Source organism: Musca vetustissima, unplaced genomic scaffold, assembly GCF_032173495.1.
Source record: "Musca vetustissima isolate MV318-11 ecotype Yass unplaced genomic scaffold, APGP_CSIRO_Mvet_v1 utg1129, whole genome shotgun sequence".
Classification (NCBI taxonomy): domain Eukaryota; kingdom Metazoa; phylum Arthropoda; class Insecta; order Diptera; family Muscidae; genus Musca; species Musca vetustissima.
Genome location: NW_026888644.1, coordinates 248163 through 392341, shown reverse-complemented (window position 1 = coordinate 392341; position 144179 = coordinate 248163). Strand labels below are relative to the sequence as shown.

The 144179-nt window shown below is 33.1% G+C and overlaps 7 protein-coding genes across 7 annotated transcripts; 5 read left to right on the top strand and 2 right to left on the bottom strand.

Annotated features, from left to right (window-relative positions):
• Nucleotides 1–81473: 81473 nt before the first annotated feature.
• On the bottom strand, nucleotides 81474–82462 carry LOC133336527 (eukaryotic translation initiation factor 3 subunit G-1). The gene is made up of 2 exons (XM_061544807.1): nucleotides 82374–82462; nucleotides 81474–82297 (listed from the first exon to the last, which is right to left on the bottom strand). Exon 2 carries the CDS (start codon nucleotides 82295–82297, stop codon nucleotides 81488–81490), a length of 810 nt encoding a protein of 269 aa, XP_061400791.1. The 5' UTR covers nucleotides 82374–82462; the 3' UTR covers nucleotides 81474–81487.
• Nucleotides 82463–85198: 2736 nt separating this feature from the next.
• On the top strand, nucleotides 85199–85819 carry LOC133336543 (uncharacterized). Its single transcript, XM_061544826.1, has one exon. The coding sequence runs from the start codon at nucleotides 85199–85201 to the stop codon at nucleotides 85817–85819; it is 621 nt and encodes a 206-aa protein (XP_061400810.1).
• Nucleotides 85820–86135: 316 nt separating this feature from the next.
• Nucleotides 86136–87855, bottom strand: LOC133336550 (histone acetyltransferase Tip60). The gene is made up of 4 exons (XM_061544833.1): nucleotides 87784–87855; nucleotides 87599–87725; nucleotides 86413–87541; nucleotides 86136–86352 (listed from the first exon to the last, which is right to left on the bottom strand). The coding sequence occupies exons 1-4, from the start codon at nucleotides 87835–87837 to the stop codon at nucleotides 86136–86138; spliced, it is 1527 nt and encodes a 508-aa protein (XP_061400817.1). The 5' UTR covers nucleotides 87838–87855.
• Nucleotides 87856–88394: 539 nt separating this feature from the next.
• On the top strand, nucleotides 88395–90981 carry LOC133336528 (tRNA (cytosine(34)-C(5))-methyltransferase). Its single transcript, XM_061544808.1, has 7 exons — nucleotides 88395–88492; nucleotides 88560–89249; nucleotides 89311–89453; nucleotides 89514–89843; nucleotides 89907–90541; nucleotides 90611–90760; nucleotides 90823–90981. The coding sequence occupies exons 1-7, from the start codon at nucleotides 88433–88435 to the stop codon at nucleotides 90963–90965; spliced, it is 2151 nt and encodes a 716-aa protein (XP_061400792.1). The 5' UTR covers nucleotides 88395–88432; the 3' UTR covers nucleotides 90966–90981.
• A 2402-nt stretch (nucleotides 90982–93383) lies between these two features.
• LOC133336542 (vanin-like protein 2) lies at nucleotides 93384–96121 on the top strand. Its single transcript, XM_061544825.1, has 4 exons — nucleotides 93384–93455; nucleotides 93537–94170; nucleotides 95102–95807; nucleotides 95869–96121. The coding sequence occupies exons 1-4, from the start codon at nucleotides 93384–93386 to the stop codon at nucleotides 96119–96121; spliced, it is 1665 nt and encodes a 554-aa protein (XP_061400809.1).
• A 17013-nt stretch (nucleotides 96122–113134) lies between these two features.
• Nucleotides 113135–116222, top strand: LOC133336541 (vanin-like protein 1). The gene is made up of 4 exons (XM_061544824.1): nucleotides 113135–113194; nucleotides 113419–114064; nucleotides 115271–115970; nucleotides 116048–116222. The coding sequence occupies exons 1-4, from the start codon at nucleotides 113135–113137 to the stop codon at nucleotides 116220–116222; spliced, it is 1581 nt and encodes a 526-aa protein (XP_061400808.1).
• A 522-nt stretch (nucleotides 116223–116744) lies between these two features.
• LOC133336540 (vanin-like protein 1) lies at nucleotides 116745–133824 on the top strand. Its single transcript, XM_061544823.1, has 4 exons — nucleotides 116745–116849; nucleotides 116963–117623; nucleotides 117749–118484; nucleotides 133752–133824. The coding sequence occupies exons 1-4, from the start codon at nucleotides 116745–116747 to the stop codon at nucleotides 133822–133824; spliced, it is 1575 nt and encodes a 524-aa protein (XP_061400807.1).
• Nucleotides 133825–144179: the final 10355 nt, after the last annotated feature.

The window sequence follows — 144179 nt, the reverse complement described above, 5'->3', positions numbered from 1 at the left end:
AAATTTGCCCTCATTTTCGCTTTCGTTCATTTACAAATCGTTAAATATATTAAATTAGTTCTCCATCTTCTTCTTCTTTACACACACAAACAGATACATAATTTAATTTCCATTTTATGAGCGTTCTCTCTCTTGCATGTTTGCCATATTTTTATTGCTTTCGTTTTGTGTCCCTGTGACTTTCGTTAATCCGCCTGGAAGGCAAGCAGTCAGAACATTGACCCCGCTCCCCAATACAACACGGATTGGATGTCAAAGCAAACATGCATCATAATCCTTTGTTTCAAATGTCTCGTCGTCGTCGTCCTTTTTTGATATTTACATTTTTATTTGCATTTCAGGATAACAACAACAACAATAAATAAATAAATAAATATAATATTAAGATTTTGAGTTTTATTTGCATGTCTGGGTGTGGAGTTTTGTTCTCTTGGTCATTAAAAATTCAAAAAAAAATGTAAATGGTCGGTTGGGGAAATTCCCAAGAAGAATGAATGAAATTAACATAAGGCCTTAAATACATAGAAAATATAGGGAAAAGATTAAGGACAAACATATACACATATACACATAAATATAGGTGGAGCACACTTAAGCAACATCAAATGAATTTGGAATTTTTTGAGAGATATTCTAGAACTCTCCAAGGTATTATGAAATTTAATGGGAAATTATTGAGGATTTCAAGGCAGAATTTGCAGGACATGATATCCTTACTCCTTAACCTAATGTCAAATAATTTTCAATATACCTGCCTTTAAATAAATATTGCATTTCGAGGATAACTAATAACGTTCGGGATTAAAAATCCTTGGGAAGGTTGTCTTTGAAAATTATTCCAAAGCTGTTTACACTCAAGGTGAGAGCTGTCCACAAAACGGTCCTTAATCGTGACAATATCGACAGCAAAAAGCAATCAAATGAAATGAGAAGAAAAAGAAAACAAGAAAACTAAAACTACTTTGCCTAGGATGGACAAAGTTAAAGGACACCATGGCAACTCAATCAAAGGATAATGGGAATAAAAGCTATATAAAGGGAGGGGAGGGAGTATTTATACCCTTCACCACTCTGTGGTAGAGGGTATTATGTCTTTGTGCATATGTTTGTAACAGGCCAAAATAATCGTGATAGACCCAGGGTTCCTTTTGAGAATATGCATAGAATCACATTCTGAGTCGTTTTATGCATGTCCGTCCGTCCGTCTGTCAATGTAAAATTGCAAACAAAGTACAGATCGCATTTATGATCCGAATTGGATGAAATTTGGCACAGGTCACTTGTTTGGCCCAAGGACGAACCCTATTGAAATTGGGAAAAATCGGTTCAGATTTAGATATAGCTCCCATATATATTTTCGTCCGATTTAATGTAAACGGTCCCTATATATCTTTCGATTTGCACGAAATTTGGCACAGCGTAATGAATTAGGTCTAAAATGATGTGTGTAAAATTTCATACAAATCGGTTCAGATTTAGATATAGCTCCCATATATATTTTCGTCCGATTTTAGGTAAATGGTGCACCAAAGTCCCTATATATCTTTCGATTTGCACGAAATTTGGCACATCGTAATGAACTAAGTCTAGAATGATGTGTGTTAAGTTTCATGAAAATCGGTTCGGATTTAGATATAGCTCCCATATATATTTTCGTCCGATTTAAGGTAAATGGTGTAAAAAATTCCCTATATATCTTTTGATTTGCACGAAATTTGGCACAGCGTAATGACTTAGGTCTAGAATGATGTGTGTTAAGTTTTCTGAAAATCGGTTCAGATTTGGATATAGCTCCCATATATATTTTCGTCCGATTTAAGGTAAATGGTGTAGCAAGGTCTCTATATATCTTTTGATTTGCACGAAATTTGGCACAGCGTAATGAATTAGGTCTAGAATGATGTGTGTAAAATTTCATGAAAATCGGTTCAAATTTGGATATAGCTCCCATATATATTTTCGTCCGATTGTAGGTAAATAGTGCACCAAAGTCCCTTTATATGCTTCGATTTGCACAAAATTTGGCTTAGCGTTTTAAATTGGCTCTACAATGTTGAGAGGAGAGTTTCGGGAAAATCGGTCGAGATTTCGATATAGCTCTCATATATATGTTCGTCCGATTGTAGGTAAATAGTGCACCAATGTCCCTATATATCCTTTGATTTGCACGAAAGTAGGCACAGCGTACTGAATTAAGTCTAAAACTATGTGTGTTAAATTTCGTGAAAATCGGTTCAGATTTAGATATAGCTCCCATATATAAATTTAACAACGCGGCGTGCCGAATAGCGTGTATCAATTTTGCTATAAATCGTTTTCCATAAATTTTCCTCGTGTTACGAAGACGGCTTTAAAACTGCTGTTGGAGAAAAAGGGAATATATACATGCAATTGTTAGGATACATATGTACAATATACCCAAAGTGGTGAAGGGTATCATATAGTCGGCCCAGTCCGACTTTACTATATTCCTTACTGTTTTTTTTTTGTAATTTTGCCATTTTTTTTTAATTTCCGTTTTTTTAATTTTTTTTTGCATAAGAGAACCTAGCCCAAAGGGCAATGAGGGATTTTAAAAACTTCTTTAACATGGACTATTCCAAATATGTAAATATTTCGGGGGACCATGTTGCGTATGATTGTTATTAATTGCTGATGGACTAGGGACGTATGATTGTTATTTAATAAATATTCCATTACGTTACGTATACGTCCCCTTTATAACTGTAATACAATTTCTCTTTATTTTTTAATTTCTCTTTAATTTTTTGTCATTGTTGTTGTGTGGGAGTCTTAAATTATTTTGAAAAAGTTCAAGGACCTTCTTTTTGCTAAACAAAGCAACAGCATTTCATTGCCAAAATTATTTGTTATCGCCAAAGATAAAAATCTAAACACCATCTGCAGACATGTTTTTTGGTATTGCATTGTAAACTTATAAATCTTTCATTTGGCAGACAATAATCAAATATTGTTGGCAAGTCTTAGCTAAATAAACATTCAAGGACAACTCCAAGGAGTGAAGCAGCGAATTGTCAGTCAAGGGCAGAAGGTTAGTGACTTTTGTTTGCTGAGGAGGTCATAAAAATATAAAATAATTTGTGCGGGAGGGAAATTAGATTTAAATAAAAAATTAGATTTGAATAAAAAAAATTCATTTTCAAATTAAAATTTTAACAATAAAAAATGGCAGAATTAAAATTTTAACAATAAAAAATGGCAGAATAATATTGAGACCTTCAAATAGAGTTTGGTCTTTATTAAGACTTCATGCCAATTGGCCCTTTATAAAGGCATTTGGTCTTGAATTTTAATATATATGCTAAAATTTATTTTAAATTAAATTTTCGGGTTATTTTACCTTTGCCTCTAAACTCGACAAAATATTATATCAAGACTTTTTAAATTGAAAATAATATTTTTGGTAATTTTCCACCTGATGCCCAAAACTCCCACAAAATATTATTCTCTAGATGCTTATATATAATATTTTACCAAAATATATCAGTTACAATATTACTATATATGCCGTAATTAATTATATATTATATTTTTGGTATATTTACACTTGATGCCCAAAACTCCCACAAAATTTTATTCTAGGTGCTTGATCTCAAGGGAAGAAGTTTTATGCCTAAGAAAATTTCACTATAGGTTCCCGAACAAAAGAACCATGTTCTAATAATATATAATTACAAAAAAATTGGTTAAAATTTGACTCTACATCGGAAATAATAAATTTTAAAATAATTTGGGTATTTTCGAAATTTGGCCAATAACTTCGCCAAAAAGTTATTTTAGTCGGATTGTCTTAAAGGAAAACTTGTTGCCCATCAAATTTCACTATAGGTATCCGAACAACATCAATCTGTATACATAATATATTGCACAAAAATATCGGTTACAATATTACTATATATGTTGAAATTAATTTTAAAATGGTTTTTTGGTCATTTTCCACTCGATACCCAAAACTCCCACAAAACTTTATTATATGTGCTTGATCTCAAGGGAAGATATATTCCTAAGACAATTTCACTATGGGTTTCGGAACATAAGAACCATATATAATATATAATTACAAACAATTGGATAAAATTTGACTCTACATTGAAAATAATTAATTTTGAAGTTATTGGGAATTTTTTGGGGTATTTTCAAAATTCGGCCAATAACTTCCCCAAAAAATTAGTTTAGCCAATTGGTCTTAATGGAAAATTTGTTTTCCATCAAATTTCACTATAGGCCTCTGAAGAAAATAAATCGGAATATATAATATATGGCTACAAAATATCATTTACAATACGGGCCAATATTGACTTTAAATCCAAAAATTTTTTATAAAATTCTGTAGAAAGATCGAATTGAGGCCTTCCAATATACACAGACCTAGCCTAAATGAATATAGGACCCACATTGTCTTTAAAAATTAAAAAAAATACTATAAACTTCAGAAACGTATTAATAACATTAATTAAAAGCTTCTTCCATTGATTAATATTAATTGAAAGCTTTTCCTATTCAGGTACGTATGATTAATATTAATTGAAAACTCATTTTTATGGTCCACAGAAATGTATATTTTAAAATTGCCTACTCTTCTCCTTGAATTTCACAAAAATATGTCACTTTGTCTATTTTTTAGCAAAAAAAAATCCTCCCCATTGACATCATCATTGGCATCAAATCCCTGACCCCACTCATCAATCTGTCATCATTTGTAATGATGTGGCATGACACTGTTAAACATTTAAATGAGTAGCTATTATTGATTTATGACTGTCTCAATCCCTCATCTATTTGAGTGGATGAAGATGTCAATGATGATGGTTATACTGACATATGCTGTGGGGGATGATGATTTCAAAACAACAACAATAAAAACGATAAAAAGAACTTATAACCAAAAAATCCATACAAACAAAAGGCCTTTTGTTGAGGCCTTTCCGAAAGAGGCTTACAGATAAAGCTATAGAAATTTTGTAGGAATATTTTTTGTGTTATTTTTTTAATTGAGACAAATTGAAATAAATGGAAAATCAAATATTTAAGTATGATATGTAAAAAATGCTTCGTCGAACCATGTAGCGTATGATTGTTATTACTTGAGGAGGCACTTGGGGCGCATAATTGTTATTTATTAAATTTGTGTGGCAATTACTTATACGCTACAAGGATTTTAATTGAAGGCTAAAAAAAATTTAAAAAAAAGTTAAAATGTCCAACTTTAATATTTAAAGAATTATTTTATATTGGATGACTAATTGAATCTGTAAATTAAAATATCTAAATGCTTCGAGAGACTATGTAGCGTATGATAACTATTAATTGAGAAAGAGCTTTGGGCGCATAATTACCATTAATGCCAGTTATACGTCTCAAGGTTAGAATTTAATTTAGAAATAATATATTCGGACATCGACATTGTTTGGGCGTATTGAGCTAAAGCGACTACGTTGGCTAGATCATGTTGTGAGAATGGATGAAAAGATGCCCCAGCCCAGAAGGCATATAAAAGCGAATCAGTTGATGGTTCACGCATAGGGGGAAGGCCAAGAATACGATGGAAAGATCAAGTGGAAGAAAATATTACCGAAAATGGTCTTTTTAAATTGGAAAAACTGCGCAAAAGGCCGATGCGCCTGAAAATCTTTTCTAAGCTCGGCTTATGGGACGAAAGTTCTGTCACAAGCCAGCTAAGTAATATATTTGTGTGAAGTTATAGTTCAAATTGTAATAAATATTTATAGATTTTATTGACAATATAAAATTCCACTTTGGTTGCGAATACGTTGTGACAACACTTATACGCCACAGGTACCAGAAAACGCAAAAATGTATTTAATTGGATATAAACAAAAATATTTAAATATGTGAAAATATCCGCCTTTAAAAGTTAATGTGTTTTTTGTAAAAAAAAATAATTTTCACAAAATTTATAGGAACTCAAAATCACGAGCTCAAAAATTGCCTTTCCGATGTTTTATAGATTTCCATTAATTTTTGAGATATTGACAATATAAAATGTCTCTCCGGTTGCGTATACGTTGTGACAACAACCATACACCACATGTACCAGAAGAAGCAAAAATGCCTTTTTAGGGATTTTTCACAATGTTAGAACATTTCGGAAATTGAGACAAATTTGGGATTAATTCAGAAACAAAATTCAATTATTAAAATATATAGTATTCTAAAAATTAAGTTATTTCGAAAGAAATATTCTAAGACACAATAACACTAGGAAAAATATAATACTCTGATATGTATAGTAATTTAAAGCTTCAAAATCGGCTTTGAAGTATTCAAAATATCTGCTGTACTTTGTAAGTTATTGATAAAACAAACTTTCACTTCGGTTGCGTATACGTGATGACAACAATCATACGCCACAAGTACCAGAAGACGCAAAAATGCCTTTAGGGAATTTTTCAGAGACAATGCTAGCATATTTCGGAATAAGAGACAATTTTTTAATACTTCATACCATCCAGAAATTCATTTAAATTAATAAAATATATATAATATAAATTCTGTTCCTTCGAATAAACAATTTTAAAGGGCTAGAATACTAGAAAAAAATATATATATAACACCTGATTTGTTTAGAGATTAAAATCAAGTATCAATATTTTCTGCCAAGACTTTGAGCTTCAAAATTGCTTTTGAAATATTCAAAATATCTGCAGTAATTTGTGAGTTATTGACAATATTAAATTTCCCTTCGATTGCGTATACGTTGTGACAACAATCATACGCCACAGGTAGCACAAAAAACAAAATTTGTGATTTTTCAGAAATTTCCTAGAACATTTCGGATATTGAGACAAATAATTACAATTATTAAAATATATTTTTAAACAAGAAATATTCAAAATATATCTAATGTCCTAATATATTTAGAAATTTAAATCAAGTATCAACATTTTTATTGAGGCTGAAAACTTAAAAATTCCCTTTGAAGTATTCAACATATCTGCAGTAATTTGTGAGTTATTGACAATATAAAATATAGAATCGATTGCGTATACGTGGTGACAACAATCATACGCCACAGGTAGCAGAGGAAGCAAAAATCGCTTTTGGGGATTATTTTTCAGAGATATGCTAGAAAATTTGGGATACTGAGACAAATTTGAAACTAATTACAATTATTAAAATATGTTTTATATCAATTATGTTTAAAAATTGAAATCAAGTATCAATATTTTCTATTGAGGCTGAGTACTTCAAAATTATCTTAAAAATATTCCAGATATCTGCTGTCCATTATGAGATATTGCCAATACAAAAATTCGCTTTGGTTGCGTATACGTTGTGACGGTAATCATACGCCACAGGTACCACAAGACACAAAAATACCTCTGTGGATTCGTTCAGAAGTAATGATAAAAGGTTTCGAAAATAGAGTAAACAATTGCGGCATTTTACTCCTCCTGAAAGTAGGTCCTACACCTGATATATTAAACAGATGAAGTTCCTTCGAGAAAAATATTCAAAAGAGCTAGATCACTAGGAAACAATATAATAAACTGATTCATTTATTAAAAATATTTTAATTGACAACCATCATACGCCAAGGGGTATCCGCTTTTTATTTTATTATGGAGCCTTTGTTTCCCATGGCCTGACTGAGAAAATGTTTACATCATATGAAATAATATTTTCACCACCACAATTTTTTATTTCATATATATTTATTATTTATTTTTGTTGTTTGTGTCCAATATTTTATTGGAAAAACCAAAATTAAATAATAGAAAAATAAATTTAAATAAAATATCAAATAATACTGATTGATTGATTAAATTCAAACCGTCATATTTTGTCATATTTAATAAATAACAATTCAATTTGGGTTTCAATATTTCATTTATTTTATTGTGTGGATATTTTTTCTATATACTTCAATTTTTTGTGGATGAAAAGCAGCCATTTGTATTAAAAAATTTAAATAAAAATATATATTTATTACTAAATTGTTGTGGTCATACAAACAGACGAGGAAAGGAGAGTATTGAAATGAAAAAAGGAAACCTGTAATTGTATTGAGTTTTTTTACTTTTTGCTTTGGAGATTTGTTTAATACAAGGATAACCATTGAAAGCCTTTACCTTTATATTTTTCGTTTTATTTTGGTTTCCATACATATTTATTTAATTTTTTTCTTCGAACGTCTGCAGTTGGCATTATGAGGGTGAACAAATCTCAATTAACTTTTGCATTGACGTGCAAAAACCAAAAACACAAATAAAGTGAAAAAAAAACGGACGAACAAACTCAAAGGAGGACAAAACAACAACAACAAAATATGTATAAGTAAGTAACAACAAACAATTGGTGCAAATTATTATTAACGTTCATTCACCGTTGGCTGACTGGCGGCAACGTCAAACAAACAAAACAGCGAAACAGAAAAAAAGAAAAAAAGAAACCTGTGGGCGACCACAAAAGCCTGCCTTCTTAAATATATATGAACACACACACATACGTACATTTATGCAGGTATATATTAATATATGTGATATTAAATTGGTCAAATATGGTGTAGAGAGTACGGAAAAAAGAAAAGAAAACAAACAAAAAACATAACAAGAGTAAATTAATAAATGTGATATGTAAATTAATTAACATTTAAAGTATATTTTTAGGGGGTGGGATCCGGGAGAACAACATGAATAATAAATGTTGTTATTAAAACAGAAAATATATTTTTAGGATTAAAAAAATATATTTTAAAGTGAGGTAACCCCCAAAGGAGCAATAAATGGCTGTGACTACTTTGAGGAGCAACAATATTTAGAATGAAAACGTGAGTGAAAAGGTGATTGAGGTATGTAGAAATAAACCTAAGCTAGGTCTACTAATACTTTGATAGCTAGCCTTCCTTTATCGGTTTAAGGTATTCCGCACCATAGATATTAAAATTGTCTTTAGGATATTTTGGATATTTCCATTAACATTTGAGATATCCGCAATATAAAATTTGGCTATGGTTGCGTATACGTTGTAACATCAATCATACGCCACAGTCACCATAAGACACAAAAATGCCTTTGTAGATTTTTTTCAGAGACAATGCTAGCACATTTTGGAAATAGAGACAAATTTTTATTTTATTTTTTATCATCCAAGAATTCATTTAAATTATTAAAATATATATTATACAAATTAAGTCCCTTCGAAAGATGTATTTTTAGAGAATACTCTAAATATAATACTTGATATATTAAGAGATTGAAATCAAGTATATATATATATATATATATATATATTTTGCCAAGTCTTAGAGCTTCAAAATTTCCTTTGATATATCCAAATATCTGCAGTACTTTGTGAGTTATTGGCAAAAGAAAATTTCGCTTTGGTTGTGTATACGTTGTGACAGTAATCATACGCCACAGGTACCAGAAGAAGCAAAAATACATTTTGGGTATGTTTTTTCAAAGACATGCTAGAATTTTGGAAATTGAGATATATTTGGGACCAATTTCAAATCTTAGAGCTTCAAAATTGCCTTTGAAGTGTCCAAATATCGGCAGTACTTTGAGAGTTATTGGCAAAATAAAATTTCACGTCGGTTGCGTATAAGTTGTGACAACAATCATACGTCACAGGTACTTGAAAAAGCAAAAATTAATTTTGGTTATGTTTTTCAAAGACATGCTAGGACATTTTGGAGATTTAGATATATTTGGGACTAATTCAGGAACTAATTTCAATTATAAAAAGATATGAATTATACAAATTATATTCCTTCGAGTGAATTATTCTAAGGGACTATATCACAAGGAAAAAGTATAATATCCTGATATGTTCGGAAATTGAAATAAAGTATCAATATTTTCTGTTAAGACTTAGAGCTTCCTAATTGCCTTTAAAGTACTCAAAATATCTGCAGTACTTTGTGAGTTATGGGCAAAATAAAATTTCACTTCGGTTGCGTATAAGTTGTGACAACAATCATACGCCACAGGTACATGAAGAAACACAAAGTCTTTTGGGGGCGATTTTCAGAGACATGACAGTACATTTCGTATATTGAGCCAAATTTGGAACTAATTACAATTTTTTAAATATATATTATAAAATTAAAGTTCCTTCGATAGAAATATTCTAAAGGACTAGACCACAAGGAAAAAATATAATACCCTAATATATTTAGAAATTGAAATCAAGTATCATAATTTTCTATTAAGACTTAAAGCTTCAAAATTGTCTTTGAAATATTTCAGATATCTGCAGTCCATTATGAGATATTGGCAACACAACATTTCACTTCGGTTGCGTATACGTTGTGACAACAATCATACGCCATAGGTACCAGAAGAAGCACAAATGGTTTTTGGGAATTATTTTAAGAGACATGACAGAACATTTCGTATATTGAGCCTACTTTGGAACTAATTACAATTTTTAAAATATATATTATAAAATTAAAGTTCCTTCGATAGAAATATTCTAAAGGACTAGATCACTAGGAAAAAATATAATACCCAGATATATTTAGAAATTGAAATCAAGTATCATAATTTTCTATTAAGAATTAAAGCTTCAAAATTGCCTTTGAAATATTTCAGATATCTGCAGTCCATTATGGGATATTGACAATATATATACTTATGAAGTCCTTGCGAAGGAAGTATTCTAAGGATCACTAGAAAACCATACAATAACCTGATATGTTTACTGGTGGAAACAAAATATCGATCCTGTCTATTGGGATTGGCAGCTTAAAAATTGTCTTTGATATAATTCAAAAATATTTGCAGTCTTCTGTGAGTTATTGACAAATAAAAATTTCATTTCGGTTGCGTATACGTTGTGACAGCAATCATACGCCACAGGTACCAAATGCAATAATTTTAAATGCATAATTATCTTCAGGTAGTCTGCTGAGATATTTACGAAATTGGCAGATAATTTTGTGGAATATTTTTACTATGAAAAAACTATTCGTAATCGTCAAAAATTCTGAGGAGTCGGTTGCGTATTCGTTATGACAACAATTATACGCCTCAGGTCCCATCACATCTTTGTGAAGAAATTATGCTCCAAATTTAGTAATTTAGTATTATAGACTATAGTCTAAATATTTCTAAAGATGTTCATTGAAACTACAACATTACTAACCGAATAAATATATCTAAAGAGGTTCCTTGAAACTACATCGTTACTAAACGAATAAACATATAATCTACATACTTCTAGGATCGATTTCCCTCAAACAAATATCGCAACATTGAATTGTAAATCATACCTAAATTAAAAATCACAACCAAACTCATTATCAAACGCATAACAAACCAGAACACCAGCCACTAAAAATTCTCAAGAATTTAAATCAGAATTGATGTTATTGGAAATTCCAAAATCCTTAACTATAAAAATATGTAGTTACACGACCTTTTACCCCCCAACCCAATCCCGTGACACACAAAAATCATTATTCATTTTTTGTTACGCAGAAAGGACATATTTGAAGTACCATCTAAGCCAAGCAAACACAAGCGACAGCCAGTCAAGCAATTCATTCATCGATCATCTATCTTACTGGTTGGATGGATGGCTGGCTGGTTGGCGACAAAAAAAAACGATGTCATGGGAAAATATTCAGATTCGTTTTTTGCTTTGACATTCCATTGCATATTTTTTGTGATTGCTTTGCTTTTGAACTTGTTTAGTTAAAGATTTTTTTTGTTCAGGTACATGATGTTATTGCTTCCTTGTGCCACTCATCCCCCTACATTGGAATTTCGTATAAAGGATGTGACTAACCATCCTCCTCGAACACAACACACACAAAAGGTTATTGGCTAAATATTTTTTCGTTGTTGTTGTTATTGTGAAAAGTTCATAACAACGACAAGAGCAACGAAAATTTCTAAAACGACAAAAATTTGTATGATGTAGATTTATTGGTTTTTCCTTTTGCCATTCAAAAGGTAGCAGGGGAGAGAATGAAAGAGAGATAGGGAGATGTGCAAAAATCGGTTTATTAAAAGGATATGTTACCTCTTGGTTGAATGAGTGAGTGAGCAGCAGGACGGTTTATTGATAAGAATTTATTGCTTTTCTAAGAAATCAAACTTTTCGTTATTATTAGCATATGGGAAATATTATTTTTAAGGGAAGAAAGGGGTAAAATCCAACCTATCTTATACTACAACATGAAGCGTATTCAAAACTAACATTGCAACAAAAATCCTTCAAAATTTATCAGAAAAAAATCAACTATAAGTTCTTCGAAATCTAAAGTCTAGCTCACCAAACAAGAATTATTAGCACATGAACTTTGTGAATGTTGGTAGCAAGTCTGAGGATTTATTGACCGGACAATTAGCTACAAAATATTCCTTGAAGTATTGAAGATATCTGGACTAATATACGAGATATTGGCAATACAAAATTTACCATCGGTTGCGTATACGTTGTGCCGGCAATCATACGCCACAGGCACCAGAAGACGAAAAAATTCCTTTGTGAAATTGAGGCAGAGGCAATGCTAAAATGTTTTGGAAATAGAGGAACAATTTGTGGAATTTTATACCACTCAAAAATTAGTTCCAATTACTAAAATATATTTATTTATTACAAATATTAAGTACCTTGAAAAGAAATATTCTAAGGGGCTGGATCACTAAACAGAAAAAAATACCCTATGATGATTGGAGGATGAAATCAAGTATGGATATTTTCCCTTAAGACTGAGAGTTTCAAAAATATCTTTGTAGTATTCCAGTCGTTCATGAGATATTGGTCATACAAAATGCAACGTTGGTTGCGTATACGTTGTGACGGTAATCATACGTCACAGGTACCTAAAGAAGTAAAAATGCCTTTGTAGAATTGTTCAGAGGCAATGCTAGATATTTTCGGAAATCGACGAAATTTTTTTGGAGTTTTGTACCATCCGGGACTTAATTTCAATTACTAAAATATATATTAAAAATATTAAGCACCTTGAAAAGAAATATTCTCTAAAAAAATAATACCCTGATATATTTAGAGCTTGGAAATAAGTGTCAATATTTTTTTGTTAAGACTAAGACCTTTAAAATTGTCTTTGACATATTCATGATATCTGCAGTCCTTTATGAGATATTGACAACACAAAACTCCACTTGGGTTACGTATACGTTGTGACAACACTCATACGCCCAAGGTACCAAATAAATATTGTTGTAATTTCCTAAATTTGTTCCGAGGGTTTTCTGAGATCTTTACAAAACTCACAGATAATTTTTCTATGTAGAATAAGGTTCTAAATCTTAAAATTTGATCATCAAGGCTAAGGATTTATTGTCGAGACGCGTAGCTAAAAATACCAAAAGGAATTTAGTTTTTTTCTCGAATTTCTTCACAGACAATAGATGGTGAGAAAAATCTTAAGTAACTTATGAGACATTACTAAAATCTAAATAAGTAGATGGTGCGAATACGTCATGACATAAATCATACGCCCTAGGTTTCAAATAAAATTAAATGAAAGACGTGTATATTTTTTATTTTTCCACCTTCCTGATTAATAAAAGACCTCATGAAAACATTTTACATATGCAATGAAAAGCAACTAGCCAAGAGTGAAATTTTTTAAAGCCGCTTTTTTCGACAAACAAAAAAAGTTCCCAAGGCCTCAGGTGTTTTATAAAAAACATTTACGTTCCTCTGCTTTGTTAAAAACTTTACGATTTTGATGGACCGCCAACTTTGCCATTTTCCTTTTCTCTCTCTCTCTCTCTCTCATAAACTTTTCGTAATTCTTGGATAATTTTAAAGTAAACATTTCATTGGTCCTTTGGGTGTCTCAGAGCCTTTCTTAAGTTTTGTTTTTTTCTTTTCACTTTGACACCAATTTCCTTGGGGAACAGAGCAGTCAAGGATGTTTTTCTTCTTCTATATAGTGGAAAATTTTCGTTGACGCACTCTTGGTTTATGAGCACAATTATTTGTTTATTTTTATAACCACTTGTATATGAAATGGATCATAAAAATGGTCATTCCATCGTTCATTTATTGGCTAAAGGAGGGAATGTGGTGTGGTAAGAGACATTTTTGCCTCGTCAATTGCCTGCTGGGCCATTAAATGCTGTTGACTTTTTTTTGCGGTGGTGTATATTTACGCCTTTGGGTTTAAGATTTCATGTACGAAAATCTCGCCTTCGACCATCTTGTGTCTATCGGCAATTCAAAAACAAACAACAACAAAACCGAAAAGCTTTTAAGGTAAATGGCCGTTTGTGATAAAAATAATAACATTTAGGGATATAAAGAGAGGGTAGAACAGAGAGAGAGACAAAAACAAATATTCATATCTCCCATATGCGTGAAGGGTTTATAACTAAGCAACCAATCTAACCATCCTCAACTCATTTATCCCGCAAGCAATTGTCTGTGCGGCGGGTGGCCTGAGCTCCAACTAATGTTTATTACCTAAATACTTTTCGGTCATCTAAATGACCTCCAGCTTGATGTTATTGGTCACGAAATTGACTTTAATACATATTTTATATAACTCAATATGTTGTTATTGTTGTTTTTGTTCTTAGAAGAATTAACGAACCATTTATGACCTTATTATGTGAACACAAAAATTAATGTGGAAAATTTCCAAAAATTATGGAATTCTTAAATGTTTATCCAAGTAATCTGAGGTTCCATAAATACTTTCTGAAATAAATCTCTTTTAAAAGCTAAAATATCTGCAGTATTTCACGAGATATTTTTAATACAAATATCTGATCGGGTGCGTATACGTTGTGTCAACACTCATACGCACCAGGGACTTGTGAAAGTAATTTGAGTAATATAGGAGATGGACTATAAATCCGACATTTCAAATTATCAGTTTGTAGATCTTTACCTTTGAAATATTTCACATATCTGCAGTCCTTTATGAGATGGTATTGGAGATACAAAATTTCCCATCGATTCCGTATACGTTGTAACGGCAATCATACGCCACAGGTACCAGAAGACATAAAATACCATTTGTGGACGTAAAGGCAATGCTAAAATTTGTCGGAACTAGACGACAAATTTGTCGAATTTTATACAATTCAGGAACTAGTTTCAAATATTAAATTAAATATTAAGAAAAATATTAAATACCATGGAAAGAAATATTCTAAGAGGCTAGATCATTCGAAACAATAATAATACCCAGATATTTGTAAAGGTTGGAATCAAGCGTCAATATATCGGGTTAAGACTCAGAGCTTCAATATTGTCTTTAAATATTCCAGATATCTGCAGTCCTTTATGAGATATGGGCAATACACCATTTCCCATCGATTGCGTATACATTGTGACGGCAATCATACGCCTCAGGTGCCAAATGTAATAGTGCGAGCGAGCATGAAGTTGTTCAAAAACTCTTATTCCTCATATTCCTTGAGGACTTTAAAAATTCCTTAAAAAATCTACGCCTTGAGGACTTTAAATATTCTTTAAAAATCCCTAAAAAACTCCACGCCTTGAGGCCTTTGAATATTCTTTAAAAAAATATTTAAAAAAATCCACGCCCTGAGGCCTTTGAATATTCTTTAAAAATTCCTTAAAAAATCCACGCCTTGAGGCCTTTGAATATTCCTTAAAAATTCCTTAAAAAATCCACGCCTCGAGGCCTTTGAATATTCTTTAAAAATTCCTTAAAAAATCCACGCATTGAGGCCGTTGAATATTCTTTAAAAAATCAACGTCTCGAGGCCGTGTCCTTGATGTCCTTGAAAGGACATTTAAAAATTCCTTAAAAAATCCACACCTTGAGGCCTTTGAATATTCTTTAAAAACACCTTAAAAAATCCACGCCTTGAGGCCTTTGAATATTCTTCAAAAAATTCCTTAAAAATTCACGCCTTGAGGCCTTAGAATATTCTTCAAAAAATTCCTTAAAAATCCACGCCTTGAGGCCTTTGAATATTCTTAAAAAAAATTCCTTAAAAATCCACACCTTGAGTCCTTTGAATATTCTTTAAACAATCCACGCCTCGAGACCTCGAGACCGACGCCTTAAAACCTTCAAATATTCTTTAAAAAAATCCTTAAAAAGTCCACACCTTAAGACCTTCAAATATTCTTTAAACAATCAATACTTGGGACCTTATAATATTCCTCACAAATTCCTTAAAAATCCACGTTTTGAGGCCTTCAAAAATATCTTCCTTTGTATTGGTGTCGTATACGTGTTGACGGTACTCATACGCTGTATTTTAAGAAACCATATACAAAATTTGGAACACTTTTGTGGGTCCAAATTCTAGTGAAATGGGTCTTTAAAATTCCTCACATAATAACTGTATTTTGTTACTGTGTTTTAAGACATGTTTCACTCTAGCCCTTGACTTTATTATGTCTTCGTCTAGTTATCCCATAAATAAATATCAAAAAGGACCTCAAAAGGATTCTATTTAGGTAACATAAATGATTTTCCCATTCATACCTATTGACATTCTCATACAAAAAAAACATGTTTTCAATTAACAAAAAGAAAAAAATATTTCTGCGAAATATAACCTTTTTTGGGCAACTCTCTTATCGCAAAAATATGCCCAGCAAAAGGCAAGGTTAGCCAGTTAATTTATGTTAACCCAAAGTGAGGGTTATATGCGAATTTTTCTGTTGTTGTTGTACCTACCGTCCGATGATAAGACATGAATGCCAAATACATAAATAAATTTATGTAATTGTGTCAATTCTAAAGTGGCAAAAAATGTATCAAACTTTTCATTTATCACCCATTATGGGGGTGGGTGATGACGGCAACAGAAGTTATTTAAAATTGTTTTATAGACTGTGGAACGAATCGAGCAAAGCCCATGAAATGATAGGGGTTCATAAAAATTAAACAGTTTTTTTGCGACATTGAAAGCCAAAGTCAACTGAAAACAAAAAAAAAACTAAGCAACAAATTAAAATCCACAAAACAAAAAGCGAAGTCTAAATACTTTTTCGGCTCAAAGTGAAAACTTTTTTTTTTGTTTGTTTGTTTGTTTGTTTCTCCAGAATGAGCAGCAAAAAAACTTCCAACAAATGCAAATTTATTTTATGGTTAATGTCTTTTTGTTGTCTTTATGTAAATATGTTTTTGTCACATACCCCAACCTGATCCTATACCTCCAACACCTTCTCCCTCCACTTCCGCTCTCCATCATCCTCATCATAGTTGTCTGCTTGTTCCCGTTTTTTCTGTATTTGTCACATTATTGCCTTGTTCACAAGTATTTGCAAGAGGATAAATGTTCATCCTGTTTTGGGGAGGGGATGTGGGAGTCAGGTTGTAAATTTGAAGATTTTTTTCTGTTCGTTTCGTGAATTTAAAGGCGTTTGCCTAAATGACAAATGTATCTCTGAGCCTTTTATTTTGTTTTTTATTTTTGTTGTAGCTTGTAAGCAATAATATTTAGATTTATTTGCATATAACGACAAAAGTCAAAGGCAAACAAACAAACACAAATATACATCCACACCCATACCAACATTTATAACGATTCATAGCCATATCCATAACCTCATCCCCCATGACTTCCGTTCTTTTTTGTCAAAGCATCAGCAGAAAGGGATATGTAAAGGGATTTTTATTTGAGAAATAAAAAAAAAAATGGAATGAGGGTATGAGGTAATCGACAGTGGGACAAAAAAGAATGAAAACTAAATTAAAAAATGAAATATAAAAAAAAAATTAATAATAAAAAAGAAAATTTTTGAATATTATTTAAATATTCTAATGATCGATTTAAATATTTCATTATCGTACCGGGGGCTAGTATACGTTATGACGTTAATCATACGCTCTAGGTTTCAAATTCAATTTCTTTTTTATTTATAAAAAAATGTTTTCATCTATTTGACAACCAGAAAATAATGGCCAGAGACTAAAAATTGAACGTACGCGATGTTCCTTAAAAGTATGGGTATATATCTGATACCCTTAAATACTCCAAAAAATAGTCACAAAACTTTTGAATGGTACCTAAATATTTTTTGGCTCTCATATTCCTCCGTCAGATTTTTTGTAATGGATTTCTAAATTATTTTGTGGACTTAGGTTTGAGATAAGCAATTCCAGGCCAATATATTAGGGTTACTAGTCATCTATTAAAATTTCTTCCTTTTGTGCTGCTGCGGTATACGTCTTGACGTTAATAATACGCTCTATGGGTCTTCTAAAATAACTGATTGAAAGAATCCCATGAAATAAGATTTGTTTTTCAAAAAAATTGTCATTTAAGAATAAAACTATATTCCATTTGTAGAGGTGTCGTATACGTGCTGACGTCACTCATACGCCACAGGTGTCTTCTTTAAATTACAGCTTGAAAAGAAACGAAGGTTCTTTGACAGCCAAAAAAATATTGAGCTTACTAGTCATCTATAATAATATCATAATTTTATACTGGTGTCGTATACGTCTTGATGCAAAAAAAGGTAGTTATTTAGTTATCCATAACAACAGCACCCTTTGTACATGTGTTGTGTACATTCTGACGTCATTCATACGCCATATGTGTCTTCTTTAAATTACAGCTTAAAAATAGCCCACGGAATAGAGATATTTCCCTGCGCAATATACGTTACGACGTTAATCATACGCCCTAGGTTTCAAATGCGGTTTCAGTTTTAATTTTAAAAAATCGCAGAACTTTTATATCGACCTGTGACTGAAAATTGGTGAAAATTTAGGTTCTTACATTCCTGAAAATCAATACAAACGTTGAGAAATTTTATATTTTACCATATTATCTATAAACATTCCCTTTTGAAGCTGAGTCGTATACGTGTTGACGTCAATTATACGATTTATAGTTCTATAAAAATTTCTGTTTGAAAATAACCTACGGAATGAGAATATTCTAACCTTTTATACTGGTGTCGTATACGTGTTGACATTAATTATACGCTCTAGGATTCTTTTAAAATAACTGATTGAGAGAATCCCATGGAATGAGAATATTTTTTTCAAAAAAATAGTTATTTAGTTATCCACAACAATATCTGCCTTTTGTAGAGGTTCGTATACGTTCTGACGTCACTCATACGCCATATGTGTCTTCTTTAAATTACAGCTTGAAAATAACCCACGGTATAGAGATATTTCCCCGGGCAATACTCGTTTCGACCTTAATCATACTCACTAGGTTTCAAATGCGGTTTCAGTTTTAATTAAAAAAAAATCGCAGAACTTTTATATCGACCTGTGACTGAAAATTGGTGAAAATGTAGGGTCTTACGCTGTTGAAATTCAATACAAACGTTGAGAAATGTATATTTTACCATATTATCTATAAACATTCCCTTTTGAAGCTGGGTCGTATAAGTGTTGATGTCAATTATACGCTCTGGGGTTCTATAAAAATTTTTGTTTGAAAATAACCCATGGAATGAGGATATTCTCATCTGATTTTAGTCACTTAGTTACATATAACAATATATTTTGTATATAAAGGTGTCGCATACATACTGATGTTACTCATACGCCATAGGTCTCATCTTTAAATAATTGATTGAAAATTGCCCACGAAATAAAATATTTCCAGGACCACATACCATTTGACGTTTATCAAACGCTCTTGACTTATATTTTTATTTTGTATTTGTGGCAATGAGAAAAATTTGGACCGGTCCTGAACATTCTTGAAATTTTATCTTATATTGGGAATTTTATATTGGATTTTGGACCTTACATTGCAGGATTTCAATGCAAACGTTCAAGAATTATTTGGGTTACCTTATTATCTATAAAATTTGCTTTCTGAAGCTGGGTCGTATACGTGTTGACATCAATTATACGCTACAGATGTCGCCATTAAATAAATTCCTTGAAAATAATCCAAAAAATGAAGATATCTCCACAAAAATTGACATAATTAATTTTGGGATATTCTTTGGACGAAATATACACAATTTTGAATCATTAATATTAAAATAGCAAAATGTTTGGAATTATTTGGTTGAAACATAAAACGCTACCTTATTACGAAAGATTTTTGTATAGAGTGCGTATACGTTTTGACAACAATCATACGTTTAGATGCCCTTATATGACATTCAATAAATTTGGACAAAATATTTCCTGTGTAATAATTCAATTTTAAAAATAAAATTCTATACAAAAAATAGGAATCACAAATATAAGACTATTTGCGTTTTAGAAAATAAATTTTCCACAATCTCAAAAGATATTTCTGCAAATGAAAATAAAACCTCCAGTGTCAGTACCATTTTTCTCTAACTAAATAAATTCATCAATATTTTTTAATTTATTTTTAGTTTTATATATGTTTATTTATTTACTCACATTTTATTTTTAATAATAACCAGAACTGACCTTCTTCTTCTTTTTCATCTACCATGACCCACATCACGGCTATTTGATATGGATTAAGGTGTAAGATTTTTGTGAATAGGCCTTCTTCATTTTTTGGTTCTTTTTTATTTATAAAAAAAGATACCAATTTATGCAAAATACCCTTTTCATTTTTCGTCTCTGGCAAAAATTCTGACATGAATTCCTATGTTCAAATAAAGAAAAAAAACGGAACAAAAATCCTGCATATTTTATTTTATATTGCGTTGAGTCACACAAACACACAAAGGAATGGGATTATAATTTAGTTTAGAAAAAGAAAATAAATATATTTATTATATTTTATAAAAGAAAAAAATTTGACTGGAAACCATATTTTCCTCAGTTACTTCGAAGCAATGAGTATGATCATGTAAAGACAAAATAATATTCACACGCCCCCTATACACCCTATTAATAAAACGTATACGACCCTAGGTTGAAATACAATAACTTGAAACTTTTTTGGAAAAAAAATCATTTAATTATCAGATCTTACCATAGAAACATTTAGGCTCGGAAATTTATATTCCGTACGCCACATAAGCTTTTCCATTAAGGGGACCCCCCCATTCTCGGGGTCAAAATTTTTTTGATTTAATTCGATTCTACACTAATTCAAGAATGTCTCTAGAAAATTTCAAGTGAAAATCTCAAGAACTCTTGAAGATAGAGCAGATTTATTGTGTCAGCATCAAGTGGCGGCTAAAAGGCTTCTCAAACTTTAAACGCGTTTTTCTCTTTTGCGAATGGCGGGCACGATAACTCAAAAACTAATAACCCAATCGATTGCATAGCTTTCGTATGAACTAGGATAAAGCCAATCGGTGAAGATCTTCCTTATTTTTTAACTTGGTTTTTGGTCAAAAATCGGCGATTTTCCAAAAATATTTTTTCAAAGGTCCGTCATTTTGTGGGTGGGGTTCCCTTAAGCTTTTCTATTTTTCATCAGGTGTTACCAGCCACAATTCTTTATTAAAACTTTTATCTCATCAGAATTTTATTCAAAAAAATTTATATAAAATAGGCACTATTACCGAGAGTATGAGCAGCGACAGAAAATATATTATCCATACGCCCCATACTACCTCTCTATTAAAAGAAGTTATACGACCCCATGTTTCTCTATTAGACATAATTATACGACCCAGGTTACCAGCCACAGTTCTTTATTAAAATCCTATGGGATATCAGAATCTTTAAAACAAAATAGGTGCTCTTACCCGAAGTATGAATATTGATAGAAAATATGTTATCCATACGTCCTCTATCTATCATCTCTCTCACGCTTCGAGAAAATATTTTCTTTTAATAATATTTTCAATACGCTCCACATTATTTCGCTGTTTAAAATAACTATACGACTTCAGGTTACCAGCCACATTTCTTTATTAAAATCTTATGGAGTATCAGAATCGTATTTAAAATAAATAATTTAATTAAATAGGCATTGTTACCTGTAGTATGAATATTGTCAGCACATATATAAACCATACGCCCTATATTACCTCTGTTTAAAAAGTACTTATACGACCCCAGGCTACACGCCACATTTCTTTATTGAACCCTTCTGGAGTATCACAATCTTATTTCAAAAAATATGTAATACTAATTAATGAAATATAGACCCAAGTGCGTATGAGCATTTCCAGAAAATATGCAGACCATAAACCCCATACTACCACTCTATTAAAAATACTTATACGACTCCAGGTTCCAAGCACTACTTCTTTGAAATAATATTATTTTGAGACATATAATTACAATTTTAAATTATTATTGTTCTTACTTTTCTTTCCGGATAAACGGAGAAATATATTATCCCTACGTCTCATATATCCTCAGAATTAAACATACTCATACGACCTGGGGTTACCAGCTTCAGTTCATTTGTATAAATATATTTAAAAATATTTAAACAAATTTATTTCATATAGACACTATTACTGGGAGTATGAGTATTATCAGCGAATATATAAACCATACGCCCCATATCACCTCTCTATTAAAAATACTTATACGACTCCAGGTTCCAAGCACTACTTCTTTGAAATAATATCATTTTGAGACATATAAATACAATATTAAATTGTGATTGCTCCTACATTTCTTTCCGGATAAACGGAGTACGCACATCTTTAGAAAATATATTGTCTATACGCCCCAAATATCCTCAGAATTTAAAATGCTCATACGACCTCGGGTTACCAGCTTCATTTCATTATTAAAACCTTATGGAGTATCAGAATTTTATTTAAAAAAATATTTAATACAAGTTAATTTAATATAGACCCTATTGCCCGGAGTTTGAGCATCTACAGAAAATATTGTATATTAGCCATACGCCCCATACTACCACTCTATTGAAAATACTTATACGACCTCATGTTCCATGAAATATTTTCTATTAATATTATTTTCAATACGCCCCACATGTCTTTACTAACCCTTTATTTAACCCTTATGGAGTATCAGAATCTTATTAAAACAAATATTTTATACAAATCACTTTAATATAGGCCCTATTTTCCAGAGTATGAACATTGTCAGTAAACATATTCTACATACGCCCCATATTACTACTCTATTAATAATACTTATACGATCCCATGTTCCAAACCAGCGTGACCGTTGTGCCACTAAAGTGGCAATTTTGCCACTTTTTTTCGCCTTTGCTACTTTTGTGATACTTTTTCATTTTGATACAAAATGTGCCACTTTTTGAATTTTTGTGAAACTTTTTGTTACTTTGTGCCACTTTTTTAAAAAAGTACATAAATTAAAGCGATTTTGCATAAAACATTTGTTTTGTAATATTGTATCAGACGGAGCGATTTTTAACTAGGGGTCGTTTGTAACAGACGGAGCGATTTTTATTTTGATTATTATTATTAGGTCGCCTTTGTGTGTTGGTCTCTTCCCGTACCGCAAGAATCTACTAGATTTTACTATTTTCTTCGATAACATAATGAAAATTCGTTATCGTAGTAAAAAGTAGTAGATTGTTGCAGTACATTTGTAGAATTTTCGATTGCTAAGTCCCAATTTAGATTAGGCGAGTTTACTTGCGGCAAGTTTTTGTTTGCAGGAGAGAGGGGCAAGGGGAATAGAAATGGAAAAAATTTGATCGTACCGACAATTTTCTGGCAATTCGTTTTGTGTATTTTGTTTGTAGTGTCAGTAATTTGAAATACCAATCCAAAACATTTTCGAACATAACAAAACATGCACAAACTATCAAAAAAAAAAAATTGGTTTGAAACCGAATTGCCTTGTATAGACGCATGAAGCAATTTCAAAAGAGAACGATAAAAATTGCCGCAAGTAAACTCGCCTAATCTAAATCAGGACTAACGTTGTAATGTAGAACCAAAAAAATAAAAAAACAAAATTATTGGTCTGTTCCCGCACTGCAAGAATCTACTAGTTTTTACTACGATAACGAATTTTGCTTTATGTTATCGAAGAAAATTGTAAAATCTAGTAGGTTCTTGCATTAGTATATACCGCTTATATATTGTAAGAATATGTGATTTTATTTAGTTTTTTGTCAGTTTACTGTATATTAAAATACACATAAATGAATTATTTGTTATGTTTTATGTAGTTTTTTATTAAATAAAAAGTAAAAAAGTGTGCCACTTTTTGTGACACTTTTTCAGAAGTTATGTGCTACTTTTTTTAAAAAATGATACTTTTTGTGATACTTTTTGAAAATTTTCAGCGGTCACGCTGTTCCAAACATTATTTCCATTCAATAAAAGCATTTTAAGACATATAATTACAATTAAATTACAACTGCTCTTACTTTTCTTTCTGTGTGAAAAAAAAATCCAGCTGCAACTTTGTCCTGCACTTCTTTAAATGATGAAAAATTATGACAGCGATTTTCCTCGTTGTATACCAGAAATTTTAACACTTGTGGCAGTACTTCTTTTCCTCGCTCAAATATATGTCTCTTTATTTTTGGATTTTGAGTTATTTTTGTCCTAGTTGCGGTTGTTGTTGCTGCTGTTAGAGTGTCAACACAAAATGTAAATATAGGACGACAGGTAAGCAGCAAATGACATGCATTTAACCTAAGGGCCCAAAACAAAATGCCCTTTTAACACATTTTGTAATGGCCGACCACAAAACCGTAAAATGTTGTGTTTTTCGTTTGTATGGATATTTTGTTATATATGTGTTTGTGATATGGCCTCTCGGCTAGGCCTGCCAAAGCGCCAAAAACAATTTATGAACTGAACAAAATTCACGTTTATCACATAGACACAATTTGTTTGTGGCTTAAAGCATTGAGCATTTATATACTGGCCTAAACGTTGATAATGATGATGTCGAAGGGCCCAGTTCCACTATTTTTCACTTTGATTGAATTGATATGACATTGCTTTTATGATTTCTGTTTTGTAGGGTTTTTCCAACACTCACTCATCACACACAACACATCAATGGCGCTATAAAAATTTGTGTGTGTTCGTTTTCAACTGTAACTGACAGCAAGTTAATATTTACAGTTATTTTAACCTATATTTTTAGCCAACTAGCCTCCACCATCGCCACCAGCACCACCACCACCATCAATAATCACAGTTACAACAAAAATAACGACCACAGAAAAACGAATGCACCACGACCAACGCACTTGCATACACAGACACTAATCGACAACGAAAAAAAAAATAAAACAATTCGATGCACCTTCTTCTTTACGACTGGCACCTAGGAATTTTTATATTCAGAGGTGTGCAAGCAAATAATCCATTAAAAGGGAAACATTTACATAAATTCAACACACACTCACACACAGTTTTAATTTTTTTCTTTCAAAATAATATTTCTCTTATTATTTAAGAAAGGTTTTCAAAACACTCTCTCCTCAAAGGGAATCCTTATTAGAATTTTTTCTTTACTTTTCCACTAAGGTTTCTTATCAATTTTTTTTCTTCTGTGTGGTTTCTTTTTTTCGGTTATCCTTTGTATTTCATTTTTCTTTTCTTATTTTGAAATCAAAAACTTGGCCAAGTTTTTATGGATTATTTTTCTTAATTATTTTTTTGTGTTCAATTTACGGTCGCGCGTTATGCTTGTCACGAGCATACCTCGAAGAGAGCTGTACTGCGTTTAACTGTCGATGGATTCCAACTGGTTGGCCAACAAAAAGCTTTATAGGAATTCGTTATGCTGGTCCTCCAAAAGTTGTTCGTACGTTCGTTGGCTTTCGTTAAATGCTTCGGCCAAAGGAAATTTTGTGTGTGTGTGTGTGAAAGCTTTTTTATTCGCATTCAACAAATGAAAGGCACAGTTGTAGTGGTAATGCATGGCTTAAATGGATGGCTGGATGGTTGGCAGGCAGTTTGGCTATGATTGTTTTTGTTATTGCTGACGTTGTATTTTTTGTTACAACAACTAAACAAAAACAAATAAAAAAATCACAAAATGAGAGAGAGAGAAATAAAAATTTTCTCCAAGAGATAGACATTTGAAAATCAAAGACATTTAAATTGGAACAATTTGGAATTGAAATATAAAGCAATTCGTTATATTTAGATACCAAAATCAAAACATACAAAGAGTGAGAGAGTGAAAGAGAAATCCACAATTTAGTCCATAGGATATTATTGAGACTATAAGTGAGTACTTCATTTATATGGAAATAGATTAAAATTGAAACCAAAATATGTTGGTCTTACTTCATGAACTATTTTCAATACACCCACATACCTTCTCTATTAAAAAAAATTAAAAAAAACATATTTTATAAAAATATAGGACCAGAGTACGAACATAGTCAGCAAATATATTATCCATACGCCCCATATATCCTCAGAATTAAAAATACTCATACGACCTCGGGTTATCAGCTTCAGTTCATTATTAAAAACTTATGGAGTATCAGAATGTTATTTCAAAAACAAAAATTAATACAAATTAATTTTATATAGACACTATTTTATTGATAGTAATATAATAGAATATATTTCATGGAACCTGGGATCGTATAAGTATTCTTAATAGAGTGGTAATATCGGGCGCATGGTTTATATATTTGCTGATAATACTCATACTCCCAGGAGTATATATGAGTAGTTGGCATTGTTGCTGCAGTTAACCCGTTAATAACATCCAACAGGCAATTTTATGACCAGTATGGAAAGTAGTAAAGTCGGACTGGGCCGACTATATTATACCCTTCACCACTTGGGTATATTCTCAATGTTCCGTCCAAGGAACATACTCATGTTTTTCTGCAGATTTAGACAAATTTATTGGACAAATTTATGTAAAATGATTTATAGCAAAATTGAAACACGGTATTCGGTACACCGCACTGTTAAAAATTTAGTCTCAATCAGACACCCGTTCGAAATACATATGGAAGCTATGGCTGGATCTGCACCAATTTCAACAAAACCCAATAACGTCATTCAAGTCTCAATTTGATACGTTGTGCAAAATTTCGTGTTAATTGGACAAACATTAGGAGTTTGGTGCACCATTTATGTAAAATCGGACGAAAATATATATATGGGAGCTATATTTAAATCTGAACCGATTTCTACGAAACTTAGCCAATATCATTCTAGACTCTATGCAGTACGATGTGCCAAATTTCGTACAAATCGAAGAATATATATATATATATTAAATCGGACGAAAATATATATGGGAGCTATATCGAAATCTGAACCAAATTTCACGAAATTTAGCGCACATCATTCTTTGGTGCACCATTTACATAAAATCAGACAAAATATATATATGGGAGCTATATCTAAATCTGAACCGATTTCCACGAAACTTAGCACACATCATTCTAGGCTTAATTCAGTACGTTGTGCCAAATTTCGTGCAAATCGAAATCTATTTAGGTTCTTTGGTCCACCATTTACATTAAATCGGACGAAAATATATATGGGAGCTCTATCTATAACTGAACTGATTTTCACGAAATTTAGCACACATGATTCTTGACCTAATTCAGTACAATACGCCACATTACGTGCAAATCGAAAGCTATTTAGGGATTTTGGTCCACCATTTATATTAAATCGGACGAAAATATATATGGGAACTATATCGAAATCTGAACGGATTTTCCCAATTTCAATGGTGTTCGTCCTTGGGCCAACGGAATGAGCTGTGCCAAATTGCATACTATTCGAATAATAAATGCGACCTGTACTTTGTTTACAATTTAACATGGACAGACAGACGGACGGACGGACATGCATAAATGGACTTAGAAAGTGATTCTATGCATATTCTCATGTGTCTATCTCGTTTCCTTTTGCCTGTTAAAAACATATGCACAAAGACATAATACCCTGTACCAAAGTGTGGTGAAGGATATAAAAATTGGTAGCGTATAATTAATGTCAGCACTTATACGCCCACCAAGCCAGGTGCCTGGAAAAAGAAGACCTATAAATTGATATAGACTACCATTCCATTCAGGATTATTTTTTAAACCTTCCTAAGTCTAACAGTACTATCAGATTTTATTAATATATATTTTTTTAGGGTCCTGATAAAAGCATTTATTTTTAATAAGTTTTTTATTTTTATTTAAAAAAAGCCTCGATAAAGGCGAAGCAATAATGGCAACAGTTTTAAAATAAATAAAGATATATTAAGAAAAAGGAATTTTCGATATTTTGCCAGAGTTTGAAATGAATGCAGACTTTAAGAGACCGTTTCTAATGAGAACAAAATGGAATTGAAACAAGAAAGAAAGAAACCCCTCTGACTTAAAAAAACAAAATCTTCAAGAAGTGTAAAAAAAATGTCCTTTAGAGAGGAAACCCTGTTCTAAGAGAGTAATATTATTGAAATAGGAACACTTTGGTATTAAAATCCGTAAGAAAACATTTCAAGAGAAAGATATATGCCTTTGTTTGTTATCCTCTTTTGAAATTGAAACCAAAAGGAACTTTATGTGTCTCACTACCACCCCCTTCCCATTAGACTTCATTCCACCTGCATATGTGCGTCAAAGACCAACTAAAACACCAAAGAGACAATAACCTCAAAGTGTGCAGGTAAAAAAATATGTAATAGTGAAATAAAAAAATCCAAAAACAATAGAAAAAAATCGGTTTTTAATCATTCTGCTCTCTCAAATAGAAATGGAGAACACAAAACAAAAAACTAAAAATCACAGTAGAGCAATCTATTAAGGGAGCGTATGAGTGTGTTGATTTGAGATAGCAAAACTCTTACGTACGGCTGTCCTAGTATTACAAATAATAATACGTATACGACCTACCTCAACATGGGAATCGATTTCGATGATAAGGGGTTAATTGAAGGGAGAAGAAAAGCAATGCTGAAGACAGAAAAGGCAATTCAGAAACTATTTTCCTCGAAATTGTCCAAAATGTTTTTATAATTGAATAAAAATTTAATTTACCTCAAAATTATACAAAATATTTTTAAATAAAAAGTTTATCTATTTCATTTCAGATCAGTATCTAGAATTTATTTGAATTAATTTATGTCAATACTTATACGCCACCGGGGGATGCAAATATTTAAAAGCTTACATTTAAGTAAATAATTACCGAAAAAATACTAAAGAAATATTAGAAAATTATATTGGTGGATAAGAAATACATACTTAAACTAATATTTTAGCATGGATAGGCATAGATTTTCTAGCATTATTAATAGGACGGGGGCTTCATTTTTTCAGGTTACCTTATTCTAAGGACTAGTGGGATTATTTTACATTATGTTTACATACCTTAGAAATTTATTAATGTTATATTTCGTTCTCCAAAAATATTTACAGGAAACACACAATCTGCAAAAATAAAAACAAAAATATCCATTTAAGTTCAATTCTTATAATTAATTAGAAAATAATAAAATATAAGGTGGCGTATAATTTATTTCAATAATCATACGTTCCACTATCATGCAAGCAATTATGGTAATTTTACAAATATCCATATGCATGGCAACCCTAACATTTAAATGGGCAAAAGCTTTCTCAAAGATAGATGTTTTTTATTGTCCTTTTGAAAATCTTAGGGAATCTCTCTTTAAATTCAAATTTTCTTAATTTTTCTCTTAACAAATTTCTCTATTTCATATAAAATTGGAATTATTTCATGAAATCATTTTTTTTCTAAAAAACTTCGACAAATCTTTCACTTTCATAAGGCAGTAATACGAAATCATTTTTTTTTGTACAGTACAACATTATGAAGGACATCATCATTTTGGCAGCAATACAACTGTTGATAATAATGTTTGTAACGATAATGAGGTTGACAGCTGTTTGAAAATGTTGTTCGTTTTTTGTAGGATTTCTTTTTGTTGTTTTTGCCCTTTTCTATACTTTTGGCAAACATTGTCTGATTTCAACAAGTTTGTTTTGTCTTTGAGTGTTTTTTAGATATTAAAAACATATTGTGGAAGTTATTTATTACAAATAAACAGGCGGGCGTATGATTTATGTCAATAGTTATACGCCACCGGGGGAGGTAAATAATTAAAAGCTTAGATTTAAGTAAATAATTAGCGAAAAAGAACTAAGGAAATAGAAGGAAATTATATTTTGAGGATAAGGAATAAATATTTAAAATAATATTTTGGCATGGATGGGCATGCATTTAATGGTAGATTTGTTAACACTATTTCAGGCTTGGAATTTTTTTAAAAATATTTGTTAGGGACTTCAAATAGGTATAACAATAGGCGTGGATTTTTTAAAATATATATTTTCAGACGCTTAGATAGACGTGGATATTTTCTAAAATATGTTTTCAGACTCTTTCAGGTGTGGATTTGTTTTAAAAATAATTTTTCAGACGTGGATTTTTTTTAAATATTTTTTCAGGCGTGAATTTTTTTTATATTTTTTTAGGCGTGGATTTTTTTAAAAATATTTTTCCAGGCGTGGATTTTTTAAAAATATTTTTTCAAGCGTGGATTTTTTAAAAATATTTTTTCAGACGTGGATTTTTTAAAAATATTTTTTCAGGCGTGGATTTTTTAAAAATATTTTTTCAGGCGTGGATTTTATTAAAAATATTTTTTCAGGCGTGGATTTTTTTAAAAATGTTTCTTCAGGCGAGAATTTTTTAAAAAAATTATGCGTGGATTTTTTTAAAAATATTTTCTCAGGCGTGTATTTTTTTGAAAAATATTTTTTTCAGGCGTGTATTTTTTTAAAAATATTTTTTCAAGCGGGGATTTTTTAAAAATATTTTTTCAGGCGTGGATTTTTTTAAAAATATTTTTTTAGGCGTAGATTTTTTTAAATATTTTTTTGAAAAATATTTTTTCAGGCGTGGATTTTTTTTAAAAATATTTTTTTAGGCGTAGATTTTTTTAAATATTTTTTCAGACGTGGATTTTTTTAAAATGTTTTTTTCAGGCGTGTATTTTTTTAAAAAATATTTTTTCAGGCGTGAGTTTTTTTAAAAATATTTCCAAGAATCTTACAGTAGTACATGAAAACTGAGGAATTCTTTTTCTATAAAAGACCCAGAGTAAGACTTGTGTTCTATTAAATTTTTTTGGCAGACCCAGAAAAATTCCTCAGGTCATTAGGTAAACTTTTAAAAGATCATCAAAATATCCCTCACATCTAAAAAAGTTTCTTAACAAAAAATGTTCCCTAAAGTCCCTAAATGTTTTACGTTTTAAAATAATACCCTAGAGTCTTATTATCCTTACGAAAAACTTTTAGTCAACCTTCATAAAGTTGGTTTTTGTTATTCAACTTCCTTTTTTTACTGTTCATCTAAGTGTTTTCTAATAAGTCTCAATGTAGACATAATACTAAAAGTGTTTTGTTGTTATTATACAAAATTTAATAATAATAACAATATAAAGAAAGTAAATAAATTTATATTTAAATTCAATTTTCATGCCTTTATTAACAAATTTTGTGTAAATGCCATAGATAATGTTTGTTGTTGGAGGGTGGTGTTTCATGTCGTTGAACTGTATTTAAATCCAAAAAAAGTCTCTTCAGCCAACAAAATATGTCTTATGGCTTTATGACCGACTGGCTGACAGACTTTTAACTGAATTTTTAAGGGATGTTTGTATTTGTGAACACATACATGTGCGTGCTTGTAATATAAACATCATGATCTAATAAACTTCAATAACAGCCATATAATAATTGTAATTCTTGTTCGTTTACTTTGCTTGCTTGTTTTAGTGTTACTATTTTCTTGTGTCGCTTTTTCTTTCCTTTTTTCCTTTCCCTTTAAGGTTTTGTATTTTTGTGTGTGTCCTATTACCCGCCTAGTCGTTCTTTGTGAAGTATTTAGACACTCTCGTATGCATATTTAAATAATAAAAAAACGACGACTACGAAAAATAAACAAGTGTTTGCACACTCACACATGTTTACACACAGACAAAATAATAAGAAGAAGAAAAGCATTGTTTTTCATTTTCCTTTTGCATTAAAAATTCCATGCCTAGGCCTAACAATAGCAGGGGAAATTAAAACCAGGCATTATAAGAACACAAACACGTAAAACACACACTCTCACTCATACACAGAGACAAAGAGAGGAAGAGAGTCTCAGAGAGAAGAAAACCCACATTCACCATTATCCAACTAACCTACATTTTGCCAACTAGGCTTAACTAAGCTTATGCTCTCCATCTCTATCACTCTCTCTGTCTCTCACTCTCCTACCCACAAAGAGTAAATACCATCCTTAATAAGAGCTATAGTGCTATGGAAAATAATAAATATACAGTGGTGGTCACGCAATTAAAACATTTATTGTGGTAAACATTTTTTGATCAGCCCTCGATTCATTTGAAGTATTTTTGAAAATTTTTTAATTCAGAACACTTCGATATACTGCACTTAAGTGATTTAGTGTGATAATAGAAAATTATTGCATGCAATTTTTCCATAAATAACGGTTTTTATGAAAATACATCGACTTTGAAGTGGCCATATAATTAAAACATTGTGTAATTTTTTACTTTACTGCATTTTTTTGAACAAATTTTTAAAAAATCACTTAAATTTAGGTATGTTATGCAAATTAAGCATCGATAAAATCATTTACAGAAAACAAATTTTGAAAAAAATTGTAAAATTTACCAAAATTGCCAAAAATTTTGTACAGTACACCTAACATTCAGAAAATCACCTTTATTATAGAAAATAAAGGTTCGAATGCGCCAGAAATTGCTAGAATTAGTAGAAAACAATAAATAATTCTCAAAATAAATACATATTTGAAATAATAACTCAAAAAATGGCAATTAACTTAAAGGAACGATTCAACTTCGATAGTCTTTATTGAAGAAGGCCGGAATATTTTTGCAGTATGTGAGAAAATATCGATTGATATTGGAATTTATTATATCAAATCGATTGTTCGAGTAGTACAGAATATATTTTATCAAAAAATATATCAGTCACAACGAAACGAACAGAGATCAACGCCTATGTTGAAGAGTAAAAGTTTCTGGCACACAGCAGTATTTTTGTTGCTCAACACAAGACTTAAAATATTTGTCAAATTGTAATTTTTTTTCTTCTTTTAGGCTAAAGTAGATTAAATGGACATTATACTCTTCAAAAAATATTATTATGGAAAAATATTGTCATGTTCAATAGATTTTAAGGGTCAAGAGTTAACCATCAAACATGCTGCTGTATACCAGAAACGTTTTCTCGTCAACATAGGTGTTGATCACTGTTCGTTCTGTTGTGAATGATATATTTTTTGATAAAATATATTCTGTACTACTCGAACAATCGATTTGATATAATAAATGCCATTATCAATCGATAGTTCCTCACATACTGCAAAAATATTCCGGCCTTCTTCAATAAAAGCTATCGAAATTGAGTCGTTCTTTTAGGTTAATTCCCATTTTTTTCAGTTTTTATTTCAAATATTTATTTATTCTGAGAATTATTTATAGTTTTCTACTAATTCTAGCAATTTCTGGTGCATTCGGAACTTTATTTTCTATAATAAGGGTTATTTTATGAATGTAAGGTGTACTGTACAAATTTTTGAGGAATTTGATAGATTTTACAGATTTTTTCAAAAAATTTCGATGCTTAGTTTACGTAATTTAACTAAATTAAAGAGCTTTTTTAAAAATATTTTCAAAAAATACAGTAAAGTAAAAAATCACACAATGTTTTAATTATATGGCCACTTCAAAGTCGATGTATTTTCATAAAAAACGTTATTTATGGAAAAATTGCATGCAATAATTTTCCATTTTCACACTAAATCTCTTAAGTAAAGTATATCGAAGTGTTCTGGATTAAAAAATTTTCAAAAATACTTCAAACGATTCGACCACAGTAAATGTTTTAATTCTGTGACCACCACTGTATATGAGTTTGTGCGTGTGACTGTTCAGTCGGTGTGTTTAGTTTTTTGTTTCGTCTAATGGATGCTAACATCTTCATCATCATAATAACTGACACAGAATGTAGCATATTTTTAGGCTTTTAACGCAAAACATTATTTGCATAGAAGTGGTGTTTTTGTAACGCCAACGTTAAAACCATTTCTTAGAATAAAATGCCATGGATGATGGCTAGTAATAGATGTTTAAGAAAATGAGACCGGCTGTTAATAGACATTGTTAGGCATGACGTCACTTCTTTTTGGAGGTTCAAACATTACAAAGACATTTTTATGGACTTTAGTAAAAAACTATTTAGGGGTGTAGATTTTTAAAAAAAATATTTTTTAGCTACTTAGAATACAAAAAGTCTTCCTCAGGGTCCTGAGGAATTTTTTTCTATAGAAAAAGTCTTCCTTCTTCAGGACTATGAGTCCTGAGGAATTTTTTCTATAAAAAGTCTACCTCAGGCTAACTGAGGATTTTTTTCTAAAGAAAAAAGTCTTCCTCAAGGGGTCCTGAGGGTTCTGAGGAATTTTTTTCTATAAAAAGTCTTCCTCAGGGTCCTGAGGAATTTTTTCTGAGGAAGACGTTTTCTATAGAAAAAAGTCTTCCTCAGGGGGTCCTGAGGATTTTTGTTTATAGAAAAAAGTCTTCCTCGGGGTACTGAGGAATTTTTTTCTATAGAAAAGTCTTTCTCAGGGTCCTGAGGAATTTTTTCTTATAGAAAAAGTCTTCCTCAGGTTCCTAAAATTTTTTTCTATACAAAAAAGTCTTCCTCTGGGTCCCGAAAAAATTGTTTCTATAGAAAAAGGTCTTCCTCAGGGTCCTGAGGAATTTTTTTCTATAGAAAAAGTCTTCCTCAGGGTCCTGAGGAATTTTTTTCTATAGAAAAAGTCTTCCTCAGGGTCCTGAGGAATTTTTTTCTATAGAAAAAAGTCTTCCTAAGGGTGCTGAGGATTTTTTTGTTCTATAGAAAAAAGTCTTCCTCAGGGTCTTGAGGATTTTTCTTTGCTATAGAAAAAGTCTTCCTGAGGAAATTTTTAAAGTAAAAGTTTTCCTCGGGGTCCTCAGATTTTTTTATAGCGAGGAGCATTCCTCAGGTATTTGAGGATTTTTTTCTTAGGTCAGGTCACTTGCGGAATGGTTTTTTCTGTTGAACTTTTTATTTAGAAAAATTCCAGAGGAAGACTTTTTATAGAAAAAAATCCTCCGGACTCTGAGGAAGTCTCAGGGCTCCTGAGGAAGATTTTTTGTTTGTAGAGGAAGTCTTTTTCTATAGAAAAAAATTCATCAGGACCCTGAAAAGGCTTTTTATATAAATTACAATTCCAATGATTTCAATTAGAAAAATTCCCAAATGATGTGAGTGTGTGTGTGTGTGCGAATAATCACTAGACTGTCAACCGTTAGCCTTTGGCATACAAAAATGACAAGTGTCCAGCTGTCAGCAACAACCACATGACTTGAATTTAAAGTGTCAAAGCAGCAGGGGTGTCAGTCACTCGCCTTTGCATGATAATATCACTTCCATTGATTGCCGAAATCCTCCTGCTCTCCGTTGATCCCCCAACATCTCTTCGGAAAAAAATTAAACTCCCCGATTAGATGTGGGAAAATTGTTTCCGATACTCTGTCAATAACTCAAACGAAAACGTGACACACAGGATGTTGAAGGCTAATTTGTTATCCTGACTAGAGTCACAGGGACACAAAACAAAAAATAACTTGAAGGGAAGGTAATAAAATGTGTTTAGAAGTCGTTAGCGTGCTTGGCATTTTAATAAGGGTCAGTACCTTTGTTTTTTGTTTTCTGGAGGGGGAATTACAACAAATTTATATAATTTTGTTCTTATTTTTATTTCGGATAAAATAGTAGTAAAAGTTGTAGTTGTAACTACAAGAAAAACTTTAACAACCAGTTCATGTATCCATGAAATTTTATTTTATAGGTCTTTGGTTTCAGCGACACCTCCTCCCTCCCGGCTTCCCTGCTTGTCTTTTCAACAAAAGAAAATAAAGAAACGCCGCCTAAGGCTTCTATTTTTTTTACAATTTAACGGAAATTTGTTAGAGTTCATATTACTGGAAATATGAGAGTAATTGACAATGAATGAGCAGGCAGGACAAGGAGGAGCGGAAGGAGAAGGCGAAGTACTAAAAGTTTTGTCATCGAAAAAAGCTAAACATTTTTTGTAATATTAAATTTTATGTTTAAAGTTTTATTTAGTTTGCTTTTTGAAGGAAGGCGTTTAAGGAGCTAAAAAAAATTATTCAGTTACTGCGACATATACTTATGACCAAGAGCAAGAAAATTCTGCCACAGGGGCCTAACATTTTGTTTCTATAGAAGAAGTCTTTCAACTGTCGAACCTTGAAAAAATATTTTTTTAAAAATGTCTTGTCCCTGAAAAAAAGTGTTTTTAAAAAAACCACACATATGTCTGGTCCCTGAAAAAAAATATTTGTTTAAGAATGATGGCTCAGACTAAGGACCTATCTGGTCCTTGAAAAAAAATCAATTTTATAAATTAAAATATTTTCTCTAGAAAAACTATTTCTCCGAACTCTGTCCCTTTATATTTACGGTCTGATTCATACTCGTCTACATAATTTCAAATAAATCTCAGCCGTGCAGCTCATCCATCATAAAATGAAATATTTTTCTTATTTAACTATGACCTCTGCAAAGAAAATCCCAGGAGTAATTAAGGTCAGGCCACAGTCATTTTTCAAAGAATGGCAACAACAACAGCAGAAAGAAAACAGATTTCTTCACAAAACGAAAAATGATGACCTTTGCTAATTCTCAAATAAAATATTTACAAAATGGATTGAAAGGTTGTCTGTCTCGGTGTCTCTGTGTCAGGAATTTGACCAATAATCGATCGACAGCTGTTAGCCGATATTGATGTGGCATCTTAAATGTTCGAATGCGTACCAAACAAAAAAGGAAAGAAAGGAAACCAGTCAACCTTTTAACCCGCATCATTTGTTCTTATCCTCATTATCCTCACCATTTACTCTACGGTTGGCCCTCATTATGGCCTTTATTTTGTTGTGATATAAAAACCCTGTCATTCATCATCATCAGAAGGAGGAGGAGGATGAACAGGAGCATCAGCATGCATCCTTCTAGATTTAAGTGTGTGACTCAATGGCGGACTCAGTGGCTGGCTGCTTGGCTACATGTTGTTAACATATCCCATTGTATTGTCTTGTTCTTTTCTTGCTGTCGTTGTTGTTGCTGGTTTTTTTGTGCCCAGCAATTTTATTGACATTTGTATTACCAGCAATTGACAGACAGTCAGATGGACGGACGGACTGACAGACACTCAGTCATCGGGCAACAAAACATGGTAAACGCATTATTCAGCGTTCTGCGAATGGAGAGCAAAGCAAAGATAAATCTGCATGACAACGACGACCACGATGTTGATGCTCGCTCCTACTGCTCCGGGTGCTGACAAAGATGATGAGGATGAACAATAAACCAGCCATCAGACCAGGGTAGATATTGAAAAGACTAAAAAGGGAAAAACAATCCCTGTAACAGATTATGACATTACCAGGCAACGGAGGGGACGGGGGCGACAAAATGGAAATTGTAATATTCATTTTATAGATAAATATGCAAGAAAAGCGAACTCAAGACACCACTCCGAACACGCCTTTCTCTTCGGCCAAACAATATGACAAAATGAACCGCCACCAGTCATGATATAGTCAACAAACACACAAAAAGGATTTCCAGGACCAGTTGGAAAATATTGCTGCCTGGATACCATCATTAAGGACAGCAACAAAAAATGGCTAGGACACACGAGAGATAGCTGCAGCGGTGGCAGTCTGTCATATTGTTATAAGTCACTCACTCATTCATTCAGTCACTCACTTTGTGTGTGTGTGTGGGTGCGTTTTTTTATTTTATTTTTTTTTTTTTTTTTGGTGTCCACTCAATTTGTTGTCATTTTCGATGATGCTTGAGAACTTAATTTCCGCACAATTAAATCGCAACAAAGATACTTTGTCTTCGTTTTGGGCTCAGCAGTCAAAGACCCATAATGTTGTGACATTTGATATGTTTTTTGGCTACAACAACCACAACGACAACGACAACAAAAACACATCTGCATAATAATTCAATTGTAAAAAAAGAAGGACAAACAATTTTTTTAAGGGAAAAATTCCTCAGACACTTTACGGAGGTCAAGAATAATATTTTTCTAAAGACCTACAATAGAAAAAAAATTCATCAGGTTCCTGAGCAAGGACTTTTTCTATAGAAGAAAATTCCTCAGGTCCCTGAGAAAGACTTTTTCCTGTAGAAAAAAAATCCTCAGGTCCCTAAGGAAGACTTTTTTCAATAGAAAAAAATCATCAGGCCCCTGAGTAGGCTTTTTTTATAGAAAAAAAAATCATCAGGCCCTGAGGAGGCTTTTTTTATAGAAAAAAATTCCTCAGGTCCCTGAGAAAGACTTTTTTCTACAGAAAAAAAATCCTCAGGTCTATAGAAAAAAATCCTCAAGTCCCTGAGGAGTCTTTTTTCTATAGAAAAAAATTCCTCAGGCCCCTGAGGAGGCTTTTTTCTATAGAAAAAAACTCCTCAGTTTCCTGAGGAAGACTTTTTTTATAGAAAAAAAAATCCTCAAGTGCCCTGAGGCAAGACTTTTATCTATAGAAAAAATTCCCCAAATCCCTGAGGAAGACTATAGGAAAAAATTCCTCAGGTCGCCTGAGGAAGACTTTTTTCTATAGAAAAAAAATTCATCAGGCCGCCTGAGGAAGACTTTTTTCTATAGAAAAAAAATCATCAGGTCGCCTGAGGAAGACTTTTTTCTATGGAAAAAAATTCCTCAGGTCACTATAGAAAAAAATGCTCAGGTCTCTTAGAAGACTTTTTTCAATGGAATAAAAAATTCCTCAGGTCTTTTTTCAGAATACAAAAAAAAATCCTCAGGCCCCTGAAGAGGCGTTTTTTTGGCCCCTGAGGAAGCGTTTTTTTGGCCCCTGAGGAGGCGTTTTTTTTTGGCTATAGAAAAAAATTCCTCAGGCCCCTCAGGAGGCTTTTTTCTATAGAAAAAAATTCCTCAAATCCCTGAGGAAGACTACAGGAAAAAATTCCTCAGTTTTTTTGGCCCCAGGTCGCCTGAGGAAGCGTTTTTTTTCCCCCATGAGGAAGACTTTTTTTTTTCCTCAGTTCGCTATCTTTTTTCTATAGAAAAAAAAACCTCAGGCCCCTCAGGAGGCGTTTTTTTGTCTATAGAAAAAAATTCCTAAGGCCCCTCAGGAGGCTTTTTTCTATAGAAAAAAATTCTCAGGCCCCTCAGGAGGCTTTTTTTCTATAGAAGAAATTCCTCAGGCCTCTTAGGAGGCTTTTTTCTATAGAAAAAATCCTCGGGAAGCTTTTTTATAGAAAAAAATCCTCAGGCCCCTGAGGAGGCGTTTTTTGTCTATAGAAAATAATCCTCAGGTCCCTGAAAAAGTCTTTTATATATAGAAAAAAATTCTAAGGTCCCTGAAGAGGATTTTTTTCTTTAGAAAAAAATCATATGCACCTGGGGAGGACTTTATCTATGAAAATGTTTTGAAGGCCCCTAAGGAAACAAATCCTCAGCCTCCTGGGAAAGACTTTTTGTACAGAAAAACAAATTCCTCAGGCCTTGAATTGCTGTTGCTATAGCAGCAATTTGGAGTATTTTGGAATGGCTGAGAAATCAAGGCCACTTAATTTATCTTATCAAATAAAATACTTAGACAAATAAACTTCAAACTCAATTAATGATTTGAACTTCTCCCGAACTAATTCTCTTCATGAATAATTTGCCAAACGAGCGAAAATTATAATTCTTTTCATTTTAAGCGTTCTGTTGTTGGTAGCAAAAGGGCAAAAAATTATAATTCTAGCTAATGATGGACTTGAGGCAAAACAATTACAACAAAATCAGCAGAAAAAATTATAATTACAACGAAATCAATCGACCATTTAGGCCCAACAACTTGTTGCCGAATTTGCTGTTGATGTTTTTTTTACAACAAAATAATCCCTAATTGATTGTCGACAGTGATTTGGAGGTTTATCTGGGTCATTTCCAAAGCCATCATCATTTTATGCAGGGGGATGCCACGAAAATTCATTTGTTAAATAAGTCTACAGAGAGAGAGAGAGAGAGAGGTGGAGAGACGGCGGCTGCAAGGTAAAATATTCAATGGCAACAATTTGCACACACACATTTATCGACGTGCCCGGTTTACTAATTATGTTACGATTTCAATCGATGCAGGAGACGTATAGGGGGAGGGAGGGTAGGTTTGTATAACAAATTATTTGAAATTTGTTAAAATTTGGCATGATTGACCATAGAATACTAAAATATTTGTATGTAGAGTGGGAAAATTGGTATCGAATCGTATTATGTGAGAAAATTGGATTATATAATTAAACTTTGAGAAACGGAAATCGAAATTGTTGCCATGAAAAAGAAATTCTAAAGCCCGCTACGTTGCTTTACTGAAAAAATATTATAATTTGTATATAGAAAATAATGTCTGCATAAAAATCCTCAGTAAGAAATGCTTCTTCTTCCTCTGGAACTCTGAGGAAGAATTTTCAGATGAAGTTTTTTTATATTCTCTGGGACCTGAGGAAAATTTCTCAGGTCCCAGAGGAAGGCTTTTTTTCTGTAGAAAAACTCTGAGGAAGAATTTTCAGATGAAGTTTTTTTATATTCTTGAGAAATTGAGAAATTTTCCTCAGGTGCCAGAGGAAGGCTTTTTTCTGTAGAAAAAAATTCCTCAGGTCTCTGAGGAAGACTTTTTTCTATAGAAAATATTCCGCAGGACCTCTGAGGAAGACTTTTATCTACAGAAAAAAAGTCTTCCGCTGGGAGCTGAAAAATTTTCCTTAGGCCTCTGATGATGACTTTTTTCTATAGAAGAAAGGAGCCTTGGGGCTTCTGAGAAAGAGAAACAACTCCTTTGACTTTTTATAATATTTTTTTTTTTTCCTTTAAAAAAATATTTTTTTTAAATAAGAAAAATTACGCAATTCCTTAACTGTCAGCACTTTTAAAAAATAAATATTTATAATATTTTACAAGTGTTAAATAATATGTATGCCTCCTCAGCTCAGTAATCCCCTGTAAGTGTTTATTAATATAAGTGATATTAATTGAAATTTATTTACAATAATTAAAAAAAATGTTTTTTTTTGTTCTCGAGAAATTTCCTGCTTATCTTAAAGATAAAAAACAAAATAAATATGTCTGAGTGTATTGATTGACCTTCAGATAAAATTGACGATACGATTTTTATTAATCATACGCCTTGTAGGTAATTTAAAAAAATATTTTTTCAATGAAGTTGTTACCTCATTCCGAATATTCTTCCTGCATAGCAGTTTCCTTTTTGTTAAATTTTAATCCATGCTAGTTTCTCTCTGTACAAATTAACATAATTATTTATTTAATTGTTTTTTTCCTGACTTTGTTTTTGTTTTATAATTAAGCAATTCACCTTCGCAAATGTTAACTACCAACCAATTAATCTTTTAAACACTCTTTGTTTATGGCTTGCAATTAAAAATACGTTAAAAATTGTATAAATTTTAATAGCCTCTTATCTTGTATTGACCTTTATGGCCTTAAACAGAGGCTTTCGCTTGGCCCCTGCACTGCTCTATTCTTCGCTGTGGCTCCCGTGTGGCGCTTGCTCTCTCTCCTCTCTCTGTGGCGCTGCAAAATTGCAAAACCAATAATTTGATGCATATTTTAATTGTTAAGCCAAACGAGATAATAGCCGGTCATTCGGACATAAATATGGCCATTGCACACTACACTACGGCTATGTTAGCCCCATATTACAAAAAAACAAAAACAAAACAGAAGCCGTAAAAGGAAAAAATAACAAAAACAACAAGAACAACTACTACTGCCATAACGAACAAATTGCTGGTTTTGAAAAAAAAACTGAAATTGCTTGATCTGAATTTTTTTTCAATTTTTTATTATTTCTGTGTCAGCTGTGACGTCAATGTATCGATTGGCATGTTTGAGCTGTTGTTTTTACTGTTGTTAGTAATAACAAGAAAATCATCATTACCATGATTAATCATTGGTAGTACACACAAACACAGACACACACACATCCATACACTGGAAATTGTGAACAACAATGTGTGTGTTTTTTTACTACAAATCGTGCATAACATATCCATTTATTGTTGTTGTATTAGAACAACAACAACAACAGCGTGGACAATTTTTTTTTCAACAAAATCATTTATTTTAATATCTCTTCAGTGACATCGATCGACATGGCAAACATTAAAAAATCGACAAGCTAGTCAACACTTTGGATAATTAATTAGGTTTATTTTATTTTATTTTGTTGTTGTTGTTTTTGGAGCGCTGCTTAACTGTTTCGAATCGATACAGAGCTAATCAACAGGTTGTTTCATTTACGATTTTTTTTTTTAAAAGGTCAAATGATTTATTTTCCTTTAGAGGCTGAAAAAATAATGTCTTCTTCACAATAAAAATAGACATAAACATTAAAAGATAGGCAATGAATTGAATTTAGTTATCTTGGAGTCATTAGGGCCCTTAAAAAATGGGTATTTATGTGGGTCAATTTTAATTGAATAGAAGTTCGCCTCAGGGGCCACACGCAAACAATTTTGCACAGAAAGAGGTTCGAGAAATTTTTATTTTTTTAAATCCTAAACAAAGGGGTGGATTTTTCAAAATATTTTTCTAAGAACAGGTCCTTAACAAAGACTTCACTATAGAAAAAATGACTTTTTCTATAGAAAAAAAAATTTCATGGCCCTGAGTATGACTTTTCCTATAAAAAAAAACCTCAGAAAAAAATCCATAAAAAATTCCTCAGGTCGCCAGAGAAATACATTTTTCTATAGAAAAAAAATTCTTCTGATCGCCTGAGGAAGACTTTTTTCTATAGAAAAAAATTCCTCAGGTCCCCTGAGGAAGACTTTTTTCTATAGAAAAAATTCCTCAGGTCGCCTGAGGAAGACTTTTTTCTATAGAAAAAAATTCCTCAGGTCGCCTGAGGATGACTTTTTTCTATAGAAAAAAATTCCTCAGGTCGCCTGAGGAAGACTTTTTTCTATAGAAAAAAATTCCTCAGGTCCCCTGAAAAAAATTCCTCAGGTCCCCTGAGGAAGACTTTTTACTATAGAAAAAAATTCCTCAGGTCACCTGAGGAAGACTTTTTTCTATAGAAAAAAATTTCTCAGGTCGCCTGATGAAGTCCATTTTCTATAGAAAATAATTTCTCAGGTCCCCTGAGGAAGTCTATTTTCTATAGAAAAAAGTTCCTCAGGAACCTGAGGAAGACTTTTTCTATAGAAAAAAGTCTTCCTCAGGCGACCTGAGGATTCCTAAACAATCGATGATGACTCAATAGAAAAAGATCCTCGGGCTCTTGAGAATGATTATAGAAAAAATCCTCAGACCCTTTAGGAAGACGTTGTTATAAAAAAATCATCAGGCCTCTGAGAAAGACTTTTTTCTATAGACAAAAATTCCTCAGGTTGCCTGAAGAAGTTCTGAAGTTCCAGAAGAAAAAAATCCTCAGGTCAGAATTTTTTTTCTATAGAAGAAGATTCCTCAGGGAACTGAGGAAGACTTTTTCTATTGAAAAAGTTTTCTTTTTTATAGAAAAGTCTTCCTCATGGACCTGAAGAAGAATTTTTCTATAGAAACAAATCCTGAGCTGAGGATTTTTTTTCTATAGAAAAAGTCGTCCTTAGGGTCCTGAGAAATTTTTTTTTCTATAGAGAAAAATCCTCAGGACCTTGATGAAGGTTTTAGGTTTCGAAGGAAGCATAACTTAAGACATCTCTTTAATTTAATTAAAACTTCTGTGACATTTTTTTTTTTATTCTTTATCATGAATAAGAACAATAATCAGTTTTCCCTAACTCCAACACAAATCACATAGAAATTATGTTTCGTTTGTTTGCTGTTTTGTTGTTGTTCTCCTTTATTCAGAACGCTTAATTGCAATTTGTAGTGATTTAGTGAATGTTGGCTGGCTGGCTGGCTGGTTGGCTGCCCGGAAGTTTGTGCCGCCTTGGCCAAACGACCAGCCAAACATATTTTTGCCTTCATCCCTTTTTCAGAAGCTTTAATCGAAGTTTATGACTACTGGGGGCTGCTGGTGGATTTGGTCCACCATCAAATGGGGTGTTGGGGCTGTGTTTGTTTTTCCTCTTCTTCTTCTGCAGGATAATTGAAAAAGATGCCAGTAAAAATAAAGCCAGGCAGTCATCTTAACTGCCTGCCAGGCAGCCAGCCAAACCAACACAACTTGTTGCAACAATATGCAGCATAGAATCTATGTATTTAGCTCAGTATGTGTGTGTGTGTGTGTTCGTGTGCATCTGGAATTGACTTGGTATTTGAAAAAAGTTTGTTTGAAAAATAACACAAAGAACAAAAACAATGATGATGATGATAACGAAACAGCAAAACTACCTCGAGCAACAAATGGGTTTTGTGGCATTCATTCACATTGTAGGATTAAATGCGGAAACAATTTTGCCATGCAAACAGCAAACACACACACAAACACATACAATGAAACCAAAACTGAGTGTGTGTGTGAGTTTGATAGTTGTGTGAAAGGGTAATAAAAAACAACAACAACTGGAAAGCCATAAAACAAGAAGCAGCGCCATGAATAGGGAACGCTGTAGTTGAAACAAGCAACAAGCTTGCAACAACAACAACACCAAATATAAAAAAACCAGAACAAGAACAACAAAGTTGCATCTAAATGACATTAAAACATGGCAACGAAACGCCAAGAATGTCCTGGGAAAGGCAAACAGGTGGATCGGTGGAGCTGCCTCTACCTCTGCTTTGGGTATTCAAAGTTCTCGGTGACTTTGTTTGGCATTGCCATTTTTTACGATAACATTCTGAGGACTTGGAAGCCATTTCATTTGATAATAAAAAAAAACAAAACTCTACTGCAGTCCTTACCCTTTGAAAAAAGGAAAAGGAGCCGCCACCCCATACCCCATTTTCATGGCTGTCATAAATTTTTGTTGTTTTTTTCTGTTGTTTTCAAATAATGAAGATTTTGGCTGTCTTTTTTTAAACTTTGTTTAACTTTAAGCCGTTAGTTTAAATGAAAAACTTTTTGTGAAAACAACAACAAGATTTATTCTTTATGTGTCTTTTTAAAAGACAAACTTGCATTTATATATGAAATTGAAATTAATTAAAATAATACACAAAAATAATAAATAATATGGGATGACTTCGTGGAAACGGGTAAAAAAGAAAAATAAATGTTCACGATTTTTTCTATAGAAAAAAGCCATCCCCAGGGGCCTGAGAATTTTTTTTTTCAATGTAAACATGTCTCAAAAGAGTTAACTTTAAGCCGTTAGTTTAAATGAAAAACTTTGAAATTAATTAATATAATACAAAAAAATTTTTTTAAACAAAATTCTACCTCAGAACCTAACGATTTATTCTATAAAAAACTTCTTTTGAGGGACCTAACCAATTTCCTGAGGATTTTTTTGTCTATAGAAAAAAATGTTTTCTTTAAAAATAAATGTTTTTCACAATTTTTTTCTATAGAAAAAAGTCTTCCTCATTTTTTTTCTATAGAAAAAAGTTTTCCTCAAGAAAAGGATTTTTTTCTTCCTCAGGGACCTGACGACCTGAGGAATTTTTTTCTATAGAAAAAAGTCTTCCTCAGGCGACCTGAGGAATTTTTTTCTATAGAAAAAAGTCTTCCTCAGGCGACCTGAGGAATTTTTTTCTATAGAAAAAAGTCTTCCTCAGGCGACCTGAGGAATTTTTTTCTATAGAAATAAAAGTCTTCCTCAGGGGACCTGAGGAATTTTTTTCTATAGAAAAAAAGTCTTCCTCAGGGACCTGAAGGTTTTTTCTATAGAAAAAGTCTTCCTTAAGGACCTGATTTCCCAATACCTAAATTCTCCCCTTTTAACCTCTTCCATTTCTCTTCATTTATTTTTTCTCTCTTCCAGTTTCCAAAGTTCATCAATCTTAGTTTCATTTCCATACATTATTTATTGTTGTTGCTGTTGTTGTTATATGTACATTAACTAACTGAATAAAATTGTTTAAATTCAATTATTCCACCTATATTCACCACCCTCCCTCCCTTCGCGGCATGATTTGTATATTCCCATTCACATTTGACAAGATCTTCCGCAGCTTTTGAAATATTCATTGAAAATAAAAAGAAAAAAAGCAAAAACAAACAAAAAAACCGCAACGTGTGTGTCGGCAGAATCTATGTAAATCAATGTTAAGTTTTATTGTAGATGATGTTGTTGTTGAATTTTTTTTTGTATTCCCCACTTGGCTTAGAAGTCGGCCGGCCGGTAGCCGAAGAGTTTTACTAATCACTGTTCGCTGTTTTTTGTCGTTGTTGTTTTTGTTTAACTTGAACTTATTAATGCAAGTGAGGCGCCTGGACATATGTAAGTGTGTGTGTGTGACGGGCTCCAGCCCTCTATGAGCTCTCGCCAGGGGCGAAGGTGTTCAGTTCTTTCTTTCCAACCATCTATCCACATTTTGCAAAGTGGTATCAAGTGTGGTTTAGGATGATGGTGACGATGGCGGCGGCGTCGTCGTCTATTTTGTTAATCATTCATTCAGTCATGTCATTCACTCTTTCGCGTCGCTCAGTCACTTGCCCGCTCAATCACTCAGCCACTCATTCATACCTACATGTCGCACTCTGAAGATCACAAAAACAACAACAACAGTCACAAACAGACAGTAAAAAAAGTACTGAAGGCGATGACCATAGTCCAGATTATTGAACAATTCAAATGTTTAAATCAATGAATGCCGGGCAATGCTGGCTGAAGAGGTGTGGAGGTTAGGGTGGTATGCTTGGTATATCACAAGGGATGTAACATCGAATAATATTAGTTTACGATATTAAAAATGTGTTAAAAAATATGTTGACAATATTTTTTTTTTTTTTTGAATTGAAACCATGAAAAATAAAGAAAAATCGAAAAAAAAATATTTACGATATTTGAAAATTTGTATTGAAATATTTACGATATTTGGGGAAAACATTATTTCAAAAATTATTATTATTTCCAAAATATATTAATTAAAAGTATTGAAAAATATTTTTTTCTTTCAAAAATATATTTACGATATTAAAAATTTAAATTTAATATTTAAATAAAAATTTAATATTTAAAATATTTCGTTCACCGTAAACCAACAAATTAAAAAAAATTAAAAAACATTGAAAAAAATATTTACGATATTTGAAAAATGTCAACACATATTTACGATATTTTTGAGAAACATGTAAAAAATGGTTACTAATTATGGATAGCACGGATAATAATACCATAGTCAATATTTATTGAAAACATGGAATATGAATTTACTTCAAAATATATTTACGATATTTGAAACTCGTAAATAAAATACAAATTTAAAATTTTTGGAAATTATCATTTCAAAATGTGCGACGTTATTTAAACGGAAAACTTGAAAAATGAACATTTTCGAAATAAATATTTACGATATTTCAAAAATATCATTAAAATATTTACGATATTTGAAAAATATCATCAAAATATTCACGATATTTTTTTTTTAAACCTGAAAAATCGTGTCAATATGTGGATAGAAAAATTTTGTTTGCCAAAAATATATTTACGATATGTGAAAATCGTAAATGAAATATGTACGATTTTGGGGAAATCTCATTCAAAATTGTCGGCAATTAATAGAAGCGTAAAATAAACATGTTAGGAAAAAATATTTACAATATTTAAAAAAATCAATAAAATATTTACGATATTTTTTGGTAAAACCTGTAAAAATCGTGTCAATATGTGGATTTCACGGATAATACGGTAACATAATTTATTAAAAAGATAAAATACATTTTTGAAACATAAAAATTTTCGGGAAAAAAATTACGATATTTGAGTAATATCAATAAAATATTTACGATATTTTTTGGAAAACCCTGTAAAAATTGTGTCAATATGTGGATTGCACGGATAATGCGATAACAAAATATGTAGAATATGTGATATGCGGGAAATATTTACGATATTCAAAGAAAAAAATTACGTTACTCGAAAAAAAATATTTACGATATTAGAAAAAATCCCTGAATATTCTAAAATAATTACAAAGGGATGTTTGTATGAGAAAAATATTTACGATATTTGAAAAAATCTACGCTACACAAACAAAATAGTTACGATATTGGAAAAAATCAATGAAAATCTAAAATAATTAGGAGATTTTTATAAAATATTTACGATATTCGAAAACCTTAAGTTACTCGAAAAATATTTACGATATTAGAAAAATATCCCTGAAAATTAAAAATATATCTTAATATTATTACAAAAGGAGGTTTATAAAATATGTGATATGAGAAAATAATTTACGATATTCGAAAAATTTACGTTCTTTGACAAAATTATTTACGATAATATTCGAAAAATTTACGTTCTTTGACAAAATTATTTACGATAATAGAAAAAATCTCTGAAAATTAAAATTATTCTAAAATAATTCAATAGAGATATGTATAAAATGTGGGATTTGAGAGAAATATTTACGATATTCAAAGAAAAAAATTTAGTTTCTCCAAAAACATATTTACGATAAGAAAAAAATCGCTGAAAATGTAAAATATTCTAAACTAATTTAAAAGAGATGTATAAAAATATGAGATATGAAGGAAATATTTACGACATTCAAAATTTACGTTACTAGAAAAAAATATTTACGATATTAGAAAAAATTCCTAAAAAATTAAAATTATTCTAAAATAAATCAAAATGGGGTCTATAAAATATGGGATATCAGTAAAATATTTTTACGATATTGGAAGAAAAAATATTTACGATATTAGAAAAAATCCCTGAAATTTAAAATATTCTAATAAAATTCAAAAAATATGTTTATGAAATATGTGATATGAGAAAAACATTTACGATATTCAAAGAAAAAAATTACGATATCAGAAAAATTTATAAAAATTCAAAAATACACCCATACAATTAAAAAACCCTATGTGATATTTAAATAACATGATTATATTTTTACGATATTGGCTCAAAGGCCCAAGATGTCGTATAAAATACAGGTTCATGAAGATTTTTATTATTTAATTTTCAAATTTTGTGCCCCTCCTCGTGTAGGGTGTATGTGTTCACTTCTGATCTCCACTTCAATTTTTATTTGTTGTTGTTGTTTTTTATATTAGTGCTTTGCTTTCAGCTCTTGTCTCAAGTGCTGAAAGTCGAGGAGATTATTTCTGTGAAATAAGCGTTTAATGGTAGGTAACTAACGGCGATTTAGTGCCGTAGTTGTTGTTGGATTTCTGTTTATTTTATAAGTGTCAATTTTAATGAATTAAACTTGAACACAATAAAAAAAAAACGAAAAAAAAACAAAATCCTCACACTTGTTTGCCCACCACCATTCGGCGTTTGGAGAAAAAAGTGAGGCGCGAACACACTTCATATGATTGATGAATACGAAATTACTTCTCTAGCTGGGCAGCGAGATAGCCTGCCTGCATAAAGTGGGCTGGCTAGAGTGTAATTCTATGGCTTATTGTTTTTTTTTTTATTTTTTTTTATTGTAGTTTTTTGTTTTTATTTCAATTCAATTGATTTTTTAGCGAAATTCAAATTGACAATGTGGAAACAAATACCTTAGCAGTGATGTCAACCGAAAATCAAAGCGAAACGAAATGAACGCCTTAGGTGGAGTGGAGCCAACCTGAGAGATGAATGACTGGCTGGCTACAGCTGTTGAGGCGCCATGGGTGGCATAGACAAATAAATAAAATGCAAAACAAAAATAAATCCAGATTTGGTAATTTATGTATATATTCTACAAATACCGTACTTCGTTTTTTGCTTACGATAAAAAAATTGTAATGCCTATAACTAATTTATTTAATTCTGCTGCTCCGGCTACTCTCCTCATTCAATTGCAAAGATTTACTTAATTCAATTGGAACTCATTTAAAGTCCGAGCTACAACAAAACCATCACAATGACATTCATCATCATTAGCTACAATGAGGACAGAGGGGCCTTCTCCCAACTTCCCCTCCCTCCACATCAAATTCAGGCTTTAATCTCAAATTAAACATCTCAGACTAACTTCATGTAATAAGAGAAGTCCGACTTTTTTCTTTATTTTTCCCATTGTGATTGTCTATCCATTGGCCGGCTTTCCTGCATTTGTCTGTCTGTCCATCATTCAATCGGTCGCTTCGTCTGTCTATTTATGTGTTTGCCTATCTTTGTAGCACATCTTGCCTGGCTGCTAGACTGCTTTTCGTTATTTCCTTCTTTTATCACAATTTATTTGGTAAAGCAAAGATAAACATTGAAGACGAACGTACGCACCCACATACAGACAGACGAACATACACACACTCACACGCACTCACCTTCATCATTAACTGAACTCATACATACACACACACACTCGCACACACATAGAGAGCCACAGAAGCATACATTTGGAAAACTATATGTCAATCTTGTCGGCAATTCCGCGTATATCTAGTAGCAGGCACACACACAAACACACATAGCAATTGTATTACACCACTGATCGATTAGATACGTACCGATCTAGGTCGAGCCATAAAATAAACGAGGGTAGATAATTACCTTGGATAAACACACCAAGGTACTATTTGATTATAATGGATATGTTGCGTTATCTGCAATGTCATATATGTCTGTCAATTGCAGGTTATCAATTCGATATCAATAAAAATTACGCTCATTTTTTCAGGAAATAGAAAAAAATTAAAAAATTTACATTAATAAAAATTCCCGTTTACGATATAAATAAAAATAATTTTTATTTGTCTCGAACTAAAAAAATCGTTCATATATTTATGTCCTAAAATATCGTAAATTTTAAATTATTTTTATTGCTTGGAAAATAGGAAAAAAATATTATTCAAAAAAATATCGGAAATTTGCTGAGAAAATTAAAAATTCCCTTTTACGATATAAACAAAAATTACAATCCTTTTTTTTTTTCTTGAGTAAAAAACATTTCATATATTTATGTTCAACAAATATCGTAAATTTTTAAATAATTTTTACAATCATTTTTTGCTATATAAATAAAAAATATCGAAATAAAAAAAAATATTATTTAAAAAATATCGGAAATATGCTGAGAAAATTAAAAAAAATATAAATGAAAATTACGATAATTTTTATTTTTGTTTAAAAAATCTTTCATATATTTATGTCCAACAAATATCGTAAATTTTCAAACTACATTTTACGATAATATCTTACGATATAGATATTTATTCCTATTTTTTACAAATTTCGTACATTTTTTAAATATCGTAAATATTTTGTTTCCACTTTCAACAAATATCGTAAATAGTTTCTTTATCCAAAAATCATGAAAATTGGATTTACGACCGTTCACAGAGTCCACCATCAACTATTTATCTACTTTCGAAATAATTAAAAATATTATAAAAAATCTGAATATCGTAAATTTGTATTAAATTTTATTTAAATATCGTAAAAATGATCATCCACAAATTAAAAAAAAATATATAGGTTACCAGCATTTTTAAATATTTTATGAAGATTTTTTTAAAATATCGTAATTTTTTTTACTTTTTACAAATATCGTAAATTATGAATATTTGATTTACGACATACTTTAGATCCATAGAGTCCACTATCACGTGTTTATCTACTGACGAAATAATTAAAAAAAAAACATATAAAAAATTTTCCTAATATCGTAAATTTTCTTTTTTTCAAATATCGTAAAAATATCCATAAGCATAAAAATGTTTGTTCTAGATTATCAGAATTTCGTAAATATTTTACAAGTTTTCTTTTTCAAATATCGTAAATATTTTATTCGAATATCGTAAATATATTATTCGAATATCGTAAATATTTTATACGAATATCGTAAATATTCTCATTACTCAAAAATTATGAATATTTAGTTTACGCCTTTCTTTAGGTCCATAGACCCCACCATCACCTATGCCTCTAATGCACAGTGTTCTCAAAATTTCCAACCTGCCACCTCCCTCCCCCCTTTCCTCTTCGGTATACCTACACAACAAATCTCTACCATCATCATCACCATCTATCCGCAAAAATTGTCTGGATTTTCATGGATGAAAATGAAAGGCAAATCTCATGAATACTGCTATGCAATGTCTTGAGAATCTCTTCTTCTTCTTCTTCTCGTTTTTTTGTAGTTGTTGTTGTTGTAGCAGCCCTATTGCTTTTACACAATTGTTTGCCCATTGTTTTTTGTAGTTGTTATTGTTGTTTTTCTTTTGTTAAGAAATCTCAGCCAAATTGAATAATTGACAATAAGTACAACTGTTACTTCAATATAATTTGTTATTATAACAAAGCTACTGGGTGTGGGTGCGGGTGGGAGTGTGTGTTTGCGTGTATAGGTTACACAGACTGTGACATACATATATGCATACATACGTAGACATTTCCAAACACACACACACACAAAGAAACATATGTAGAAAAATTGGATTTAATTCAAAGGGAGTCTAAATGGAAGAATGGAATTTTATGGGGAAATTGGGAGATTTGATGAATGTCCCATCTCTGGCTGGTCGAAGGACCAACAACAGGAAATTTTGGGGTTTTAGAATTAAAAAAATGCAGGTTATTTATTTTTAAGGCGGGGTTCAAAGAAAGTTTAAGATATTTTAATGAATTATGTAGAACTGTGAGACTTGGAAATTTTGGCAATTTCCAACTCTGGGTGCTCGAAGGACCAAAGAAAAGGAAATTTTGGGATTTTGGAATTTGTCGATTGTCGTCTCAACAAATATTAACTGAATCTCAACAAAAATGGAAAATCAAAGTAATCGACAACAAAAAATATCGAATCAATAGAAGCGGAGAAGAAACCAAATAAACCACTTCGTAAGAATGCGGGATAGATTTCTATGGCAAATAAAAGAGATGCCAGAAAAAGGGTATGGGAGGAAAGCAAAGACTATGGCTCTCCCCCACATTTCACTAAACATCAATGACTTTAGGGAAAAACGATGTACACGATGAGTGAGTGTTCCACGGCAGATAGATGAGACAAATGACATATGAGCCAGGAAAAACAGCCCAGCCAGCAACAAAAACATCAACAACTAACAAATTTTTTCCCCAACACCGAACATGACGAACTACATTTTTTTGTTGTTGTTGGATTTCTAGGCTCTAATTGTATGGGCAAATAAACGCGTAAACTATTCCCCAGAAGTGAGAGAGAGGGTGGGGCAGTTGCAGGGTGTGGGTTAGGGGCGAAACCAAATTGAAAGCAAATGATTGCTTTAGTTCAAAGATTTCCTATAATTGAAATGGAACAGAATGTTTTGGAAAGGGACAAGGAAGAGGAGGAGAGGTGGGAGGGAGATAGGAGGCTATACAATTTAACCGAAGATTAATTGGAAAATTTGTGTTTGTGTGGCGATGGCAAATTCTTTCAAATGTTTCCATTTATGTGGGTGGATGAAAAAAGAGAAACAGACAATTTTCTGTAATAAAAACGAGAAAATATGGGCGGCTGTGTATTTTTCAAAATTAATAAAATCTCAAATAGAAAAAATTGGAAACTTTTAGAAAAAGAGAATTTTTTTTCTACAGAAAGAGTCTTCCTCAGGGTCCTGAGGATTTTTTCTACAGAAAAAACTCTTCCTCAGAGAATCCAGGGGATTTTTTTAACAAAAAATCTCATGGAGGCCTGACCAATTTTTTTCTATAGCAAAAGTTGTCCACAGTGTCCTGAGCTTCTCTTTTTCTATAGAAAAACTCTTCAGAAGAAAAAGATAAAAAGTCTTCCATTGAGGTCCCCAGGAATTCTTTTCTACAGAAAGTCTTCCTCAGGGTCATGGGAATTTTTTTCTGAGGATTTTTTTCTATAGAAAAGTCTTCCTCAGGGGTCGTGAGGAATATTTTTCTTCTGAGAAAGTCCGATGAAGACTTTTGTCAGGGGTCCCGAGGATGTTTTGCTATAGAAAAAATACTTCCTCAGGGGATTCTCAGGACAAACTTCTTTCTCAGGTAGTCATGAGGAATTTTCTAAAAAAAAATCTTCCTTAGGGAGTCCTGAGGATTTTTGAGGATCTATCTCATGGAGGTCTGAGGACTTTTTTCTATAGCAAAAGTTGTCCACAGGGTCCAGAACTTCTCATTTTCTATACAAAAAAATCTCAGAAGAAAAAGATAAAAAATAGTCTTCTCCTGAGGTCCTGAGTAATTTTTTCTACACAATGAGTCTTCCTCAGAGTTCTGAGGAATTTTTTTCTGAGGATTTTTTCTTATAGAAAAAAGTTTTCCTCAGGTTGTCCTGAGGAACATTTTTTTTTGACAAAGTCTAAGAAAGACTTTTGGCAGATGTCCTGAATATTTTTTTCCTGCAGAAAAAATACTTCCTCAGGGGTTTCTCAGGAAAATTTGTCTATAGAAATAAGTCTTCCTTAGAGGGTCCTGAGGAATTTTTTTCTATAGAAAAAAGTCTTCCTCAGGTTGTCCCGAGAAATTTTTCAGGGTGTCTGAGGAATTGTTTTCCTGTAGAGAAAAGTCTTCCTCAGATGGGCTGGTGGAGGTTTTTTCATATACAAAGTCTTCCTCCAGGAGTCCTGTGAAATTTGTGTCTATTTTTTCCGGAATTTTATTTATTTATTTTTTGTTTTGAAATTAAGTTTCAACTTTAAAGTCCAAAGTCCATAACAAGCATCATCATCTTCATCATAATAGCATTACAGAAGTTTTGTAAATTTTTTTCTGCTTCTTCTTCTTCTTCTTAAATACCAATAAACCAGTAAATTGGTTATATAAGTAAAGAAAATATCTGAGAAAAAAAAACAAAAAAACTTAAGGAGCGCGTGCTCAACTTGTTTTTGGCGAAAAAAAATAATCGCATCCAGCATCCAGAAGAAAAAAATATCGAAACACTCTGCACATTCTTGGGTAGTTAAGTGTACACCGAACCAATCTATATGTCCACATATATAGCTGTCTGTCCATCCACTCCTCTATATGTGTGCATGTATGTAATAAAATATGTTGCTAACTTGATTGCCTGCATGTCTTTCCTTTTTTCAATTTTTCTTTTTTCCTTTTGTTGTTGTTGTCGTTGCATTGAAATTCTTCTCCATTTGGTCAAAAAAAGAGGGAATTGTCTTGGCAACATTGGAATTTTGTTGTTGTTTATTAAGAACGACAACACATGGATGAGGGAGGGGTAGAAGGAGGGAGGGTAGGGGCAGAGAAGAGAGAAGGGAGGAAATCAACACAATTACTTACGCATGATGTCGTCGTCTTATGGCTGCAATGAATCTTCCAACCCATGGAGCGGTTGGGACCGGCCCGCATGGCATGTGAAGGTAAAATTTTGTAAAGAGGAATTAATTTACAACAACAACAGCAGCAAGAATGGCATAACAGCAGGCAAAAGAATGCACCCATATTTCGTCGTTGTATTTTTTTTTGTTGTTGGGCTTTTTAATGAAGAGAGAATAATAGTCGTCGCGTTCGCCGGAAACTTCATTAAAACGAAATTGGACTTTGAAAGCAGAAAACAATTTTAAATGGATTAATAAAAATTACGATATTCAGCAATTGTCATTTCTACGATATTGGAATATACATTATTGATTGGATGTCTATCCATCCTATTTATCTTAGCAAATAAATCCCTATTTGGAAATTTCTTCCATCCATTCTTCCTAAATATGGCAACTCAATTTTCCTACTCTAGAAATTGCCCCCCTTCTTTGGAATTTTTGTTTTGTCATTAAAAGAAGAAAACTGACCATTTTCTTTATGAAAATTGGCCATAAAAGTCAGAAATAAAGAGGAAACAATCCGCAGAGATGTAATCAAAGTGAAATTAAAAAAAAACATCCTCATTGGAACCACCGTCATGATCAACATCGGAACGAACATGGCACTCCAAATCCAAACACATAGATTCTGACAGGTTTCTGTTGTTGCAAATATTTTTACAGACGACCTCTAAAACAGTTGGAAGCTATACGGATCGTGGAAAAACTGCAGAGGGGTGGAAAGCAACCGAACAACCAACTAACCAGTTTCCTTACAACCAACAGCCAGCCAGCAACCAAATGCAAGTGGCAAGGCAAGTGCAACGATCGATCGATCTTTGGTTATAGGAAACAAATAATGACGGGATTCCTGATAGCAGGTTTTTTTTGTTATTCACTAGAAAAATCCAAACAACAACAACAACACTTAACCAGGCAGCCAAGCACCACTTAAACTGTTGTCGTAGCATAGTTTCTGTTGTTGTTGTTGTGTTTGTGGTTGCAACACCTAACAAGTCTTTGGAAACTGGTCCAAAGCGAGATAAATGTTTTGTTCTTCGTTTTAAGATTTTCCTCCTTTCCCAACCCGCCAAGGTGTTTTTGCCTCACTCCTTCCATGCTACCCGCTTTGGACGCCTTCAAACCCTTCCAACCAGCTTCAAGTCTGAGGTCAAGATCGTTCGTTGACCAAGCAGCAGCAACAAACTCACAAACAGCAAAGCTTTGTTGTGTTCGTTTGGGTGTTGGAAAGACTCACTCATTCCGGCCGGTTGGCTGGTGAGCACTAAGTGAGCTCACTTCGTACAAAAGAATGCAGATAATCATATTTGAGAAAATAAAATATATAAATGGGTACACACACACTCACTCATGCCTCATACACCCATTTAATGGCTACACTTAAAGAATTATCATCAACTCAACATTGATTGTTCGACCAATATTGTCATAAAATTTTGAAAGGATTTTTTTTTTAATATTCATAAAAGTAGCTAAGAGGGTTGTAAAAACTAAACGGAATGCAAAAAATTTGAAAGAAGGTGTATCGTAAATACGATATTAACGTTTCCAATGATGACTGACCTGCAGTCGTACGGTTGGTAGTGTGGTGGTTGGCAAATAAAAAAAACTACCATCAATGACCCAAGGTCCCTGGGATTTTTCCAGAAAAAAATCATATATCTCAAACGCGAAATAATATAGGATACATTTGATATTCCATATGGAAAGAAGACTTCAAGACCTTTCCACTGGTATCCGATAGTAAACATACAGTCGAGTCGTTTAAGATCGATCAGTAATTAAAAATGACTGGGATCAATGAAAGGTTTTCATACAGAAGGAATTGAAGTCCTCTTTCCATAATTAATTCAGCTATATCGTATATCTTTTCAGTTTTTGAGAAATATACAATTTTCTGAAAAAATCCAGGGACCATACTATTTGTGGGGATTAAGGATTAAAGGTCATTGACCCCAAACTACCGCTTAATCCGGGGGATTGTGGCTTAAAGGTCAATGACCCCAGATTAAAGGTCATCGACCCCAGATTACCGCTTAATAGGGAGGATTAAGAATTAAAGGTCATTGACCCCGGATTAAGGTCATTGACCCCGGATTACCATTTAATCCGGGGGATTAAGGATTAAATGTCATTGACCCCCGATTAAGGTCATTGACCCCGGATTAACACTTAATCCGGGGGATTAAGGATTAAATGTCATTGACCCCGGATTAAGGTCATTGACCCCGGATTAACACTTAATATTAAAGGTCATTGAACGCGGATTGCCAATTACTCCGGGGGATTAAGGATTAAAGGTCATTGACCCCGGATTAAGGTCATTGACACCAGATTAACGCTTAATCCGGGGGATTAAGGATTAAAGGTCATCGACCCCGGATTAAGGTCAGAGGTCATTGACAACGGATTTAGGCATTGACCCGTATTAAGGTTTAATCCGGGGAGTAGGGGATTAACACTTAATCACCCTTAATCCGGGTATTAAGGATTAAAGGTCATTGACCCCGAATTAAGGTCAGAGGTCATTGACCCCGGATTAAGGTCAAAGGTCATTGACCCCGGATTAAGGTCAGAGGTCATTGACCCCGGATTAACGCTTAATCCGGTCATTGACCCCGCTTAATCCGGGGGATTAAGGCATTGACCCGGATTATTAATCCGGCTTAATCCGGGGGTCATTAGGGGATTAACGCTTAATCCGGGGGATTAAGAATTAAAGGTAATTGACCCTTAATAATCCGGGGATTAAGGATTAAAGGTCATTGACCCCGGATTAAGGTCAAAGGTCATTGACCCCGGATTAAGGTCAGAGGTCATTGACCCCGGATTAAGGCATTGACCCGGATTAAGGCTTAATCCGGGGATTAGGGGATTAACACTTAATCCCCCTTAATCCGGGGATTAAGGATTAAAGGTCATTGAACCTGGGTAAAGGTCAGAGGTCATTGACCCCGGATTAACGCATTGACCCGGATTAAGGTTTATTCCGGGGATTAAGGGCAAACGTCATTGACCCCGGATTAAGGTCAAAGGTCATTGATCCCGGATTAAGGCATCGACCCGGATTAAGGTTTAATCCGGGGATTAGGGAAAAGGTCATTGACCCCGGATTAAGGTCAAAGGTCATTGACCTCGGATTAAGGCATTGACCCGGATTAAGGTTTAATCCGGGGATTAAGGCAAAGGTCATTGACCCCGGATTAAGGTCAAAGGTCATTGACCTCGGATTAAGGCATTGACCCGGATTAAGGTGTAATCCGTGGATTAAGGGAAATGTCACTGACCCCGGATTAAGGTCAAAGGTCATTGACCCCGGATTAATGCATTGACCCGGATTAAGGCTTGACCCCAGAATAAAGGTCCCGCATTAATGCTTAATATGGGAAATTATGGCTTAATTCCTCTAATTATAGATTATTGACCCAGGATTAAGATATAATTCGGTTTCAAGGTCAATTTTTCTTATTCTTATTATTAGACCAGCGGGTCATCATTTGAAAGTTGTTGAGATTCCTTGACCTATCTTTTTAACCTGTTTTTATGGTCCTTTTTTCCAAACAATTGTCTATATCTTGAATTTGAATATACATAGAATGTATCTGATTTTTGGACTAGAAAGAGGACTTGATGACAATGCTGGCCAACAGGGAGTCACATCGGCGAACCTTTGTATATATCTTGAATTTGAAAATATATAGGATATATCTGAGTTTGGGATTGGAAAGAGAACTTCAAGACTCTTCCAAACCGATGAACTTTTTTATTTTTTTTTTCGTGCTAAAAATTGTCCATCACTCCTTGGCTGGCATGCAATTAATAGTGAAGTAAGAAAAAATACGAATACTAAAAAAAACGACATCTTAAACAGTTCTCCAGCGAAATTCTCCGCTTGGCTGGTCAGACATGCACTTGGACAAATAAACGAAACGAACCAAATAAACGGAACGAATGAACCAGACGGCTGAAGGAGAGGCGAACATGACATGCTTGGCAAAATACATTGTTGATGTTGTTCATATCATAGTCATCGCTGTGTTGGGTTCGCCGGTTGTAGAACTGCCTGCGTGCCTGCCAGCCCGGCTGAACATTGAAAATTCTGCTGTTTTGTCGTCATCAGTCGGGACCAGCTTGGTCATTAATCTTTAATGTAAGGCAGTGGTGGTCAACAGAATGAAAAAAAAACACAAGAAAAATATGTGTGCAATATTATTGCCTGGGAGACAAGCGGAGTAGTTCTTAAACACACACACACGCACACACATGCAGCACACCATTACACTTTCTTAACGACACATGGGGCAACGTTGAAGCAAATGAGCAATTTTCTGCTCTTTTAGTAATCCGTAGAAGACACACCACCTCCCCACCCCCTCTCACATGTAATGCAGTAGATATTTACGATATGTGGGGACAACATGCATTTGAAGTGTATGGGAGCCGGGTGTGTGTGTGTGTGTGAGTGTGATTGTGTGTTTTTTGTATTACTAAATAGTGAATCGGGCATGAGCCAGACAGACATACGGATGCTTATGTATGTTTACCATGTAATTGACAATTGTTGTAAAACAATGAGACAACAACAACGACAAAAAAACATAACAACAACTTGTTGTTATTTTGTTTGTTTGATTCTCATTCTCTTCTTCACTCTCTTGCCCCTCTCTTCCAACATAATGACAATAAAATTGAAGTTGTTGCATCAAAAGTCATGCATGTGTGTGAGAGTGTGTGTGTGTGCAGGTCTATTAAAACAATTTTTATTGTTGTTGCTGTTGTTATTGTTGTGCAGTTGCCAATTCTCTTCTATTGTAATGGCAGACAGAAGAAAAAAAAATAAACAGACAATCACCCACCCACCCTCAATCAACAGCAAGAGGCATCCCACCAGACTACTGTGAGAGAGCGGCGTTGGGGAATGCGGGCTGCTGAAAATTCTCCCTTTTTAATTATCTAATAATTAACAGCGATAAACATGTTATTGCTAAATGCAATGCGCATAGTTTTTTTTCGAATGAAATTCTATGGGAATGGAACTAATGACCAGACCAGCCAGCCATGCCACCCTGCCAGCGGCTCGCTCATCCATTCATTTAGTAGCCCCGGCATAAATTGTTACAGATTCTAATGGTTTTTGTGTGTGTGTGTGTTTGGTTTTTTCATCTGTGAATATGATGCGGTCACTGTGGCTAAAGTGGTCACTATGTATTAACTAACGAGAGTGCATCCCAGTCCCCTCTCCCTCTCCCTCCCCCTCTCTCTCTCACCATATGCATTTGAATAATTTCCAATTTTATGGCTCTACACTGCTTGTATGTGTGTGCGTGTGTGTGTGTTTTTTTTTCATCGAAATAATGAAAAATCTCTGTACATTTAATGGCCAATTTTTATTAGAGAAATTTGTTGGACCAGCAATTCCGCTAGCGGGTTACACCCACTTTATTATTACAATGTCCAAAGGAGGAAATTATAGACGTAAGCATCGATGAGGCACATCAATGCACACTCATATCCAATACACTGATAGTGGATGCGGGAATACTTTTCAAATAAAATGCACCTTTTGAGGGTAGCCTTGGTACCTCGCAAATCTCGGTATTTTGGGAGTTTAGATACGTTTTTCAGCCAAATTGGCAGAAGTTTGGTATATTGGATTCTCATTGGATAGGAAATTTTCAAACCAAAAATTATGAAGATAAGTCCAAGATTCAGGGTAGCTCCCATATAAGAATACTTCGAAATTTTTGGTATTTTGAGGAGTTTGGGCTCGTTTTTCAGCCGAAATGACTGTAATTTGGTATATTGGTTTCTCATTGGCTAGCAAATCTCCCTACCAAAATTAATCAATATTTGTCTATTTTTTGTGGTAGCTCCCCTATAACGGTACCTCGTAAATTTCCGAATTTGGAGAGTTTGGACATAATATTTAATAAAATTGGCTGTAATTTGGTATTTAGGGTTCTCCCTGGGTAGGAAATATCCTCACCAAAAATTATCAATATTGGTCCACTTTTTGAGGTAGCTCCCATACTACAGTACCCTGAAAATTTACGAATTTTGAGGACTTTGGGCATGCTTTTCAAATGAATTGGCTATAATTTGGTATATGGGGTACTTATTGGGTATTAAATCTTCCAACCAAAAATTATCAACATTGGCTAATTTTTAAGGGTAGCTCTCATATAACAGTACCTAGAAAATTTCGATATTTGGAGAGCTTCGGCACGTTTCTCAATCGAAATGGTTGTAATTTGTTGCATTGGGTTCTCATTTGGTAGAAAATCTTCCTACCAAAAATTATCGATATTGGTCCACGTTCTGGGGTAGCTCCCATATAAGGGTACTTCGAAGTTTGTGGTATTTTGAACACATTTTGCAACCAAATTGGCTGTAATTTGGTATATTGGGTTCTCGTTGGATACAGAATTCCCCCACCAAAAATTATCAAAATGGGTCCACTTTTTTGGGGTAGCCACCATATAAGGCTACTTCAAAAAATTCCGTATTTTGGGAAATTTGGAAACATGTATCAACCGAAATGGCTGTAATTTGGTACATTAGATTCCCATGAGGTAGGAAATATTCATTTCAAAAAATATCGATATAGGTCCAAATTTCGGGGTAGCTTCCATATTAGGGTACCTCAAAAATTTCCGAATTTTTGGGGACTTGTGGCTTACTTTTCAATCGAAATCGCTGTAATTTGGTATTTTGAGTTCTATTTGGCTAGAAAATCTTCCTACCAAAAATTATCAATATGTGAACACTTTTTGGGATAGGGGTGCTTCGAAAATTTCGGTATTTCGGAAAGTTTGGGCACATTTCTCAGCCGAAGTGGCTGTAATTTGGTAAATTGGGTTGTCTTTGGCTAGCTAATCTTCGTAACAAAAATTATAAATATAGGTCCAAATTTTGGGGTAGCTGCCATATTAGGGTACCTCGAAAATTTCCGAATTTTTGGGGACTTGTGGCTTACTTTTCAACCGAAATCGCTGTAATTTAGTATTTTGGGTTCTCTTGGGCAAGAAAATCATTCTACCCGAAAATGATCAATATGGGTCTACTTTTTGGGTACTTCGAAAATTCCCGAATTTTGCAGTCAGTCATTTCGTTATTCAACCGAAATGACTGTAATTTGGTTTATTTGATTTATTATTGGTCAGAAAATCTCTCGAAAAAAATTATCGATACAGGACCAAAATTCAGGATAGCTCCCATATAAGAGAACTTGGAAATTTTCGATATATTGGGGATTTTGGGCAATTTTTTTTTTCAACCGAAATTAAAAATTATCGATATAGGTACAAGTTTGAGGTTAGCTTCCATATAGCGGTACTCTCAGTTGTTCGATATTTTGGGGGTTTTTGAGGCCGATTTATAACAGAAAAGGCTCTAATTAGGCCCATGTTTTGGGTTTAGCCTCCATATATCCGTACCGAACTTTTATAATTTCCGATTTTTCCCCAAAAATTACGTTGTTTTTTATTTTTCTCTTCTCCCACTGTATTGATGTTTATTCGGTTATGGAAAGTTTTTTTTTTCAATAATCTACAAACACACACACGCACACTGAAATTATGGAAAATATTATGCCGGAGTAGTTAGTTAGTCAGTCAGTCGGAATTGTGGTACCCCAAAAATACTCAACATGAATATGAAGGCATAATTTATATTAACGACCGGATGTGTTGCTGTTGTTGTTGCTGTACGCAAAAATGCAACATGAGATCAATTTAATGAAAAAGAAAACTACAACAACAACAACAGCACTAACAAGTAGTCAGATTTTTTTTTTGGGTGGGGTGAGGAGGTGGGTTTTTGGAATTCAAGAGCTTTTTAGAAAGTAAATTAGAAATAATAATGGAAATGGTATGGCTTGAAATGGGATGGAATGCCTCCAAAAAATTAGAAGCTGGGGAATATGGTTCAACATTTCAAGGTATCATCTTCATAATATTAGAAAAAAATAAGTAGTAAAGGTACAATAATGCGGAAAACAAAGTTTCAAGTTTCAACTGGAAAAGTTTTACTAAGTACATGCTTAGATAAAAAAATAAATTTAAAGTACCCTCATATATCTCAATGTTTACCCTTATGTTAAAGGCAACCAACACCACCACCATACCATTATCACCACTAGAAATTTATACACCCTGCCGTCCCCAACTCTTGTCATCTTTACTTCTTCCGCATACGATTTTTCTAGACAGAACTTCATAGCTGAAGTGTCGAATAGTTTTTTTTTTAATTGGTACGCCGCCACCAACACTTACGATATTTGATAACTTGGAAAGGCCACCATAACACACTTGTGAAGTAAACAAATACAACAACACCAAGAAAACTACAACAACAACAAAACCCCCAAAAACAAATTCAACAATAATCTGTTCATTCACCCTCTGGCGTCACATTCGGCACCCACCAAACCCACCCATCCATATGACGCGATATTCGCAGTTCATCTTCACGACACATTCTTGGCATTCTTTTCTTTCTGGTCGGATTGCGACAAGTCGGGATTTTTCCCCACCCCCACAAATGAATCAAAATTAAATGCTAATCATTTCATTATTCGTTGTCCGTTTGTTTATTTGTTCGTTAATTTTTTCGAAACGTTTGCCAAAAAAAATCGAGTCCACAACAGCTCTCGTCTTCATCTAGACATAGTCTGTTTGGTAAATTTTAATTTTCAAGTACAATATTTGACGTTTTGGTGTTCGTGTACGATGGGAAAATTACCAAAAAATGTTGAGGACAAACCTTGAGGAATTACCTACCTGTGGAAGATCGTGTTTGATAACGAGGTGTCAAAAATTTTTTTTGAATACCACTGGAATAGGGGAAGTAAGAGGGTTGCTTTTGAGAAGAAGTATCAAAAAAAGAAATATATGGAAAAAAATCACAGATCCTAGGTCTCCGATTTTTCCAATAAATAAAAATCCACAGACCTTAGGTTTTTTTTATAGAAAAACATTCCCAAACCCTAAATCTCCTCATATTTTCTATATAAAAAATTACCAGACCCTAAATCTCCCAATTTTTTCTATATAAAAAAATGCACAAAACTTAGGTCCTACTTTTTTATAGACAAAATGCACAAAACTTAGGTGTCACTTTTTCTTTAGAAAAAATTCATAGACCCTAGGATTGAGTTTTTTCTATAGAAAAAAAATCACAGACCCTAGGTCTGAGTTTTTTTCTATAGAAAAAAAATCACAGACCCTAGGTCTGAGTTTTTTTTATATAAAAAAAATCACAGACCCTAGGTCTGAGTTTTTTTCTATAGAAAAAAATAACAGACCCTAGGTCTTAGTTTTTTTTGTACAGACAAAAAGTCACAGACACTAGGTATGAGTTTTTTTCTACAGAAAAAAAATTCACAGACCCTAGGTCAGATTTTTTTTTTCTAAAGAAAAAAACTCACAGACCCTTAGAAGACCTTGTGAAGCTATTTATAAGGGGTTAAATGACCTTTAGAGGGTCTTAGGAGTCTCAAACATGTCTGAGGACAATGCAGAGAACTTACATGGCCTCAGAAGAACTTAAAATTCCTTTAGAAGCTCTCAGAACACCTTTAAAGGTACGCTTTCGAAGTTAAAATCTCTCAGAAGGCCTTATGAACACGACCTTTAGAATCCCTTAGGAGTCTTAAGAAGAAGATGTGAGAGACTTCTTAGCCTTATCTAAAGGTTAGATTACCTTTAGAAGGTCCTGGACAATGAGAAGGCCTTTAGAAGTTCTCAGAAGGTCTTAGAGCACCCTTTCAATGTCTAGGGAGACAATTAAATGAGCTTGGACAATCTGAAACCCTTAGAGGTCCGTTTGAAGTAAGAAGCTTTCAGAAGACTTTATGAAAATATTAAAAGTCCCTATAGAAGCAATTTAAAAGGGTTAGTTTACCCATTAGGTGGTCTTAGGAACCTTTAAAAGGATTTTCAAATGCCTAAGAAGCTGTCAGAAGGCCTCAGAGATTTCTTTGAAGTTCTTTCAATGTCTTAGAAGAACATTGAACGAACATAGATGACGTGGAAAATGTATTTCATAACCTTTGGGAAGCCTTCAAAATATTTATAGATTATATAGATGTTTTTTTTAATGTAGACAAACTTTAAACCTCTTAAAATACCTTTTTGAGGTCTTAGGAATGTTCAAAAATGCTTAGAGGCCCATTAGAAGATTTCAGAGCGTCTTTTGATAGCCTAAGAAGACATTTTGATGGTGTTAGAAGACCATTAGAAAGTCTCAGAAGACCTTTAAAAGTCTTGCAGAACCTTAAGAATATCATAGAACCTCTAGAAGTTCTGCTGAAACCTCTAGGGGGACCAACAAGACCTTTAGAAATTTTAGCAAACCTAAGAATGCCATTATCTTGTATAATTTCAAAACACATATCCTACACGAATAGGAGGTATAGACGGTTTTGGAGGGCCTTTAGAAGAGCTCACAAAAAACAAAGGTCTTGGAGAACCTTAAGAATGTCATAGAACCATTTTTAAGTTAGTATAAAATCTCTTAATAGTCCGAAAAGACCTCAAAAAAGGTTTAAGCTGGCTTTAGAAGGCAGCGAAGGCCTTGGAGAAATTCAAAACTCTATTCGAAAGTCCAAAAAAAAAAATACCTTTGGAAGATATTAGAAGTCCTATTGAGGTCTTCGAGTACCTTAAGAATGTCATAGAATATTTATAGTTATTTTCAAACCTCCAGATCGTACGAAAATAACTCTAGAAGACTTTAGCAAACCTAAAAAGACCTTAAAGAGCCTCTAAAGGCATTAAGAAGGACTTGGAGAACTTCAAAAACACTTTTAAAGGTTTTAGAAGAACTTTAGAAGATCTAGGAGTACCTTTCGAAATTATTGGAAGGCCTTAGAGAGCCTAGAAGACTTCAAAAAGTCTAAGAATGTCGCCGAATCTTTAAAATTTCTTTTAAAACCTCTATATAGTCCAAAAATACTTTTAGACCCAAAAAACATTAAGAAGGTCTTATCATTTTATATAAAAGACTAATTTGTACACTTTTGCCACTAAAATATGCCTCGAATAAAAGTTTCCCTAAAGAAAACCTCACAAAATCTCTTAAAATTCCCCCGACTTACTTAAATATTCCTCGTTGAAAATATCACCTTACCTTATATTGTTCTTATAAGATAACAATCTCATTTTAATTCAATCTCTCTCACACATAGACTCTCACTATCACCCTCTCTCCTCCATTTATCTCTCCCATAAAAATAAAAATAAAAAACAAATAATCAGATTTTTTTCTGTTTATATTAGGCGGCGTAGAATAATTGTGAGCACCTCATATGGCAGTGATCAAGCACGAACACACACACATACACGGAGACAACACACAACAAAAGTGATGAATCGTTGGCGAATGCGAATCAACGAAGGAAAAACGCGTCACTGCCCCAAACAGGGTGGTAGAGTGATGAGGTTTAATCGTAAACAGTCGGGACAGGACAGGCAACTAGGCATAGGCCTAAGTATGAAGATTAGGCGAACGAAAAAAAGAATTGTCGTATTTGTTTTGATGTTGTTGTTGCCGTCGTTGTTTTGGGATTCAAACAACTCAACCCATCGTCACTTAGTTTTGTTTTTGCGTTCTGCTAGCTTTCGTCATACATTTTTTGCTGGTCGTTTTTCTCTTTTTTTGCCAACCATTCATACGACCCATTCCACTGCAAAAGTATTTTGCATTTTGCCTCTGTGTGTGTGTGAATGTGCCAGCTACAGTGTTTGATTACTCTGGTTCATGATGTGTTGTGTTTGTTTTCTTTTTGTAGCTACTCATTCGCACTAAGTAGTAGTACAACAGAAACAAAATGTGAGTATTTAATTATATTATCAAACGAGACCTTGTCCATCAAATAGAAACAAAAACAACAACAACACCAGCAGCAGCATGATGATGAAGTAGAAGAAGAAGCAGAATAATAATGGTATCGCCCGCCCTCCTAAACCGCCTCTTTCATCAACAGCAACAACAGACACGTTAAACCAGAGCATGCATAGTCAAACCAACCAACCAGCCCACCACCACACAACACCCCAATTTGTGTGTGTTTTGTTGTTGTTGCTGTTGCCGTTGGAGTGAGAATAACAAGTGTAAACATGTGATTAAAACAGCAGAGCAATAATTTTACTCTCTATTTGCTTCGGTTGCTGTTGTTATTATGATTATTATTGTGGTGTTGTTTCGTTCGTGTTATTGTTGTTGCTGCTATTCGGAGACGACGAAGACGATGCTATTAATCGTTAGTGTCATAGTCGTTGCTTTACTTGTGACTCTTTTACGGGTTATTAATGCAGGCTTAGGCCAGAAAGCCGTTTCTTACGCTCTTTGTCACACAAATTCCTGTTAAAGAGATCATGCGTGCGGGGTTTTGCCTGATGTTGTAGTAATGCACTTTTCAAAGTTTACTGAAATATATTCAATGAGAGAGGAATACTGAGAGAGAGTGTGAGAGTGAGATCATAAGGAAATACGTATCTTAAGCTGACTTTGAGTGGGAGAGAATGTAAGAGAGAAGTACCATTTTCACTAGGTCTAAAGAGAGAGAGAGAGAGTGGTCCTCCAAGAGCTTCCAAACTATAAACCTTCTAAAGGCCTTTTTGACTATATAGAGGTTTTATAAGAACTTCGAAAGTTCTATGACATTCTTAAGGTTATTTGTATGCACTTTGTATGTTTAAGGTCTTGCATGTTCCAAAACAAGCCTTATTAGGCCATGAAATAGTATTCCGAGGTCTTCTCAGGTCCTGGAGATTCGTTATGATCTGCTTCAAGGTCTTATAAGGCATTCTTGTGTGTTCATAAACAAGTCATACTAGGCCATGGAATGGTACTCCGAGGTGTCATGAGGTCCTCTCAGGCACTGAGGATACGCTAAAATATCCTTCAAGTTTTGCTAAGGCCTTATAAAGGTTATCTAAGGCATTCTGACGATCTTCTAAGATCTTGAATGTTCCTAAAAAGTCTTACTAGGATAGAGAATGGTACTTCATGAGGTATTCTCAGGTCCTGGGGACTCGCTAAGATCTCTTTAAGTCCTTATACAAGTTCTCTAGGACATTCTGACGATCTTCCTGTATGTTTGTAAAACAGTCTTACTAGGCCATGGAATAGCATCTCGAGGTGTAATAAGGTCCTTTTAGTTGTTGGAGATCCGCTATGACCTGCTTCAAAGTCCTCTAAGGTTCTCTAAGGCATTCTAATGATCTTCTAAGGTCTTCATGAGGTCCTCTCTGGTACTGAAAATCTGCTAAAATCTCTTTTAAGGTCTTCTAAGGCCTTATGAAGGTTACCTAAGGTATTCTGACGATCTTCTAAGGATTTTCTAGGCCATCAAAAGGTATTCTAAGGCAATTTAATGATGTTATGAGGCTCTCTCCGCAATTTTAAAAATGCACAAATATAAAAAACATTTCTTTTTTTAATTCATGTTTATTAAATTACGTTTTACACTTAAAAATCATTCTGAGACCCTCGAAGTATTTTTTTTCTATTCTCATTTTTTTTTTTTTGCCCAAAAAATTTCAATTTCAAATTAATCCCTGTTTTAATTAAAATTTAGGATTGCCAATAAAAATGCCATGCATTTTTCATTTTTTCTCGGGAAAAAATCTTGTATAATTTTCTTCGTCTTTAATATCTAGGATGATTAAAACAAACAAAAGGGAGAAGAAGAGAAAAAACAGGTCACCAAGGTTGGCCGATATTTTCTTTCCCAACATTTGTTTTTTTCTTTTTTTTCGTACTTCATATTCTTATCCACATTAACCAAAAATTCATTCACCTATAAATTATGAGACTATTTGTCTGTCCGGTCACTTGGTTGACGCCTGACTGCCTGACATCCGAATCGTCAACAACAACAACAAAAACAAAACCCTGACAGGCAGAGAAGTGCTGCTGGTGGTGCGGTTCAGCCGAGCTGTTACTTCTTATCACCATCACGCCCAAAAAATGTGCTAGTCCCAAAACAAAAACGAATCATTTTAATTTATTTCGTATATACTCTCAAGTATGCCCCAAAACAACAACAACAAAGTAAATAACACAAAAAACAGCAACAAAAAATTGTTGAAAAATAATATATAACCAAAATTAATAACTCTACTCCAGAAAGCAAAAAAAAACTGAACGACATTTCTGGTGATAAGATTAGAAGTAACAAAAAACGAAAAAAAGAGCAGAACAAATAACCTCAAGACAGGTGTAAAAACTTTATGTCAATATGTACGACGACAGACAAATGTGTTCTCTCAAGGTAGGAAGCAGGCCGGCAGGCGTTCAATCAGTCAGACGGCAGTCAGGCTGCCATTATAGCATTCATTGTCAGCCAGTTCTGAAGAGCTCCATCAATATTGATCTAATTGAAAATTCAAAATCAAACATCCATGATTGGCAATTTTTTTTGGGGGAAATATCGAATTGCTGGCAAACGAAAAGCTAGTTAAACAATTGTCGCCGTCATGTTCAATTAATAATCGCTTATAATTGTTAGACAATTCCAAAAAGAGATACGTCAATTAACAGTATATAGATAAAAATAGGGGAAATAAGCTCATCCTCAGGCGACAACCTTCTAGAAGATCTTCCATAAGACATCACACAAGGTCATCAAGAAGATCAACACGTCGTTCATAAAGATTCCTCCCAGTATAACGTCTCCAAAGGGCTTCTAAGATATGCTAAGACCTTCCAAAGGTTCTATGACATTCTTAAGTTCGCCGTAGACTTTTCAGTGACTGCTGAGATCCTTTAAAGTCTTCTTAGACTTTAAAAAGGATCTCAGAGATGTTTTAAAGGTCCTCAAAGCCTTATGAAGATCCCTAAAACCTTTGCCAGATCTCTAAGGCCTCATAGAGGTATTCTAAAGGGGTTTAAAACGTTTAAAGGCTTTTAAGGACTTTCTTAGAGTTGCTCAAGAACTTTTAAAGGTCTTCTTAGAATATCAAAAGGTTTTCTAAGATCATTTAAAATTCCTCTAAGATCTTATAAAGATCCTCTAAAGCCTTTTGAGCGTCTCTAAGGTATTTTGTTCGGGTGCTTTATATACACCCCCTTTTCTTCATCTAAAAATACTCTTCTATTTGTTCGTCTCTATAGATTCTCTTATGGTCGATTACAAGGGCTCCCTTCTGATCGCCTATAAATATTCTCTTCAGATTGCCTTTCTTTCTCTTTAAAATCACTTCGATAAATAATTTCTATATAAAATGTTGTCGATAAATATAGAACAAATTTTGCCGATTATCGATAAATAATTTTTATCGATTTTTTTGTCGATTATCGATAACTAATTTTCATAGGAAATGTTATCAATAAATTATTTCTATGGAAAATTCTTTGTCAATTATCGATAAATAATTTCTATAGAACATTTTATATCGATTATTGATAAATAATTTCTGCAGATTTTTTGTCTATTATCGATAAATGTTTCAATTTTTTTCGATTATCGATAAATAATTAGAAACATAATTTCTATAAAAAATATTTATCGATAAATAATTTATTTGGAAAATGTTGTCGATTATCGATAAATACTTTCTATGTAAAATCTATTATCGTTACTTAATTTCTTTAGACATATTTTCTATTATCGATAAATCATTTCTATTGATTTTTTGACGATTTTCGATAAATTATTTCTACAGAAATTTTTTTTTGTCGATTATCGATAAATAATTTGTATAGACATTTTTTCGATTATCAGTAAATAATTTTTATGGAAAGTTTTTTTCCGATTATCGATAAATAATTTTATATAGATAATGTCGATCGATAATTTTTATAAAAATATTTGTTGATTATCGATAAAATAATTTCTAGATTTTTTGTTGATTATCGATAAATATTTTTATAGAAAATAAATGTTTTCGATTATCGATAAATAATTTCTATCGATAATTTGTTCGATTTTTTTATAAATAGATTCAAAAAATTTAAGTCGATTATCAATAAATCTTTTCTGTAGAAAATTGTGTGTCGATTAACGATAAAATAATTTTAATATTTTTGTTCAATTATCGATTTTTTTAAAATTATTGAGAAGCAATATTTATATGGATTTATTTATTTTTTTATTTTTTTTTATTTTTGTAAATTCTCGATAAATAATTTATATAGAAATTTTTGTCAGTTATCGACAAAAAAAATTCTATAAACAATTTAATTTTCATACATTCTCTTTTGATCGTCTATAAAGCTTGTCTTTGAAGGCTCCCTGATTGTCCAAAAATTCTTTATTCTAATCTTCTCTAACAGCCCCTTGCAATTGTCCAAAAATTATCTCTTCAAATCAAATCCCCTGAAAAAATTCTCTAACGGTCGCCATACATTCTCTCTTCAAATCCCCACTAAAGGTGAAACATAACGGCTTCCTTTAGCTTTCATACAGAGACTCTCTTCTAGTAATCTTTAAGCCTCTCTTTGCTCACTCTTTACATTTTGCCACTATTTTATTGTTTTGTTGTCAAATAAAGAGTTAACATATCTTCCTTGCAAAATTTAAACCGAGAAAAAATATCTTCCATCCCAAAAATATTTAAATTCATTATTATTTATGTTTATATGTAAATGTTTAAATATATACAATCATATCGAAAAAATATGGGCAATTAAAGATGACACTTACCTCAATTTTTTTCTCAGGAACAAAACAAGCTCTTGCAGGCAGGCATACGAATTAAATGCGTTGTGGTGGAATTGAATGACTGGCTGGTTGGTTTGACTGGCTCTCTGTCTGCTGAGATGATTTGTTGTTTAATTTGTTTAATAATTTTATTTTTCTCTTCTGTGACTGCTCCTCAGAGGACAATGCCAAAAAAATCCAATTCCTTACTATATAAAAATATTTTTATATATATAGTTGTGCTCAAAATATTCCCAACGTTGAGAGGGAATTTTGTTGTTGTTGCTGCTGCTGTTGTTGTATTAAAATATTAAATATTTGTTGTTGTCACAATCTCAACGTGTCTACGTTGCAGAATTAAATGAATACGCGTCAGCAGCTTCAAGTAGTGGTAGTTGAAAATCAACGGGAAGGGGAGACAGCCAAATCGACCGACTAACCGACAGACCCCTTTTCTTTGTTTGTTGGCTGTTTTTTTCGAACGTAATAAGAGCCGCTCTCCACTGTTGTCACTGCACTCAATTCAATAGCCGATCACATTTAATTTCACACGTAATTTTACAAATATTTATTGTTTCGATTCTATGTAATTTCTTTTCGTAATTTTTTTATTCAAATTTAAAAGTTGTTTTTTATTCAAAAATGTTCAAATAAATGTCACTGCTTTGTGTTTGAATGGAATTTTGTGATATTTTCCTCCAAGGAATACTAGGTGAAAAAAAATAGAAAAATATTTATAACAGGTCAATTGGTTTCTTTTTTGTTCACTTCGCCATTGAACGCTTTTCCAATAATCAAAGCAATTGTTTTAATCATTTTTCTAGATCAAAGGCTGGATAACCAATGAAATGGAATTCATGCAAGAGGGGGGGGGACCATGATAGCCACGAATATTGCCATTGAGCCGCCTTAGGGAAATGTGCAGATTTATTTATGAATCATAACCATAGTAGCGACACTAAACACCAACAACCAACAAAGAAGAGCAGCCGCCAATAGGCCACGGGTAATAGCAAACAATATTAGCCAATATCTAACCAAGAAAATAAAAAAAACAGTGTTGCCATTTTATATTTCATTTATTTTTCAAAAAACTTTTCAACAGAATTTGGATGAGAAAAAAATCAAGAAGGAAAAAACAAACAAGGTTGCCATATCATACACAATTGTCTTACCAAAAATTCTCCCTTTGAATTATGTTCGAAATTTACCTAAAAAATTTACCAAAAGGTAAAAGGTAAAAACCTTTAACCTCTTTTTTAATAAATACTAAAATGAAAGAGATATAGGAACAGAAAAAAAAATAAATTTTCTACCAATAAATAAAAATTACCAAAATTTGTTGACCAAAAAAAAAATCTGACCAAAATGTGTCTACTATTTTTTTAACAAATTAAAAAAAAAACATCTGATTACAATTTTAATTAGAATAAATTATGAAATTGAAAGAATACCAATAAACAGAAAAATTCAATTTTCGAACAAAAAATCGAAAATTTTGACCAACATTTTACTCTTAAACTCTTTTCGAATAAATACTGAAGAGAAAGAGATATTTGCAAAAGAAACAAAAATTGCCAACCAGTTAAAAAAACCGTCCCTATTTAATGTCCAAAAAATCCGATCAACATTTTTTAATACTTTTTTTCTTTTCAATCAAAAATTTTGTTTTCAAAAATCCACCCCGTGACCGGATCCTAAATTTTCTTTTTAAATCTATTAAATTTCCAAAAAATAAAAAGAACCAAAAAAAGACCAAAATTTTTTCAATAAAATTTTTCGATCAAAAATTAATTTTTTTTCAAATGGGTACACCTATGCCTGGAGTCAAAAAATAGTTTTAAATAATCTGCGCCTATTATATGTCAAAAAAATGTTACCCAAAAAAATCCGACCAAAAATTGTTTTCAATAAAATTTTTTCGATCAAAAATTTTGTTTTCAAAAATCTAAAAAAAATATTTTTAAAAAATCTATTTAATTTTCAAAAAAAATTGACCCAAAAAACCGACCAAAATTTTTTTTTTTTTAAAAAAATCTATTTAATTTTCAAAAAAAATTGACCCAAAAAACCGACCAAAATTTTTTCAATAAAATTTTTTCGATCAAAAAAAATTTTTTTCAAATGTCTACACCTATGCCTAGAGTCAAAAAATAGTTTTAAATAATCTGCGCCTATTATATGTCAAAAAAATTGTTACCCAAAAAAAAATGCGACCAAAACTTTTTTAAATAAAATTTTTCGATCAAAAATTTTGTTTTCAGAAATCTAAACCCTTGACTGAAAAGGAATATTTTTAAAAATTATATTTAATTTCCAAAACAAAAATTGACCCAAAAAAAACGACCAATTTTTTTTCAATAACATTTTTTTAGATAAAATTTTTTTTTAAACCTACACCTGTGCCTTGAGCCTCCAAAAATATTTTTAAAAATCTGCGTGTGTCAAAAAAAGTTTACACAAATAAATATCCGACCAAAATTTTTCTACTAAAATTTTTTTCAATAAATTTTTTTTTCATCAAAAATTTAGTTTTTAAAAATCTAAAACTTTGTCGGGAGACTAAAAAAATATTTTGAAAAAAAATGTGAACCTATTAAATGTCAAAAAAATGTTGACCCAAAAACATCCCGACCAACATTTTTCTACACAGTTGTAGGGCTGGTGTATAAAATAAAAATTTTAAAAAATCTGCATCTATTAGGCGTCCAAAAAATTTGGCCAAAAAATCCGACCAAGATTTTTTCGATTAAAAATGTTTTTTTTTTTTTAAATCTACAACTCTGCCTAGCGCCTAAAAAATATTTTTTTAATCTGCGCCAATTAAATGTCCATAAAATTTAGACCCATAAAAAATCCGACCAAAATTTTTCTACCAATTTTTTTCAATAAATTTTATTTCGATCAAAATTTTAAATATGAGTAAAAAATTAAAAGAGATTTTTATAAAATTATAAAAATTCTACCAAATAAAAATCGACCAAAAGTTGTCTATAATTTCAAAAAAAACTACATATTTGTTATCTCAATATTAAAATTTTACACCCAAAAATGATAATTGTGATTGAAATTTTCAAGGAAAACAATTGAAGGGTTATCAAAATAATTTTTGAACTAAATAAACAAATCGACTCATTTTTTAAGAAAATTTATTTTTTTTTAAATTCTGTCCAAAGTTGAACCCTTAAGAGAACTCTAAAAGATGTACAAAAAATGTAATAAAAATGGGCTACCATTAAAAGTAAAATTTATTGCCAATGCCTTGGCCAGAATTGCTTTGCAAAGTTTGGAGCCATGGCTACAAGGCGGGGTATTCCGCCTACAACGCAAAAAAGACGCAATAATCTTCCACACAAAACTATAATGTTTATATATGTGTGTGTGTGCGTGTGTTTGTGTACTTTTTTCATGTTTGGTAAATAAAAATATCAACAAACATCTGTTGAATACTTTTTTGGGAACAATAAATAAATTAACTCAGAGAGTCGTTGCAGATCAAACATTGCGATATTTTTTGGCGGTCATAAGTTCTTAGGAAGTGGGGGGATTTTTAGAAAAAAAAATTAGTTTAAAGGGAGGGGTAAGAAATATTCAATTCAAAATAAATTACCTTGAAAATGAGTCAAAAAATTATTGTCTGTTTTATAGGTTCTGTTTGTTTTATAGGTCAGGTTATATTCCTGATATTGGTTTTAAAAATAAAAATTATTTAAGTTTTTGTTTTTTTTTTCGAATTCAGATTTTAACTTCCTTTCATTAGCAACATAATTAATTGCCTTATTCTTGGAATTTTGATTAACTAATTGCACGGTTCGGTGGAAAATAAAATTCTTCATAAAACTTTTTTTTTCAAGATTTGATTCGAATTCCGATAAAAAAACACCAATCGATCAATATTTATTTTTAGCAAATATTTTGTGTATCTCTATTTTAGAACACTTTCGATAATTGTGTGCATATTTTTGGAAACATTATCTTGGGTCACACACACATGTGCCTGCCTTTTTTATGGAATTCTTAAGATATGCCAACTTTCAATGGCAATGTCAAACAAAAAACAAAGATATGAGGGTTTTCTGCCGAAGAAAAAAAATAATTATTTAAATGCAAAATATGAAACCCAAGGAGGAAATTGGCTAAAAAAATAAATTAGGTCAGGCGAAATGTTTGTGGCCACCGCCAATTATTTCCTACCTTTAGACCTTCTAAGTTCGAAGACTCCCCAAATATTTTTTATATATAAAAATAGAAACCCATTTTTGTATTATCCCCTGAAACATCTCAATTTTGATTTTTACAAATAAAAAAAGGCATGAGTTCACCTAGTGTGTGAGCTGTTGTTTATATTTAGAATTATTATTATTTTTTTATTTTTATTTATTTTTTTTCTTTGGTAGTAATGCCACAATATTTTTCTGTTTGTTTTTATTTATTTCCCTTTTTAACTTGTTTTTACCAGATTTGTTTTATGAGTTTTTTTTTGCAGTTGTTGGGGAAATTGCCCCTCCTGCAACACACATACACACATGCACACACGTATCAAATTTTCGAATATCAGCTGTGAATTGCAAATTCCAAAGGAAACTGATTATAAATTAACCTCTAGTTAATCGGTCACCACTCCTCCTTCTCTCACACATGCCGGGGCAATTAAAACAAAATAACAATAATAAAAAACACACTTAAATAATGATGCCATATTGTTGGAGGTTTTGTTTAGAAGATTAAATGCATTTGGTCAAATGTTCTGGAAGGGAAGATAAAAATTTTATCTGAAATAAAATTTCACTTATATTTTGTGATAAAAAAAATAAAAGGAATATTATTTAGTCATTTTTACAAGTAACAATTGCAATTGGGCGCCAAATTTTTTAAAGCGAAATACCCTCCATGACTCCCTTTGATATCTTCATATTAAAATACATTAAGATTAATTCCAAAATGCAGATAAGAGATTTTTTGGTAATTTGCAATTGGGCGCCAGATTTTTTTTTTTTTTTTTTTTTTTTTTTTTTTGTAAAAATATACCCTAGGCCTGCGATATCTTTATATTAAAATTCATTAAAATTGATAAAAGGCTACAGAATTAGGTTTTCGAATTTCTCTAGGGCCTTATTCGGCAAATTTATATATTACAATTTATTAACACTGATTCAAAACTGCAGACATACGTTGTTAATATTCAAAATAAGGGTCTTTATGACTTTTTTGCATGGAAATTGCATTTGGGCACCAATGTTAACATAGACTAATTTTTATACCTGTCAGAATTGTTTTTTGCCGATTTTCACCCCATGTTCTGATATTTCTTAATATTAAAATTGATAAAAAGCTACAGAAAAATGTGTTCGAAATTCTCTAGGACCATATTTGGTAATTGTTGTAAATAAAAATTGCAATTGGGCGCCAAAAATTAACCTAGACAATTTTTTTTTTCAAGAAAATTTAAATTGGGCGCCAATGTTAACTAATTTTCATATCCTTCAGAATAGGTTTTGTTGTAAACTGTTTTGAATTAAAATTAATAAATAGCTGCAGCTGCATTTATAATATATCTGTTTCAAAAAGAATTCTGCAATGATATCAAAAAAATAGTAAAAATCAGTAGAAAAGACCAATAATTTTCTGTTAAAATTATATTTATGTTCTTAAAACTCCACTTTATTTAAAAATCCTTTTTAAAGTCTATCAACCAAATTTCAGTTAAATATTACTATTGTTTTGGTTTCAAAAAATATCATTAAAAAAAACAACGACACTGTTTTCAAACTCGATTATCAAACTTTTGTTTCGTTTTATGCATTGAAAGATTAATCCATGTTTAAAATACGACGACAAAAATTCTCACACACTACCGGTCTTTTATTATTGTTTTTTTTTCTTGTTCTTTATTAAATTTGCATATTCAGAGATTAATTTTAAAGATTATTTCGAGAATAATTTAATATAAAACAATAATAAAAACACAACACAACTCAATCAGCTGGTCTGTCGTCGACGTTGTCACAGTTCATTCTGTAAGTTGTAATGTCATTAATGTTGTTGTTTTTATTTTTCTGTTAAGTTACTTGTCACTTGGATGGAGGTGTTTTATCTGCTCTGCTCTCTCCCCCCACTTGCATATCTCTCTATCATAATATGTTGGTGTTGTGTTGTTGTTGTTGGAGCTAACATTCCACGCAGGGCATAAACCAACGGACAAAACGTATCGTGTTCAATTGGATTTGTTTTTCTTTTGTTTCTTCTTCTTGTCAACCACACCACACACATTTATTTATTTATTTCGTTTTTCATTTTATTATTATTTCTCGTTTTTTTGTTTTATTATTTTCATTGATAACTTTTTTGTTTATTTTTGTTGTTGTGGCTTTTAGATTTGTTTTTCTTTTTCCCTTTGATTCTTGGGTATTTTTTTGTTGGTTGTTCGGTGTTTTAATAAAACGACGACGGCGACAACGAATGCACACACATTTATACGCAATTTGCTCCCCACTTGTTTGTTGTTGTTGCTCTACTCTCTCACGCACTTGCAGCAAGTCCGTTCATAGACGATGGATGGTTGGATCCCCCCATAATCACAGATCCATTATGCATTAAAATCTATACACAAACACTTACACATATATACACACGTATAGAGCAGAAGAAAAAAATCGTCTGCATAAATTTCAGTGTGTATGCAATTTGAATTAAAATATAAAAAAATTATACGGTTTTCAATCTCTTCTTTTGTTGTTGTTGTTTTCTTACGATTAAGGCCCATAAACCGGCAGGCAGCCCACAACACAAAAACGACACTTCCAATTGGATTTTTCTTTAGTTTTTTGTTTTTCTTCACAACAAAACATGCACTTTTTAAAATAATTTCTTAAATATTTATTATTTCTTATTTTGTTTTCTTCTACTTTGTTTTTGTTTTTCTTGGTTTAACGTTTTCAACCGGAAAACTCGACACAGTATTGCTGCCTTCGCACATTAACGCACAACCTCCACGAACGAAATACAAAAAACGACTAACGAATTTTCAAACAGCAGTTGCGATGTCCGATGACGATGTGAACCCACCTAGAGGTATGTTTTATCTTGCTCTTTCCTCTATTTCTATCTCGCTCTCGATTTCCATGTTCCTCTGTGCATGTTCATTCTAAACAAATGGGGTTCATTCGACATCCCAACAAAAAATGTCAAACGGAAACTTCGACTTCGGAAATTTCCGACTGAAAGGGATTGCCTGGACAATTGTCTGGAAAAGTGGAGTCCTATCATGAGGATATTTAATAGAGTATCCGAAATTGCACTCATGGAACATAATAACTACAAATTAATTTAAGTATCTTATCAATAACTAACATTTTTTATCCATATAGCCGATACAGATTTAAGAAGGGCGAAGACTAGGGCTTGGTGCCGCATTGATTTAAAATCTTCAGCACGTATATTTCAAATTGTCCTAATTAAAACAGTAATTAATTCTTCCTGAGATATGGGTCTATAAATTTCCGCTAAGGCCATTGTAATTTCCGATTCCATTTGAAATTCACAATGGCAATATGGATATCAATTTGAAGCTGTTGAAGTCCTGATTACAAAAATTTAATTTATAAATAAATGATATGCCGTGGGCAATTGTCTGGTAAATGTTAAGTGGAGTTCTATCATGAGGATATTTAATTTCATTCTTCCTGAAATATGGTTCTCTAAATTTCCGCTAAGGCCATTGTATTTTCCCATTCCTTTATATAATTCACTAAGGCAATATGGGTTTTTTATTTAATTCGATTCTACACTAATTCAAGAATGTCCCTAAAAATTTCAAGTGAAAATCTCAAGAAAATATAGCCGATTTATTGTGTCAGCATTAAGAGACGGCAAAAGGGCTTCTCCAACTTTAAACGCGTTTTTCTCTTTTGCGAATGGCGGGCAATATAACTCAAAAACTAATAATCCAATCGATTCCAAATTTTTACACGTTTCTCTGTGAGTGTATAGCTATTGTATGAACTAGGATAAAGCCAATCGGTGAAGAACTTCCTTATTTTTAACTTGGTTTTTGGTCAAAAATCGGCGATTTTCCAAAAATATTTTTTCAAAGGTCCGCCATTTTGTTAATTTCAAAACGAAGTCAACAATCCTAGTTCATACGAGAGCCAGACATGTACTCTTTCTAACACCGTTGGAATTTTCGGATTCCGATGTTCCAGTGAAGAGTTATCATGCCCGCCATCAAAAATAAGGACTTTTCTTTAATTACAAAAAACAACAACAAAACAATAACAAAATTATTTTTTAAATTATTTTTCTTCTATTTTAAATCTTCAATTATATATGTGTAAAGTTACAAACCTTAACAAGCATTGGTATTGATTTACAAGCCCATTGAAAATCTTGAAAAATTAAAATCGAGAATGGGTGGGGTCCTGATTACAAAAATCTAATTTCCAACTGAATGAGATACCATGGACAATTGTCTTGTAATGGTTAAGTGGAATTCTATGATGAGGATATTTAAGAGAATATCAAAATAGTATTCAAATTATCATTTTAAAATTTTCAGAACATTTATTCCAATGGGTACTGATTAAAACGATAATCCATTCTTCCTGAGATATGGGTCTACAAAGTCCCGTTAAGGTATATGTATTGTCCCATTCCTTTTAAAATTAACTAAGGCAATATGGTTATCAATTCGATACTGTTGAAATCCTGATTATAAAAATGTAACCAAATTTCTTAACATATAGGCTTCCAAAATTCCACTGGCACCCATATATATATATATATACTATTACCAACAATGATAAGTCAACCATTTTTTTTTTCTTAATAGAAAAGTAGTTAGGCAACTGAATCTGCTTTAAATTGTACTAGAATTTGGCAGGAGGAATGGATACCATAAAATGAGCCTATAATGAATTTTAACCTAAAAGAGAAACAAAAGGCCAAGTAACCTAACTGAGTCTCAAAAAGCCAATAAAATGTCGATTGACTTGTATAGAAGACAGCTGATATTAGGACATCAGTTTAGATCTTAGAACAAATCTCGATCAGAGACAGGACAATAACATAAAAAATACCATTTCAAGTAGCCCTTCAGGCCTTCCATACTTCCCAATATATGACCCATAAGGGGGAATTCTAAAATCTGTGATATTTTAACTGAAAATTTCTAATGTGATCACTCTGGAATTTATCCGATCTTTCCTACCATCCTTGAGATTTTTATCTAGACTTATTACGAAATTTTTTGGATTTGAGATCAACACAAATAATAACTGTTAAAAAAGCCGTAGAACCCCATAAGGTAGAAATTTTGGGAACTTTAATTTCAATTTATTAAATTTAAAGTTCACAATTTAATTATGAATCAAATTTTCTATCCAAATAACACCCAATCTACTATATGTTATAACCCCCACAAGAAAAACACAATTGTCAGTTTTTTTTATGGTTACCAGTTTTTATTGTAACCCTAGCTAATAAAATGCTATCATATTCATAATTTAATACGACCGCGGATTGTGAAAAAAGCAAACTGTTGTTATCAAACATTTTTCTCTCCTATTGGTCGTTTTATAAATTAGTTATATTGTGTGTATATATAAAAAATCAATAACTTCTTCTCCTCCTTCGGCTGTTTCTTTTTCCTTTTTTTAATTTTGTTTACTGTAACTATTGCTACTAGTTGTGGCTGTAGATGTACTGTTGGAATCTTTAATGTTATATCAGTTATTCTGTGGCTTGGACCATTCAGCACTAAGAATCAAATGATCATAACCATGACCATTAAGAATTTCAATGGCAGCAGCAGCATCTTTACGTTGGCGGAAATGAACATAGGCGAAACCTTTGCAGAGGCCGGTATTTTTATCGCGTGCCAAATACATTTTGGTGTGCTGGCCAATACGTTTGATAAGTTCTTCCAAATCTTGTTCGGTCATCGATTCAGACAAGTTGGAAATGCGAATGGCAGCTGTATCGTCACGACCACGAATACCACCCATACCACCTTTCTGGCTGTCCTTAAGGAAGGGAGGTACATATTTGCCGGGTTTGGGTGCTTCCGTGGCAGCAGCTGCAGCAGCCGAGGCCTTCTTCTCCATCAGATTTGTATCCATAGATGTACCCTTGTAGGGACAATTGACAGACCAATGCTCACCGTTACAGATACGACATTTGGCAATATTTTTGGTCAGATCCAATAGATTATCATTGGCCTTTTCTTCTTCCTTGGTGTTGAGGAATTGCATAAAGATTTCTTCGGCCACCATTGTGGTCTGGGAGTTGGGACCGGGCTTGTCGTTCTTGGATTCGCCAAATTTTGACCATGTACGACGCTTGGCCACTGTCTTGGGTACGACTTCTTTGGTGATTTTATATGTGCGTACTACCTTGGTTTTCTTGTCATCTTTGTTGTATTTATACTCTGTGACGTATTTGAAGCCATTCTCAATCACTTCGGTAGTTGGTGGCAGACCGCCGTAATCTAGCTCAACCTCATCAGCCCAAGAAGATTTAATGTCAGGTGCAGGCATCTGTATACAGATTTTTTGATAAAAATAAACACATTAGCGGCTAAATAACAATTTACATAATAGTTTAATGACAAACCTTATTGTTATTAATTAATTTTACACAAAAATATCACCAAATTTTACGCCACGAGTTAAGCAAAATCGATAGAATTGCAAAAAAGAAAATGTCAACGTTGTGCTTCTTCTTTTTTGTGCAATGATATCATTGTGTAGTGTATGATTTCATAGCGGTGAGCTTTTGTATGTGTCAAGGTGGTTGTAAGGCGAACGTGGAATAGGCGTAACACGTACGTAAGATTTTCGGATTCTGATGAATATATAATGTTATTTTGAAGGACAAAAATAACTTATATGGCTATAAGTCCGCTTTTCCACAGGCAGATTTTTATTTGGCAAATTTTTTGTTTTCTCTTTTGAAATTTTCGCTTGCTTTTCCATTAGTAAATTTTTCTTTGCCAAATTTTTCTTTGCCAAAAACACCATTAGATGGAAATGCTCAGAGATTAATAACATTATTTGATTGTAGCTCAGATCCTAGATTTTTTAATAATAGTTTTGAAAAAGGATAATCAGAGCGTATTTTTTAAATAATGATTTGTGGAAGAATAATTAGATATAGGATTTTCTAAATTTATTTTCTTAGAATTGCTTATATTGCTTAGAAATGTTCGAATATATTCAGCAAAATGTAGAATAAACAATGCCATTTATTTTTAATTGATTAAACAGGATCATATAGATATTAAAAATAGTCTAAAATTCAATAAAATGAAATTCTTTTCTTGTCTTTGCTGTGTGTACAGTCTATGAGTTGAGCTATCAATTCATTATGAGTGTCATCAATCATTTGTAAATTACTTGATTAGTCAAAAGTCGACCTATTTATCCCTATACTGTCGACCATCATTCGTTGTTTCGCCTTTGAAGAAAGCGGGATATTTAAGATTGTTTTACCAGAGCTAGAGATTGTATTCATTGGCGCACAAAATGGCGAATTACAAGATCGATTTCCAAATTAACAATGAAAATCAGAGTAAGTTAATTTTAATGTCCTTATGGATAAATGATGAAATATTTGTATCATTTTTTTTTTTGTATAGACACTTATCATGCCTCCAAAAATATTATGGATCAGGCTCGCAAGCATACAGTTAAGAAACAAGCATTTGGCGAGCTGAAAAATGTCATACACAATCAATTGCAGCCCAAATCCTTGAAATTTGACGAAGTACGCATTAACAAAGCCCAAAAATGTACTGAACTACGTCCAACCGTACAGAAACAGCCCCAATTGCTCAAGGCCACAAAACAATCCAGCAAAGTAACATCCAAAGCTGCACAATGCAATGACGCTGAATTGGAGTTGTTGGAATATTTTGATTTTGCTCCCAAATGTTGTGCTAAACCCTACAAAAGTGAGTATGGTTTTGTATACTTTTTTCTCTGATATAGATCTAATTTTTTATTGTTTGTTTTTCAAAGGTGATCGTGAAATTTGGTATGATAACATTTTCGATGATTCCATGATGGACAATCTAATAAAAGGTGCCTATGCCGATACGGAGGATGAGGAGGAAGTTCGTCGTACTAATGAAACATTCAAAGATTTCGATTCAGATGATTCGGGTTGTGAAGATCTTCTTGATTTCGACAATTCGAAATGTTTTAATTATCTCGCTAAAGATGTGGATATTGAAGAGATGATAACTCCACCTTCCTTGATGAATTTTTCACCTTGCATGATGGATGAATTGCCAGATTTTGGTGATTTCTAGAAGTAATGATTTCATTTTTCTCAACCTTTATTTTATTTATTTGTTTTTTGTTTCTGTGTAGCGTAGTTCGTCTTCATAACAAAAATATGTTTAATTTATAATTTTCATAGATTTCATTTTTATTAAATACATTTGATTTTAATTATATTTTAATATACGTAAAGAAGTCGATGATAAGTTATTTGGGGTTGAGGCATGCCAGAGGTTTAATTGTGGTCTTTGGGAGAATGCCTATGGACAGAAAATTGGGCTACGAAGATATAATTGTATTTTATATGGCCTGTATTCCAAAAATTTTGAAAGCGTGAGGAAGAATCTTCAGGGTTTTATTGCCATAGGCTATGGTTTTTGCGTGATTGTCGACAGTAATTGCCTTATCTCGGTTGTGGCAAAGACTAGTTACAAAAGTTAATACAAGGCTTCATATAGATGTACATGATTACAGGTTTATGATCGCCTCGTCAATCCAAAGGATCACTGGCTCTTAGACGCTGCTCTAAAATTCCGCTGCGCATAATACCAGCTACGCAATATAATTTTATTTTAAATGAAAATGCATAGATCAAAATGTTAACCACATTGTTAACGTTTAATTAAAAACCAATAAGATCCATTGATGAAACCCGTGGTCCCAATGGAATTTTGGAAACTCATTTCTTAGTATGTATGGAGTTCCACAAAGAAATAACCTGAATTTAGAAAAAATCCATTCGTAGCACCTCTACGTTACGTTCCTTACTAATTCTATTTAAATACATTTTTCATAGCAAATAGCTTTTGTACACCTAACCTCGTAAACAGTGACAATTCACAATAATGTACAGCGCCCGAAATGATCAGTAAATGGCGCACTCAATGGCCTCTATCTAGTCACTTACTTCCCTTCGAACAATTTCCATCCCTTTATGTCATTTTCTAAACAAAACGATGATATTGGTGTTATACATCATCTTCATTCGTAAACAAAACATATAACGGCCATTTTTTAATTTATCACCCATTATCTCCTCGCTCCCTCTATTCGTTGCAAGTGGAACGTTTTTAAATTAGGTCGGTTTATTCAGAAAAAATCAAAAGGCGCGCAGAAGAGTCTTTGGAATTAGATTTAATTAAAAAAACCTTAAAAATGTCTTTCGTTACTCCATCAACTCCAACCAAAAGCAAACCTAATACCAGCCAATTGCAGACATCCGTCACAGCTGCTCAACAGCACCATAATTTGGATGACATCAACATGTTACTCTATCTGGATGCCTTGAAACGCAAGACGGACAATGAAAATGCTGTAATGCAAAAAATCGAAGAATCCTACAAAATCTATCAGAAAAGACGTCACGAATATACCCATTTGTATTCACGCTATGTGGAACTACTGAAAAAGGCTGGCACTCGTCGTGTGCTAAAGGAACATTGCTTGGGGGAAAATATGAATCTTGCAAAGGCCATGGAAGATGCCCGCAACATTAAGGATAAACTTAACAGTGGCAGTGCCACCGACTACATTGATAAGGAAGAGTTGGAGAAGTTCAAGAAACTGCTGTCTTCGGGAAGTAAACATGAAAATCTTAAACAATTGCGTATGGAAATTACAGATTTGAAAATTGCCACCAAAGCTATCCAGACGTCGATTGAATCTACAGAAGCGGCCCTTGATAATGGTACAAATCAGAGTTTAGATCTTTTCACCGAAGAGTTGGATATGGAAAATTTCCCCAATTTGTATAGAATGCATGAAATGGAAAATTAAAAAACACGTTTGAATTAATTTTTCTGTTTTTATTTGTTTATTTTTCTACAAGGAAGTGTGTTAGATGCGGAATTGTAGCATTTTTTTTTCATTTGCCAGCCTGGTTTATATGGGCGCACAATAATGTTAGGGAGATGCGTTGATTGATTTTCTACAAACAATGAAGAGAATGGAAGAATTACAAATCAATGAAATGAATTTTGGAAAAATGAGTTTGAAGAAGAAGAAAGGATGATTGGGAGTTTTTACAGAGGAGGAGTTGGTGGTAGGGAGAAGTCTAGAAAAGGTTTAGGTTCTAAAGATGTTTTCAAGACATTTACCACTTTGAACGTTTCGACCAGTCTTTGGGAGTCCAGTGCAGGCATTTCGAGTCGATGCGTATTTTGCGTTTCTCCATGGCTTTTTTATGTTGGTCTATTGTTTCACGATTTATGCACACAATATACTGGCCCTTGTAATAATTTATCAGGTTGAGGTTTTGTAACGTGGAGATGACATCTTCCTTTTTAATGGAGGTCACTTCGCATATGTCACTAAAAAGAGGAGACATTTGGTAACACATATAATCTAAATGAAATTAAACTTTTCCTTACTTTATGGTTATTGTGGGTTTCTCTCCATCACTATTTGGCTTTTGACTGATAAATATCTCTAGTATTGTCTGAGCCCAGTATGAACGATATGACAGCAGACCCAAATCCGATAGAGGTTTCTCCGGTGACCCTGTCTTACCTTCAAATTTCGATAACTCATAACTAAATTCTATTAACAATTTGCCATAACCCTTGCGTTGATACGGAGGCATTGTCAGAATACAGGCAACATTGTAATCTTCTGTACTTTCCTTTTCCTTGGAGAAATAACCAACTATATGAAAACCTCTGCTATCGTATTCTGTCATTACATAGAACAGAAACGGATCTGTGTCATAATACAACGTTTTGTGATCGAGGAATAGCTTGGCCAGTAAACATAAATTTTGGGCATAAACTTTGTTTTTGCGCCCATCAATTTCGAAGAAGGATATCGTATTCTTGCGATAAATTTCATTACCAGGCGGATGACGTAGATTACACTTTACCAAATGTCGTTCTAGGCATTTTCGACTTTTACGATATTTCAGACAAAATTCACAGATATAAATGCAGGGCATTTGACAGATTTCCTGAGGGTAGGGTGAGAAATACCAAGGTTTGATACGATGTTTACCCAGTTCTATCATTTCGATATTTTTCATACGTGTTACTACATCGTCTTGATGTATGCTAACCATACTACCGGATTGTCGTGGTGTGGCACTTTTGCCATCTTGAGAAACCTCTTCGGCGGCTGGGACTACAACTGGTGCCGCCGCAGGCGGAGCAGCTTCTGGTACAACAGGTGGGGCTGGTGGCAAAGGTGTGGGTATAATCTGCAATAAACATGGAATATTAGTAATACACGAAGTATTTGGATGTGCAGGAATACCGACTTTATCTACCTTTCGTTTACGGTTAATTTTCTTCTGTAATGCTGCCGCTAACACGGCATTACCATTAACCACTTCACCAGCACCGGGTTGTGGTGAGGTGGGTCTCGAAGCACTACCTGTAACCGAAAGTAATTTCTTGGGTGTTGTCACCCCGGTACTAGCTCCAGTTTGGGTACCATCTCGCCGGGGGAATTGTACCTTGCGTGTGTCCAAATCTTCTTCAGTTACCCATTCATCCAGACGTTTGTTGACTGCAAAGAAGTGTGATTAGTGGACTATGTGATGGAATCCTTATGCCCAATACTTACAATCGACATAATGAACATAAAACTGTCGTTTGCCTTCGTGCTCCTTAATGCTAACGATCTCAGCCAGTGGCCAATCGTCCGTTTTGTGCATACGCACCGATAGCCTACAGCCCTCCGTCAAGGAAGCCTAAAAATGGAATTGGTGATTATATGCGTGAAGAAATTGGTGCTGCATTATGGCATACCGTTGATTCACATATGGATGAGACATCCTCGTCAATGTCCGTTTTTTGTTTCATGATTTAGATGATTTCGTTTGTTTATTTTCTTTTTGCAAGGACTGAAATAGGTTTCTAGAAATTGAAAAATGTCTGCAAGTGGTTAGGGATTTATAGTTTGACTTTTGACTGCCTTTGGAAATAGATATATGAAAGCTGAATGATGTGAAACTGCAAGAAGACAATTACATGGAAATATAATGGGATAATAATATTTTTTGGAAGTAATTTTAACACATAATAACTGTTGTCCATGCAGGCCAATAGATTGTTTTAATTTTGAATAGGTTTTAAAAATTTAATTAATAAAAATTCTGCAATCCATGGGTACCCACCCTGCATCATCAGCATAACATTAAATGCATCTCTGTACTGTGTTACTCATTACCCTCATTCGTAAACAATATGGTTTTGGACTATTTTGGTTCGAGTTCATTTTGTATTGCCCGTTCTCTGTTTTCTCTCCATATTCGTTTCGTGTGGAACGTCTTTAAATTAGGTCGGTTCATTCAGTAAGCTACACGTGTTGTGTAGTTTGGTCTTGGAGGAGAAACATTTTCTTTTTTTAATTTTCCGCCAGTTTGTCATTTGATTTTGTGTGAAAAATATTCTAAACATGGGTCGTAAGGGTAAAGCTAATCCTTTTGCTGCTAAAAAACGTCAAAGGCGTGAAAATGTAAGCATAAGTTTTTCGGAATCCTGTAAATCTAATCTAATCCAAACCCATTGTATTGCCTCCATAGCAAGGTAAAGACACACGTCCCCAAGGACCATATGAGGAAATTGTACGGGACAATGAAGCCTTCCTCAAGTACTATCACATGCAAAACATATGTGCCGATGAACAGGAATGGCAGCAATTTTTGGCTTCCATACGTGATAATTTGCCGGCTACCTTCCGTGTAACAGGTTTCAAGGGTGAAGCCAAAGCCTTGTTGGACATAATTGAAAAAGATTTGTTTACCGAGTACATTAAAGGTGTGGCAGAGTTACGTGGAAAATCCGTAGATGAAGTAGAGAAACCATTGTGTTTGCCCTGGTATCCCAATGGCATGGCATATCAATTGGATTTAACCCGCAAAGATATCAGAAGATCAGAACCTTTGTATCGCCTGCATAATTTCCTTATTAATGAGACAAATGCCGGTGCCATTAGTCGTCAAGAGGCGGTATCTATGATTCCACCACTTGTATTGGATGTTAAACCCACCGATAAGGTTTTGGATATGTGTGCTGCACCTGGCTCAAAGACAGCCCAATTGATTGAGGCTCTGCATGCCGAACCGGAGAAATATAAAATACCACCTGGTTTTGTTTTGGCCAATGATGTGGACAATAATCGCTGCTATATGTTGGTGCATCAGGCCAAACGTTTGAATTCACCTTGTTTTGTTGTCACAAATCATGATAGTGCATTCTTCCCGAATTTGTTGGTATGTTTGTGAACTAATTTTTTATTTCCTGAATTATTTTATTAACTGCGTTTCTTCACAGCAAACTGAAAGTGATGGCAGCAAATCTATTTTGAAATTTGATAAAATCCTTTGTGATGTACCCTGTTCCGGTGATGGTACTCTACGTAAAAATCCTGATATTTGGGGAAAATGGAATTTGGGCCAAGCCTATAATTTGCATGGGTAAGTTTGAATATGGTTTTTATTCAGGAATAAAAAAATAAATATTAAAATTTCTTGCAGTGTTCAATACCGCATCACCCGCCGTGGTGCTGAAATGTTGGAAGTTGGCGGCCGTCTAGTATATTCCACCTGCTCCCTGAATCCCATTGAAAATGAGGCTGTGCTGCAGCGTATTATTGCCGATTCCAATGGTGCTTTGGAAATTGTAGATGCCTCACATTTAGTGCCTGGTTTGAAATACATACCCGGCATGACTAAATGGAAATTGGCTTCCAAAGAGGTTGATGAAACCTACAGCAGTTTCGAAGAAGTTCCTGAAAAATATCACACCATTATTAGGCCAAATATGTTCCCATTGCCAGACATAGAGAAATATGGTTTAGAGAAGTGGTAAGTAATTTATAAAATTCTTCGAAAAACAAATATTAAAATATTTTTCTTTGTTTTTCACAGTATTCGTGTCTTACCTCATTTACAAAATTCTGGTGGATTTTTCGTAGCTGTTTTACACAAAAAATCCCAGCTGCCATTTGAGAAAAACGATGTTAAAGATTTGGTGGATAAACCCAAACCTGAAGTAAAACTCGATGAAGAGGGCAAGCCCATTGAAGAGAAATCTGTACCCTGGGGACCCCAACGCAAACGTAGACGTCTACATGGCTACAAAGAAGATCCTTATGTTTTCTTCGAGGAGAATGATGCTGATTGGTTGGAAATTAAGAAATTCTATGACTTGGACGATTCATTTAATAGTCGTTGCCTGCTGACACGTTGTATTACCGAGAAAAAGAAAAACATTTACTATTGTTCGGAATTAATTAGGGATTTGGTATTACTCAACGAGAATAATATTAAAATTATCAATACGGGTGTGAAATCATTTGTACGCTGTGAAAATCGTCATACCCAACATCCATTCCGTTTGGCTCAGGAAGGTTTACAGACAACAAATGCCTTTGTGGGACCCAGTCGTCGTATTGTGGTGGAAAAGGAAGATTTAATTTTACAGTTAAATTGTACAGATCCAACAAAACCTCCCTCGACAACAGAGCTGAAAGAAGCAACCCAGCAGAGGTGTAAGGAATTGAGTAAGTTGAAGGGTAGACCAAATTAGTATTGGGAACGATTTTTATAATTTCTTTTGTAATCTCTTCTAGGTGTGGGTAGTTGCATTTTGAAATATAGTGATGAACGCTTTACCCTACACATTGTTGGCTGGCGTGGTACCTCCAGTTTACGTGCCTATGTTGATAGCAGTGAAACCTTGCATATTTTACGTTTACTTGGTGCTGATATTAGTAAATTTGGTAAGTTGTTTTGAGATTAGCTATCAGGCAGTTACTAATTTGTTTATTATTTGATTTTACAGAGGTTAACAAATATGAAAAAGCCAGAGAAGCTGCCGCTGCCTTGGCTGCTGCCGAAGATGTAGCCGAGGATGTTGCCAAGGCTGCTGAAGAGGTTTTGGAGGAAGTAGAAAATGATATGAACGATACAGCAATAACAGAATAATTTATATAGGTTTTATTTTTTTCGTATTTTATTACAAAAAGATAAAAAAGAAGAAATTACATTTTAATTGTATTTGTTTATTAGTTTAAGTTACTTGAGTATATGTGCTATTGCATATAACATACTAATTGAAATCGAAATACAAACTAAGTTCTTCGAAAAAAAGATTGTGTTTTTTTATTAAATCAAAAACTGTTTCAAGGTAAAAACGATATTTGGATATTTCCTTTCAATTAAAACAAGTTGGAAAAACAAATCATAAATCCATTTTAGATTTGTTTGATTTTTTTCCCCCTCCATACGAAATTGCTATTCAATAAACGTTGCTGCATACTCATGGTTAGATAGTTGTTTTCATAGATTTCCGTTTAAAGAAACACGATTTTTATTTGAGCACTACTTAAAATTGTACAACATATATGCTTCAATTATCATTGGCATCCTGTCGCAGAAACAAACGAAACGAAAAACTCATGCGAGAAAATTACATTTACGTGACTATAATATAATAGACAATTTCTTTGATTGCCGGGCAGAAGGAAGCAAGGAGGGAAGAAGAGGAATGAGGAGAGTATACAAAATTGTGTGATATGATGGTAGTGACATTGCAGCTGGTGTTCTTTAACAACAAGGATTTTCATTCATGTTTTTATAGCAAAAAATATCCTGTCTGTTTTTTCACATTCTCACACACACATATAGTAAATGTTTGTTGTTGTGTGTGTCTGTGGAAAATAGCCGGAAGACAAGCAATCATTTAAGCGGAAATAATACAGAACTGTTGCTTGCTTTCCGGTTGCAAACAAACAAATAGCAACAAGAACAACAACAACAAAAATTAAAGAAGACATAGTAAAACACGTACTAACAATTTGGCATTCACCCTCTGAAGGTTTTGCACTGACAGCCAGTAATAGTGGTTGTTGCGGGTTTATATGACGTTTTGTTGTTGCTTTATTATTAAATATTTTAATATATCAATGATGGTAGCATTTAACTGAAAATGGGTGTGTACATTACAAGGTGATTACAAAAAAATTATCACAGTCTATTGGACTACTATAGTGGGAATTATATATATATTCAGATTACAAGTGTGTCATATTATTTATCTATCTTTCATATTGTAATATAATCGGGGTATATTTTATAGGAGACAGTAAGGAGACCATAAAACTAGAATATAGGGTTTGTAAACGATATGAAGTTAAAGGCCAAACATTTTTCGAAAATGAAGTCTTCATAATCGATTAAAATTTATAGTACATACAATCAAAATAAGATTCTTAGGACTCATTTTATATGCGATCATAGCATTTTTTTATTTAAAGTCAAAGGGAAATGATTAGAAGCGATTTTATGGATGACATGACGAGTGACTTTATAGGCTAGGATTACGATTCTTTTTATGGAGGCCAAAACTGGTCTCCGTTTAAAATTTACAGTACAGACAATCAGTGTAGGGCTCTTAGGACTCATTTTATATGTGATCATAGCATTTTTTTATTTAAAGCCAACGGAAGATGATTAAAAGGCGGTTTTATGGATGACATGACGAGTGACTTTTTAGGCTAGGATTACAATTCTTTTTATGGAGGGCAAAACTGTCTTTAAATAAGCATTTTTATATGCCCAAATTGAAGTCTCTTCAGTCAATCTATGGATATATTAAAAGGCGACAATGAGTTGCAGAAAACATTTTTGTTTAAATTATTTATAAATTAACTGAAAGGGATATATACTTGATAAGGACGACTTCTGAAATTAATAAACAACCAAAGGAGATAAAAAACAAAAAAATAGTCTCTTTTAAAATAATTCAATATTTTACAGATGGCATAATTATTACCCGGGGCAATATATGTAGGGTTATCTGTTCCCTTTTTATTATTTGCATTATGAATCATTACAAAATGAAAAACAAAATATAAAATGTATATAATAAATAGAAATTTGGAACATCCACTGTGAGACTCTTACAAATAAATCACAAAAATTTACACCAAAAAATAATTATTACCCGGGACGACAATGCCCCTTGTTGATTAAAATGCAAGTTTATCTGTTTTTCTTGTTTATTAGCATTTTTGCATTTATAATTGATATGTACATAAGGTGGTAATATATAAAATCCCTGATAAGACCTCTACAAAGATCACTTCAATCTGTCGAAAAACAATATATTCTTGTTTATATGAGATTCTCAAATATAATGGGGGTAAATAATAAAAGAAAAAAATCATGAATTTACTTACATATATTGATGTTTAAAACGCCATAAAGATAATATGATGATTTTTTATTTCTTTATTTTTTTATTCGGAAATTATGCCCCGCCGGTTGCAATTTTGAAAGCAAAAGTATTGTGCTAACAAAAAGTACAATGAAATTGCAGTATTGCGAAGACGTCCGAACAGAATGGAGCGGTACAGTGTCAAGTGGTTTTTATTTGTGTGCCTAATTGGGGTTTCATTGCCAGGATCTGAAGAGGTATGAAGAGGGATAAATAAAGGCAGAAAGGGGAAAATACCCTTTTAAAAACTTAATTTTTATGTTTAATTATTTTCACAGTTATCTCTGCCCACTGACCCCACCTACAATGCTGGTGTTGTGGAATTCGCCCCCGCCATGGAGGGCTCACCCAAAGCCCGAGTAAGGGATAATATGGAACGCATGAAAGCCATAATCGAATCGAATGCTACCCTCGATCTGGATATTTTAGTTTTTCCCGAATATGTTTTAAATAATATGGATGTAATGACATATGTACCCGATCCCAAGGATAAAATTGCCCCCTGTGTTGTGGCCAATTACGATTGGTTTTTAACGGAATTGTCATGTGCTGCCCGCAGTCGTAAACTGTATGTTGTATTGAATCTTATGGAAAAGGCGAAATGTAATACTGGCGATACGGATTGTAAAAACGGCTTGAAAATCTACAATACAAATGTTGTATTGGATCGTGAGGGCCGTGTTATATCACGTTATCGTAAAACCCATTTGTATCGTTATGAATGGCGTTCAACGAATGTTTTAGCCGAACCTGAATTGGCAACATTTACAACAGATTTTGGTGTAACCTTTGGTCATTTTATATGTTTTGATATGCTGTTCTATAAACCGGCTCAGATGCTGATCGATCAGTTGAATATCACGGATATTATATATCCGACATATTGGTTTTCGGAATTGCCATTTTTAACGGGTAAGTGGGAAATTGTACTTATAGTCGATTTGCAGGGGAAATTTGTAGATTTTATAGACAGGCTGCACACAGTCTTAAAGGAGGAACAGTGTTTTTATTAGAGGGACAGTATAGAGTCTTAATAGAAATGCTGAAGGGAATTTTAGGATATGATCTTTACACAAAAGATGAATGGAGTATTATTTAACAAGCTGGATAATTTTATGGAAACAGTAATATGTATAGGGACTAAATATAAATAGCCAGGGAATGAAATATGAATGAAGGGAACTTTCATGGACAAGATGGAGAAGGCTTTCATAGACGATCTGAGGGTAGTCTTCATATGCGAAATGTATGGAATAGAGAAGACGTATGGGATCTTATTAGAGAAAGAGTAAGGAGTCTTAATATGAGAACATGATCTTAAAAGACAGGCTGAACGGAATTTTTATAAAGGATATGGAAAACGTTTTATAGGTGATATAATAGAAGTCTTTATAGATGAAATAAATGGAATATTTGCAAACAAGCTGGGGTGACTTTAGACGGTCTGAAGGAATTTATTATTGACTGAAATAAAAAGTCTGAACCCTTATCGATTAAAAGACAAACGATTTTGAATATTTGTGGAAGAGTAAAGGGCTAAACAGAATGTTCGCGTTGAGCGTTTTTGTATCGCGTTAACGCACGCGAAAAGTTAAAATATATTTAACTCCGAAGCGCAGCGCTTGTGGTTGTTGTATTTTCGATAATACATAACGCGACGGATGACTCAACGCGAGCATTCTGCTTAGCCCTTAAAGAAAGCGGAATTTCCAGGCCAGTAAATAAATTGCCATTAAAATCGATTATTTATACTCGACCCAAATAGGGTTTTTGTATACAAAAAAACATTGTCAACTCCCTTAGATTAGAATTGATTTGGTATAATTTCTCCTTTCCCTTACAGCCGTTCAACTTCAACAGGGTTGGTCGTTTGGCAACAACGTTAATCTCCTAGCAGCCGATGCCAGCTATCCACAAGGACAAAACACTGGTTCTGGTATATATGCTGGACGTTTGGGTCGCCTAACTGGTGTTATACATGAAGAACCAACAACCAAGTTACTTACAGCCCAAGTTCCCAAACGTAATTTCCAAGGCACATACCAATTACCCACCACAGTTAAACCCCTATTCAGTCCACAATTGGAGACCCCACGTTTTACAAAAATGTCTCTGTTGCGTGATTATAATGTGGATATTTTCACAACAAAATTATTGGATGAAACGTTTATCAGCGTCAATGAGCAGCTATGTCACAATGATTTCTGTTGTTATTTCGATATTGAACGTAAGCTGGTGCAGGATTCTCCATATCACGAAGCCTATCGTTATCGTTTGGCTGCCTACAGCGGCGATGAGACAACATTCCAGCGAGTCGATAATAGCAATCAAAGTGTGTGTGCCGTGATTAGTTGTACCGGTGAGGAACTATATACCTGTGGTTATATTTTCCCCGAAAATGTTGCCGTGGGAAATAAATACTATTTTAATCGGATTAATGTTACGGGAGATTTTGTCAAGTCGGATAGGAGTGTTATAATGCCCAGCACGGTTAATGCTGTGATGATGCCTTTGAATGTGGATAGCTTTGATTGGTTGGAGGTGGAGGGGTAAGTGATTGAAATAATAATTTGAAAATTACAATTACAATTCGACTTCTTTTGTTTAAAGTAATCAAACAATCCGTATTGAAATGGATCTAACTTCCCCTCAACAAGATCTGCTCACCTTTGGTATCTGGGCAAATTACTATAGCTATGTGCAAAATACTCATAACCTTGATGAGCCTGTACCTTATGTGCCATATCCACCATCAAATTCCACAACAAATGCTGTAACTTCAGCTAAACTAAATGGAGTCAATCGTGTGGCCTATGTAGCCTCCATGTTGCCACTGTTTGTTGCATTGCTATTAAAATATTAATTGAATAATTATTTTTTTCAACATTTCTACTTCTTTGTATTTACCTCATGTCCATCCATCCATCCATGTTTGTACAAGAGTAAGTGGACGTTTTACTTCACAAGGTTTTGAAAGCGTTTGTAGCGGAATTTTGTTCGGCTGTGTGTATGTGAGATACATAAAACGCCTAGTAAAACGTTTACATATGCACGTGTTAATATATGTATAATTGTTGTTGTTGTATATATTTATCCTTGTACCTTGACACGATGTATGGTCAAAATAATAATATACATGTATGTGTGTGTGTGCTTTTTTAATTCATTATTGTTTTTGAAGGTGGAAGCGTATTAGGGTGGATGGGTAAGTAAGTGGGAAATTGATTCTTTAGGGAATAATTGAATAGGGCCTTTATAGGCAATATAAAGGGAATCTTCGGAGAATATCTGAAAGAAATATGATGGTGCATTTACAGGCCAGCTGAAGGAAGTCTTTACAGACGAGCTTTATACAGTTTTAATAGATGGATAGAGAGGAGTTTCAATAAACAAACAGACGGAAATGTTTATAGAAGACCTGAAAAAGGGTAGATATTGCCGATTTGATCTGTTGGTGTATAAGGGAGACTTAATAACACAGCTGACTAAACTGTTTATAGAGGAACTAAAATAGTACATATTGTCGATCTGATGAGGTTACTTTTTGACAAGCTAAATGGAGTCCGTAAATATGAGTTGAAGGGTGTCTTTAAAGTCGAACTGAAGGGGGGTCTTATAGACGAGCTGAAGAGAGTATTTATATTTTTTAGTCAGTAGAGGATGTTTTTATTGAAAAACAGATGTTTTTAAAGATGATTTGATGGGGAGGGAGATATGGGGATTAGAGACGGGCTGCCATGAGTTTTAATATGGCCGCTCGGAAGACAGCCATTATTGATTGGCTGTATGGAGTGTTTCTGAAAGTATTTTTTTGGCGATCTAATGGTAGTCCCTACAGACGGCCTGAAAACATTTTTATATAAGCTGAAGGTAGTCTTTGTAGACGAAGCAGATCGAATTTTTTGGTCAGTAGAGGGAGTTTTTATTGACAAATCGGAAGAAGTCTTTACAGACGATTTTATGGAGAGGGAGTGATGGGGATTATAGTCGGACAGATATGAGTTTTAATAGCCTAACTAAACGTAATATTTAAAGACCAGCAAAGGTGTCGAAAATAATTTTATACGCAACAGGAAGCCTCTATAGAAAACGGCAAGAAATGAATGAGGTGAAAGATACAGTTATGGACGCTCTGAAGGCAGCCACGATTGGCTGTATGGAAGGTTTTAACCAAACTGGAGGGATTATTATATCGATGATCTGAGGGTAGTCAGTTTATAGACGGAATGAAGGGAGTTTTTGTAAACGAGCTGAAGGCAACCCCTAGGAATATTTGTTTAATAAAGTGAGTTATTTTATTGATGGGCCGAAAGGAGGCTTTAGAGAACATTTTCAGAATCAAAGTGGCATGAAAATTGACTTCCGGTTAAAAATAGGCCCATATAGAACATTTTAAGAGAACAGAATACTAAATTACAGTCACTTCCGTTAGGAAAATGCGCCAAATTACAGATGCCAAATTACAGCCTCTTTGCAGGAAAGTGTGTATAGGATCATCAATATACTTAACAAGGGACGGGAACATTATTGAGAAGAGGAACCATTATATTGCTCCAAGAACTCGAAATGACAAATTTTAGCCATTTGGTTTGAAATGCGCCTGGAACATCAAAATATATTTAACAATGTGGGACCTTTATATTGGAGCTTTGTGTCAAAGATCTATATAGAACATTTATTACTAAGATATTAGTTGCCCTCCAGTTACCCGGAATGCCAAATTAATGCCAGTTCTGTTGAAAAATTATCGGCTAAAGTCTAGGTATTAAAAACAACTTATGATGAAGAGTATCAAACTGAAGCACCCTAATATTTAATTTCTTTGCTAAATACTGGCATTGTTCTATTAAAGTTGGAAATCAATGTTAACCTTACTTTTGCAAACGATGCCAGCAACTAGCCGAACTGTGGCGAGTGAACGAGGCAAAAAAAGGAATGTGAACGAATAGCAACAACAACAATAATTGCAATGTTATTGTTCCTTCATTGTGGAGTGGAATGTTGCTGCTTTTGTTCTGTATTTGTTTTTTGTTCTTCAACTATCATCAATAATTAATGTGCAACGGGTAGGTTACTAGACGTGGCAGCAGCAACAGCATCACCATTATAACACCAACAACAACCATCACGTCTGTTGGCGGCCACCTGATGTAAAAAAATGTGCGAAAGGACGCCACCAATGGGAAGTCTGATAAGAATATCATCATCGGCAACAGCAGCATCATGAGTCTCTCTTTTTCAGTGGCTCTCTAAGTGAGAGTAAATGCTAGACTGTTGCTTCGTTTACGAAAAAAAAGGAAGAAGGTAAGACAACAATAACAACATTGAATAACTTGTAGCTTTTCCAAGGCATGCGCTGGCCAGAACATTGGTGATTTTCCATTAAAGAGCAATAAATAGAGAGTGAGGGAGAGAGAGAGAAAGTGTAACAAGAGCAAGTCTCCAAAACATTATGAATGAGATAATAAAATTTTGTGGAGTTTGAATTTCAAATGTTTTTCCAACAGGTATTTTTTTAACATATAGAATTATGATGTTGGTCCTGAAGGATGCTGCTGTTGTTTTTTCGCGTCCTGCTTCTTCTTCGTTTTCTCATGTAGTTTAAATATTTAAAGGCCTAACATAAAATTTATTGCATGTGTATGTGTGTGTGTGTGTGAGGTTGAAATGTATACGCACACATAGTTATACCTGCGTGTATGTAAACATGAAGTTACGAATATGACACGAAGGAAATACTTTCAATATAAACTAGGTCGCCGAGCCTGTGCGATATGTTGTTGTCGTTGGTGTTGTTTTTGCTGTTCATTCGTTAACATCACGGCTGTTGAGTACTTGAAACAGCAGCTCGCTTTAAATGTTGACTATAAAGTAGGCCTACAAAATGATGATATGATATGAACAAATGTGAGGGGTGGCCGAAGAGTGCGTATGGATGTACATGTATGTTTGTGTGTGTGTGCGCGCGCTGTGTAGTATAGGTCTATGCTTGTTGTCCTTTCTGTTTTATTCATATTCTGTTCATTTTGATGCCTGATGGTGCCTGGATAACAACGACTATATTTATAAAAAAAATACAAACACACACACGTAGGCACTCACACAAATGTTTGTTATACATTCACTTGCACTGTAGTTTTTTGTATTTTTGGTTGGTTATCAGCAACAAGCGTTGCTGGTGCTTTTTTTTTGTTCTTTTATTTATTTTTTTTTCTGAACAGCCAACAACACTTTAAACGGATGCGGATGTTCGTTCACTCGCTTCATAACTTTAGTGGACAAAAGAAGAAAGAGAAAAAATATGAAATAACAACAACACTTGGAGGTATTGAAATACATAGTGGCCAAGGGATTTTTGTATTTTTTTGCGGGTAGCTATTCTCTAGCGTAATATTTGTCTTCATGTTGTTTTTTCTTTTTTGGTTTTTTATTTTAAATGCGAAACAATGATGAAAAATTGTTGCTAAATTGAAAAGATGAACAAAATTAATGGGAATTTTTGTTAAAGCTTTAAACAATTTCAAGGTTTGCAGATTTGTTTCGAAAATGGGGAATTTTTTTATTTATGCATGAAAATCATGAGGTTGTCATATTTTTACAAATCTCAGTAAAAAATGTATTGAAGTGAAATATCCCGAAAAGTAATTTTCAATTTGTAATGAAAATAATTTTCAAATAAAGAAGCGGTAATTTGTCATTGGAGATTACTGGTGAGCAAATAATTATTTACAGAATATTTCTATAGTCTATTTCCAAGATTCGAACTAATATGCGCTAATTTGGGGTTTTAAGGTTCTTTGTGAATAAAAAAGTTCTTGAAAGACAATATTTCATTATAGGTTTTTTTATGGCACCGATATAAAGATCCAGCATCGATATAAAGGTCCAGCACTGATATAAAGATTCCACCAAAATTAAGATATTTTTATGTTCTTTAGCCAATTTCCAATGTAGCTGTATTCCGGGCAAACCGGGTTTTTGGTGGGTTTTGGCAGAAAATTTAAGTCATTGTTTTGACATAGCTTGAGAGATGGGCTGAAAATGTGCACACACACACATTTGGTATATGGGACGTATACTTTATTTCTCTGAGATAAATAATTATACGCCACCAAACACCTGCTAAATAATAATAATTATACGACACACAGCCCGATACTCGAAAAAATCACTGCCTTTAATAACCCTTAAAAATGTTGGAAACCCTTGGAATGTTGGAAAATATTTTTAAATAATATTTAGATTTTTTAAAAAGTCATAGAATTTGTATGCCCTGATTTTTTTTAAATTCCTAGCCACTATTATTTCTGCTAATCCATAGAAAAATATTTTTCTAAAAAAACGGGACTCTCAAATACAATAATCGGAAAAATATTCTTATAAAAGTTTTGGTCTATGTTAACAAAAGCTAAAGTTTTGATAACTTTTGGAAAAATATTTTTCTATAACATCAGGACTCGGCACATTTTTATACTCTACAAATTTTTCCAACCCCAAGCTTCTAATAAACCATGAAAATGTTGTTAAACTTCCACACCCATAAATTACACATTATTTTCAATTTTACGTATAATTTATTTTGAAAGGAAAATAAATCATACGACCCTCCTTACCCTGAATTTAATAAATAAAAATAATCATACGCTCCCATACTCCACAATAAAAAATATCTTCATTCCTCTTAGATGCCTAAGGAAATTACCAATAATTTATTAAGAAATGAGCCAAGTAATATCAAATAATTCAAAATTTACATTGGTTAACCCCATCCAAAAATTAAATCCTTAATCTATCTTTCAAGGAAATGTCTAATTTGTTATTCGAAAAGGGGTTTCCTTTTCCCAAAAACATTTTCTATAAAATTAGGAAATCATTGATACTATTTGCTATCAGTTTCTGTAAATTGGAATTTCGATGACCAGAAATATTTATTTAAACGAAATGAAAAGGAAAATCTAAATCTCAAATCTAAAAGTTCTTCGAATGAAAGGGGCAACAAGTAGAGTAAACACAGAAAAGGGGATTCCTTTTATTTAAGGACTTAAAAGCGAATTTAATTTCCGTTAAGGTCCTTTTAAAAAAATGTGATTTTGCACGTCGCAAGGCAGCTGCTTGTGTTCCGTAGTTTTTTTTATTTTTTTGTTGACATTCTCTCCCTCCCCTCATGTCACACCCAAAAAAAATCCCTTGCAATTTTAGTCAAGCATAAACTTACATCCTGGCAGACGTAGACAATGGTTATTTCTTTTGGCCTAAGCCTAGAATACAAATTTCTTTTTTATGGCAAGGAAAAAAACAACCCCGGCAGCAGGGAGGAAATTCATTTTTCGTATGTTAATAGGTGTGACTAGTATGCAAACAATGCTGGTCCTTAAAACGTGACCGAACAATTCGGAATAATATTTGAAAAAAAAAATGTTTGGGACATTTTTTTGTATTTTTGTCCTAATGGCCAAAAACATTACCAGGTGCCATATGTGTTTTTTCTTTGTTTTTTTTTCTTTGGATCCTTTCATGGTCCATATAACCTTTGTTAATTTCGATTAATACATTGTCACAGCTTCGGTTTGTTCTTCCTGTGTGCATGATAATTTGCCGATTCTTGTTGTGTTGCTGTTGTTCTTGTTAAGGTCCTTTTCTGGTCTGGTGTCATATTGTTATAATGGCTATTTTATGCATAATTTTTTTACCCAAGCAGGCCATTATTTTAACATTCACCTGACTCCTTCTCCCTCACTCTCTTTCACTCATCTCTTAGTGACTGCAATCATGACTCTCTTTTTTTGCCGGAGGCAATAATGACAGCCCATAAAAAAAGTAAATCAAAAACAAAGTTTATTATGATAATCTTCAAAAAAATGTACCTTTGCCAAAAATACAAAAACAAGAACAACAACAACAGCCATTGTTAAAATAATTGTTTGTAATCATTGCGAAAAGGCCGATCATAAAAAAGTTTATTTTTGTGAAGAGCTTCGTTCCATTTGTTTTTATTTTAAATGAGGTCAGCGCAGATAATAATTCAGCAGACCAATTTATTTTGTTTGATAAAGTCATTGTGCGGTTTTCAACGGGAATTCATTAAAGAATTCTTATTTTATTCTATAGAAGTTAAGCTGTAAACATTTTTGTGTTTCATTAAATATTTTTATTTGAGGTTATGATGAATGTTTATAATGGGAAAATTCAGACAGAATACTTGATGTCAGTGCGAAAATTAATTATACGCCCCAATAATCTATTAAATAAAAATAATTATACGCCACCAAGTACACAACTCCAAATACTTCAGGATGAATAGAAAAAAAGGTGAATGGAAAGTTTTTAGGCTCTCAGATCGTAGTTTTTGTAGATGAGCTGAAAATTGTACAAACACATTTGGTATATGGGACGTATACTTTATTACTTTTCTAATAAATAATTATACGCCACCAAACATCTAAACTGGAAATCAGGGAGTTTTAATAGAGGAGCTAAATGGCAGGAAGTCAGAAATTCAAAGAGACTTTATAGACGGACTTTAGGCGAACAGAAGTATAGGCAGTTCTTATAGATGAGCTGGAGCTCAGTGTTGGTTTATAGACGCTATGAAGATTGACAGTCTTTTTCAGACCAGTGAAGCTCAGTTAATATGTATAAGAGGGGCTGGCGGTTTGGAAATTCAATATAGTCCAGCTAAAAAGTCAGAAAATGTTTTTAGATGAGTTGAAGCTCAAATAATCTTTTTTAGAAGCCTTGAAGTTATGGTAGTTCCGTTATACGAACAGAAGTAGAAACTCAGAAAATCTTCAAGGCGAAATTGAGCTAATGGAGAATTAATAGAGGAGCGGAAGGTCGGCAAGTCAGTAACTCAGAGGTACTTCACAGACTATCTTTTAGATGATTAGGCGCACAGAACCTCAGACAGTTTTCTATAGTAAAGTGGGAGCTCAGTGAGTCTTTTTAAATGAAGAACAGAGAGTCCTTTCAGATGAGCTGAAGCTTAGACATTTTTATAGGAGGGTCTAAAAGTAAAGGGAGACTAAAGGAACAGGACATTTTTATAGACGAGTTGAAGCACAGGTAGTCTTTTCAGACGCGTTGTCTTTAAAGGAGAGCTAAATATTCAGCAGTTTTTATAAATGATCTGAAGCTCAGGGAGACTTTATGGAGGACTTGAAGTCTGTATAAGCGAACCGAAATTGCGAATGTTTTTAAAGGCGAGCTGAAGAAACTTCATGAGTTTGACAAACACAAGGAGTTTCATTATGCGAGATGAAACTTAGGACGTATTAATGAATGAGCTGAAGGTGCTGATACTAAGAAGGTCTATAATGCGAGATCAGGCAGTCTTTATAGACGAACTTAAACCTAGAAGGTTTTTATTGGCGAGCTACAGCTCAGAGAGTCTTTATAGGTTACTTGAAGCTCAGTGTTAGGAGGTTTGTAGAGTTGAGCTGCATCTAACGGAGTCTTTATAGGTGAACTGATGCTCAATGGGTCTTTATACACGAGCTGAAGCTCTGAATGTCTTTCTAGACAAGCTGGAACTCTATAGAAGTAACCTAACACCCTATAGACGGCCTGATGGTTATGGAAGGCAAACTGAAGTTCAGGGATATTTTTTTTGTTGACCAGGATATCATTTTAAACAGTCTGAAGTTCAGGAAGTCTTTTTTATTGTGTTGAAGCTCCTATACTAGGATTCTTTAGACACAATTGTCGTGGGTATTTACAGTCGATTAGAGGAGAAAATTTTTATTTTTTTCATTCACATTTTTGTTTTAATATTGTTTATTTTTCCAAATAAAACAGGTATTCCTATATTATCCTGCAAACACCACGAAGCCATTCAAGGAGATTTAATTTTAATAGTTTTTATTATTTTGTTTTTTTCCTCTCACCGATAAATAAAAAAACACGTGCCAATTCCCCCTACCATTCCCCACTTTACGAGATGATCCATTTTTATTTACAATAAACAAATAAATATTCTAGTCGGATAAATATTATATATGTTTTAAAACTTCCGCTATTAACATTTTTATTTCGTCTGCCCTCTCCCTCATTCGACATAAAACTTTCAAATGTTGGCCATAAAAACAACCTCGCTCACACAGCATTTTGAGTGAGTTATGGTCTCAAGTTAGTCATCAAAATTCACAAATAAACAAGATTGATTGAGTATTGACCTTTTTTTTGTTCTCTAACAAAATTTTGTAGTCAACGCAGCAGAAAAAAGGTGATAAAATTTAGTTTCAAAAAGGAGATTTTGAGGGGGGAGGTTTGATAGATAAAATATTATAAAATAAAGGAAAAAACACAAAATGTTTAGGGAATGTGTTTTTGTTATGTTGCGTATACTTATCTTAAGTGAAAAAAATTGATTATACGAGCCATATAAAGGGCTATAATAAAAATGTTCTAAAGCTAACTTTTTAAGAGGCGCACAATATTCTATTAAATTATTTTTTATAGTAAAAGATTCTATAATTTATTGGTTTTTATTCCAGTCGTTGAAAATTTCCTATCTTAAATATGACTACTTTAAATTTCTACTATAAAGGTCAATGATGCGTATACATGCTGTCGTCCATCATACGCCCTGAAGTACCAGCAAGTTATATTTGAGTAACAAAGGTAATATAAAATATTATCCGTCCTCTTGATTGATACTCCTCTCCTCTCTTCTCCAGAGATGCGTATACATGCTGTCGTCCATCATACGCTCTACTGTACTCCTTATTTATTTGTAAGATAGATCGATTATTTCTTCAAAAATATCCAAAGATAAATCCTTATTCCAATCTTCTTTTTAATATCCTTGATTATTCCTATGTGATATATGCTACTGTTGTTGTTAACAAAATTTTCCACTTACATTCCCATGAAATTTGGTTTATTTTTGCTATGGTGGAACATCATGCTTAACTCTGTCTTCATTTTTTTTGTTCTGCAGCCATAAATAACTTGAGACGAATATAAGTTCATATGGAAATTATTACTTTATAAAAATCCATTCTTCTTCTTCGTTTTCTGCTTTACAGCACTTAAAGGTGGCATAGATAAGCAAATGGCAGCTGGAGTAATGCAAATTTAATAATGGCATTACAAGGAAATATACTCACAAGACTACTTGGGAAATAAAGCAGCAACAGCAACAAAAAAGTTCTGCAGGGGGTTTTCAGGTCTTCTTTTTTATTTTAGTTCTTCTTTCAGCTCTTGTTCTTCTTCTTAGTAGTTTTTTTGTGTGTGATGTCCTCCAAAAAAAAGCAGGAAAATCCAAGTGCATCGAAGTTTGTTATACAGAACCTTGAGAGCTCATCCTGTGATCATATTTTCTGTCTGTGCCTTGGTATGCGTGTGTGTTCGTTCACAGCGAGTGCAAATGCAAATTTCATGTACCAAGCAGAAAAAAACACACACACAGAGAGACATCATTATTTGCAATACATATGTATGTGTGAGTGAGTGCATTCAATTCCATTGAAAAAAAAAAACTTGAAAGAGGAATGAACACCCAAAGCAAGGTAACTGCGAACTTTAGATTTTTTTTATTTATTTGGTGGTCTATGCAAACATAGCTATATGAGTATATGTATGAGTGTGTGTGTGCATGTTTGAATATGGGTGTGTGTGTGTTTTTGTGATTGCATATAGTTGAATAACGACTGTTGCTGCCAGGTTAGTGTCGTAAACAAATTTCCAACCATTTGCACTACCACCACAAATCCATCCAAGAGGATAGAAAAAATATGAAAATCGTACTGGAAAATCTATGATGTTAGCAAGAATAACAACAGCAACAACAAATCGCGCCAATATTGCATGACATTCAAATAAATACTGTCAGTAGGGTGGAGCGGACGAGGATGGGAAATAATACGAAATATTAATCTTCAACGAGGTTTGGTATAGGGGGTTATAGGAAACAGAGTCTTTAGGGAAGAGTAGAAGGCAGCATTTTAAAGAAGAGGTGAAGGGAGTATTTATAGAAGAACAGGGTACAATGTAATCTGACGAGAGGAACATGATGTATATAGATGAACCAAAGTTCCGGAAGGCTTCTATAGAAAAGCTTAAGCTTAAAGAATCTTTATTGACGAATTGAAGCCCAGGAATTTTTATAAATGCCGTTCAAGAAGTCTACATGGAAGACCTGGAGATTCAGGGAGTCATTACAGTAGACACTATGCTGTAGGAAAAGGTGGCATTGAAATAGATTTTATAGGCGTGTTGGAAGATCAGGAAGTATCAGCTGAAGCTGAAAAATTAAATATTCACGGAGACTTTATGGAAGAGGACATGTGGCCCTATAGAGTAGAAGATATTCTGTATGGATAGAGCTGAAGGGGTTCTTGAGTCTTTACTGACGACTTGAATCCAAGGGAGTCTGGGAGCGAACCGAAGCTCCGAGAGTCTTTGTAGACGAGCTCATTGTGCCCTATAGAGAAGAAGAGATTATTTATAGGCAAGCCGAAAGGGTCGGAGAGTCTTTCTTGACCACTTGAGACCCGGGGTGTCTTGGAGACGAACTTATAGATGACCTGAAAGGTCTGAGAGATTTTTGTGTCAATGCGAGCATCAGTGAATCTTTATGGAGGAACTCTTGTTATAGGAATCTTTACTGTAGAGTCGTTATCGAGGTGCCGGAAGTTCTGGTAGTCTTTATAGGCGAGCTGAAGTTTATGACATCTTTATAGGTAAGCTGAAAGTCAGAGAGTTTTATTAGCAAGCTGGTGCTTAGGCAGGCGAACTGAAGATTCGGCAAGACTTTATAGATGAGCTGAAGCGTATTGGGGAGAGTCTGGGAGCCTATATACACCAGCTGAAGCTCAGGGAGTTATAAAGACGTATTGTATGTCTCTGAGGTCCTTTGCCGTATAGATGAAAGCCTCTGAGGTATTTTTCCGCATATATCGAAAAACCCTAAGATGGTTTTCTCCCGAATATAACGAGGCTCTGAGGTCATCTCCTATATAGATGGAGGCCTCGCAGGCCTTCTTATGTAATATGGATACCTCGGAGATCTTCTCCCGTATAGATGGCGGCATCGGAGGTCTTTTCATGTATATATTAAGGCCTGTGAGGACTTCTTTCTTATAGATGGATGTCTCTAAGGTCTTCACTGGTATAGATTATGGCTTCTGAGGTCTTCTCCCGTATATATGGAGGTCTTCTTTCGCTTATATCAGGCATCTAATACGTTATACCGTATTTGTGAAGGCCTCTGTGGTCCACACTCGTATAGATGGAGACCTCTGAGGCCTTCTTCTGAGTATTTTGAGGCCTCTGAGGTCTTTTCCTGTATAGATGGAGACCTCTGAGGTCTTCTTTCTTATAGATGAAGGCATCTAAGGTCATGTCCCTTATATATGGTGGCCCGTATAGATGGAAGCTTCTGAGGTCTTCTCCCTCATATATCGAGTCGTTTCAGGTCTTATACCGTATATATGAAGGCCTCTGAGGTCTACACTCGTATAGATGAAGACCTCTGAGGCCTTCTTCTGAGTATTTTGAGGCCTCTGAGGTCTTCTCCTGTGTAGATGGAGATCTCTGAAGTCTTCTTTCTAATAGATGGAGGCATCTAAGGTCATGTCCCTTATAGATGGTGGCCTCTGAAGTCTTTTTCTGTTCATATCGAGGCCTCTGGGGTCTTCTTCTGTATATATCGAGGTCTTATAACGTCTTCTCTTTATATATATCGAGGATCTGAGGCCATATCCCATAGAGATGGAGGACTCGCAGGTCTTCTCCCGTTGGATGGAGGCTTCGGAAGTTTTCTTGGAGACCTCTAAGTTCTTCTCTCGTATATATCGAACTTCTTAGTTATTCTCCCGTACATATGTAGCCCTCTGATGTATTTTCCCTTTTCTGAGGTCTTCATCGACCTTCAAACAGATCCATTGGGCAGAGAACTTGTTTTACCATTTCTTGGAATTCACGAGAACCCTCCAAGAATCCCAAAAACGTCCTCCCTATACTATTTCGGGGGAGAAAATTATTTCATGCATAGCTATGAATTCACTCTACGCTTCTATGAATGTATGGCAATTTGTACTACTGTTGTTGTTGTATTTTTTGTTGTTTTTATTATTGTTGTGTGCCTGACGTCCAGGGGTGTTCATGTTTATGACAGTATTTCCTTGTGTATTACGATGAGTGATGCTGCTGCTGATGATTGTGCTTACGGCCATTAAGTTTGTAGTGCGGATGCTGGCAGCGTGCGCGTTTGTGGTGCATTTGATGTTGATGTTACCCCTCGATACAGGGCAAATTACATTTGAATTGTTATGCTGGCTGGATGGCAAAGCTGTTCGACTGGCTTGGCTGTCGGGTTCGACTGTGAGTTGAAGACACTACTCCATTTGTATTGCTGATGATATTTTACAAGCATTGCATCCTGATGGTAATGGTGGTGTGATGACAGATTTTCTTTCATCATGCTGTAAGTTTTCGTCATATTCTTCTGCTTCTTCTTTTTTCCAGTCAAATGGTGGCATAGTTTGTTGTGGTTTAACGATTGCAACGATTTTATGTGTGTGTGTGAGTGTGTTCCGTTCTCACTCTCTCCCCGGGTTTCTTGGTTGTAAAACTGTATATCAATTTGTTACTTGTGAATACATTTCGCTACTGTTGAACCAAGGAACCACGGATCTGCCAGTTTGGTTGGTTGCTTTGGCTGGGTTTGTGTGTCTATGTCTTTATGCAAATTGAATTTTCCACTTATCCAAACAATGATGATGTGATTACGATTTCTTTTCAGACGCAACATTTTCATTTCCGTCATTTATATATATTTTTTTGTGGTGCAGGGTAGTGCTGCTTGGCCCCCACTTGCTGATGATGAAAAGGATATCATTCATGTCAAAATTGAATTGATGGAAATTGCCATAAATGGCAATAATTCAGTGGAGGGCTTTTTTGGTTTTTGATATTTTAAGGTTGGATCATGGGAAATGCTATCATAAATCATATTTTCATGTTTTCATGCGATTTTTTCTTGTTCTCCCTACTTAATGGGAAGAAATTTATGATGAGAGTGATTTTTTCTAGTTTTTAGAAGGAAGTCAGCCCCCAAGGCCTAGTAGGTATTGTGATATGTTGTCATTATTTTTTTTTTTCTTCTCAAATCTCTGGTGACACTAATGAATGTGAGACATAAATAAAGTGTGTGTGTGTGTCCCCTGAAGGCATATAAACAATCTCAGAAGGATATCTAAGAAACATATATGGCTCACTTCAATGGGAAATGGGATTGATAAGTGTGATACAGGATATAAAATCATTTTTTAATTTTTTTTTATTAGTTTACAAATTTTATTTTACTCCCAAATTACCTTTAAAATAATTATTAATCATTTCTTTTTGCTACATTGGACTAGGGTGCGTATACATGTTGTCGTTACTGATGCGATCTAGGGTACGTATTTTGTTAGAAAATATTATGGACTTTTTGTAGTTTTTTATTTACATCTGTAGACCTGAATTTCAAGGATTATTCATAGATGAATTGAAACTTAGATGGACAAGCCGGAGCAAAGATGGTCTTTATAGAAGAGCAAAAGTTTGGAGAATTTTTATAGTTGAGTTCGGGAAGTGAATTTTTAATCTATATTCAAGGATTATTTATAGACGAGCCGAAACACAGGGGGTCTTCTAGTGGAACAGAGAGTCTTTATGGAAAAGCGGAAGCTTAGGGTTTCTTTATAGAGAATCTGAAGCTTTGGTAGTCTTTATAGAGGACGTGAAGCTTGGGGAGTCTTTATAACTGATGATGCTCAGGAGTATTTTTGAACTGAACTAAATCTGTGGAAGTTTTTGCCGACCAGCTGAAGCTCAGATAAACTTTATGATTTATAGAGGAGCTCAGGATGATCTAAAAGGCAAAGGTCGGAGGCATCTTTATACGTGAACTGAAGCACAAGTAGTCTTTATGAACGAACTGAAGATTTAGAATGCCTTAAAAAAGTTCTAAAGGGATACTTTATACTAAATAACCCTACAGTCATGTATATTTATTAATTGACCTAGGGTGCGTATACATGTTGTCGTTACTGCTACGACCTCTGGTACACATTTCATAATTAGGCACCAGAAGGTGGAGTGTATTTTAAATTTGAAACTTATTGGGATCTTAGAGAAGAGATGAAGCTCTGCGAGTCTTTTTAATCAAGCTAATGATCTATCGGAAAAAAGAGTCCTCAGCGAACTGAGGAATTCTTTTCTATAGAAAAAAGAGTCCTCAGGTGTACTGAGGAATCTTGAAAAAAGAGCCCTCAGGTGAACTGAGGAATCTTTTTCTATAAAAAAGAGAGTCTTCAGCGAACCGAGGAATTTTTTTCTATAGAAAAAAGAATCCTTAGCGAATTGAGGATTTTTTTCTATAGAAAAAAAAATACTTAGTGAATTGAGGAATTTTTTTTTCTATTGAAAAAAAATACTCAGTGAACTGAGGAAATTTTTTCGATAGAAATAAGAAGTCTCAGTGAACTGAGGAATTTTTTCTATAGGAATTTTTATTGTGTCCTCAGGGTACAGGGGATTTTTTTGCTATTTGTTTACAACATTTTCGTTAAAACACCCATTAGCATTTAAAAAAAATGCAATAAAACCATCTGACATTTCACCTAAATTTTATTGGCTTTGCGTGTCCATCAAGGGATTTTGATTGTTACAGCTTTAATTCCCACAATATTTGCAAGAAATACAGTTCTCGCTCCCGTTTTTTTCTTGGAGGTAGTTCGGTGGTTGACTGGGCAATATTAGAATTTATCAACTCCACATTTGCCATTCACTGTTATGTCACTCTGGGGAGCAACTATTTAAGGCCATTAGAATGTGCGTTTAGTTAAGTGGCTGTCTACAACTTCTAGGGGTGTGAGAGTGTGTGCTTGGATCAAGAGGATGTGCTGGTGGAGGGCTGGTGAAATGTCTTGGTTTTCTGTTTGACATTAAGTGTTTCCAAACACACACACACACTCGCCCAAAAATCTTAGATTGAGGTTGGTCAAGAGGGCATCAACTCGACACGCCTCACTGTCATTGTCACTTATCTACTCAACAACAAAAAAACCGAGGCAAGGAGACAGAAACACACACACACTCAAACTCACACACAGGCAATGTTAATTATATCCAACTTGTGATGCTTGTTAGCCCCGAAATGTGACGTTTCCCATTTCCCAACCAAGACATTTTGTAATGGTAACGACCAGAAAACTAAGTGGCCGAAAAATAAAAAAATAATCTCTTGTGTGTGTGTGTGTGACTCACTGTTTGTGACCGGTGGTAAGGAGGGAAGGAAGTATGTCATCTTCCAAATGTTTTTATTATTATCTTAAGGAAGCTAATCTAGATTATGTTTAGACGTGGTCTTAAATAGAGAAAGAGGGGAGGGGAGGAAGAGAGAAGGAGAAACGAGAGATTTTGTCTACTAGATTACAACTACATAAACAAATATTTTGATTACATTGTTTTTATTTACGTTGTGATTCGTTATTAAGAGATAATATTTTGGAAGTAGTATTAAGCTATCAGAGAGATAGAAAGAATAGAAAATAAATATATAATAAAATAAAAAAGAAATGAAAATAAATAAAAGAAACTCAGAAATATTTGAAAATACAAATCCGTACCATAGTTCGTATATGTAATGACATTATGTATACGCACCCCAGTCTGATTTATAAAAATGGTGATTTATTTCATGTTTATAAGGATACTTTTTTATTAAAAAAAACATTTTAAAATAATTATAAAATTAGTACAAAAATTTTATATATAAAATAATAAATATTAAAATTATTTAATTATAAAAAACTAATAAAAACGGCTTTAAGTTCTAAGGAGCCAAGAAAATTACTTAAGATTGGCTAAATCTTTTATATGAAGAACCAGTCATTGCAAATTATCAGTCTGGAGATTTTTTATCTTCTGAATGAACGAAATACCAATTTACAGCTCTTCTTTGAATATGAATCAGGATTGGAAAGTTATTTACCCTCCAAGAACCCGATATCCAAATTTCAGCCACTTTTTTATTACAGCTAATACCAAAGCTATATTAAAAATTGTCTGCAAAGAAATTTATTATCCCCAGAATCCCCTTCAAAATAAAATCCTAAATTCCTCACTTCACTGAGGACTTTTTTTTATAGAAAAAAATACTTTGTTCGCTGATGACTCTTTTTTCTATAGGAAAAAAAATTCCTCAGTTCACTGAAGACTCTAATTCAGTATCTGGCGAATCACCGCACGCGTGCACTCTCGCAAGAGTAAATATCACTATTCTCTCACACACATTCAACTGAACCAACGGAAAAATCAATGACACACACACACAAAGACAAATGCGTGAAAACCAATTTTTTACGGTCTAATTCAGGCACGGGCAGAGCATAAAAAATTCTATTCTCACGCACTTGTCTTTGTGTGTGTGTGTCAATGGTTTTTCAATTGGTTCAGTTGAATGTCTGTGAGAGAATAGTTATACTTACTCTCGCGAGAGTGCACACGTGCGGTGGTTCGCCCGACTGTGGTCTAATTTGTCAATGATATTTCTCTTCCTCTTTAAACTTCCTCTAATTAGAACCCCCTAAAATATGCTACACTTTTTTATTTATAAACTCTCCTTTATAAATCTTCAATAAGATTTCTTTACTTGTATTGAAATTACAAATCATTTTCTGATTAGATTAGACGTATCTAAGGAAACACAAGTGAACTGGGGGAAAAAAAGCTTTGGCCCATGCCGTGAGATTTAAATGGCTTAGCACTGACCAATTACCTGACAATTAGATTCTAGTATTGGTAACGTTAAGTGGTTGTGTTCAAAGAAAAATAAGAAAGATATACGGAAGCATTTTTCTATTTTTAAATAGAAAAGAACGGAATAATGTCCATAAAGTCCACAGTTATTTTGGGGCTAACATTGCTGGTGCAGTTATCAGTACAGGTTGGTGGTCTGGCTAGCTGGCTGGCTGGTTGATTGTTTAGAAACAAAACAAAAAGTAGATAGAAATATTTTGCAAACAAGAAGTCGTTGTGATTAAATTTTGCGCTAAAAAAAAATGAAAACGCGTTATAAAAATTTTATTGAACTAATGATAAGAAGATCAAAAACAAAGTTTGCAAATTGTAATTAATTTATGAGTGTTTGTTTTTCGGTTTATTTCATAGGCCAGTTTGCCAAGTGATTTATTTTATAATGCTGGTGTAGTGGAATTCCGCTCTTCGGCAGCTTTGACCTCCGCGGGACGTGTAAATGACAACCTAAATGGTTATTTGGATATTTTGGCTTCCCAAGAAGCCGAAAATCTCGATATTGTTGTATTTCCCGAGAGCACCTTAAACAGCAATGATCAAGCGACCTTTGTACCGGATCCCCAGAAATCGCTAATAGCACTCTGTGATGATGCCGAAGATATTTATCACAACCTGCTCAAACAATTATCCTGTGCTGCCCGTAAATACAACCGTTATTTGGTTATAAATCTCACCGAAAAAGAATTATGTTCAAGTGTACCCGAAGATCCCAGACCCTGTGCCTCGAATGGTTTAAATATTTACAACACCAATGTGGTATTTGATCGTAAAGGTCAGGTAGTATCACGTTATCGCAAAGTCCATTTATATGGTGAAAATAAAAATTCCACATTGCTGCCGGAATATGGTTGGTTCGATACCGATTTTGGGGTACGCTTCGGCCACTTTATATGTTTTGATATTTTGTTTTATACCCCGGCCCAAGAAATGGTCGATAAACATGGCATCAAGGATTTCATATTTACAACTATGTGGTTTTCGCAGCTGCCATTTTTGACCGGTAAGTTGGAAAAAATTAAAAATAGAAACGCTGGGTGTACTGACCGGCCATCTGTTTGCATCGGAATCTTATCTAAATCTAAGAAAGAAAACATAGTCAATATTTTAGAATGCGATATGAACGATAAGCGTCTAGTCATTGACGCGTTAGTTGTTTGTCTGTCTGTCTGTCTAAAAAGGTGTTAATGAGGTGATGGAAAGTGACGTTTGCATTATTGTCGGGAAATAAAAAAAATATATTGTTTGTTTCCAGGGGAGGAGTGCCTTATAAAACTGATTATTTGTGGGCCAAGTTTTTGTTTGTTTGCGATATTCATCTCGAAATGTCTTTTTATAACACACATAATTAATAATAGAATAAAAGGGGTCAAAGGTCAATAAATCAAAAATATGGAAATAAAAAAAATTGTAGCGGAACTTTAAAAGGCGATTCAAACCAAAAAGATCGCCTCTTTACATAAATTAATTTGTCGTGTGACCAGTAAACTTGTTCGTGTAATCTCGGCTATATGTTTCAGTTATAATAATAAATAAAAAATATCTCCTTTATATCGTAGATAAGTACATGAGGTCAAAGTTCAAACTATCAATCTGGAAAAAATAACACAATACACCGGAACTTTAAATTGGTATTTTGACCAAAAGGTCACCTGTGATGCACCTCTTCTTGACATAACTTAATTTCATCTGTGACCAGTTGCCTTAATCGGCTTCAAATCCAAAGTATGGCAAATCCATTTGATAAACAATAATAAAAAAAAATCATTTCCGACAAAGAACTTTTTTTTGCCGCTCATTAAAGCCCATAAAAGGTCAGAATACCAATACCACAACTTTAAATTATTATTCAAATCAAATAATTTGATGTGTGACCAGGTACCTTTATGTCATTATGTTATAATGTAAATACGGCTCTTAATATAGGCAATTGAAAATTCATAACGACCTAGGTCTAGGATTAGATCTTAGGGTCAAAGATCAAACTATTAACACAGATTATTAGCAAAAAATTTCCATCTGGTATTCATATTCCCATTCTAATTAGATTTGTGACATAATTTTAGATATTTTTGAGGACCTGTAAACACGGCTTTAAAATCGAATTAATAAATAAGTGATTTCAAACAGCTGTTTTAAGGAATCAGCTGATTGAAATTGAAACTTGTTACAGTACACAAAAAATTTTACTTCTGTTGTCTCATTTCAGCTGTTCAGGTTCACCAAGGCTGGTCCTATGCCAATGATGTTAATTTTCTAGCTGCCGGTTCCTCAAATCCGCTGGTTGGCAGCACCGGTTCTGGTATCTATAATGGACGTAAGGGTATAATAGTGGCCACAATGACAACCGGAGTGGGACAACGCAAAATCTATACGGCCAGGGTGCCAAAATACCAAACTGCAAAATTAAGGCAAAAAAGATCCGTAGAACCTGGAGTAATTAGTCGTCTAACAAAACCAAATATCTTTTTAAAACGTGATTATTTGCAAAACTATGAAAGTGTAGTGGTGGATTTGAGCAAGGGTAATAGCTTGAAACAAGATCTATGCTATACAAATACTTCCTTCTGTTGTTCTTTTGATTTGAAATGGCAGTCACTGGCCTTGAAGGAGAATTCAGTACATTACCACTATCGTTTGGGTGTTTATGATGGTTTGCGCAATGAAGTGGCAGCGGAAACAAATTTCTTAAAAAATTGTGCATTGTTTAGTTGTGTGGGTGAGGATATTATGGATTGTGGTAAAACATATGACGTCGATACAGATGTGATATTTGAAAATGTTACCATTACGGCAACATTCCCAAAGACCACGGAAGGTTTCCTCTTGATGCCGAATAGTTTAAGGGGTGATGATTTGATGCCGGTTGCAGTGGGCGAATTTGAGTGGTCCGAGGAGGTGACGAAAAAGTAAGTCTTGGTTACAAGAATTTATTTTTAATTTATTTTTAAATTTTACAATTTTCTTTAATTTTTTTATATTTTAGCAATCAAATAAAGGTACGCCACAGCTTGAACACAACCATCAGTAACCTCTTGGCCTTTTCAATTTATGGTAATTATTATGATAATTTTGTTCCTGTGGAAGGTGATGGTGCAGCAACAATTAGCATTTCACTACTGTGTGGACTCATGGCGTTATTGTTGAATTATATTTTATAAATATGAATAAAATACAATGTGAATAATCTATGAAAAATATGAAAATATCATCAAAAAATATATTTTTTTTAATAATTCCATTTTTTATTACATTTTCTATGGTTCTATTAATTAATTTTTATAAAACAATATAACATCTGGCCTCTAGTGGGTCCACACTCCAATTCCCATAATTTAAACTATTATTTTCCTTAAATATTGGCCCCAAAATTAACGATTTGTTGGGCAACTTAATGCCAAGCCCGATTTCTTTGTTAACGCCTAAAAGTATGCTTTAAATTTCTTCAATTCAAGTAAGGGCATTTAAAAGTCTCCAAGAAAGTTAATTAGTTTATTTTTTGGCGGGAATGAGACAGAGAGTATCAAAACAATTATCGGAAAAGAGAAATGGAATGCATTTGCTTTGGGGCTATTAGAAAAGTACGTTCCCATCATTTCAGGTTTAGTATTACCCAAACACTGGACAAGCAAGCACGGGGGTATTGTGAACGTTTTGTGTGCCTCTTAAGACAAAGGGTTAAAATGCAGCTCTCCACGGTATTTGCTGACTTGGGACAATGCTCGAAATCATTGAGTCTTTGGCGTGCGGCCCAGCTGTTGTTGTTGTTGCAGCTTGTTATCAAATCGGTGAGTAGCGCAAAGTGTTTTGTTTATGGTACTGACCTAGAGCGATTGTTTTTTATTGGAATTTAATAAATAAACAATTCTGGGATTTTAATTTCAATTATATATCATTTTAGGAAGCCCAAAATGTGGACAGTAGTTTATTTTACTCAGCTGGAGTTGTGGAATTCCGTCCCACTTTAGTTGGAACATCTTCTGAAATATTAGCCGACCATTTAAATGCCTATATCGACATAATAACATCCCCGGAGGCAAATGATCTTGACATAATTGTCTTTCCTGAGGGTACTTTAAATAACAACTTCCACTTAACTTATGTACCATCGCCCGGGCAAAACATCATACCATGTTTACACAGTGGCAACGAGTCATCATCCTTGTATGCTGACTTTTTCATACAACTGTCGTGTACGGCCCAAAAAGTCCGCAAATATTTGGTTATTAATTTAACCGAAAAGCAAGATTGCCTACCGCCGCATTTGGATCCCCGGCCTTGTGCCACAAATGGCCTGAACATATTCAACACAAATGTGGTCTTTGACCGTGAGGGTCGTGTAATATCACGCTATCGCAAAGTCAATGTTTATGTAGAGAATAAAAACACCACCCTGCAGCCGGAGTATGCCATATTCGATACAGATTTTGGTGTACGCTTTGGCCATTTTATATGCTTTGATATGTTGTTCTATACCCCGGCCGAGGAGTTGGTACAGCGCTATGGCCTAACAGATTTTATTTTCACCAGTCTCTTCTATTCGGAGTTGCCGTTTCTATCAGGTGAGTTGTTGTGGAGGAGGATAGCAAACAAAGTGTTGTGTTTTGTTGCCTTCTTCTTTATCACTGTGTTTATTATGGTCTATGGCCTGATTGTCTGATAATAAATTAATCTCGTTCGTTTTCAGCCACTCAACTACAACAGGGCTGGGCATGGGGTAACAATGTTAATTTATTGGCAGCTGGTGCCAGTTTTCCAAGAACTGGTACAACGGGAACGGGAATTTACTCGGGCCCCGATAGAGAAGCGATGTCGGTAATGGTAACATCAGGTGATGGTGAGCGGAAATTATATAAGGCCCGGGTGAGGAAAATTGCAACTGGGGATTTTAAAGAAGAAGAAAAATTAGCTCAATCAGATACCCATTTACCTCACAGAGATGAGCAGCCAATTCAAGTACCCTCAACCTCTGGCCATTTGCCGGGTATACGCCTTCTCAAAGATCCCCAAATAGAAAGTTTCCAGTCAATACTACTGACAAATGACACAAAGATTTTTGAAAAAATCTGCCATGACGATTTTTGCTGTGAATTCTCAATTTGGACACAACCACTGCAAGTGCCAAGTAATAAAACTGCCTACAAATATCGCATGGGTGTATTTTCCGGTAGCCGCACCTATGAAAAAGATCAACGTAATAATATTAAAGTTTGTGCCATTTACACTTGTCGCAATGAAGATCCCGCCAGTTGTGGTGAGTTATTGGAATCAAATGAATTTTATACGGATTTGTATATGGACTATATAATGGTTAAGGGTAAATTCCCTAAGGCCCGTGAATTGTTGATAATGCCCAGTACATTGGATGCGGATTTAAATCCCTTGGGGGGCCAGGAGGTGGGATGGAAAAATGAACCACAAAAGTAAGAAGTTTTTTATTTTTGTTTTGAAAAAAATTAATCATGTTTTTTTATTTGTTTTTTTTTTTTTTGTCATATAGTAAACACATTTATTTTGATATTTGGTTAACAGCTGACCGCCGAAATATTATGACATTTGGTATTTATGCTAATTATTACGATTCAGGTGTTGGCTCAATTGCCGCGAGTAAAATTTTGGGTCTATGCTTGGTTGGCATAGCTGTTTCGTATTATAAAATATTCAGTGGTGAATTTTGAATCCAAAAACAAATTATGGAAATTTTTCTACAAAGAAAAAAATGTAAATTAAGCTATGGAAAAAAGTATTCAGTTCCTATGTAGATAATACATATGTATGTAGTGGCAAATTTACTTATTTCAAACATGAATTTAATTATATGTAAATAATATTTTTTGTTTATTATTATTTTTTTTCAATTTTGGATTTTTTTATTTTATATTTTTATTAAAATTTTTAAAAATTCCATTCCGCTTATAAAAGTACTTCAGCTAAAATAAAAAAATTTTTGTATTAAAATTTCTTTAAATTTGATACAAAATTTATAATAAATATTTGGTAATAATCTTTTGTATATGAAATTTTTTGTGGTAGTAAAAAAAAATAAAATTTAAAAAATAAATTCTAAAATTTAAAAAAAATATTTCAATATAAAATTTTAAAATTTTATTTTGAAATATTTTTTTCAACTTTAGGAATTTATTGTTTTAATTTTTTTAACTTTAATTTGAAATTATAATTATTTTATTTAAGTTTAAAAGTTTTTTAAAGTTTAAAAGCGATCCAACTTTAATTAATCTTTTGTTTAATATTTTTTTCTAATTTTGGAATTTTCTTTTTATTCTTTTTAAGACATTTTTAAAATTCTATTCCATTTTTCAAAAAGATTTTACAATAAACAAAAAAAATTGTTTTAAAATCTCTTTAAATTTAATTTAAAATTTATAATCAATTTTTAGGCCTTTAAAAACATTAATTTAAAATCCAAAATCATTGTTCTCGAGATTTCCTGCACCCTCCACCCCTCAAACATTTATAGACAATTAATTGCAATCAATCGTTTTTCCTTTTCATCCCTTCCTTTGTTTGTATTTTGCTCCGGACTAATGACACACCCCTTATTAAATAAATACCCAGTCTCCCAGATTTCCCCCCAAATTTCATGCTTAAAATGAAATCCTTATTATTATTGTTATTGGAAAATCTTTTAATGATGACAAAATGATACCCAAAAAAAAATGTTTTCAAAAAAATCAAAAACCTTTCGACAGTCTACGGATTGTTATGTCAAAAACCAAAAGTTTTTTTCTAAAGGATATGAATGAATGGATGAATGGTTGGATGAATGGCAGTAGCAGCATCATCAGCAGGTAGCCAAGCACAGCACAGCGTGTGTTGAGTTTTGTTGTTGCTATATGAAAAGAAACGAAATGTTTGAGAGATTTTTGTTTGGCGTTAACCAAAAAAAAAAAAAAAAAATGAAAAAAACAAGTTGTAAAGAAGAAGAGTCCTTTTTTGTTGAAAAAAACTTTAACAAGGTCGGCCATCAAGAGGAGCATACGCACATGAATACACAAATGTATACAGACAAACACACGTTTATATAAATATATATATAGATAGGCAAGGAGTGGATTTACAGCAAATTCGACCAAAAAAGTCAGGGAAATATATTTAAAAAAAAAACTTCAGAAAAAAAATTTTAGAAAAAAATTATAAAAAAAAAATTTAGAAGTGTTCCAAATTGATTTTCACAAGTAAAAATTTCAAAATTATTTTTTTTTTAAAAAAACTCAGATAATCCGAAATAATAAAAGACCAATTTTTTGGTATCATTTTTTAGTCAAGCACACAAAAATATATTTATTTCTATAAGAAAAATATTTTTTTTCGAATATCCGAAATTTGGTTAATTTTTTTTTGGTTAATGTTTTTTTCATAAAAAATCAAAATTCAAAACCGGTCAAAATTTTTTGGTAACCAATTTCTTATTTGTTAATTTTTACACTTATTTACTTTGTAGAAAATAAAATTAAATAAATAAAATCCCAAATTAAAAACCGACCAATTTTTTGGTATCAAATATTAAAAAGAATCATATTTTAGTAATTTAATTTTTTTATTTTTTAAAAAGAAAATATTTTTAAAATTTCCAAAAAAATTGACCATTTTTTTTTGGTATAAAAAAAACAAAATGTCAACCCCGAAATGGTATTGTAAATTTTTAAAAAATCATTAATTTTGTAATTTAAAAAATATATTCTGAAAATTTCCAAAATAATAATCGACCAATTTTTTGGTAAAATAAAAAAAAATAATACCAAAACGTCAACCCTATTTCCCATATAGTTATTGTAAATTTTAAAAAATCAAGCAAACATCACTCATTCTTTGCCCAACACCACCCCCGCACTCTTACCATAAGGTCAGCAGCATATCAAGCAGTCAACTCTACCCTCCACTTATGCTTCATCACCAAAAAAAAAAATCCCCCGAAAATACAACAGCAACAAGGCGCTGGTTGTTCAAACAGCAGGACCAAAACACAGAACAGAAGCAACAGCATACAACAGATAACAACACGACCTAGAAGGCCAAAAACAACAACAACAAAAACAAACGAACTCCACAGAAGAGGAAGACAATGAAGGTACCAAAAGATAAAAACAACAAATCATCAACCACTGCTCTGTACCTGTGTGCTGGAGGATTTTTTGATATGAAACAACAGCGAATTGTTTGTGTGTTGGTGTGAGTGTCAAGGAAGATGGCACGCACAAATAAATTTTAAGCAGCAACAAAAAACAACGTATATACATATACATTTTAAAATAAATAAAACGAAATGAAAGATGATAAACTGCCATAGATGTTGGTCATAAGGCCAACGTGGCAGAATGTCATATTGGATAGGTATTTGCTGATGTTGAAAATTATTATACTCCGGGGAGGGAGTTACTGGAAGTTTCTTTTAAAAATTGTCTATCAATTTTCTCCAACAGGAATAGCTAATGTAGACCCTGATTTCGTAAAATTATTTAAATGTTTATTTTTTAAATTTTTTGTATCATTTCATTTTTATGTTATTTTTATTTTTGCCCAACCCACTGTGCAAAGCAACACCTTAAAAACACACAAATCTATCCCAACTAAGTTATATAGGTAAGTATGCCCCATAACACTTGATGCCTCGTGTAAACATTAGTTTCCATACAGAGAATAGGAGAACAACAGTCACCTAATGCAGGCCAAGTACGAAGTACTACTCTCTAACTCTCAATGTTTAGCAAAAAACAACTACATTCCCCAATTCCCCAGTTTTCCAACAACACCAATAAGAAAATAAAAAAACGAAAAACAAAACAGAACAGAACACCCGAAAAATATTTCATTCATTTCAACTGTTGCTCCACTTGTTAGCATTTCAAATGAGACGCGTCCACTCACTCAATCAACAACATGCAACAAACTGTTATTTTTTGCTTCTTTGTTTTTGTCGGTAAAGAGAGAAAGAATCGTTTGTTGGGGGTGAGAGAGCGAAAAAGCACACTGGAGAAATAAATAGAAATGAGAGAGTAATATAGGAGATTAAACCGTTACACAGCTATAATCTCCAAACATAACAGAGCACACCTGTTAAAATTACATTGTTTTTCATAGGGTATCCACTACATTAAAGACAACCAGAAATGGTTATAAAAAATACCCAAAATAGGAAAAATATCGACCAAAATAAATGATAGGAGGATAATATACCAAAAATTGTTGTAGATAATCGACCAATTCAGAAGATTTACCAAAAAATTTCAAAAAGTCCCAAAAAATATTGGTCGAAAAATTAATAACAGACAAAAACAATAGAAACCAGTAAGGAAAGTAGTAAAGTCGGACGGGGCCGACTATATGATACCCTTCACCACTATGGGTATATTAAACAGGGCTATTAACATGAAATTGGATGAAATAAAATATGTGATAGTTATCTAAATGTGAATCCACCTAGATCTATCGATAAAGTATGTAAATCGACTTCAAACAAATATAAAGAGGTCATCCGTTGGGCTATGTCTATGCTTCTAGAAAACGCAACTACGTAATTCTATGCTTTTTGTACGTTGTGCAAAATTTGATGTCAATCTGACATCAATCGGGCGAAAATATATATGGAAGCTCTATCCAAATATTAAGCGATTTCAAACAAACTTGTCACAGGTTAGGTTATACTAATTTCAGAACGTTTTGTTCCTATTGGTTCCTTGGTGCGTCAATTACTTAAAATCAATCTATAATAAAAGGGAGCTATATCTAAATCTAGACCGATTTTCAGGAAACAAGGCAGACATCACTCTAGGCTCAATTCAGTACGTTATGCCAACTTTCGTGCAAATCGAAAGATATATAGGGACTTTTGTGCACCATTTACATGAAATCGGACGAAACTATATGTGGGAGCTATATAGAAATATGGACCGATGTTCTCGAAACCTTGCAGACATCACTCTAGGCTCAATTCAGTACACCATGCCAAATTTCGTGAAAATTGGAGGATATATTGGACTTTGGTGCACCATTTACATGAAATCGGACGAAATTATATATGGGAGCTATATCTAAATCTAGACCGATTTTCTCGAAACTTGGCAGACATCACTCTAGGCTCAATTCAGTACGTTCTGCCAAATTTCGTGCACATCGAAAGATATATAGGGACTTTGGTGCACCATTTACATGAAATCGGACGAAACTTTGTATGGGAGCTATATCTAAATCTGGACCGATTTTCTCGAAACTTAGCAGACATCATTCTAGGCTCAATTCAGTACGTTCTGCCAAATTTCGTGCACATCGAAAGATATATAGGGACTTTGGTGCACCATTTACATGAAATCGGACGAAACTATATATGGGAGCTATATCTAAATCTGGACCGATTTTCTCGAAACTTGGCAGACATCATTCTAGGCTCAATTCAGTACCTTATGCCAAATTTCGTGCAAATCGAAAGATATATAGGGACTTTGGTGCACCATTTACATGAAATCGGACGAAACTATATATGGGAATATCTAAATCTGAAAATTTGGCAGACATCACTCTTCGCTTTAATCAGTACGTTATGCCAAATTTCGTGCAAATCAAAAGATATATAGGGAATTTGGGGCACCATTTACATGAAATCGGAGAAAACTATATATAGGAGCTATATCTAAATCTGGACCGATTTTCACGAAACTTGGCAGACATCATTCTAGGCCTAAATGATTAGGCTGTACCAAATTTCGCCGTTTACATTAAATCGGTTAAATATATATATGGGAGCTATATCTAAATCTGAACCGATTTTTCCCAATTTCAATAGGGTTCGTCCTTGGGCCGAATAAGTGACCTATGCCAAATTTCATCCAAATCGGATCATAAATGCGACCTGTAAAAATACATGGACGGACGGACAGAAAGACATGCGTAAATCGACTCAGAAAGTGATTCTATGCATTTTCTCAAAAGGAACCATATGTCTATATCGTTTCCTTTTGCCTGTTACAAACATATGCACAAAATTAATACCCTGTACCACAGTGTGGTGAAGGGTATAAAAATATACCAACAAATTGGGAAAAAGTGGAAATATGCATATAAACCTCCGATTTTAATAATATGCAAAGAAAATATTCGGAAAAAAAAATTTTTAGTCGGAAATGTTAAAAAAAGATATATTCCTATTTTCTTTACCATAACTGTAAAAATTTAAAATGGGAACTGAAATAAAATCGACCAATTTAGAAAATATAATCGAAAAAAATTTTGGACCAATTTAGAAAATATACCTAAAAATTGGTCAAAAATACCAAAATAATTATAATCAGGGCAAATATACTAAAAATTGAAATAGAATACAATCGACTAATTTAGAAAATGAACAAAAAGGTGGTCGAAAAAATCTTATTATTTTTTTGTCGAAAATTTTAAAATAATATTTTCTATAACATAAATAAAATAATAATACGGTAACATTAAAAGTAAGCCAAAATGGAATGATAGTTTTTGTTTTATTAGTTTGGTCGGAAAAAACATGGTTGAAGAACACCTCAAAATTTTTGGTCGGAAAATTATTTTTCGAAGAAATATTAATAAATTTATAGAAAAAAAACTTACCTTAATGAAAATTGAAATCGACCAATTTAGAAAAAATGGTCGAAAAATCTAAGAAAAATTTGGAAAAAAATCAATTTTGAAAAAAATGACAATGAAATTGATAAATTTTTGGTAATCGAAACAGTTTATGAAAAAATTTGAAATTTAAAATTTTTGGTATTTTTTATTAATATCTCAATTGTATTTCCATTTTGATTTTTGTATATTTCCTTTTTCCAAAAAATCAATCTTTTTTATTTGATTATTGATTCTTTTTTGGGTTCTTCGACCATTTTTTATTTTTCGACCAATTTTTTCTAAATTGGAATTTGGATTTTTTGACCCTTTTTGATTTTTCGACCATTTTTTTCTTTTTTTTCTAAATCGGTCACTTATTAAGAAAATACCAAAACAAATAAAAACAGGAATTTGGTCGAAAAATCCCAAATAATTTTGACTGGAAATTAAAAAAAAAATCAAAAATTTATTATTGACGTATAAACCACAAAACTAGAAATCTTTATAAAAAAATACAAAATAAAAAAATTGTTAAAAAATAAAAAATTGTCGGAAATTTTTGAAAATTTTCAATGTCCAAGAAAAAAAATTTATAATTGGTAATTTTTATATCAACATTTTATTTAAAAAATTGAGCAAAAACCAAATTTTTTTTAATATTTTTGGTCGAAAAATTCATTAACATCCAAAAATTACAGAATTCCTTCACACTACCGTTATCTTTAACATTTTCTTTCAAAACTCTACACTGTTAAAGAGACCACACAAACAACTGAGAGGAAGAGAGCGACTAGCTCTCATTTCCATAATCTCTAAAGAGAACATGCACACACGAGCCACATCATTGCCATTCATTCACCTTCGTTCGGGGGGGTTTTCCATGTCGAAGAACAACTAAAAGAAAATTCCTCTGCTGGTGTATTGATGAAAATCCAGTAGGCTTTTAGCCTCCGAGCGGATAACTATACGATTTTCACGAAAGCGCAGTGTTTCTATTCCTGACAGTCCTGACAGATGTGTTAATGGTGTACACAGATAGAGATAGAAAGAAAGAGAGAGTTGTTAACTTATAAAAAATTCAAAAAGTAAAAAAAAAAATTGGAAAAGAAAAGCCAGAAATAAAGAAAATTCAAGCATTTTCAGTTCAATTTTTCACAGAATTTGTTTAAACAAAAAATAATAAACCCCCCAGCCCCAACACAAAAGTGGGGGAAGAAATTACAACAAAAAATAAAACGGAAAGCAATTTTTTCGGGTTAACGTTTGAGAAAAAAAATTGTGCCAAATTATTTATGAAAAAATTAAAAAAAAAATTGATAAGAAAAACCAAAAAAAATAATTAACAACCAAAAAAGGAAAAATAAATTAACAAAAAAAAAAAAAAAAAAAAAAAAAAAATAAAATGTAGTGGTAATTGTGAATATGAGTTAAGTGAAAAATTATTAAAAAAATAAAAATAAAATAAATTTAACTTAAGTCTTAAAATATAATAAAAGTTAGCAGCTGCAACTTTTAACCAATTGGGATTCTACAATAACAACACCAACCATCTACAAGGAAAACACAAACCCCAGTTAAAAAAGGTATTAATTTATGGCCACGCCTACCTACCGCCCCTTGAGGGTTTCCAATTTTTTGTGGGAAAGAAAAAACCTTGATATTGTATATTTTTCGGATACATTTTCCTGCTGTTATTTTTTCCATCATCTTCAGAGGAATTTTATAAAAACAAAAAAAAATTAAATGAAAAAACTTTTGTCTGTACATTCGTTAAACGATCGGGAACGAGCTTCATATATACATCAACGGACCTACTAGTACGCAACACGCACACACCTTCGCAGTTATTTGCACACAGACACTCACAGATATACGACCATGTGTACTTTTAAGTTATATAGCAGCAAGTACTTTATATACATATATACATATCTGTATATATGTGTGTGTGTTTGTATGTTCGTTTGTATATTTTCAAAAGTATATAATTTTCTCTTTAATGTTTGAAAAAAAAAACAAAAATAATTATAATAAATTACTCCCTCTGTCTTCTACACACCCCCTCTCTCACCTTTACCTCTCCACCCAGCTAGCTGAGCTACTTACCTGAAATCAGTTCTAAAGAAAATTAAATTTTATTATTTTTTTTTCTTTATCAAAACTTATTTAAAAAGTAATTAATTTTACACTTTCTTCATGGGCGAATTGAGAAGTTTTAAATGAGAATTAAATGAGAAATATGGCAATGAGATGAAACAATTAAACTTTGTAAAGATGAGCTATTTTTCTTAGTCATAGCTATTTTATTGGGGAAATTTGTTTTTTTTTTGGCATTTTTCTTCAATGACCGATTTGAAAATGACACAGCATTTTTTATACTCACTCACACGCCTTCGAAATATGTCTATGGAATTCCACGTATAAGTAATGAGAATAATCATACGTTAAAAATTCAAATTAATCATACGACATTTAAAAAAAATTATAATAATAATGATAATAATAAAATAAAAATAATATATAAATTTGTATTAGAATAAAAAATCCAATAAAATTCAAAGCATATTATGAAAGATTTCAAAAATATTGAAAACAATTATTGAATTTTTTTTTTATAAATAATTAAAACATTTTTTTATTTTTTCACAAAAAATAATGTTGAAGACATTTTTTTACAAAAACATTTGCTAGAAATTAAAAATATTTTTCATTTTTTCAACGAGGATTAAAAAATTCCTTCACACAGTTTACCAATGCGTATACGTAACGTGAATAATCATACGTTTAGTATTTCAATTAATATAAATCATACGCCAGCTTTTACGAGAGACATAGAAATATAAATTGCAATTGCATTTTAAATATGAATAATTCAGGGCATATCATACTGAATTTTTAAAATATATTTTTTTAATGGCATAAAGAATTAAAAAATAAATGGAAAAATTAAAATTTTTTGTTACGGATTGAGAATTTTTTGTGTGTACTAAAACGTTTTCTGAAGATTTTTTATAAAAGATTCCCAGGAGTTAAAACATATTTTTCGTTTTTAACGAAATTCTGCGTATACGTAACGTTAATACTCATACGCTTTTATTTCAATTAACATAAATCATACGCCACCTTTTTTTAAGAGAGGGAGAGAGAGAGAGAGTGTATGTGAAATGCGTATTGGAATTATATTTTAAATATTAATTCAAGTTCAGGGCACACATGGGTTTTAAAAAATATTTTTTAAATCGAAAAATGTATTTTTTTTTTTTTGGGATTTTAAAAATATATTTTTAAAGCGAAAAATTTTAATTTAGTTAGAAAAATTTTAATTTTGAAAAATTTGATGATTTTTGTCATTTCAAAGACATTTTCCGAATTTTTTTTTAAAGTATTCCCAGAAGTTAAAAGATATTTTTATTAAAAAAATATAATGAAATAATTTACCACTAAAATTCAGCGTATACGTAACATGAATAATCATACGTTTATGTTATAATTAATATAAATTATACGCCACCTTTTTCGAGAGAAGGAAGTTAAATTTCCATTATATTTTAAATATGAATACAAATTCTAAGGTCACATCACAAGAGATTAAAATTAAAAAATTAATATCATAAAAATTTAGAAAGAAATTAAATTGAACAAATTTATTTTTTTATGGATTGAGGAAATCCTCAATCCATAAAAAAATAAATTTGTTATTTGAAAATCATTTTCTGATTTTTTTTTATAAAAACATTCCAAGGAGTTGAAAAATATTTTCCGTTTTATCAAGGAGGATTACAAAATTTCTCTCACACAAATATACTCAATTTATCGATTTAATTCAGCGTATACGTAACGGGAATAATCATACGCATTTTTTCCTAAAAATAAATATAAATCATACGCCACCTTTTACGAAAAAGATAGAAATAAAAATTGGAATTATATTTTAAATATGTATACACATTTTAAGGGCACATTACACGGAATTTTCAAAATATTTTTCTTTGTTGAGAACTTAGGTAGAAATTTCTGTTTTAAAAATGTGCTCAAGCGTAAGATATTTTTCTCATAATTTTTTTAACGATTATATTAAAACTTTTCACAAATTGTACCATCGTATATTCAGGCTAAAGGATAGGAATGGATTCCATATCACAATTCATATCCCTGGACATTTTCCCGCTGGTCTCATAACATTTTTTCTTCATAAAACAAAATATATGGACCTAAGTATTTTGAAGTAAAATTCAATACGTTTATTTTATTGAAATCGTTTTTTGCATATCTAATTTTTATACAATATAATATTACCGACAAAAATCGACGTATACTTAACGTCAATCATCATACGTTTAATAAAATTAAGCATACGCCATAAAGCAGAGGCTATTATTAAAACAATAAATAAATTTACAAATAAATAAATGGTTAAAAAATATAATAAATAAATAAATGAAAATATATTACCGAATATGGAATTTTTGCAATAGGAGATATGTTTATATAGCAAAATTGATACACTGATCTGGGGATTTTTTAATACAAATATTCTCCATTATAGGTTAGAAAAAGTTTTTTTTTTTCAAAGAGAAAAGTCTGGTCTTTGGGTTGAGACAATTTCTTTCTTAAAGAAAAAATAGTGTTAAAAATCCACTCCTATTTGTCCGATAGTCTACGAAGAAATAATCTTTAAAAATTCACGACTATAGTTTACGAACAATTGAAGACGGTCAGAATTTTTTTATTCGAAAGTAAACAAATATACACAGGCAGTGTCTAGGAGAAAAAAATCCATCCCTAACTTTCTGGGTCTAAAAAAATTTAAACATCTTCGTTTTTCTGGGTCTCAGAACAAATATTTTTTTAATAACTGCAGGTATTTTTAGCCCTAGGAATATATGTAAATTATATTGCAGCCCTTTAGGATTATATATATATATATATATATATCCTCGTCTTGTAGGCAGAAGAAGACACATTTTTCCTGGGCATAAAAAATATTATTTAAAGAAATCCTCGCCTCTCAGGCCCTCGACAAATAATATATATATATATATATATATATATTTTAAGACCATGCCTGGGACTCTGAAGGATTTTTTTAAAACCGGAAAGGACTGTGATGCCTGGGTTTGAAGAAGTTTTTTCAAAGAGAAAAGTCTGGTCTTTGGGTTGAGACAATTTCTTTCTTAAAGAAAAAACAGTGTTAAAAATCCACACCTATTTGTCCGATAGTCTACGAAGAAATAATCTTTAAAAAGTCACGACTATTTGTCTGATAGTCTACGAACAATTGAAGACGGTCAGAACTTTTTTCTTATGCTTTCTGTGCTGAGAATTGGCAATATTTTTTTTCTTAAAAAAATTAATAAATTCTATAATTCGATATTTATTCCTGAAGTAAAAATTTCTCCATTCTATTCTTACGTAGAGAGTTTTTTCTAAAGGGACGGTCTATAATCCAATCAACAAATCTTAATTTTTTTAGGCTTGAATAAAATATTTTCCACACACGAAAAATTAGGCTTAGTATGAAAATTATTTATTCGAAAGTAAACAAATATACACAGACAGTGTCTAGGAGAAAAAAATCAATTCCCAAATTTCTGGGTCTCAACAAAAATTGAAACATCTTCGTTTTTCTGGGCCTCAGAACAAATATTCCATGTCTTTTTAGTTCCAGGTCTTTTTAGCCCTAGGAATATATGTAAATTATATTCCAGCCCTTTAGGTTTATAAATATATTTTAAATCTTCGTTTTGTAGTCATAAGAAGACACATTTTTCCTGGGCATAAAAAATAATTTTTAAAGAAATCATCGCCTCTCGACAAATAATATATTTTTTAAGTTCATGCCTTGCTGGGACTCTGAAGGATATTTGTAAAACCTCAAAGGACTGTGATGCCAAAGAAAAATGTAAAAACAATATTAGCTGAACTTTGAAAAAATAGTACGGGGTCAAATATTTTTTGGAGAAGAAATATATCTTTCAATTTTTGTTATAGAAAAACTCTAGTATAGTTAGAAGAAAATAGTGAATTGATTGTAGAATTTGTGCCTACTACAGACTAGAGGTACATAGAGCTACTCATTACTACATAAATCCTAAGCAAATTTCGCAATATTTAATTGTTGCTTTGTTGTTTTTGTTATTATTCGATTTAGGTAGGAGTATAAGTAAGTACAAGAATGTCGTTATCATATATAAATTTGTTGGTCAAACCAAAAAAAGAAACAAAAACAATATAATAACAAATAGTAGTCCATAAATTAAGCCATAAAACATTCCACGACCAAAGAAAAAAAACTATTTACAGTCATACAAATCGTTACTAATGAGCAATAGAGTGATTTAACGAGAGGGAGGGGAAGAGGAGAGAGTAGAGGAGAAGAGAGGCAGGCAGTAACGAGAAGTGGAGGTGGAACATCAAGTGGCCAGAGGGAACCAAAACAAGTACATTAATTAATTTGCCACCAATTGTTGCGAAATTAAAAGCAAACACAGCAAATAATTGCCATTAGAAAGCAACAACAACAACAAGAAAAAACACAACATCAACTACAACAATAAAAGAAATAACAAATGAAACAAAAAATACAGTCGTAGTAATAATGGGCCAGCAGAGTTCAGAAAATGAAAAAAAAAAAAACACTGAAAACATGGCTGAATAGTGGGAGCACGAAGATTTATTTGTTCTTGTCGATACTGGAAATGCATCTGTTTTGTTTAAAGATTTTGCCAGTGTGTTTGTGTGTTTTTGGAAACATCAAGCACACCTACACAATTACACGTGCTGTAGTTGTTGGTGTGTCTATGTTGTACAAAACCTTGAGAGATTAACATCAGCTGTAATAACAGAGAACAACAAAAAACTAGAAAACAAAAGCAACAACAACAAAAAAAGACGAAAAATAACACAGAAAGAAAGCAACAGCAATAACTGTTAGTAAACTAGTAAACACACAAAAATTGCCCAAAATGTGTGTGAGTGTGTTTGTGTGTGTGTTCGTTTGTATAATTTTCAATACACACAAGCCTAGCCACATAGAGAAAATACAATGGAAACTGGACAAAACAATGACGTTACAAATGGCATATGTGACAGTAGATGTGTGTGCTTGTGTGTTTATATATACATATGTCGAAATGTCATTCACTTTGTACAGCAATTTCTCTCCCTCCCCACCCCAATATTCATATAGCAAACATGTCAGGTATGGAATTTAAATGAACGCAATATTCGTTTTATTGTTGTTGTTTTTTCGTCAACAATTGTTGATTTTATTGACAATGTTGCTTCTGCAGATAAAAAAATGCATTTGAATCTGCAATAAACCTAATGGACATAGCAAAAAATTTTAAACTACGTTCTAAAGGCTGTCCATAACAAAAATCGGAAAAAATATTTTATATTTAATAAAATCGACGTCGTTTGTTAAACGTTAAAAAATTTAAAAATCTATGTAAAATGGTCGTTAAAAAACAAATTTTTAAAAAGTCTACGCCTGGTAAAAAAATGTTTATTTTTTTAAATCTACGGCTGGTAAAGTCCAAATCTGAACCGATTTTCACGAAACTAATCTAATTCAGTACTTTATGACAAATTTCGTGCAAATCGAAAGTTATATAGGGTCTATGGTACACCATTTACATAAAATCGGAAGAAAATATATATGAGATCTATATCAAAATTGAACCGATTTTCATGAAACTTAACACACATCATTCTAGAACTAATTCAGTACGCTATGCCAAATTTCGTGGAAATCGAAAGATATATAGGGACTTTGGTGCACCATTTACATTAAATCGGACGAAAAAATATATGGGAGCTATATCTGTATCTGAACCAATTTTCACGAAACTTAGCACACATCATTCTGGACCTGATTCAGTACTCTATGCCAAATTTCGTGAAAATCGAAAGATATATAGGGACTTTTGTTCACCATTTACCTTAAATCGGACGAAAATATATATGGGAGCTATATCTAAATCTGAACCGATTATCACGAAACTTAGCACACATCATTCTGGACCTGATTCAGTACTCTATGCCAAATATCGTGAAAATGGAAAGTTATATAGGGACCGTTTACATTAAATCGGTTAAATATATATATGGGAGCTATATCTAAATCTGAACCGATTTGTCACCAATTTCACACATTCATTCTAGACTTAATTCAGTGACCTATGCCAAATTTCATTCAATTTGGATAGATATATAGGGACTTTGTTTGCTTACATTAACATGGACAGATGTGGGAGACAGACTGGATTTGTCATTTGCACACAATCGAATTCAGCCAAATGTCGTGCAAAGTGATTATATGGTTCACCATTTACCTCAAAAGGAACCATGTATATGTCTATCTCGTTTCCTTTTGCCTGTATACAAACCTGTACACACAGTGTGGACCTGATTCAGTACTCTATGCCAAATATCGTGAAAATGGAAAGTTATATAGGGACTTTGGTACACCATTTACATAGAATCGGACGAAAATATATATGAGAGCTATATCTAAGTCTGAATCGATTTTTCCCAATTTCAATAGGGTTCATCCTTGGGCCGAATAAGTGACCTATGCCAAATTTCATTCAATTATAATAAATGCGACCTGTACTTTGTTTACAATTTAACATGGAAAAAAAACCATGCATAAATCGAATCTGAAAGTGATTCTATGCATATTCTCAAAAGGAACCATGTGTCTATCTCGTTTCCTTTTGCCTGTTACAAACACATGCACAAAGACATAATACCCTGTACCACAGTGTGGTGAAGGGTATAAGTAGGTTGAAAAAATTTACACTTTTTGAAGGCCCAAAAGTGTGGTGTAGGGTATAAAATCTACGCTTTGTTAAACTCTAGAAAAATGTTTTTTTATTCTACTCCTTCTGAGGACCACCAAATACATTTTTTGAAAAATGTATTTTTGGTTCTAAAAATTTGGACTCTTTTTGGGCCCTAGATAGCAATTTTCCCCAAGATATTTCCCATCCAAGACAGACTATTTTTAACTCCCTTTGTGTCCTTTTAATATTTCCTTATATTTTCCCAACTAATGTCTTTCATTAATAAGTTGTTCTTTTCAACTTTGTTTTCAGAAATCCGCCTACTCTCTCGGAACAGCAACAACAACCACAACAGCAACTAGCGAAACAAAGTACAAAAGCATAATAAAATACTTTACCTGAGAAAAAGAAACCTGCAGAAAAACAAAACAATAATAACAACAAAATAAAACAAAACCACAGAAAATTATCAAGTAGCAAAAGGAAAAAATTCTATTCAATTCAAACAACAACACAAATTGTGAGAAAATAAGCAATATATGTGTGTGTATGTGTGTCTACGTACGTATTTATGTGTTAGTGTATGTGAGTGAGTGTGTGTAAGTGTTCAGAGTGCATAAATAAAAATTTAGTTTGAAACCCAAAGTTGAATAAATAATAAATAAATTGGAAGCAGAAGTAGCAGCAGCAGAGGCCGCAGCAGCGACAACAACAACGCTATCAAAGGTGGGTATTTACAACCACAAAAAAAAAAAAAAATAGAAATAAATATAAAATCAGAAAATAAATATCCCTGGATAGTTTATTAAATATTTTTAAATAAATAAATAAATCCGAACAAAAAATTAAACCACAAGAAATGAAAACCAAATAAACAAGTTCCGCAACAGTCGAATATCCAACAGTTTGTAGCAGTAGTTAAGATGATAAATTGAGTGTTTTTGAAGTGGAATATGTTTTCATTAATCGTATAATAAATTACAAAAACAACAATAAAAAAGTATTTCACTAGCATGTGGAAAAAATTGCCAAATGTAAAATTATTTGTGGGAGGAAATTAAAATAATTATTATTTTGGGAATGATTCGGAATATTGAAGAAAATTTAGCAAATAAAATAATATTGAAAGAATGCGGGGGCGTATGATGAATATTTATGTAAATTACGTATTGGTGATAATTTGGAAGATAATACGTATACGTCATGTGGGACTTTATAGAAGTTATTCAAAAATAAACCAGTAACGGAAGTAGTAAAGTCGAACTGGGCCGACTATATGATACCATTCACCACTTTGGCTATATTCTACATATGTATCCTAACAGACATAGCGTTTTTTGTTATATATCTACATCTGAACCGATTTCAGGGAAACTTGCTAGAGACTAATTTTTATTACTTCAGTACGTTGTGTCAATCGGCCTAGCTATGGATCTTTTCACGAAGCTTAGCAACATCATTCTAGACTTAATTCCGTACCCTATACCAAAATTTGTGCAAATCGAATGATTTTCAGAGACTTTGGTGCACCAATAACCTAAAATCGGATGAAAATATATATGGGAGCTATATCTAAATCTGAACCGATTTTCACGAAACTTTGCACACATCATTCTATACTTAATTCATTACGCTATGCCAAAATTCGTGCAAATGAAAAGATTTCCAGGGACTTTGGTGCAAAAATTACGTAAAATCGGATGAAAATATATATGGCAGCTATATGTAAATCTGAACCGATTTTCATGAAACTTAACACACATCATTCTAGACCTTATTCATTACGCTATGCCAAAATTCGTGCAAATCGAAAGATATATAGGGACTTCGGTGCACCATTTACCTTAAATCGGACGAAGATATATATGGGAGCTATATCTAAATCTAAATCGATTTTCACGAAACTTAACACACATCATTCTAGAACTTATTCATTACGCTGTGCCAAATTTCGTGCAAATCGAAAGATGCATAGGGACTTTGGAACACCATTTACCTTAAATCGGACGAAAATATATATGGGAGCTGTATCTAAATCTCAACCGATTTTCACGAAACTTAACACACATCATTCTAGACCTTATTCATTAAGCTGTGCCAAATTTCGTGCAAATCGAAAGATATATAGGGACTTTGGTATACCATTTACCTTAAATCGGACGAAAATATATACGGGAGCTATATCTAAATCTGAACCGATTTTTCCCAATTTCAATAGGGTTCGTCCTTGGGCCAAACAAATGCGTTGTGCCAAATTTCATCCAATTCGGATCATAAACGCGATCTGTACTTTATTTACAATTTAACATAGACAGACGGACGGACGGACGGACATGCGTAAATCGACTCAGAAAGTGATTCTATGCATATTGTCAAAAAGAACCATGTGTCTATCTCGTTTCCTTTTGCCTGTTACAAACACATGCACAAAGTCATAATACCCTGTACCACAGTGTGGTGAAGGGTATAAAAAACATGTTTTTCTAGAGACGTGGATTTTTTAAAATATTTTTTTTTCTAGGACCGATTTTTTTTAAAGATCCACATTAGCTTGAATTTTGTTTCCATATATTTGCCTTTTTATGTGGCAAATGCAGATGCATATTCAAATAAACAAAAAAGACTAATTATTTTAAGATGTTTGCCGTTTAATATTTTTTATGGGCCTTAGGCTTTTGAAGATGTCAATGTACGTGCCTTTTAATGAAGTTATGGCACATGGAGTTATAAAATGTGCTGCCTTTCCTTTTCGTTTTTTATTACCCACAAGCATTTCTGCTGGAGTTATATTCCAAAAAACAAAATTGTATTTTATTTCCATATTCAATTTTCTTTAAAAGCTTAAGGCTGTATTTTTTTATTTTCTGTTATTTTGCTTATAAAAACAATAAGTCTTCGGCACAATAACAAAAAGGAAAATATAATAACAACAACAACAAAAGCCACTAACACACTCTTTACTTTTTGTGCACTGTCAGCAGGCTGGCAGACAGAAGATATACAGCCAACCAAACAAAAATTGAGTTTTCTTTTAATTTTTTTTCCACAGCTTCTGTGAAAAGATGTAAACATACATGGCTTTTGCAACTGACACACGCACGCACACATGTAGAAAAAAATACCCACACACTCCCCCTCTCTTTTTCTGTGAGTTGTACTACACCTATGATGTAGTCAAGTGAAGCAAAAAAAAAAGAAAATATTCGGAAAATTGTATATTGGAAGAAAATTGTAAAATAAACATTGGCATTATACAAATCGATCGTTCGCTTCAGTTCAGTTTGCCTGAAATCAATTTAAACGAGTGGAAACGAACAAAATTGAAAACTTGTCTGCACTCGATTATGAACTGGAAATTGTACACATGGATGGATGGAGGCGATGTCTGCCTGTGTGTGTGTGTCTGTGTGCAGTTCAGTTCATTGATATACCACAAATGATTTTTGTCATAACATTTGAATAAGTCGAAAGCATTTTCTTAATTTGAATAAGTTAATAATTTTATTGGAAAATATTAAGAATGGAATGGATGTAAATAAAAATCATAACGAAATCCAAACTGCCTTCGAAAAAAAAGAAACAAGCATACGTATACGTAATATTATGCACAATTATATGGATTTATGTTAATCATACGCCTATGATGCTGAAACTTATTTGTATGCAGAGGTATTTATTGCGTCTAGACAGACAGACATCTTATGATTTCCATTCCAAGAAAATCATAACAAAACAAATGGGAAAATGAAATGAAATACATCTATGTCATAATACAAAATTGTGTTGATATTGTTCTGGGACTGCCTTGCATTTGAAAGGCCAAGGACTAATAAATTAAGCAAAGAATCCAAAGGGGACAATTTTACAAAAAATAACGATTTTGGTGAAATGTTTCTTATGGCCGAAATTAAATTTCATGCAAGAATTTTATTCAAATGATTTATTTTTAAATCTACATAGGCGTGGATTTTTTTTCATATGCGGTAGAGCAAGGAGTAGATTTAATAAAACAATATTTTTCCTAGCTACGACAATGCGCAGATTTTTTAAAAAATATTTTTCTAGACAACATTTATCCTCACCAGAACAAGGCGTAGATATAAACCAGTGAGCGGAGCAGTATAGTCGGACGGGGCCGACCATACGATACCCTACACAACTACCACGGAACTCAAATTTTCTGCGGATTTTTATTCCGAGCCTGGGCAATATTTAGTGATATTTGCACCCTCTTGCCCGATTAGAGATAAACAGCACCTCTTCCTCACACATACATATTTTCCGAATATTACGAGTATTCAGTACAGCTATTGTCCAGATTTTCTTTCACCGTGGGTTGTATTGTGATGTTCGGCGTTGTCCTTGACCATAACTGGAACCTCATGGAACATTTCAAAGCGATCAGCGCTATAGTTCCGCTCTCTAGAGTGATAATGGGTTATTAAATAATATACGAATACGGAGATACCTGTAAATATTTAGGTGTAACTCCAACATCCGGGAACATACAACAACATAATTGGTATTAATTTAAAGGTCAACCACTCCTCTATGATAAAATATCAACTTCTCGGATCTATGTCCTTCAGGAGTAAATATATACGCTATAGAATACAAATTTTGTCATTTTTCACACAAAAGTCAGGGTCCATTTGACCCGCTAAATATTGACCTATCTTTATCAAAACAGGCATGCTTATTCTTTGGCCCGATCCCCTTCTCCATGCAAAATTTCACGATGTTCGGGCCATTATTGCGGCCTCTGGAGCGACCAGAAAAACCGACAAAAATTTAGTATTTGGTCCATTTCATCCCCTAAATATTAACCGATCTTTCCCAAAAACAATAGGGGTCTTCATTGGCCAGAACCCATCCTACATGCAAAATTTCGTGAAGATTGGTTCATAACTGTGGCCTGTATCGTGTTTACAAATTATAATGGACAGACGGACGGACGGACGGACGGACACACATGTCTAGATCGACTCAGCTAGTCGAGATATGACGATCGGTATACTTAAAGGTGGGTCTAGGACCAATATTTCGCGGCGTTACAAACTTTTGGGGCTGCACAAAGCTATAATACCCTGACAACATAGTTGTGTAGGGTATAAAAAATACTAAACACAACAGAGCGAAGATTTTTTAAAAAAATATTTTTTCCAAACAGAACAAGACGTAGATTAAAAAAAAAAAATTAATTTTCATAGCCAAAAAGAACTGACCCAGAAAGAACTGGATATTTGAATAAATATTTTTCCCCGAGTCCTGATTTTCTATTTGTATACCCTTCACCACACTGTGGTACAGGGTATTATGTCTTTGTGCATATGTTTGTAACAGGCAAAAATAATCGTGATAGATCCATGGTTCCTTTTATGAATATGCAAAGAAACACTTTCTGAGTCGATTTATGCATGTCCGTCCGTCCGTCCGTCTGTCTGTCGATGTTAAATTGTAAACAAAGTACAGGTCGCATTTATGATCCGAATTGGATGAAATTTGGCATAGGTCACTTATTTGGCTCAAGGACAAACCCTAATGAAATTGGGAAAAATCGGTTCAGATTTAGATATAGCTCCCATATATATTTCCGTCCGATTTATGGTAAATGGTGCACCAAAGTTCCTATATATCTTTCGATTTGCACGAAATTTGGCACAGCCTTATGATTTGGGTCTTGAATGATGTGTGTTAAGTTTCGTGAAAATCGGTTCAGATTTAGATATAGCTCTCATATATATTTTCGTCCGATTTTAGGTAAACGGTGCACAAAAGCCCCTATATATCTTTCGATTTGCACGAAATTTGGCACAGCGTAATGAATTAGGACTAGAATGATGTGTATTAAGTTTCCTGAAAATCCGTTCAGATTTAGATATAACTCCCATACATAGTTTTGTCCGATTTTAGGTAAATGGTGCACCAAAGCCCCTATATATCTTTCGATTTGCACGAAATTTGGCACAGCCTAATGATTTGGGTCTTGAATGATGTGTGTTAAGTTTCGTGAAAATCGGTTCAGATTTAGATATAGCTCTCATATATATTTTCGTCCGATTTTAGGTAAACGGTGCACAAAAGCCCCTATATATCTTTCGATTTGCACGAAATTTGGCACAGCGTAATGAATTAGGACTAGAATGATGTGTATTAAGTTTCCTGAAAATCCGTTCAGATTTAGATATAACTCCCATACATAGTTTTGTCCGATTTTAGGTAAATGGTGCACCAAAGCCCCTATATATCTTTCGATTTGCACGAAATTTGGCACAGCCTAATGATTTGGGTCTTGAATGATGTGTGTTAAGTTTCGTGAAAATCGGTTCAGATTTAGATATAGCTCTCATATATATTTTCGTCCGATTTTAGGTAAACGGTGCACAAAAGCCCCTATATATCTTTCGATTTGCACGAAATTTGGCACAGCGTAATGAATTAGGTCTAGAATGATGTGCGCAAAGTTTCGAGAAAATCGGTTCAGATTTAGATATAGCTCTCATATATATTTTTCGTCCGATTTAATGTAAATGGTGCACCAAAGTACCTATATATCTTTCGATTTCCACGAAATTTGGCACAGCGTAATGAATTAGGTCTAGAATGATGTGCGCAAAGTTTCGAGAAAATCGGTTCAGATTTAGATATAGCTCTCATATATATTTTTCGTCCGATTTAATGTAAATGGTGCACCAAAGTACCTATATATCTTTCGATTTCCACGAAATTTGGCACAGCGTAATGAATTAGGTCTACAATGATGTCTGTTAAGTTTCCTGAAAATCGGTTCAGATTTAGATATAGCTCCCACATATATTTCCTCCGATTTAATGTAATTGATGCAAACAAAGTCCCTATATATCTTTCGATTTGCACGAAATTTGGCACAGCGTAATGAATTAAGTCTAGAATGATGTGTGCTAAGTTTCGTGAAAATCGCTTCAGATTTAGATATAGCTCAAATATATATTTTCGTCCGATTTAAGGTAAATGGTGCACCAATGTCCCTATATATCTTTCGATTTCCACGAAATTTGGCATAGTGTACTGAATTGTGTCTATAATAATGTGTGCTAAGTTTCATGAAAATGGGTTCAGATTTAGATATAGCTCTCATATATAGTTTCGCCCGATTTTAGATAAATGGCGCACCAAAGTCTCTGAAAATCATTCGATTAGCACGAAATTTGTCATAGCATTCTGAATTAAGTCTAGAATAACGTGTGCTAAGTTTCGTGAAAATCGGTTCAGATTTAGATATAGCTCCCATATATATTTTCGTCCGATTTAAGGTAAATGGTGTACCAAAGTCCCTATATATCTTTCGATTTGCACGAAATTTGGCACAGCGTAATGAATTAGGTCCAGAATGATGTGTGTTAAGTTTCGTGGAAATCGATTCAGATTTAGATATAGCTCTCATATATATTTTCGTCCGATTTTAGGTGAATGGTGCACCCCGACCGACTTTACTACTTTCCTTACTGGTTTTAATACAGTCCTACAAAAAATATTCTTTAAAACATTAAAATATTCCGGGCCTATGTAGGACCTTTGGAAAAATATAAAAAACTGTTATAAATAGGACATCGAATTTTTTTTAATACTGGCATAAGTAAGCCCTCGATAAAATATTTTTAAAATCCACGTCTATTTGGATACTCAGAAAAAATATTTAAAAAAATCCACACCTATGTAGGTACCAAGAAACGTATTTTTTCCAATCCACGCCTATTTTGATACGAGAAAAAATATTTTTAAAACTTCGACGCTTATTTTGGTATTTGAAAACATATTTTTATAAAATCCAAATGCGAATGTGTTGGCTTTTAAAAAAAACAATATTTAAAATAAATTCCAGTTGGAACTGACGAAAAATCCATGTGTCCGTGAATTTTTTGTTCTTAACATTGCAATATTAAAAAAAATTAAAAACAAAAAATTAAAACAATTCGATTTATTTTTTTTATTTAATATAAATTAGAAAATAATAAATGAAAAATAAAAATTGTGTGGGGTGTGAGTGACTCTAAAAGTCAAGAAAACAAAATTCACGCTTCGATGCTATCATTTGGCAGCTTCCAAAACAAAGCCAAAAAATAAAATAAAATAAAAACAACAACAACAACAGAAATCTTCAACTAAGTCAAGCGGCAAGTACGGGGCCATTCAAGTGTTAGCAAATATTTGAAATTATTTTGTTGATTGTTATATGAGGTGTCTTTGGTGGCGGGGCCAATAGCAAAATGCCGGCGACGATGACTACAACGATGAAAGCACATAAAAATGTAAGCAAATTTTCCCACAGGTCCATGTTTCCTCCCACTCTCCCACTAGATAGACAAACCCATGATGCGATCAATACAAAATAAAAACGGATTTTTTGTTTACAAGAAATTTCCAAACGAATATTTACTATCGATTTGAAATAAGTACACAACACGTACATACATACATGTGAGTACCACTGGATGTATGTGTCTGTGTGTGTGTGCGCGTAATGAAAATCCGTAGCACTTTTCCAATAAGCAATGCCTGTACGTGTCTTTATTTTTATTGTATATAAATATGCCAAAGAAACAAATGAAGAAAAAAAAAACAGCGAAAGCAAATGCCAGTCGTAGAGATAATCACCGCAACAAAATCGAATCGTCGAAATCGAACACATGGAACTTATTTCGTTTTCTGCTTCCTCTTCTCCTCATTGTGTGCTTTGGAGATTCTGTTTGTTTTCATATGAATTAATAAATTTCTATAGACTGTGGCAAAGCCTGCGATGAAGCAGCAGCAGTGGCAAAGATACGAAACGAATCGAAACATTTCAATATTGTGTGGTACTATCGCATTGTTGAAAATTGTTGTTGTAGTTTTTTTGTTGAAATTTCCGAAATGTTTTTTGGATGGGCTTGCTTTGCTTTGTTGTTTGGGATTTCCTATTTGTTTAGAGAATGTGTGTATGTAGATATGTATGTGCGTGCGTTTGTGTGTTTGGCATATTTTTGGCTTAGCAAAAAGATTTTCCAATTTAAAATGGGATAAGAAGATGAAAATAACAACGAGGAAAACAAAAGTCTTTTAAATTTTTGCAAATGTCTCTTTTCAAAACAACACAACAACAAATGACAATTGAATTCCTTTTTTTATGGCGGGAAGGGGTTTTTTGAAATAATAAAAAATATGTCATGACATTTCAGAAATGTTGAATAAACAAGCCATTTTATGGGTTATAATATTTCCATATTTATGATTCATGAGAATTTCCTGAAAAGAAAAACAAAAAACAGATATTGACAAATATTTGCAAAAGTTTTGCAAAAAAAAAATGTTTGCGGGAAAACAAACTTTTACAATAGTAATGACAAGAAAGCCTTTGATCCTTTTGTTTAAGAACCCCTACCAGAGGTATGATTTAAATTTTAGGTTTTTTTTGGTGAGGTCACATGCTATTGGAGTTTGTAAAATAAAAGGTAAACATAGTCGTAGATTGTTAAACATATTTTTCCAGGGTATCGATTTTTCAAAAATCGAGCGATCTCTATTGGCGTTAAATTTTTAAAAATATTTTTCCAAGAACCTAATAAAGCCTGATTTGTTTGAAAATGTTTTCGAATACCTTACCTAAGTTCTAATATCTTTATAGTAACTTTTTATATCCTACACAACTATGTTGTCAGGGTATTATAACTTTGTGCAGCCCCAAAAGTTGTAAAGCCACCTTTAAGTTTACCGATCGTCATATCTCGACTAGCTGAGTCGATCTAGACATGTGTGTCCGTCCGTCCGCCTGTCCATTATAATTTGTAAACACAATACAGGCCACAGTTATGGACCAATCTTTACGAAATTTTGCATGTAGGATGGGTTCTGGCCAATGAAGACCCCTATTGTTTTTGGGAAAGATCGGTTAATATTTAGGGGATGAAATGGACCAAAAACTTTATTTTTGTCTGATTTTCTGGTCGCTCCACAGGCCTCAATTATGGCCCATGAAGAAGGGGATCGGGCCAAAGAAAAACATGCCTGTTTTAATTAAGATTGGTCAATATTTAGCCGGTCAAATGGACCCTGACTTTTGTGTGAAAAATTACAAAATGCGTATTCTATAGCGTATATATTTACCCCTGAAGGACATAGACCCAAGAAGTTGATAGTATATCCAAGAGTAGTGGTTGACATTTAAATTGATACCAATTATATTGTCGTATGTACTCGGATGTGGGAGTTACACTTAAATATTTACAGGTGGTTACGTGTTCACATATCATTTAGTAACCCAATACCACACTAGAGGGTGGAAATATAGCGCTGATCGCTTTGAAATGTTCCATGAGGTTCCAGTTATGGTCAAGGCAACGCCTATAATTTTCGAGGATGATCAGATAATAATAGTGGGATGAAGTGGATCGAAAATTTAATTTGTTGTGTTTTTTCGAGTCGATTTATAGGCCGCAATTGAATGCCGAATATCACAACGCAACCCAGGGTAAAGGAAATCTGGACAAGTAATTAGAAGGGCTGTACTGAATATTATTGGTATTTGTTGACCTTTAGGCGGTCAAGAGATTCCAAATATCGCGAAATATTTCCGTAGCTCAGAATGTAGTGCCACAGAAAGTTAGATTTTCGTGGAAGTTGTGTAGGGTATCATATGGTCGGCCACGTCCGACTATACTGCTCCGCTCACTGTTTTTTTGTGAGGTAGCATGTGTGGATTATCAAAAAGGATTTTTCCAAGGCTAA

Bases quoted from the DNA above. Each gene is read 5' to 3' on its own strand.
- LOC133336527 (XM_061544807.1), bottom strand. From the start codon at position 82,297: ATGCCTGCACCTGACATTAAATCTTCTTGGGCTGATGAGGTTGAGCTA.
- LOC133336543 (XM_061544826.1), top strand. From the start codon at position 85,199: ATGTCTTTCGTTACTCCATCAACTCCAACCAAAAGCAAACCTAATACC.
- LOC133336550 (XM_061544833.1), bottom strand. From the start codon at position 87,837: ATGAAACAAAAAACGGACATTGACGAGGATGTCTCATCCATATGTGAA. The intron at 87,726-87,783 runs GTATGCCATAAT...TTCCATTTTTAG, and splicing joins CATCCATATGTGAATCAACG to GCTTCCTTGACGGAGGGCTG. The intron at 87,542-87,598 runs GTAAGTATTGGG...ACTTCTTTGCAG, and splicing joins TTATGTTCATTATGTCGATT to TCAACAAACGTCTGGATGAA.
- LOC133336528 (XM_061544808.1), top strand. From the start codon at position 88,433: ATGGGTCGTAAGGGTAAAGCTAATCCTTTTGCTGCTAAAAAACGTCAA. The intron at 88,493-88,559 runs GTAAGCATAAGT...TTGCCTCCATAG, and splicing joins AACGTCAAAGGCGTGAAAAT to CAAGGTAAAGACACACGTCC. The intron at 89,454-89,513 runs GTAAGTTTGAAT...AATTTCTTGCAG, and splicing joins CAAGCCTATAATTTGCATGG to TGTTCAATACCGCATCACCC.
- LOC133336542 (XM_061544825.1), top strand. From the start codon at position 93,384: ATGGAGCGGTACAGTGTCAAGTGGTTTTTATTTGTGTGCCTAATTGGG. The intron at 93,456-93,536 runs GTATGAAGAGGG...TTATTTTCACAG, and splicing joins CATTGCCAGGATCTGAAGAG to TTATCTCTGCCCACTGACCC. The intron at 95,808-95,868 runs GTAAGTGATTGA...TTTTGTTTAAAG, and splicing joins GATTGGTTGGAGGTGGAGGG to TAATCAAACAATCCGTATTG.
- LOC133336541 (XM_061544824.1), top strand. From the start codon at position 113,135: ATGTCCATAAAGTCCACAGTTATTTTGGGGCTAACATTGCTGGTGCAG. The intron at 114,065-115,270 runs GTAAGTTGGAAA...GTCTCATTTCAG, and splicing joins GCAGCTGCCATTTTTGACCG to CTGTTCAGGTTCACCAAGGC. The intron at 115,971-116,047 runs GTAAGTCTTGGT...TTTATATTTTAG, and splicing joins TCCGAGGAGGTGACGAAAAA to CAATCAAATAAAGGTACGCC.
- LOC133336540 (XM_061544823.1), top strand. From the start codon at position 116,745: ATGCAGCTCTCCACGGTATTTGCTGACTTGGGACAATGCTCGAAATCA. The intron at 116,850-116,962 runs GTGAGTAGCGCA...ATATCATTTTAG, and splicing joins TGCAGCTTGTTATCAAATCG to GAAGCCCAAAATGTGGACAG. The intron at 118,485-133,751 runs GTAAGAAGTTTT...CTTTGTTTTCAG, and splicing joins TGGAAAAATGAACCACAAAA to AAATCCGCCTACTCTCTCGG.